Source organism: Cotesia glomerata, unplaced genomic scaffold, assembly GCF_020080835.1.
Source record: "Cotesia glomerata isolate CgM1 unplaced genomic scaffold, MPM_Cglom_v2.3 scaffold_26, whole genome shotgun sequence".
Classification (NCBI taxonomy): Eukaryota; Metazoa; Arthropoda; class Insecta; order Hymenoptera; family Braconidae; genus Cotesia; species Cotesia glomerata.
This window is the reverse complement of record NW_025403107.1, coordinates 1-129,306: the sequence shown is the minus strand read 5'-3', so window position 1 is coordinate 129,306 and position 129,306 is coordinate 1. Positions and strand designations below refer to the sequence as shown.

The 129,306-nt window shown below is 32.1% G+C and overlaps 25 protein-coding genes and 1 long non-coding RNA gene across 59 annotated transcripts; 12 read left to right on the top strand and 14 right to left on the bottom strand.

The window, feature by feature from the left end:
* The first annotated feature begins 4,999 nt into the window (after positions 1-4,999).
* Positions 5,000-7,625, top strand: LOC123274202 (stress-induced-phosphoprotein 1). The gene is made up of 3 exons (XM_044741737.1): positions 5,000-5,161; positions 5,431-6,968; positions 7,057-7,625. The coding sequence occupies exons 1-3, from the start codon at positions 5,153-5,155 to the stop codon at positions 7,127-7,129; spliced, it is 1,620 nt and encodes a 539-aa protein (XP_044597672.1). The 5' UTR covers positions 5,000-5,152; the 3' UTR covers positions 7,130-7,625.
* Positions 7,626-7,705: 80 nt separating this feature from the next.
* On the top strand, positions 7,706-14,527 carry LOC123274199 (ral GTPase-activating protein subunit beta). Of its 5 annotated transcripts, XM_044741717.1 has the most exons (18): positions 7,706-7,904; positions 8,128-8,548; positions 8,686-8,712; positions 8,855-9,069; positions 9,162-9,606; positions 9,771-9,962; positions 10,070-10,171; positions 10,246-10,386; positions 10,460-10,917; positions 10,995-11,145; positions 11,210-11,317; positions 11,618-11,719; positions 11,892-12,032; positions 12,106-12,120; positions 12,183-12,517; positions 12,581-13,970; positions 14,037-14,286; positions 14,365-14,527. In XM_044741717.1, the coding sequence occupies exons 1-18, from the start codon at positions 7,869-7,871 to the stop codon at positions 14,480-14,482; spliced, it is 4,647 nt and encodes a 1,548-aa protein (XP_044597652.1). In that variant the 5' UTR covers positions 7,706-7,868; the 3' UTR covers positions 14,483-14,527. The 5 variants fall into 5 exon arrangements, with proteins under 5 accessions (XP_044597652.1, XP_044597654.1, XP_044597655.1 ...); XM_044741719.1 differs by lacking the exon at positions 8,686-8,712; XM_044741720.1 differs by lacking the exon at positions 11,618-11,719.
* A 183-nt stretch (positions 14,528-14,710) lies between these two features.
* On the top strand, positions 14,711-29,338 carry LOC123274200 (multidrug resistance-associated protein 1). Of its 12 annotated transcripts, XM_044741726.1 has the most exons (16): positions 16,116-16,313; positions 16,757-16,911; positions 17,034-17,089; positions 17,167-17,307; positions 17,447-17,746; positions 17,831-17,968; positions 18,051-18,364; positions 18,448-18,468; positions 18,548-18,733; positions 18,809-20,675; positions 20,880-21,099; positions 23,343-23,563; positions 25,510-25,690; positions 26,573-26,681; positions 26,772-27,668; positions 27,746-29,338. In XM_044741726.1, exons 4-16 carry the CDS (start codon positions 17,263-17,265, stop codon positions 27,858-27,860), a joined length of 4,614 nt encoding a protein of 1,537 aa, XP_044597661.1. In that variant the 5' UTR covers positions 16,116-16,313; positions 16,757-16,911; positions 17,034-17,089; positions 17,167-17,262; the 3' UTR covers positions 27,861-29,338. The 12 variants fall into 12 exon arrangements, with proteins under 12 accessions (XP_044597662.1, XP_044597663.1, XP_044597659.1 ...); XM_044741727.1 differs by lacking the exons at positions 16,116-16,313; positions 17,034-17,089 and adding an exon at positions 14,711-15,080; XM_044741728.1 differs by lacking the exon at positions 17,034-17,089 and having other exon boundaries at positions 16,114-16,247.
* LOC123274201 (cleft lip and palate transmembrane protein 1 homolog) lies at positions 28,619-31,959 on the bottom strand. The gene is made up of 3 exons (XM_044741735.1): positions 31,717-31,959; positions 30,304-31,351; positions 28,619-30,227 (listed from the first exon to the last, which is right to left on the bottom strand). The coding sequence occupies exons 1-3, from the start codon at positions 31,831-31,833 to the stop codon at positions 29,479-29,481; spliced, it is 1,914 nt and encodes a 637-aa protein (XP_044597670.1). The 5' UTR covers positions 31,834-31,959; the 3' UTR covers positions 28,619-29,478.
* A 2,022-nt stretch (positions 31,960-33,981) lies between these two features.
* On the top strand, positions 33,982-38,674 carry LOC123274203 (protein mothers against dpp). The gene is made up of 3 exons (XM_044741738.1): positions 33,982-34,654; positions 35,171-36,475; positions 36,625-38,674. Exons 2-3 carry the CDS (start codon positions 35,226-35,228, stop codon positions 36,782-36,784), a joined length of 1,410 nt encoding a protein of 469 aa, XP_044597673.1. The 5' UTR covers positions 33,982-34,654; positions 35,171-35,225; the 3' UTR covers positions 36,785-38,674.
* Positions 38,675-44,116: 5,442 nt separating this feature from the next.
* Positions 44,117-47,685, bottom strand: LOC123274223 (ATP-dependent RNA helicase bel). Its single transcript, XM_044741775.1, has 4 exons — positions 47,313-47,685; positions 46,684-46,762; positions 44,717-46,558; positions 44,117-44,604 (listed from the first exon to the last, which is right to left on the bottom strand). The coding sequence occupies exons 1-4, from the start codon at positions 47,355-47,357 to the stop codon at positions 44,501-44,503; spliced, it is 2,070 nt and encodes a 689-aa protein (XP_044597710.1). The 5' UTR covers positions 47,358-47,685; the 3' UTR covers positions 44,117-44,500.
* Positions 47,686-52,859: 5,174 nt separating this feature from the next.
* Positions 52,860-54,709, bottom strand: LOC123274214. The gene is made up of 4 exons (XM_044741761.1): positions 54,357-54,709; positions 53,232-53,957; positions 52,986-53,159; positions 52,860-52,904 (listed from the first exon to the last, which is right to left on the bottom strand). Exons 1-4 carry the CDS (start codon positions 54,462-54,464, stop codon positions 52,860-52,862), a joined length of 1,053 nt encoding a protein of 350 aa, XP_044597696.1. The 5' UTR covers positions 54,465-54,709.
* An 846-nt stretch (positions 54,710-55,555) lies between these two features.
* LOC123274198 (60S ribosomal protein L8) lies at positions 55,556-57,313 on the bottom strand. The gene is made up of 4 exons (XM_044741715.1): positions 57,221-57,313; positions 56,626-56,772; positions 55,973-56,428; positions 55,556-55,789 (listed from the first exon to the last, which is right to left on the bottom strand). The coding sequence occupies exons 2-4, from the start codon at positions 56,761-56,763 to the stop codon at positions 55,610-55,612; spliced, it is 774 nt and encodes a 257-aa protein (XP_044597650.1). The 5' UTR covers positions 56,764-56,772; positions 57,221-57,313; the 3' UTR covers positions 55,556-55,609.
* Positions 57,314-61,816: 4,503 nt separating this feature from the next.
* On the top strand, positions 61,817-63,590 carry LOC123274204 (sugar transporter SWEET1). The gene is made up of 6 exons (XM_044741739.1): positions 61,817-62,103; positions 62,462-62,539; positions 62,631-62,754; positions 62,827-62,982; positions 63,074-63,193; positions 63,306-63,590. The coding sequence occupies exons 1-6, from the start codon at positions 62,027-62,029 to the stop codon at positions 63,411-63,413; spliced, it is 663 nt and encodes a 220-aa protein (XP_044597674.1). The 5' UTR covers positions 61,817-62,026; the 3' UTR covers positions 63,414-63,590.
* A 1,192-nt stretch (positions 63,591-64,782) lies between these two features.
* On the bottom strand, positions 64,783-66,858 carry LOC123274197. Its single transcript, XM_044741714.1, has 2 exons — positions 66,700-66,858; positions 64,783-66,500 (listed from the first exon to the last, which is right to left on the bottom strand). The coding sequence occupies exon 2, from the start codon at positions 66,338-66,340 to the stop codon at positions 64,940-64,942; it is 1,401 nt and encodes a 466-aa protein (XP_044597649.1). The 5' UTR covers positions 66,341-66,500; positions 66,700-66,858; the 3' UTR covers positions 64,783-64,939.
* A 1,005-nt stretch (positions 66,859-67,863) lies between these two features.
* LOC123274213 lies at positions 67,864-68,348 on the bottom strand. The gene is made up of 3 exons (XM_044741760.1): positions 68,311-68,348; positions 68,158-68,247; positions 67,864-68,084 (listed from the first exon to the last, which is right to left on the bottom strand). Exons 2-3 carry the CDS (start codon positions 68,240-68,242, stop codon positions 67,864-67,866), a joined length of 306 nt encoding a protein of 101 aa, XP_044597695.1. The 5' UTR covers positions 68,243-68,247; positions 68,311-68,348.
* Positions 68,349-68,624: 276 nt separating this feature from the next.
* LOC123274196 lies at positions 68,625-69,710 on the bottom strand. 2 transcript variants are annotated; one of them, XR_006511464.1, is made up of 3 exons: positions 69,502-69,710; positions 68,925-69,338; positions 68,625-68,868 (listed from the first exon to the last, which is right to left on the bottom strand). It is a non-coding gene; the product is annotated as an uncharacterized LOC123274196 (long non-coding RNA). The 2 variants fall into 2 exon arrangements; XR_006511465.1 differs by having other exon boundaries at positions 68,625-68,857.
* A 5,683-nt stretch (positions 69,711-75,393) lies between these two features.
* LOC123274222 lies at positions 75,394-76,288 on the top strand. The gene is made up of 3 exons (XM_044741774.1): positions 75,394-75,656; positions 75,737-75,926; positions 76,008-76,288. The coding sequence occupies exons 1-3, from the start codon at positions 75,573-75,575 to the stop codon at positions 76,130-76,132; spliced, it is 399 nt and encodes a 132-aa protein (XP_044597709.1). The 5' UTR covers positions 75,394-75,572; the 3' UTR covers positions 76,133-76,288.
* On the bottom strand, positions 76,223-79,598 carry LOC123274215 (GATOR complex protein MIOS-B). The gene is made up of 3 exons (XM_044741762.1): positions 79,349-79,598; positions 79,083-79,280; positions 76,223-78,640 (listed from the first exon to the last, which is right to left on the bottom strand). The coding sequence occupies exons 1-3, from the start codon at positions 79,467-79,469 to the stop codon at positions 76,353-76,355; spliced, it is 2,607 nt and encodes an 868-aa protein (XP_044597697.1). The 5' UTR covers positions 79,470-79,598; the 3' UTR covers positions 76,223-76,352.
* A 115-nt stretch (positions 79,599-79,713) lies between these two features.
* Positions 79,714-81,997, top strand: LOC123274220 (ras-related protein Ral-a). Of its 4 annotated transcripts, none has more exons than XM_044741766.1 (6): positions 79,714-79,840; positions 80,729-80,840; positions 80,935-81,143; positions 81,221-81,395; positions 81,573-81,689; positions 81,854-81,997. In XM_044741766.1, the coding sequence occupies exons 2-5, from the start codon at positions 80,736-80,738 to the stop codon at positions 81,687-81,689; spliced, it is 606 nt and encodes a 201-aa protein (XP_044597701.1). In that variant the 5' UTR covers positions 79,714-79,840; positions 80,729-80,735; the 3' UTR covers positions 81,854-81,997. The 4 variants fall into 4 exon arrangements, with proteins under 4 accessions (XP_044597701.1, XP_044597705.1, XP_044597704.1 ...); XM_044741769.1 differs by lacking the exon at positions 79,714-79,840 and adding an exon at positions 79,843-79,958; XM_044741767.1 differs by lacking the exon at positions 79,714-79,840 and adding an exon at positions 80,231-80,361.
* Positions 81,756-86,183, bottom strand: LOC123274216 (GATOR complex protein WDR24). The gene is made up of 5 exons (XM_044741763.1): positions 86,076-86,183; positions 85,807-85,923; positions 83,886-85,690; positions 83,652-83,813; positions 81,756-83,573 (listed from the first exon to the last, which is right to left on the bottom strand). Exons 1-5 carry the CDS (start codon positions 86,170-86,172, stop codon positions 83,445-83,447), a joined length of 2,310 nt encoding a protein of 769 aa, XP_044597698.1. The 5' UTR covers positions 86,173-86,183; the 3' UTR covers positions 81,756-83,444.
* A 365-nt stretch (positions 86,184-86,548) lies between these two features.
* Positions 86,549-88,040, top strand: LOC123274219 (RPA-interacting protein-like). Its single transcript, XM_044741765.1, has 3 exons — positions 86,549-86,682; positions 86,756-86,990; positions 87,506-88,040. The coding sequence occupies exons 1-3, from the start codon at positions 86,584-86,586 to the stop codon at positions 87,841-87,843; spliced, it is 672 nt and encodes a 223-aa protein (XP_044597700.1). The 5' UTR covers positions 86,549-86,583; the 3' UTR covers positions 87,844-88,040.
* A 2,632-nt stretch (positions 88,041-90,672) lies between these two features.
* On the bottom strand, positions 90,673-92,569 carry LOC123274221 (ras-related protein M-Ras-like). 3 transcript variants are annotated; one of them, XM_044741773.1, is made up of 4 exons: positions 91,900-92,569; positions 91,456-91,768; positions 91,025-91,341; positions 90,673-90,932 (listed from the first exon to the last, which is right to left on the bottom strand). In XM_044741773.1, exons 2-4 carry the CDS (start codon positions 91,643-91,645, stop codon positions 90,843-90,845), a joined length of 597 nt encoding a protein of 198 aa, XP_044597708.1. In that variant the 5' UTR covers positions 91,646-91,768; positions 91,900-92,569; the 3' UTR covers positions 90,673-90,842. The 3 variants fall into 3 exon arrangements, with proteins under 3 accessions (XP_044597708.1, XP_044597706.1, XP_044597707.1); XM_044741771.1 differs by having other exon boundaries at positions 91,908-92,569; XM_044741772.1 differs by having other exon boundaries at positions 90,674-90,932; positions 92,030-92,568.
* A 706-nt stretch (positions 92,570-93,275) lies between these two features.
* On the top strand, positions 93,276-95,654 carry LOC123274217 (puff-specific protein Bx42-like). The gene is made up of 2 exons (XM_044741764.1): positions 93,276-93,590; positions 93,914-95,654. The coding sequence occupies exons 1-2, from the start codon at positions 93,577-93,579 to the stop codon at positions 95,544-95,546; spliced, it is 1,647 nt and encodes a 548-aa protein (XP_044597699.1). The 5' UTR covers positions 93,276-93,576; the 3' UTR covers positions 95,547-95,654.
* A 614-nt stretch (positions 95,655-96,268) lies between these two features.
* LOC123274207 lies at positions 96,269-104,856 on the bottom strand. Of its 5 annotated transcripts, XM_044741748.1 has the most exons (6): positions 104,488-104,618; positions 102,419-102,633; positions 102,218-102,340; positions 100,652-100,809; positions 98,843-100,238; positions 96,269-98,734 (listed from the first exon to the last, which is right to left on the bottom strand). In XM_044741748.1, exons 2-6 carry the CDS (start codon positions 102,570-102,572, stop codon positions 98,460-98,462), a joined length of 2,106 nt encoding a protein of 701 aa, XP_044597683.1. In that variant the 5' UTR covers positions 102,573-102,633; positions 104,488-104,618; the 3' UTR covers positions 96,269-98,459. The 5 variants fall into 5 exon arrangements, with proteins under 5 accessions (XP_044597683.1, XP_044597682.1, XP_044597680.1 ...); XM_044741747.1 differs by lacking the exon at positions 104,488-104,618 and adding an exon at positions 104,723-104,856 and having other exon boundaries at positions 96,269-100,238; XM_044741745.1 differs by having other exon boundaries at positions 96,269-100,238.
* Positions 101,132-102,211, bottom strand: LOC123274211. The gene is made up of 2 exons (XM_044741757.1): positions 101,702-102,211; positions 101,132-101,586 (listed from the first exon to the last, which is right to left on the bottom strand). Exons 1-2 carry the CDS (start codon positions 101,843-101,845, stop codon positions 101,251-101,253), a joined length of 480 nt encoding a protein of 159 aa, XP_044597692.1. The 5' UTR covers positions 101,846-102,211; the 3' UTR covers positions 101,132-101,250.
* Positions 104,857-105,237: 381 nt separating the features above from the next.
* On the top strand, positions 105,238-108,818 carry LOC123274208. Of its 5 annotated transcripts, none has more exons than XM_044741753.1 (7): positions 105,819-105,902; positions 105,987-106,058; positions 106,123-107,151; positions 107,222-107,425; positions 107,881-108,148; positions 108,210-108,544; positions 108,620-108,817. In XM_044741753.1, exons 3-7 carry the CDS (start codon positions 106,862-106,864, stop codon positions 108,744-108,746), a joined length of 1,224 nt encoding a protein of 407 aa, XP_044597688.1. In that variant the 5' UTR covers positions 105,819-105,902; positions 105,987-106,058; positions 106,123-106,861; the 3' UTR covers positions 108,747-108,817. The 5 variants fall into 5 exon arrangements, with proteins under 5 accessions (XP_044597686.1, XP_044597685.1, XP_044597689.1 ...); XM_044741752.1 differs by having other exon boundaries at positions 105,829-105,921; XM_044741751.1 differs by lacking the exons at positions 105,819-105,902; positions 105,987-106,058 and adding an exon at positions 105,238-105,492 and having other exon boundaries at positions 106,923-107,151; positions 107,884-108,148; positions 108,620-108,818.
* Positions 108,819-109,009: 191 nt separating this feature from the next.
* LOC123274210 (26S proteasome non-ATPase regulatory subunit 11) lies at positions 109,010-111,896 on the bottom strand. Of its 2 annotated transcripts, none has more exons than XM_044741755.1 (5): positions 111,770-111,896; positions 111,297-111,633; positions 110,783-111,177; positions 110,060-110,384; positions 109,010-109,301 (listed from the first exon to the last, which is right to left on the bottom strand). In XM_044741755.1, exons 2-5 carry the CDS (start codon positions 111,615-111,617, stop codon positions 109,071-109,073), a joined length of 1,272 nt encoding a protein of 423 aa, XP_044597690.1. In that variant the 5' UTR covers positions 111,618-111,633; positions 111,770-111,896; the 3' UTR covers positions 109,010-109,070. The 2 variants fall into 2 exon arrangements, with proteins under 2 accessions (XP_044597690.1, XP_044597691.1); XM_044741756.1 differs by having other exon boundaries at positions 111,690-111,867.
* Positions 111,897-112,023: 127 nt separating this feature from the next.
* On the top strand, positions 112,024-119,056 carry LOC123274206 (pre-mRNA-processing factor 6). Of its 3 annotated transcripts, XM_044741741.1 has the most exons (6): positions 112,024-112,183; positions 112,292-112,351; positions 112,441-112,567; positions 113,002-115,235; positions 115,436-116,341; positions 118,660-119,056. In XM_044741741.1, the coding sequence occupies exons 1-5, from the start codon at positions 112,089-112,091 to the stop codon at positions 115,713-115,715; spliced, it is 2,796 nt and encodes a 931-aa protein (XP_044597676.1). In that variant the 5' UTR covers positions 112,024-112,088; the 3' UTR covers positions 115,716-116,341; positions 118,660-119,056. The 3 variants fall into 3 exon arrangements, with proteins under 3 accessions (XP_044597676.1, XP_044597677.1, XP_044597678.1); XM_044741742.1 differs by lacking the exons at positions 112,024-112,183; positions 112,292-112,351 and adding an exon at positions 112,643-112,710 and having other exon boundaries at positions 112,463-112,567; XM_044741743.1 differs by lacking the exons at positions 112,024-112,183; positions 112,292-112,351 and adding an exon at positions 112,643-112,714 and having other exon boundaries at positions 112,463-112,567.
* LOC123274205 (serine/threonine-protein kinase mTOR) lies at positions 118,937-126,953 on the top strand. Of its 2 annotated transcripts, XR_006511466.1 has the most exons (4): positions 118,937-119,056; positions 119,127-126,457; positions 126,719-126,793; positions 126,853-126,953. XR_006511466.1 is itself a non-coding variant. In XM_044741740.1 (3 exons), the coding sequence occupies exons 2-3, from the start codon at positions 119,136-119,138 to the stop codon at positions 126,732-126,734; spliced, it is 7,338 nt and encodes a 2,445-aa protein (XP_044597675.1). In that variant the 5' UTR covers positions 118,937-119,056; positions 119,127-119,135; the 3' UTR covers positions 126,735-126,796. The 2 variants fall into 2 exon arrangements, 1 of the variants encoding a protein (XP_044597675.1); XM_044741740.1 differs by lacking the exon at positions 126,853-126,953 and having other exon boundaries at positions 126,719-126,796.
* Positions 126,954-127,140: 187 nt separating this feature from the next.
* Positions 127,141-128,399, bottom strand: LOC123274212 (cytidine deaminase-like). The gene is made up of 2 exons (XM_044741759.1): positions 128,101-128,399; positions 127,141-127,893 (listed from the first exon to the last, which is right to left on the bottom strand). The coding sequence occupies exons 1-2, from the start codon at positions 128,135-128,137 to the stop codon at positions 127,490-127,492; spliced, it is 441 nt and encodes a 146-aa protein (XP_044597694.1). The 5' UTR covers positions 128,138-128,399; the 3' UTR covers positions 127,141-127,489.
* Positions 128,400-129,306: the final 907 nt, after the last annotated feature.

Genomic DNA, 129,306 nt, shown 5'->3' with positions numbered 1-129,306 from the left:
GGACACATTTAATAACATTTATATTTTCTAAAAATGTGCTTCAGTGGTGAAGATTTTGTTTTTTAATGCTTTTATCCTGTAATTTATGTAATAAAAAAAAATTAAATGAACAAATGATCAAAATTATTTTAATCCATCGTGCTATGCCGATACGAACTGATAAATAACATGAAAAAATGTAAAAATATTTAATTAGCTATTTAATGTCATTTTTTATAAAATTTGTTGTTAAAGACAAATTTTTCCTCTGTATATAATTCCCCTTAGACAAAATAATGTTAATATTAATTAATGTACTTTAATATAACAATAATAATAATGATTATTCTATTTTAATAATAAAAAATTGAAAATAATTTTGTTTTTAAAAATTTATTCGCTAAATATAGTAATGCAATAGATAAAGTTCTATTCACATTTTATTACGCAAACTTTTAATTATACCTACGAAAAATAGCTATAAAATTTTATCGATAAGATATTTATTATCAATAGTTGGTTTTTTCCGTTTCGTTTATTTTTATTCCTTTTTCTCGAATTTAAAATTATTATCTATCTATCGATTCATTCACAAAATAACTAAAACATTTTCAGTATCGTAATTATAAAATGAATTAAAAATGTAGAGCAAAGACCTGAAGTAGTATTTAAAGCAAAATGCGTAATGGTCTTGGTATTTTGGGAAGTTAATACGACTTATTCCTTTTTGGGTGAGTTTGGTCTACGAGCTATCATCACACATGTGAGTTTTGAATTATATTTGGATGCTCAGACACTCGTCTCTACTCTTCTTTGGACGTCTAGCGTGGTCAATAGTCACTGCTCTCACACACTCATCTTCATTATATAAATACATCATCTTCACTATTACTCTTTTTCTTTATAATTCATAAGCGAATCATCTTAATTAATTATCGGCGATGAGCCGTTAATACCATCTCATGATGAATTATTGTAATGTTCATCAGAATTGCTCGCATCGATGATTCACAAATAAAATAATACAATTTTTTTAAAGTAATACGCAATCTCTAGTTTTTTTTTTTTTTTTTTTTTTTTTTTATTTTATTGGTTGGCTGATATTTCGTAAGAATATAATAACCCAAAAAGTATAAAGAAATACCCATAATAATAAATGAAAGACTGGAAGTTATAGGACAGTATAAAATTTCCTGCAGAAAAATATATACATATAATACAATAGCAAACAGAATAATATATATTATATACCCATTTGTAAAACTAACTGAAAACTTTGAAAAAAATTCCCTTTTTCAACAGACACAATAGTATATTTACTATTTCTGTCGTTAAACTATTATCTCTATGGAAAATCCAGGTAATAAACTTTAAGATTTTAAGTACTGACCACTTTATTTTTCCCAGGTACAAATTTCTGCCCCTCATTTGTCTAGAGCTAAGTACACTTCTCTGTAAATTTATCTGCTTATCGGGGTATGTATACCTTGTTTTCGTTACCTGGAAAATAAATTTAAGTACTTGTGTATGAATAATAATAATGTATGATATTTTTAAATTTTGAAATAATTATATATATACTTACCTCCACATCGTATAGTTTTCTTCATTTTACGTTGATGGTAAAGTAAATTCAATTCTTATCGATATTAAAAAAAATAATATAATATATATACAATCGCGTGCATTAATTCGGGTAGGTTTCTATGGTTACAGTTTTTTTGCCACTTCTAAATTTGGCCGTTTCTAAACTCTAAACTTTGTAATCTGTAAATTTAGCCGTTTGTAAATTTAGCGAAACGTAAAAAACGACATCACTAAAATGAGAAAAATATAAATAATTTCAAAAATAATTTATGCCTATGATAAAATTCGACAAAAGAAAAAACGTCCATGTAAAAAAAATAAAATTCCTAAATAAAGCCGTTTGTAAAATCAGCGAGTTAAAAACTTGGAATTATTAAAATAACGCTAGCTTTAAGGAAGTACGAGCACCAAGGCAACTTTTGATAAAAGGCTTGATTTTTTTTTTAATATGAAGTTTAAATATGTCTAAACAAATTCCGAAAATTTGAAGGAGATTGCCCGATCATTTAAATAAATAATTAACTTTAAAGTTGAGCAATTTAACCCTTCAGCACTCTCGCTATGAGATTTTCTCTCACGCTCATCAATAATTCAAGTTTTCTTTTAATTTTCAAATGGAATGACTATGTGATTTTTTTTCTATCTGTCAAAAAATTACTATTATTTCAGATTGCGATATTATTATTTTAATAGTTCCAAGCCATAAAAAAATAAGATACATTTTATTAACTCTGTGAGATATTTTCTCATCGCAAGAGTAAAGTAGGGGGTCAGAATTTAAGAAGTCGGGTCTGATCGGTACAGTTCGGAGATTTCCGTAAAGAGTGCGTTTGTGTTGGGGATGTGTGTGTGGAGTGTAACAAGCAAGTGGTACGGAGTTAACCTCAACCTAGTCGTCTTTAGTTTACGTTAAATATATTAATAAAATATATTAATAAATATAAATTGACCAATGAATCATATATAATTTTTAAAAAATGTATTGATGGTTGATGATTTGAAAATTTTATGGAAAAAATATTCTCTAATTATTTTAATGTTAAGATGATAGTATAAATCAAAGATTGATCTCAATAATACTTGTGTTGTTATCCAAAATTATAATTTTGTTAATTTAAAATGTTACTAACACTGCAATACTATTCAAATGTGTTAATAAGTTTAAGTTTTACTAACTTTAAGATTTTCAGTTCAGTTCATTTAATTATTTTTAAGTTTAAATATTAATTCGTATTGTTTATGAAAATGTAATTTAACGCAAATAAAATGAAATCAAATATTATTTTTAAATAAGTCAATTTTTTTTTTAATTAAAGAAATTTATCTTGTTTGAAATTTTTTTAATTGAAGAGGCTATAAGCATACGTGCGCATGCGCGCACATGCGCAAAAGGCGTGAGAGTTTTTCTCATCGCGCGAGTAATGATAGTGAATCGTTTTACGAGAGTGCTGAAGGGTTAACATTGGTCTTATGGGGTAACCCCCAAACATTGATACATTTCTGTATTTTTCTCGTAAAACTGTCGGTGAATATTTTTAAAAAACTTATGAATGAAAGTAAATATATTAGTGATAAATTTAATTTAAAAAAATGTATATTTCCCCGACTAATTAAAGTGTATTAATTAAAAGAAAAATAAATCCCGCCATTAGCCAATGTTAAATGTATATCTATATATTGAGAAAAATCATATTGTTACTGCTCTCCCGTTACCGCACTAGAGTCGATACCTATCCCCACCCTGCCTAGCGCTCGTACTTCCTTAAAATAGCCGAATTAAAAAAAAAGAATTATTAAAATTCTTTCAAATTAAAATGTAAACAATTGAAAAAAATGAAATTAAAAAATTAGAAAATAATAAATTTAGCCGATTGAAAACCTCGCCACGTGAATTTAGCCGATTCTAAACTTGGAAATTAATAAAATTAGCCGTTTGTAAACCTCAGGATTCTAAAAATTAGCCGTTTCTAAACCTTGCGATCATAAAAATTATCATTTATAATCTTCATAATTTATTAAATAATCCTATTGTTATTATTATTATTATTATTATTATATGAGAGGTTTCCACCTATATACTAACTCATCATGACATCTTTGAAACCATTAACCCTTGAGACTTGAAATTTGAGAGGAATTATAGTTAATATTATCGTCCATAGTTATCATAAATAAATTTTTTTATCTCAGGAATGTGGACAAGATAGGATCATAATAACAAATTACATTATTATTTCTGCGACGTTTCGGTCATTTATTTGACCTTCCTCAGGCATCTGAAATAAAAAAATTTATTTGAGAGGAATATTCCTTTTGCCGAGTACAGGTCAGCTAAGAAACTAATTTTAAAATATTTAAGGAATAATTTCGCCAAATTTGAATCCTATAGCAGCTATAGAATAAAAGTTATAATTTTTTTGAACTAAACAAAATATTCCTTTAAAAGGAATATTCCTCCCAAATTTCAAGTCTCAAGGGTTGATGGTTCCAAAGATGTCTTGATGAGCCAGTATATAGGTGGAAACCTCTCATATAATAATAATAATAATAATAAATGATATAATTTTTATGATCGCAAGGTTTAGAAACGGCTAGTTTTTAGAATCCTGAGGTTTACATACGGCTAATTTTATTAATTTCCAATTTAGAATCGGCTAAATTCATGTAGCGAGGTTTTCAATCGGCTAAATTTATTATTTTCCAATTTTTTAATTTCATTTTTTTAAATATTTCTTTTTTTCAACTGTTTACATTTTTAATTTGAAAGAATTTTAATAATTCTTTTTTTTTTTAATTCGGCTATTTTAAAGCTAGCGCTATTTTAATAATTCCAAGTTTTTAACTCGCTGATTTTACAAACAGCTTTATTTAGGAATTTTATTTTTTTTACATGGACGTTTTTTCTTTTGTCAAATTTTATTATATGCATAAATTATCTTTGAAATTATTTATAATTTTCTCATTTTAGTGATATTGTTTTTTACGTTTCGCTAAATTTACCAACGGCTAAATTTACAGATTTCAAAGTTTAGAATTTAGAAGTGGCAAAAAACTGTAATCATAGAAACCTACCCGAATTAATGCACGCGATTGTATAATATAATATAATATAATATATAATATCATTTAAAAGTAAATCAATAAATTATTATAAAATAAACTTTTTTTTTAATAAATTAATAATTAAGAAAAAAATTATTCAACATAAATATGTATTAATAGTAAATTTATAAATCTTGTAAAAACATGGCTATTTTTTAAAACTAATACATTGATTAAATAAAAAAATTCTATTTTTAGATAATAAAAAAAGAAATATATCTATCAATATAATCAATTGACAACAAAAAAAATAATCTGTAATGACGTTTAAAAATAATTTTTCTAGAAAGTACCAGAGAGAATTCATAAATAGTTGACAACTATAGGAGGCGCCAGTTTGAATGCTTCTAGAGCATTCTAAAATCTCCAATGTTAACCACCATACGAATGAATTGCGACAAAGCATCACGATAGCACACGGACAAGTTAGATTGAATTCCGATAAATACAGCATTTTTTATTATTTCATCTCACTCTAGTGAACATGGATCAGGTAAGAAAAATCACCAAAATTTATTACACTCAAATAATTATAAATTTACTATATTTAATATTTTTTATCGTCAACTTTAATGCCGACAATAACGTACACATTTGCCCCGTTGGTGTCTTACATTTTGTTTTTATCTCATCACCTTTATCATGTAAATTTATGTGACTAATAAAATTATCAAGTTTGCTGGTATAATCTTTCACGTTTTCTAAAATTTTATAACCTTAAAAAAAAAGTGAAGTAAAATTAATTATTGAAATAATTTTTAGGTATCAGCGTTAAAGGACAAAGGAAACGCGGCTTTACAAGAAGGCAAATACGAGGATGCAATAAAATTTTACACAGAAGCCATCGCCCTGGACGGTAAAAACCATGTGTTATACAGCAATAGATCAGCTGCTCATGCCAAATCGGGTAATTACGAGAAGGCTCTCGAGGATGCGGAGAAAACAGTATCATTGAAAAGTGACTGGGCGAAAGGATACTCTAGAAAAGGTAGTGCACTCGCGTATCTTGGTCGTCTGAATGAATCAATAGCAGCTTATGAAACTGGTCTTCAGTTGGATCCAACCAATGCTCAGATTAGAGAAAGTTTGGAGGAATTAAAAGCTCAAAAAGCATCAATGACCGCTAATCCATTCGCTTCTCCAGATGTATTCGTTAAGTTGCGCAACGATCCGCGAACGAAGGAATTTTTGAGTGACCCAGAATACTTGAAGCTGCTGAGTGAACTCCAAACAAATCCACGGGCTTTAGGCACTAAGCTGCAAGATCCTCGTGTCCTCACTACATTAAGTGTCTTATTAGGTATCAATGGAATGGGTGAAGATGAAGGGATGGAAGTCGATCCACCTAAACCTGAAGAACCTAAACCAGCTCCTAAACCACAGCCAAAAGAAGACCCTAGTATACCACCGGAAAAAAGAGAAGCCATAGCAGAGAAGCAAAAAGGCAACGACGCTTACAAGAAAAAAGACTTTGAAACAGCACTCAGTCATTATAATAAAGCTGTTGATCTAGATCCTACTGACATAACTTACTTGTTAAATATCGCGGCTGTTTACTTTGAACAAAAGGAGTATCAGAAATGCATCGAGCAGTGTGAAAAAGCCATTGACATTGGTCGAGAAAACCGTGCAGACTTCAAATTGATCGCAAAAGCATTCACAAGAATCGGACATTCCTATGAAAAGATGAGCAACTGGAAGCAGGCTAAAGTTTACTATGAAAAGTCCATGTCAGAGCACCGAACACCTGAAATTAAAACTATTTTATCTAAATTGGAACAAAAGATTAAAGAAGAAGAGAGAAAAGCTTATATAGATCCAGTAAAAGCTGAAGAAGAAAAAGAACTGGGTAATCAGAAATTCAAAGATGGTGATTATGCAGCAGCTGTAAAACACTATTCAGAAGCTATTTTACGTAATCCGGATGACGCTAAGTACTACAGCAATCGTGCAGCATGTTATACAAAACTTGGAGCCTTTGACTTAGGTCTTAAAGATTGCGAAAAATGTGTTGAATTAGATCCCAAGTTTGTCAAAGGATGGGTACGAAAAGGAAAAATCCTTCAAGGTATGCAGCAACACAGAAAAGCTGTTAAGGCTTACCAAACTGCACTTTCATTAGACCCTTACAACGCTGAAGCTTCCGAAGGATATCGCAGTTGTTCAGTTTACTTTGATTCAAACCCAGAAGAAGTTAGAAAGCGAGCTATGGCTGATCCAGAAGTTCAGAACATCTTGAGAGATCCAGCAATGCGATTAATTTTGGAACAAATGCAAAATGATCCTAAGGCTTTACAAGAGTAAGTTTATTACAAGTTTTTTCTACAATTTTTTCATTAAAATTCTTGACTAAATTTATTTATTTTTTTTTATTATTATTATTTTCAGTCATTTAAAGAACCCCGCAATCGCTGAGAAGCTGCAGAAACTGCTGGAGTCAGGACTGGTCGCTATTCACTAATAGAAGAGGACCTCATTAACTTGGTTGGAGATCGTCAAAGAATGTCTATATATAAGCTTAGATAAAATCAATCGCAAAAAAGTTAATTATAAGTTTGAAAGGGCAAAAAGTTCTCTCAGCTTTTATTCTATTAATTTGTATTTTAAAAGAGAAAACAATATACATAAAACATATGTCATACGGTTATTAATAATAGTTATTACAATGGCATTGCAAACCATCCTACAGTGCCTCAAATTATAAAATAACACCAAACCGCAGCCATTTAATAATCATATGTAAATTATTCATCGACCAAATTGTAATCTCGCTTTGCACTTACAAGTTGACTGATTTTTTATTTGGGGCATTCGTGACGATTATGTTGCTATTGTTGATATATATATTTTTTTTTTCTACACCTCTTTTATAATATCATTCGTAAAACGTAATAAACAATGACAAATGATGTAAAATTCAGTATCCGTAATTAAACTAAAATTGATTAAATAATTAATTGTACCTGCTGTTTTTATTTTTCATTGTCAAGACGAGTTGTAATTTAATTTAATATTATAAATGTACATGTAATAATAATTATAGTAAGTTGAAAAATTAAACATCAGTCGATAATAAAATTTTCAACGTGTAACAGCTGACCGCGTACCAGTCCTTATTTGACAGTTAGGCACGCTGGTCATTTAACCAGACGTCAAATTTTATCCTCTTTGATAAATGTTCCACTAGCTCATGATTATCTATGAATTTAGGCGTATTCAATAGAGTTAATCTCAAGGTAATTATTTATTAATAAAAAATTTTTGACATAACAATGGTAATTTTAGTCATTTAAGAATTATAACCTCATTAATTTTCATCACCAACAATAATCAATAAATAATTATATACCATTAACTTCAATTGTTTGTATTGTAGTAATAATTAATTAAAATAATACCCCAACAATAATCTGTAATTACTGGTGACAAAAAGTGTAATAAGTATAATTAAAATTGCAGGATTCCGGAGGAGGAATGTATTCAGAATGGGCATCATTGAGTGCTTTGATACAAAGAGGCTCAGACGAAAGCCGAAGTGTTTTGGAAAAATTTTCCTCTGGAGCTGGACGTGAAGTAGCTCTTCCAGTTGTACGACAATTAGCATCTAACCTCGGAATTACCCAGGCCGCTGAACCCAGTCCGTTGACAACAGACAAAGAAGTTCAGTGGTGCATGGAAGTGATATGTTTTGGACTGTCATTACCACTTGCTGAGCATGATACGGTTAGAGATTGTGTTAATGTTTATTGCGAGTGGCTGTCAGCGTTGTACGCTTCACCAAAGATCTCTGTACCAAAACCTATTGTTGAAGATCCTAATTTTTATGCGCGAAAAATGATCAGTCATTTTCACAATTTATTTGTCCCCAGAAAAGGTGAAGGTAAGAGCTTCGAATTATTGTTTTTTTAATACAATAAAACACTTGAATATTTTTAATAATATTGTAGCCAGTAGATGCACTGATTTTTCACAATAAATAATCCTTTAACACTCTATTATTCTTTTCCCTGCCAATAGTCTGGCCCTTTTTATATCAGGACTTAGGTAATTAAACCATCAAATTACCTGTAATTACTTAAACTTTATTATCGCTTGTATATTGCTTTTATAATTGTCTAAGCTTTTACTTTGCTAGTAAGCAATACATTTAAAAAAAAAAATAGAAGTTAATGTTTTTAATTTTTAGGGGCTGATACAATAAATCGACAAGCAGTACTTTGTCACCGAGTATTGCGAACCCTTCAGCAAGTAGCGAGAAGTCAAGCTACTTTGGAAAGCGAAACCTGGGAAAGTTTGTTATTATTTTTAATTGGTATAAATGATGCGTTACTTGCACCACCTGCTGTAAGAGAAGATGCTGGAGAACAGCTTTGCGAACGAGTTCTCGGTGTTTTACTTGAAGTATTTATTTTAAAAATAGTTTTATTCAAAAATATTACGATAAATATCTTATATTTACAATATTAATTTAATTTATTTATTATTTATTTCAGGTATGGCTGGTAGCGTGTGAAAAAAATTTTCCATCTCCTCCATTGTGGAGAACTCTTCGAGAGTCTTGTTTACGTTGGCGCCATCGTCTTGCTTTAATAGAGCAATGGAATCGCGTTTGTTTGGCTTTAACAGCAAAATTATTGACTATAATGTACGGTCCGATGTTTCCAGAGTTAAAAATAAGTGAAGAAGATGCACAAGTGGTGCCGCCGACAATGTCAGATGAGGCAGTAACGCAAGCATGGTACCGACTATTGCGTACTGTTGGCGACCCGGTCGATTTATGTAGACCAGCTGTAATATCACAGACACAAGCTTTCTTACAATATGCGATAGCAAGTCCCAATGTTGTGGATCCTTGTCATCACCCATGTCTTCAAAGTTTACCGCAAATATTTTTAAAAGCAATAAAAGGAATTGCCGGACAAGTTGATGCGTTTCTCGGTAAGATTTTATTGTAGTAAACAATATGATAAAGCACCGTTGGTACCAATTTTTTTTTTAATTTCTTGGGGACAAATTCACTCGATTTATTATATCAAACTGAGTGCACAACTGTCTAAATTCAGTATTGAGGTGGTGGTTGCATGTGGAAAATTTTTTTACAGGAATTTCGCAAGCCTGTTGCTGGGAAGAGTGCTGTGTGACTAGCAGTACACCAGGATCTAGTATACACGGAGTAGGAGGTGTTGGCATGGATAGGATTAACAACAGAGATCAATCGCAACCGTCGCCTACGCCTCCAACGCAACGGCGACTTGCCAAGAGTTTCAGCGTCACACCTTCTGCTGTCACTAAGGGTACTCAAGCTCTTGAACTTCCTTCATCACACATGCACAATCTTTCAATAGACTTTTAATTAAATAGCAATCAAGCGTGAAATAATAAATTGTTTTGTTTTAAACAGGCATACCTAAAGCATCTCTCATTGGTTTAACGAGCAGCCGACTTTCTAATTTGCCACCCACTATTGCTAATTCTGGACCATCTTCTACGTCAAGCACAGCGTGTATGTTGAATTATTTATTTTTAATAAAATACATAGAGCAACGATAATAACAAAAAAAAATAATAATATTTAAGCTGTCACATCTCTTGGTCATGATGTGAGACCTCCTTTGGCACCGGGACGACCTAAATGTAATAGCATTCTTCATTTATTTGGTGAATGGCTATTTGAAGCCGCTTTTATCGGTACTGATGGATGGTCGCAAAATTTGCCACGTAAGATTTTATAATAAATAATATAATATAGTAATTAAATGAATCAAGAATAATTTTTTAAAATTGAATACAGGCTCGAAACGTCCATCATCTGTATTAGTCGAAGGTCCAAGCTCACTACAAGAAACAATTACTGAAATCCCCTCGTCTTTAAGCATTGATCGGTATGAATCTGGTAGAGCGGAAGCTATGGGGGCTCTTTGTCGTATTTTCTGTGCAAAAAAAACTGGAGAAGAAATACTGCCGGTCTACTTGGCGCGATTTTATCAAGCCATGTACCAGGGTCTCAAAGTAAATGAGCCGCGGGAATGTGGTGAAACCCTTGCTAGTATTTTAATAAACTCTTCTGACCTTTTTCGACTGGACTTGGACGGAATTGAAATACTTGCTCCTACAGTTATAACTGCTCTTGAATTGGTATTACCTGACAAGGATTTAAAATTAAAGTCGACATCAGTATCGAAAATTGAATTGAGAAGATCATCTATTCAGTTACTGATATCAATGCTTGTTCTGCCGATTCATTATCAGGTTAAATTTAATTATTTGCTTGTTGACTGGTTAGTTAATTTGAAAATTAATTAATTAGTGTGTTTTTTTTTATTAAGAATCTTCCAATTCGTGAGCTACCTACCCCTGGAAGTTTTAATCAGGATAAACCATTAATAACTTTTGGTCAACTAAAGCCTCGACTAATGAATTTATTGATTAATGCTCTTCAAGTAGAGACTGATCCTCTAAACACGCACATGTTACTTGGTAAATATTTTTCTATATATATTTATTTAAATTATATTTTTTTTAACTAATAATTAAATTACAGGTGGATTATTGCTCAGCGTTCAAGACTCTGCAATAGTCGAAGAAGTAGAACAATCAGTAGCTCAACATACATTAACAAATGAAACTCCAACAAATTTACTATCATCTGGTATGTTATTTGTCTTTGTGTGGTAAAGGAAAAAAGCGCTTTAATTTTGAATATTAATATTTTTAATATCGCACTGACAATTACTAACTGCATTCGATTGAATTGTATAAATTAATACTTAATACCGGCACTCTTATAAATAATAGCATTGCTTAAATCATCAAAACTAATTGTAAAATAGCCATTACAGCTTTTTTTTTAACCAAATTTTTATTTTTAATTATTTTTATAAATACATTTTTTTAAATTTACTTTGGTTGTGCCTTTGCCATTATGATTCATCATCACGCTGCTTGATAGTCAGCAGCGATTCAACAAGTCAGATAAGCATTTCAAGTGATCAACGATCGCTCAGTGGGACTTCTGACGGTGGTACTGTCCAAGAAGAAAGTCCGTCTTTCGGTAAATACAGAATGACAGCACTTTATTTTTTAATATTTTTTTCATCCCAATTTAGTCCAGCGAAAATTGCTTATTTTTATATTTTATACTATTTTGTATTTTTGTTTTTTAATTATCAACATTTTTAATTTAAAAAAAAAAAAAGAAAACACTTATGCAAAATTTGTTACAGATTCAGCTCACGCTCTTTTTTTGAGAGCAACTTATTTAGTTTGTCATCGATTAATATCATCATGGAAAACAGATCTGAACATTTCTCTGGCCGCTCTGGAGTTATTAGCAGGTTTAGCACGAACAAAAATACGTGAAACGGGTAATTAAAAATTTTATCAAAATTAATTAAGTAAATTATTATTTATTAATAAACTTTTTGTATATTCATGCAGCTAGACCACTTACAGGTGTGATATTCTATTTCAAGACAATCTATTTAATAAAATAATAAGAAATATATTTATTTCAGATGCTTTGGAATGTAAAAGAGCCGTTAAATGGCTGTGTGACTACATAACTTATCAGTGCTGGCGACCACCTCCAGCTCATTCAAAAGACTTACATTCCTCGATAGTCGCTGCTTTTGGTTGTTTGACAACCTGGCTAACTGCTCATCCACAATTACTTCAGGATAAAGACTGTCTTACAACTGTTTTTGAAGTCGTGGAGCTCGGAATATCAGGATCAAAAAGTGTCGGGAAACCGGGAGAGCCAATTAAAATGAAAGATGAAAAAGAATTGAAGCCAGCGTCTATGCGAGTACGAGATGCAGCAGATGCTCTTTTGACAGTGATTCTCGAACAGGTAATACATGTAATTAATTAATTAAATATTAAAAATAAATGTACAACTTTAAATATATTTTAGGTTGGTTACTTTCCTAGTCCGTGTGGTGCTCAATCACTTTCATCACTTATAGACGAAGTAATTTTAATTCAAAAATGTAAAAATAAACCTAGTGAGCGAAATGGTCGCCAAGCTGCGCTCGAACGTTTCCGATATTTTGTCGCCGAAAATTCTACAATGCTAGCACTTCTAGAAGAGCCACTGGCACATCAAACAGAGCCTCATCCAACAGTAACTGTTTTAATTCGCGGTCCATTTGGTAGACATGCATGGGTAATGCAGCTTCGCCATTTACCGAGACATAAATCAGGCATTCGTAGTATTAATTCTAAACCAGGAAGACCATTACCTCTATCAGATCCGGCACCTCGGTCAGAGTATAAACCGAAATTCTTCCCAGACAATATTGATCGAATCCCTCACTGTAAAATAGATGAATCAATACCAACTCTTGAAGCTGTTATGAACGAAACTGAAGAACTCAAGCATCAACATCAATTATTTGCTCAATTGTTGGAGCGACAAATAGAATTGGAAAAACGCCTAAATGAAGAACTCAAATCAAAAAAGAATGACAATTTCAAAGAGTGCGTACCTCCGGAAAACTGTCAAGAGTTTCAGACAGCAAGATTATTTTTGAGCCACTTTGGGTTTTTAAATTTTGAATCACATGCTAACGATGAAAATGGTACTGGTGGGCTAATCGCCTTAGACCAAAAAATTCCTGGTTTTTGCACGGATCTTGAAAATCTCGACCATATAAGTCCGAGAACGTGCGATACAGTTCATGTATTTTACGTCAAAGCTGGCCAAAAAAATCCATCAGAAATTTTAACAAACGTCCAACATCACAATGATGTATCTCCGCACTTTCTTGAATTACTGAGCTCACTCGGTTGGCCTGTAAACGTAACCACCCATGCAGGGTGGACTGGTCACGTCTCCACGTCTTGGCGAGTTGCTGCGCAGCCTAGTAATCCAAGTGCGTTAAGTTCTGATCACGGTGGGGCAATTTTTAATGGTGAGACCCATGTTTTGTATTGGGCAGACGTGAGTTCAGAGATCGCATTCATCGTGCCTACTGGGTCAGGCTTAACTCAAGTGCCGGATAATCTAGATGAAGTTAGCTATAATAGTGATACAAGTGCCGGGCAGCCATGGTATGAACGAAGTGTAAGTGAAGTTAGTACTCGAGTTGGGCCTTCTCAGCCCAGTGGACCCAGAACAATGTCCTTGGACTTGGAGAAACAGCCTTCGAGTTTAACTGGCTCTGGCCCATCAAGTGTTTCGAGTAATCAGGAGCCTACAAGAACGAGACGAACAGCCAAACACTCTCTTCCTCGTCAAACGGACACTAGAATTATGATCGTGTGGCTTGAAAGTTTAGAAGACTATGTTAACTTTCCTATTGGTAGGTATTTAATTTATAAAATAAAGTTATTATGTTGGATTAATTAATTATTTATTAATATTTCAGCTGAACTTTTACCTTACACTCACACGGGGTTGGAGTCATTCAGAGTTTTACAGCCTTCAGATGTCCATGTTATATTTCTTCACGCATTAGGGAACGGATTACTGAGAGTTAAGTTACAAGGGCCAGTATCGAGAATAAATTTAGCAACTCCGTTGGTTGACGGTATGGTAATTTCACGAAGAGTACTAGGGACGCTAGTTCGACAAACAGCTTTAAATATGGGACGAAGAAAAAGACTCGAAAATGATAGGTAAAATTATTTTATTTATTTTTATACTGAGAATAATGATTATTGAACAAATAAACAATTGAAAATCTATTGTTGCAGTTATCACCCGCCACACGTGCGTCGACGATTAAAGATTCAAGACATAGTACAAAAGTATAAAAGAGATTTATCACGACCAGAGTTACTCACTCTTTTGTTCAATAAGACATCAACATAGATCAAAAAAAAAAAAAATAACTATAAATATATAAATATATAAATACTATAATATAATCAATTAAAATATTTTTCAATTATTTTTACGTATAATACTGTACTAAAAGCTTTAAAATAATTTAAATCAAATTAAAAGAAAAAAAAATTGTTTGTCACTGATGCAACCTCACATATTTTTTTTACTTATCAATTTATAATTTACTGATAAAAGATAATTTGATAGTAGCGCTAAGCTGTCAATTTCTACACGTTCAAGATATAAAAATCTTATTATCAAACCTATAAATCATCAATCAAATCATCATCAGTCACAATTTAAAACTAGAACAAGTTAGTACTCAATGACAAGCATTATACAAACTTGAGTTATTTACTTAGTTAATATATATATATTTAACTAAAATATGAGTTGATTAAAATGAGTAAATACTAAATAGTGTTTATGGCCTTGTTATTAATTCTAAGAATAGCCCCCAGATTAAACTCTATAAGACAATATAATACGACAAATTAAGCATCTTTTAAACTGACGCAGTGAAAATTTATAATTCATGTGTTGGTGCACTGCGAACCGAGTAAGAAGATATAAAATATAAATGGTAAGTAATAATAATACTAGATTGATCATTAATTTATGTAACAAAACTCAATGCTTAACGTAACGATTGCCAATTAAATTGATGATGATACATGATGCCAATCAATTGTTATACCGAGTGTCAAGAGTAAACAGCCAGATAATGTTTCGCAGTGGAAGTATATTTGTAATGATGACGATTCTGATTCGCTTTTATGTTATCTTCATCACTATCATTAGAAAACGAGTTTCTAGTATATGAAATATATAATAATGATGTTAATACTGCAATGTCATTATTCCAAGTCAGTTTAATAGCTGCACATTGAAAATTACGTCAAAAACAAGAATTACTGTAGTTTTGTAATATCATTAAATTATTTTTAAAAAATATATAGGATATCGCTTAACATATTAATTAACTGTTTAATATTTTGTTATAACTTATCGTAATCCAAATAACTATTTATCAGCTGTAAAATTCAACCCAATGATAAATTATTAAGTAATAAATTAATCTATCAATTAAACTATAGTATAAATAAAATTTTTACTCCCATTCTATAATTTAATTTCCGTATAGCTGTCATTACGCGGAAATAGGACATACAAACGCGTAGAGCACAAGAATTGATAGTAATTGAGTGGAATGAAATTGTATCAGTGGAGTGCATTAGTGTGAATTGAATAACAGCTCGATCAAGATATTAAGTGTAACATCTGCTAACTGGAAAATAAAATACTATAAATTTAGGATTACATATATGTATATAATAATAAAAAATATTAATACTTGTTCAGAAAATTACATACAATAGGATACCGTAAATTTATGTAATTAAATTTACCTGAAAATAATTATTTGTAAATAATTGTAGTCTTTCGTCCTTGGCGCTTTTTTGTCCTCGTGAATCCTCGATTATCATCGTGATACCTAGCGTAATGTAAGATCGAGAATTACTCATTGCATCGATAACTTGTTATGTACATGTAACTAAACATTGGCGTTGTATGTGTGCTGGTAAAACGCTTGTCATACAACACTATCTCACTATCTGGTTCTGGTTACTGGACACGGCGATTTGCGACCAGTAACACCGGCAATGTCTTCCAATACCAGAAGACATCATTATTATTTACCATCATCATGTTGTAGTGAATGTTACAATTATTAATTTGAGTGGATAAGGTTACTTGAGGCTAATATAAATTAATCAACATCACGAAAACGCGGGTGTCCATTCGTGTTGTTTAAGTACTTACATATATACTGTTGTCTCTAAAAAAAAAAAATATATACGAATTTTAGTTTAATTTTTATTTATTGTTCTGAAAATAGCAGACATCTGACAGTTTTTATATTTATAGAAATGATGCAAATATTGTAGAAAAAATTTCCATCAATTTTAAAAAAATTCTCAACTTAAAATATTTTATTTTATTAATTAAAATTAAAATTAAAAATCTGACAATTTTTGTGTTTATAAAAATTAACATGAGAATTTTTCAGGTGGAATTTATTCATTTTTATTTTTAATTTTTAGTGTAATTTTTTTATTTAAAAAAAAAAAAAAAATCTAATGTTTGTTACTTTCTGTCATTTTTATGAAAATACCGAGTTAACGTGCGGCGATTGCTTTGCACCTTGTTATTCCCACTACTAATTTAAATTTCATTCTTTCTCATTTTCTCTCTCAGCCCAGGACCAGTATACTTTTGACGACACGGCTCTCATTAGGCCACGCAGATTTTTCATCATACGACGCTGCTGCTGCTGCTGCTGTTGCTGCTACGACGCTGCTGGTTTACCTATACTCCACCACCTTGGTATAGGTTGCGAAATTAAATTACTTGTGAGTTCACTCGTACCCATTCTTGTACTTAACTCACCTCATGTTATTTAATGTAACAAATAGAAGTGTGTACTAATGTAATATTAGTATTTAATTTGATTATTATTTTATATAATCAACAGTACACGAGTTTTGTGTGGGAATTTCACGTGCCGGACATAACTGTTAAAATAATAATGTACTTGTTCATTTTTAAATTCTTTTCAGTACCATTATTGAATTAAATTTTTTTGTCTGTTTTTTTTTTTTTTTTAGTTGGATGGTAAAAGTAATCAGTTTTGCAACTTATTGAAAAAAAGTTTGGTGTTGGAATAAGAAATTTAAGAAAATTATAAAGGTTAAACTCTGAAAATGGAGAATAATACCATGGACCTGTTTTGCGGCTCAACATTTTGGGTAAGGCTTACTTATTTTAAAAATTTTAATTTTTATAAATACATTAAATAGAAGTAACTGTGATGAACGTGTATTGAATTTTCTTGAATGTTAATAAAACAAGCTTGTATGTTACATCAATTTTTTTTTTTTAATATAGGATTTAAATGTGACTTGGAATACCACGGATCCAGATTTGACTCCGTGTTTTCAAAATACTGTGCTGGTATGGTCGCCATGTATTTTTCTCTGGACATTTTCATTGCTAGAGGCGTACTATCTGATAAACAGTAAACGAAAAAATATTCCTTATACATGGAAATTTATTTCAAAAGGTGTACTTACTGCTGTTCTAATTGTACTTAGTATTGTTGATTTATCAGTTGCAATACATAACAGTAATTACACGACAGTTTTTAATGTTGACTATTATACACCGTTTATCAAGATCATAACTTTTGTAAGTCTATTTTCATTATCAATTTTAAGCTTTAGATTAAATATTTTTTTGACATAAATATTAATGTATTAATTTAATTTTCAGGGATTAGCATTATTATTACTGCACTATAATCGAAAATGCGGAATGCGAACTTCTGGATTATTGTTTCTGTTTTGGTTTTTGTTAGCTTTATGTGGTGCCGTACAATTCAGAAGTATTATCAGAGATTATAAGGATCAAGTAAGACAATAAGAAATAAATGATTAATTTTTACTAAATAAATAAACAGACAATTATTTATGTAAACTTTTTTTTTTTACAGCCTGAGCTGCCTTACTCTTTTGGATCATACTTTGTATATTATCCAATAGTCTTGATACTGTTTTTGCTCAATTTTCTTGTGGATGCAGAGCCAAAATTTTCGCGATACGGACAGGTAGACAGGCCATGCCCGGAACAATCTGCATCATATCCGTCAAAAATTTTGTTCGGATGGTTTGATTCCCTAGCGTGGAAGGGTTTCAAAAAGCCTTTGACTACCTCTGATTTGTGGTCCATGAATCCGGAGGATACAGCTTCGGAAATTGTGCCAAAATTCAATAAATACTGGACGAGAAATTTAAAAAAATGTGACAAGTAAGTAACTTTAAATACTTTTTTTTATTATTGGTAAAATTTGTCTTCCATTATTAATAAGTATATGTGTAATTGCTAACAAGGCTATGTTGTAATTACTGTTGGTAAGAAAATCCTTTAAATATTATTTGCATTGAAAAATAAAATAAAATTATAATAAAAAAGTTTTAAATCAATTTTCAGCAGTCAAGGTACGAAGGCGTCATTTCGAAAAGCCTCCGGCCAAGTTGATTTCAATAGTACCCGCAAGAAAAAAGTAGCTTCTGTAATTATACCTCTGTACAGAATATTTGGTCCAACATTTTTTTTTGGTGCGTTACTTAAACTGTCACAAGATATCATGACATTTATCAGTCCTCAAGTTTTAGGGTAAGTTGCTGATTAAATTAACTGAGCTATTTATCTAAATAAATAAATTAAAATAATTATGCAATATTATTACAGATTACTTATAAATTTTATTAATTCAAAGGATGAAGCTCAATGGAAAGGTTATTTCTATTCAGTTCTCCTTTTACTGACTGCGACATTTCAAACATTAGTCCTGTCACAGTACTTCAATCGAATGTTTATCGTCGGCATGCGAATGCGCACTGCTCTTGTTGCGGCAATTTATCGTAAAGCTCTTAGAATGTCTAATGCCGCACGTAAAGAGTCAACAGTTGGTGAAATAGTCAATTTAATGTCTGTGGATGCGCAACGATTCATGGACTTGATGCCTTACATAAACATGATATGGTCGGCACCATTACAAATTGGATTGGCTTTATATTTTCTGTGGTATGAACTTGAAGTGGCTGTTTTTGCCGGTCTAGCTGTTATGATATTCCTTATTCCAATCAATGCTGTTATTGCCAATAAAGTAAAGACACTGCAGATCCGACAGATGAAAAGCAAAGACGAACGAGTTAAACTGATGAATGAAGTATTAAATGGCATTAAAGTACTTAAATTGTACGCTTGGGAGCCGTCGTTTGAGCAGCAAATTTTAAAAATACGAAACAAGGAAATAAAAGTACTTAAAGAGGCGGCTTATCTTAACGCTGGAACGAGTTTTGTATGGTCTTGTGCACCATTTTTAGTTTCCTTTGTTTCATTCGCAACGTTCGTCTACATAAGTGACGACAACATTTTAGATAGCAAAAAAGCTTTTGTTTCTTTAAGTTTATTCAATATTCTTCGGTTTCCACTGTCCATGTTGCCTATGGTTATAAGTAATGTCGTACAAGCGATGGTTTCTATTAAGCGAATAAATTCATACATGAATGGTGAAGAGTTGGACCCAAATAATGTTCAACATGACCAGTCGGAGTTACATCCACTGATAATTGAAAATGGAACTTTCGCGTGGGGCCCAGAGTCATTGGAAAAACCTACGCTTAAAAATATTAATATGCAAGTCCATCATGGACAGTTGGTAGCTGTTGTAGGAACAGTTGGTTCAGGCAAGAGTTCACTGATCTCAGCTTTCTTCGGAGAAATGGATCGAATCAGCGGAAGAGTTAATACCAAAGGATCAATAGCTTACGTCGCTCAGCAAGCATGGATTCAAAATGCCACATTGCAAGACAATATTCTATTTGGTAAGTCCCTGGATAAAGCTCTCTACGCCAAGGTGATTGATGCATGTGCCCTTGGCCTTGATATTAAAATGCTACCTGCAGGAGATCAAACGGAAATTGGTGAGAAAGGAATAAATTTGTCTGGTGGTCAAAAACAAAGAGTTGCACTTGCTCGGGCAGTTTACACTGACTGCGATGTTTACTTCCTGGATGATCCTCTGAGTGCTGTTGATTCACACGTCGGAAAGCATATTTTTGAAAACGTTGTGGGTCCCAATGGTTTGCTAAAAAAGAAAACACGTGTACTTGTAACTCATGGTATCACTTATTTGCCGGACGTTGATAACATTTTTGTGCTAAAAGATGGAGAGATTACGGAAAATGGGACGTACAAACAACTGATGGAAAAACGAGGTGCGTTTGCTGATTTTCTTATTCACCATCTGCAAGAAGTTAAACCTGAAGATGAAGCTGTACCTGAGTTGACAGAGATAAAACAACAGCTTGAGTCAACTATCGGATCAGAAGAACTTCAACAAAAATTGACGAAAGCAAGATCTAGGCTATCTATGACTCATAGTGAGTCTGGATCTATTGATCAAAAATCTTTGAATGGTTCTTTACATAGGCAACAATCGATAGATAGCCAAAAATCTGTCAATTTGATGAGAAGTACCAGCATTAAGGAAAATTCACTTCCAATTAAAGGAGAAAAAATTATCGAAGCTGAAAAAACAGAAACAGGAAGTGTGAGTATTTCATTTAATATTATTTAAATTTAAATCCATGTTTGTTGATGATAATTTTTTTTTAAATTCAGGTATAATATCTTGAAAATTTGAAATAAGCAATAATTAAAAATTGAATTATAATTTATTCTCTATACCTGATTTTTAAATAATATTTAATTAAATTAAAAGAGATAATGTTTATTTATCTCCTTTGTTATTTAGGTAAAATTACGTGTTTATGCTCATTACTTGAAATCAATTGGTTGGTTTTTGTCAGTGTCAACAATAGTAATGAACGCTGTATTTCAATCATTCAGTATTGGATCGAATATCTGGGTCAGTAAATGGTCTGACGATACCGAAATGTTGGTCAATGGAACACTTGATAAAGTTAAAAGAGATACGTATGTCGGTGTATACGGTGCGCTAGGTATAGGTCAAGGTATGTTTCTTTCAATATTTACAATATCATTTAATTATAAACAGAAAAAATCACTCTACAAATATGGTCTCACACAATGACGTTCAATTTTGCTGACGTTGCCTTTAGTCCAAATATTAAACCTGGATCGGGATTGTTACATATTGTAGTTGAATCAATCAGTCTAGTTATGACGATTGCAGACCCAATTCTAATGAAAAAATATTACAGGAAGCACGAAAATAATAAGCAAAAAAAAGAGTTGATCATTTTAGTGACATAATATAGTCTTCGCTGATTGTTTGACTTTTCTTCCACTCGAATTTTAAACGACAATTAGAGCAGCGAGTGTGGTTTGCTGTGTATTTGAAGGCGCGACCAGTATTGTTAACAACAATTATTTTAATTTATTTCTTCATTATTTTTACTTGGTATTTTTTAATTCCCAACAATCGTTCTTTTTTCAATTTTCAATAAACTATTAAATAATTATAAATTTTTACATCCCTAAGTAGTATAGTGGTATTTAATGCAATATAAGCATGTCTATAAATTATACATTCTTATTTTATCGTACTGAATTTAATCCTTTAGGGAACTAGCATTAGAAGACAACTAATTTACTGCTTTATCGTATTGGATAATTGATACTATGCATGGTATTCTTTTGAATCAATCACAATATTAAAAAAAAAAGAAAAAAAAATAAAAATGAATTAATCTTTATAATTGACAAAATTAATTAATCAGGAAATGAATGGTTTATTATATTTTGCTTACACATTTTATTATCATTGTTTTAAAAATAAATTTCAGCAATTTTTGTGCTTATCGCACAGTTAATAATGGCTATTGGTTGTCTACAAAGCAGTAAACAGCTGCATTCCGAATTATTATTTGGCATTCTACGTTTACCTATTGGATTCTTTGATACAACACCTTCAGGCCGACTATTAAATCGTTTTGGCAAGGACGTTGATGTTATCGACAATGCATTACCGGCAAATCTTAGAGCATGGTTATTTTGCCTCGCAGGGGTACGTGAGACTTATAAAAATTGTTCTCACAACAGCTAAAAACACCATACCACGTATTTTATTTTTATTTTTATTAAATGCACTATTTTTATATTTCTTCTATTTAACATACTGATACGATGTATCACATTCTACCCACCAAAACAGTGTCTTGCCGTAGAAATAGTCTTTATACTATTTTATTTATTTGTCAACTAACTTTATTAGTTTTTTTATTCAGCTAACTCTTATTTTTCTCTTGAATATTTTTATTTGTTTGCACCCTGATTTTTTACCTTATTTTAGTAAATAATACTAGTTGCACCTTCAGCACGGTTAATCCATACTTATGTACCTCTTATCATGCGTTCAATCCATCTAAAAATCCAAGTTCAATTGATTAAAAGTCGCTGTTCCACTATTGAATTAAGTACAAAATTAAATTACAAATATTATCTTAGCACATTAGAAGTAATATCAAACTCCACTTTTTTTTTTTTTTTTTTTTTTTAATAATTTCTAGGTATCTTATCAATCGTAATATCACTACTATTTGCAATAGGACCTATTAGTGCATCTGTATTTATATTTCAAGGATTATTGACACAAGTGCTTCGCAATCCTATGTCATTTTTTGATAGCACACCGTCCGGTCGTCTATTAAGTCGGTTTGGTAAAGATACAGACGTTATTGACAATATTATACCAATGATTCTACGTACTTGGCTTAATTGCGTACTCTCGGTATGATTAAATAATTACAAAACTATATAAATAATTTACAATGTATAAAAGCTTAAAATAAATCTAAGTAAAAATCACGGGTAAAACTTATGTGGAAAAAACATTCGAGTTTTTAAATAAGTTATAAAATTTTTACCTCCTTTTGAACCATTTTTCACAAAAGTTTTTTGCCTGTTGAAAAAAAAAAAAAAAAAAAAAAAAAAAATGAAGCAAATATTAATCTTATAAAAATGTGATAGATATCAAATGCTTGCGTTGCTTCCTGAAGATAAAAAAAAATTATATTAAAGCCCCATTAAACCATTACTCTCATCACAATCATTATGGCGAACGTTTTGTTGGTGACTTTTTTTCCATGAGGTGATTTTAAAAAATCCAGACCATATGTGTTTGTTTATATTTGAGAATGTATTTTGTCTGGGGTTATTAATTATACAAATAGCAAGGAAAAGAAGAAGGTTCATGCTATGGTTGTTTGAAGATTTAGTTATTGTCATGTTACAGTCTTATCGGTGGTATTCTCATCAATGTTTATATACGTTGGTACTCTAAGATCATCCTCATCACTGATGCGTGAAGCTTTATACAACATAATGCGTGGTCCCATGTCTTTCTTCGATACGGTACCCACCGGACGAATACTAAGCCGTTTCGGTGCCGATGTAGACATCATGGATTCAAAACTACCCTTATCCATTGTACAGTGCCTACCCTGTTGTTTGAGGGTAAGCTTTCATACGCGATCATATTCATGGTCATTATTGCATTACTAATTGTCATATGTTTATTACTTATTATTTTATTTTTCTATGTTGCATGATTAGTGTTTTATACATTATACATAATGCTAGTAATATTTTATTTCAATTGTTGACGGATACAGTTATACTTTTATGCTTGGTTTATTCTTCATCCTATTTTTTATCATTCGCAGTGGTATAGAAATAAGTCATTATTTTACTTAACAAGAAAATTTCATGAACCTTAAATAGCAGACTTTTTTTTTCAAGTAAAAAATTTTATGAAGAATAATTTTTTATTAATTAAACTTTATAAATTTTACAATTTACAGCTTTACCGTAATACATTATCTTCAAAATTCCTAAAAATATCAAAGTTTAAACAATTTGAAATAGCTTTAAAAAAAAACTAAACTGTTTCCCTAAAATTTTTATTAAATTTTAAGTTTAGAAAATAAATAACTCATGAATTTACATGGGACTAAGTTATTAATATGTAAATTGATATTTTCTTAAAAATAATAGGTGGAATTAGAAACATCTAAAATTTTTATAGCGTAAAAATTATTATTTAAAGTTTTCCAATTTCACAAAATTTATTAACTTTAAATATCATTGGTGCTGCTAGACTCTCCTTAAATACTTGAATTTTTGGAATTTAAAAAAAAATTTAAGAAATTTGTACTTATGAAACAATGCCTAGTGTATAAAAACAAAAATTGTCTGCTATTTTCAGAATTAATAAGATTAAATTTTGGATTTTTTATATTGAAAGACAAAAAAAATTCCATTAATAAATGACACTACTTCTAAACCATTGTTTTTTTATCAAGTATTTGCTTGAACTCTTTTTTTTTTGTGCTCTAGAAATTATAAATTAAGTATAATTACTATTTTTTCTGTTATTTAATTATTCCTTTCATACGCAATAAAAATACTATACTTTAAAATAATTTTAAAAACTAATAAAAGTGTCGGGTATTTCAATAAATAATTCGCGTAACATTTCAAATCATATCGGCGATATGCATGGCACAGCAAACTTCACTCCCTCGCCTAGTGGTGGCAATTGATTAAATCTCAAATAAAAATATGATAACAATATTATTTAAAAAATCATGATAAAAATTTTCGACACATTGGGCTCTAAAATAACAAAATTAATAATTGAAAAAGAAAAAAAAGGATGCTACGGTTACAATGATCGCCGCCCGTCTTGTTGTAGCGTTGAGTTTTTTCTGCGATTTGGCTCCACAGCTGGGTTGCTGGCTGGCTGCTCGCCAGATGCACTTGGTAATGCTTCGCGGGATGATGCGTGCATCATTAACCTTCTTTGATACTACCCCTACTGGTCGCATTATCTCCAGGTTTGCTAAAGATGTCGACGTGCTGGACACTTCGCTTCCGCAGCAAATTTCTGACTGCGTTTATTGTTCATTTGAGGTAATTTAACATTAATGACGAATTCAAATTTCAGTCTTACTAATTTTTCAAATCAAACGTGCAAGAAATCTTGCATGGTATTTAAATAATTATTTATTAAGTTATAGATTTAAATATCAGTTCTGCTATTTGTAAATAATTTTATTTAGTATAATTGTGTCCGTCACATTGGTAGCGGTTTCAAATTATCATTTCAAGGACTAGCTTCTTGTTTCTCATTACAAAGAAACTTAATGCTTGTGCTTATAATTTTCTAATTTCTACATGCGGTGGTGCATTGTCTATTAATATTTATTATTTATTACTTTTTTTATGTAGCACAGCTTTGCATGTTTTTATTTTTTTGTGTTTTTATTGTTTTTTTAACTCAATTATTTTACGTAATTTTAATTATAATTATCTTTTAACGGAGTAGTTGGTAATTTATTAATATTGAGTATGATTTCTTTTTTTTTTTAATAAATTTTGATTAAAAATAAATATTTCAGGTCATTGCTACACTTGTAGTAATAAGTTACAGTACACCAATATTTATAGCGATCATAGTACCCATTGGTGTTCTATATTACTTTATCCAACGTTTTTACGTTGCGACTTCACGTCAATTGAAACGATTAGAATCTGTTTCTAGATCGCCAATATATTCTCATTTTGGAGAATCTATCACAGGTACTTATAATTTATATTTAATTGTTCTTTAATAATTTAATATTTTTATTCTTTGAATTACTAAAATTTACTTTTTAGGTACCAGAAGATATTTATGATATTTTTAAGGGGTTATACTTAGTTGCGAGCCCAAAAAAAAATTTTTTTATGTATTTTTTCTAAAGAGATATTTTATTTATCAAACATATAAAAAACTTGTGCATAGAAAATTTCTTATAATTGGATTATAGTCGAGTCTCGTTATGAGTCCTATTAGTGTCTCTCTCACATTAACGCGAGTCTGGTGAGAAAAAAAAAAACAAATAGGATTCATAACGAGACTCGACTGTATATGAAATGGAAAAATCCAAAAAATTTATTTCATAGATAGATAAAAATGCAGGTAATAGTCAAAATTTTGATTTTTGAAAAAATTACCGATTAAAAAAAATGTTTCGATTATCGAAAGCATTTCCAACTTCAAGTAGTTTGAAAATCGAAATAATTATCATAAAATTTTTTTCTTCGATTAATACTGGGGGAATATGTCTAACAAAAAGTTGTATAAAAATTTGAAACCAATCGGTTAAGCTGTTTTGAAGAAGTCGTGCTCACTGACTTTAAAAATACAGTTTTGATAGCGTTTTTATACGCTTCAACTACTTTCGAACTTCAAGAATATTTGTCGAATCAATTTGAAATTATCAGAGAATAATAATAATAATTTTCTTCTATAATTTTAAAAAAATATATGTACGTTCCAAAAATGCCAAAAAAAAATGATTTTTTGAAAATTTTAACTAAATATAACCCTTTTATATAAAAAGAGTAATAAGTATCGTATAAAAATTTCTCTGGATTGTAAAATAAAAATAATTTAAAAATAACTTTATATTCTTTTAGGTGCCCAAACAATACGAGCATTTAATGTACAAGAAAGGTTCATCTACGAATCTGAACGTCGAGTTGATTTTAATCAAATGTGTTACTTCCCAGGTATTATAAGTAACCGGTAAGTTTAAGAATATTTTTCTAAAAAGTACTTGAGAAATACGTCTCTGATTAATGGGTGTATTAACAATGTCTTTTTGTTTGTCTTAAGATGGTTGGCAGTGAGATTAGAAATGGTCGGCAATATGATAATATTTTTTGCGGCAATGTTCTCAGTAGCTGGCCGAGATTCTCTGAGTGCCGGTCTTGTGGGTTTGTCAGTAAGTTACGCACTTCAGATAACGCAGACATTAAACTGGCTTGTAAGGATGACATCAGACGTCGAGACAAATATAGTGGCTGTGGAAAGGATAAAAGAGTATGGTGAAACGCCACAAGAAGCTCCATGGGAAATTCCCAGTACAGCCCCACCGAAAGATTGGCCTTCAGAAGGCCGCGTCGAATTCCGTGACTACAAAGTTCGCTATCGAGAGGGCCTCGATCTTGTACTCAACGGTCTCAGTTTCAGTGTCAACGGTGGAGAAAAAGTAGGAATCGTTGGGCGAACTGGAGCTGGAAAATCCTCGTTGACATTGTCGTTGTTCAGAATAATCGAAGCCGCCGAAGGAAAAATATTCATAGACGGCATCGACATATCAGAACTTGGTCTCCATGCTTTGAGAGCGAGGCTGACAATTATTCCTCAAGATCCAGTCCTCTTCTCAGGCACTCTGCGTCTCAATTTAGATCCATTTGATGTACACACTGATGAGCAGATTTGGCAAGCACTTGAGCACGCTCACCTTAAAGCGTTTGCTAAAACTCTGCCTAATGGTCTTATGTACTTAGTATCTGAGGGTGGTGATAACTTGAGTGTGGGCCAGCGACAATTGATCTGTTTGGCAAGAGCGTTACTGAGAAAAACTAAAATTCTTATCCTCGATGAGGCTACTGCTGCTGTAGATTTAGAGACAGATGATCTTATTCAGCGGACGATACGAGAAGAATTTAAAGATTGTACAGTTCTTACGATTGCTCATAGGCTTAACACAATCCTTGATTCTGATAGGTACTTATTTTTTACAAAAGAAAAATTAACAATCAACATCAATGAATTTTGAAACTAATTTTTTTTTTTTGTTTTAGGGTCATTGTTCTAGATAAGGGAGTAATAACGGAGTTTGATAAGCCTGAGAATTTACTTCAAAAACCAACGAGCGCTTTTTACAGTATGGCTAAGGACTCTGGAATCGTTGCGTAGTTTAACAATTTATAATAATTAAAATTATTTAAATCTCATCATTTATTTAATTAATTTTATTTTTTATAAATTGATGTTAATTTTGAACTTAAAAGCGCACAGTGTATTTCTTCACGGCGTTCGTGAAAAATTCCATATCTTACACAGCAAATGAAGAAAACAATTTAAAACAACTTGGCTCGCAACTTTTAAAATACTAAATCGAAAATTTTGATTATATTCAGTAATTTATAATTAAAATATTTAACCTGAGCCATTTAAATTCAGTAAATTCAATCGCTACCAACTCAGTTATTATATGAAATACTGCCAGTTAACCAATTGTTGTTTTATGATTTAATTATTAAGATTTACAGATTATTTTCTTTGTTTAATTTTTCTATTAATATTATTTTAAGTGTCTTTTATTGCCGAATGTGATTGATTTTATATTTATTTGTCATTTGTATACTTAATTTTGTTTAAATAGGAGATAAATATTAACAAAATATCACAAACTAAGAATAGATTTATGTCATAAATTTTGTTACATTTTGGTATAGTGTAAATTATTACAATGCACCTTTTGCCTTTTATCAAGTGATGATATAAGAATTTTTAAGTACAATCTAGTAATAATTACAATTTTATCTACTTAATCAATTTAAACAAAAATAAAATTTCAAACGAATTACTACAATAATAATAATTATTATTATCATTAATAAAATTATAATAATAGGTATTAGGTAAATTATATGATTAATTAACTTGATAAGTTGCGAAAAATTAAAGTAGAATTTATTAATTAATTATTATTTATCACGTTATCAGAAGCTTGAAAAAATCTAATACACGTTATATTTTATTTGACACAGAAGTTTTATGCAAACTAGCAATAAAAACAAAAGATAAACAATATTTGTACCTAATATTACGTACTTACCGTGTGGCTAAGTACTTTTAATTACCAATTTACGAAATAATACATCACTATATATGAGCTCATATTTTATTTTTCGGTAATAAAAGAATAAAAATAATCCAATAAAAAAAAATAATAAAACAAAGTAGTTAAATTTTAAAGAAATAACCCAATAAACCATATTTGGAAGCTCATCAGTTGATTTTAGATATTTTTTTTTCACTTTATTGCAATTCAACGTTTGACAAAGCATTTTTTAATTTATTACACTTATTACAATTCTTTTTTATGTACTTTCTCACCAAAATTCACACAAATTGAAATCATTTACCTACTTTCAAATATAGACTAATTGTTCGTATTATTTTAGTATAGAATATTTTTATTTATTAATCGTTATTATTTTTTATTATTTATATACTTTATTTGTGTAAAAATCAACGTCTTATACTTAATCATAAACATATTCGTTTGGGAATTAATGGGTACTCGTTAAAAGAATACTCTGGCAGACGCATAATGACATACCCGATGCTATTATTTAATTAAATTTATTTAAAAAAACGAACAAAAAAAAAACTAATGATAAAAGTTTAAGACACGTAATTGATCTACATTTTGTACTTTGGTACGACAAAATTTTAATGGAAATTAACTATAAAATAAATTTCAATTAATTAATTAATTTAATATGAGTTTAAAGAAATCATAAAATTAATCTGTTTTTTTACTAGCTTCATCTTTCGTACTCGCCACAGCGACTTGTTTCTTTGAAGCATCCTCCATTTCACCCGAATAACCGAATTCGTTAATTCTCGTAGGATCTATTCTGTATATCCACCGCTGATACAAAAATATAAAGAACACTATATCATCACGAAAACATCCTAATCGATATAACGTCGGCATTTTAATAATAAAAGCAAATATATCATCGATGAATGTATTCAAAAATTTATACGACAGCATACGCCAGGGAAGATGAGCTACGCTTTTTAATTTATAATTAATAAATAATTGTGGCGTCATCATGATGAAGCCAAATGTTAACAAGAAACCGTAGAGCATATTTAAAACCCACGAGTACCATCCCTTGTGCTCGAGGTACATCAACGAGTAAATTGCATATCCGGCCACAAGAGGATACAGAGCCCATGATAGATATTTGAAGGCAAGTCTGTCGTATTCTTTGGTTGAACTTTCGACGTAGGAACTTTTGTCGCGGAATGATACTGTAGGGAATATTCCCAGTATTTTATGGCTTCTATCGAGAGAGATGTCCACAACTTTGTTGATCTTCCAGATTTCAATGCACAAACCAATACCGCAGCTCAAACGAATAAGAGTGTTGGTTTCGTTGTCCAAGACGTAGAGCAGCACAACAAGAGATTGAAAGACGTTGAAGAAGACTGACCTAACTGACAGACCTTCCAAGGTTTTTCTGTTATTCCAGAATTGGATATCTGTAAAAATATATTTAACCATTAATATATCTTTCTTAAAATTAATAAATAATAATTATTTAAAAAAACAATTTACCATTTTTGAAAGCCAAGAATTCAAACACGCTGTGTAAAATAGATACAAAAATAGTCATTCCCAGTAAGTAAGGATTAGTTTCAAGAATTGTTTCTTTCAGAGTATCCTGGTCGTTGTCATCTTCATCAGCAACGTCTCCCATGAATGAAGAAGTCCATTTATTCCTCATATTTTGCGCCGAGTACAATTGCAATTTGAATAGAGATAGTGGTTGGTAAGTGAGATGCAATTCCAATTCCTTGATAGTGTCATTAAGTGGAAAGTAATCGCGCTGCATGTTCCAAAAATCGTTTACATAAATTGGAGGTTTGTAGAAAGAACCTCCTTGAACAAATTCGATGTACTCATTCAACGGTGGCGGGACTTGCCCTGACACCCAGCCAGTTTGATCAATCACAAGGTTAATTGTCAAATTAGGATGCCAGTGTGAAACTATTTCTTGATCCATTATTTCAGCTTTTTTTATTTCTTCTTCAGTAGCTGTTGTTTCTCCCGTTAGTAAATTGTGTCGCTTCTGATATTTTATCTTTTTAAATTTATTAACCATTTTTTTAACATATGACACTTGATTCGCTGAATACGCGCCCTTACCATCCTTAGGATTTATCGACTTTCCGGTTTTTGTTGCGTAAATGTGCAAATAAATCGATCCATTGCGTTTAAGTTGGCTTGAAGGTTCGAATTTGTAAGCAAAAAATCTTGTGCCGTCGTTGTTGGCACCACTCGTCCAATCACCGTACATCAAACTTTTTTCTTTCCATATCAACGCCTGCTGATCCTCAAAGTTATTAAAATGATCTGATTCTGATAAAAATACGTACAAATCAAATAATGTTCCATTCTCAAAAATATTAGCTGCCTGATATTTTGGAACAGCACCATCGGCGCTTGCTGCTGTCGATGCTGGATCTGCAGCTGGTCTTCGGAAGAATGACGTGATAAAATAAATAACTAATGACCTTATAATCAGTGACTTTAATACTGCTAAAAATGATTCCCATTTTGTTGGTTGGTATTTTTGTCTTTGGGCGTCGATTTCAGCATTTATCTGAAAATATATAAATATAAATTGAATTATTTAAATCATAATAATAATAATAACAATTGTTGTAAAATTTTTCGAGATAATTGTGGATTTGGGTCATTGTTAAATAGGGAGTATACCAAAAATATTACTCTGATAAATATAGAACTGAGATAGAATATTGAGGTATGAATTAATTACGACTAGCAAACATACACGTGTACTTGACGATAAAATGTAATGACACGCAATTGAGTACGTGTCCTTACTAAATCAACAAGGATCAACTAGATCTTACTCACGAGATCATGCTATCAGAAATTATTCAAGTTAAATTATTTTATGGTAATTATTAATAAACTAAATGAAATTATTAATGATAAACTTACGTTTCTTTCTTGATTTTCTTCAACAACAGCAACTTCACCGTTTTCTTGTGGATTTTCCATTTCACTTGAATCATTTGCTACTACTCGATTATCACCGTCATTCGCGGTGTCCGCCATCTTTCAATCTTTTAAAGTTTATTTTACGATAAACACACTTTCTAGCTGTCGTCGTGTTAGAACTGATTTTACCGACTGTTGATATTTTTGAAAATAATTTTTTTTTCTCTCACCCATTTACACATTTCTGAAATTAGTCACACCTAAATGTCGACGAATAATTGCAAACATTATTTTTCAGAAAAATTAATTAACCCTTCAGGACATGGGTGTTTTGACTCACCTTATTTACTCTGGCCATGAGAAAAAATCTCATGGCTTCTGCGCATGCGCATAGAACATTATAATTCAGTTTTCTTACGAAAACGTTATTTATTTTTAATTTTTAATGTTCTTAGACTATAAAATAATGAATTAATAATTCTTTAATTGATAATTAATTAATAATTAATTAAGTTTAAATTTATTGCTAGAGTATTATCGATTAAAAAAAAAATAGTACACATAAAATGTATTTGTTAGGATTACATATAAAAAAAAAATATTGACTTACGTTTATTAAACCTCTTAATATTATTTATTTGAAAAATATTAAATATTAAATTATAAATTTTACATATTTATGTAGGTAAACACAGCACAATATTACACTATTATTTTGGCGGTTAAGTATGATGTAAATAAATATGGCGGACGCGGACTGCGAAATGAGCCGAACTCGGCCGAATAAGAAACGAAAGCTAAAATCTCCCACCTTTTAATACTCTGGCCATGAGAAAAAATCTCATGTCCTCTAAAAAAAATTATTTTTTTATTATTTTTAATCAAAAAAAAATTTTTTTATTGTATGTGTGTCTAGAAAACTAAATTATAGGAAGATACAAAAAATTTCAAGTAGCTTTTCCATTTGAAATTTAAAAAATATTTGAGATTGAAGTTGCGCATGAGAAAAAATCTCATAACCCATGTCCTGAAGGGTTAATTTTACGAATAAAAAATTTATGTAATGATTCAAAAGGTTTGTATGTATGTATTTTAATTATTTTTAATTTATTGATATTTGTAACGAAATTAAACCATAAATTAATTAAGATCGTACTACCGGTTTTAGAATTGACGTTCAGAATTTAATGAAATTTTGCATATTGGTACTTTATAATATCATAATAAAGCAGTAAAATTTTTGGAAGCCTGGCAAGTCCTAAAAAAAAGATATTAATATCTACATATTTTTGCTTTTACCATTGATCCTTATGGAGAATCACAGACTTTATTTTATTTCACAAAACTGGACGTTCAGATTCTTATAAAAATCAAGACAACGAGAGAAAATAACATCTAGAACATATTTAATAATAATCAGTATAGTTTCCAAGAATATGAGAATATTTATTAATAAAAAACATTCAAAATTTAATGGTTATCTCTGTCTCTCTTTCTCCAACGTGATTTAGTATAGGGAAATCTACTACGTTAATCAAATAAGGTTAGGCTTTGGGATTTGACTCTTGTGGTAACGGTAGTACTACCTTAATTCACAATTTTCAAAAATATTTGCATCAATTTACATATTTATTATTCCTTCAAAATTCTCTTGGACAATATTCAAAATTTACAGCAACAATAAAGTACTTGAGACCATAAATTAAATATTTATCTGCTATTTAAAATAGTTGTGAAGGTTAATTTTATTTATTACTGTTACAGAATCAACAGAATACCTAGATGAAAAATAAAGTACATTAACAAATAAACGACAAGCAAGATTAGAAAAGAAAAATACTCAAAAATCAACTGGAAATATCCAGTTTATACAAAAGAACCTTTTGTCATTGTCTCGAGTGTCAGGCTATTACTTTAATGAATAATACAAGTAATAAAACTTCACCTCTAAGGTACGACCAGGAATTTTTTTCCAGATATCGATATTTTTTTTTTCTTACTCAGGTATGCTGAATTTTATAACTTGGGTATTGAAATGACGTCAGTTAGCTTTTCTTTCATTTTCTAGATGAAGTTTCGATTTTAACAACAATTTGCAAGAGTACCAACTTAAAATTTGTAATTAATTATTGGTAAATTTTTTTTTTTATTCATATTTAAGTGATAAAAAAAAAAAATATAGTATCCAAAATAACATAAAAAAATTTTTATCTTTTCAAGTATACATAAATTATAATAATAAAGAAAATTAATTTCTGTAAACTAATCGATGAATCGAATAGAAAATAGAATCGATAGTGGAGGTAAAAAAACGAATGTCCTCTGAATGGGAGGCGGAGCGTTGTAATAAACAGAGTATGAGGTGTGTTAACCAACAGCAACGAGTATAGATAAAAGAGCAATTGAATAGAGCGAGACAGCGATGGGGTTCTTGAAATCATAAATACGGATATGATACATGTTATGTATGTATATGAATTTGTAATAAAAGCAAGTGAGGGCGAAAAACGAGAAGAGAGGGAGAAACAAGGACAACCAGAGAAATACAGATTGTCAAGTGCAGGCACAGTCAGGAGTTGAGCCAGGAGTCAGGTTTTACCGCGTCGTGTACGCAGAATCACACCACACATCACACATCACATACAATACAATCAAATGTAAACGTATAATATATAAATATATATAATATTCTTCCACTTGAAGCTGGTGATGCCAATATCCGCCATAACGTTGAGAAGTACGTAACGCCATAACGAAGCGCTCGAGTGAGAGCAGACAGCAACGCGGGATAAACATTTGTTCAGTGATTAAATATACGGTGATGCTGTTGCTCTAATCAATCTAGTTTAAATATATTTTGTTATACTTGGTATTTATTACCAGTGGATTTTTTGTTTAATAATAGTACTTATTATTTTACATCGTTATCTTTGTTAATGTAAGTATTACTGCCAAACAAATTTATAATATACACGGTAATTTAACTAGGCGCGAATAATTCAGTGCCCTTCGATTGGGTTATGTAGTAAAAAGCGTCAAATAATATTTTTTTTTATTGCAGTGATAGTGATCATTTTTTAATTTTTATTTATTTTTATTATTGTTATTATAGATTGTGGATAGTTATTATGATGGGAATGATTATAAATGATACGTTAACACATATATACATAGGAAGCCATTGGTAACCAGTATAGTACACTGGTACTGTTTATCAGCAAGTACTTATGATTTGCGACGCCCCCGTTCTTCTTGCTCTACCATTCACTCTTATTACTTTATGTCCTGCCATTTAATTACCTTCGTGCTGCTTATCAATTACAAACTCACGCACTAAAATTATACTTAATTGCTCCAAAAATATACCCTTTACAATTTACCCCGCGTTTTTACATTTAAAATCCATAAATATCAGTAATGACTAATAATGAATTTTTTTTTTTTTTTTTTACAGTGAACTGAAAAAAAATCTCAACGAAAATTAAAACAAATATATTGAATATTGAAAAATGGATGATGACGAAGGAACATCAAGCTCCGGACCAATGTCATCCTTAAACAGTCTATTTTCTTTCACCAGTCCTGCGGTTAAAAAACTTCTAGGTTGGAAGCAGGGCGACGAGGAAGAAAAATGGGCTGAGAAAGCCGTTGATTCGCTGGTTAAAAAATTGAAAAAAAGAAAAGGCGCTATCGAAGATTTGGAGCACGCTCTTAGTTGTCCAGGTACACCGAGCAAGTGTGTTACGATCCCGCGGAGTCTTGATGGGCGACTTCAGGTGTCGCACCGTAAAGGCTTGCCACACGTTATCTATTGTCGAGTGTGGAGGTGGCCTGATTTGCAGTCACATCACGAGCTAAAACCCCTGGAGTTGTGCCAATATCCGTTTTCAGCCAAGCAGAAAGAAGTTTGCATCAACCCTTACCATTACAAACGCGTTGAGAGTCCTGTGTTACCACCGGTACTCGTGCCAAGACACTCAGAATATGCACCAGGGCACTCGTTGCTGCCTTTTGCCCAGATCCAAGACACGACGATGCCACACAATGTCTCTTACTCAACTAGTGGATTCAATGCAGGGCCTACTGGAGGCTCGAATATAAATCCCACGTCGCCCATGTCCTCAATAAGCTCGGTACCAAGTCCCGGGAGCACTTCAAATAATCCCCAGAGTCCGTACGGCACAAACGGCTTACCAGAAACACCGCCACCAGCTTACTCGCCGCCAGACGATGGATCACAAACTGTACAATCTCCGCCACCTGATCCCGCGGCCATGGACACCACCGGTGCGGCAGAAGTCGATCCGGTATGCTATCAGGAACCACCTTACTGGGCATCGATCGCTTACTACGAGTTGAACTGTCGCGTTGGTGAAGTCTTTCACTGCCAGTCTCATTCTGTGATCGTTGACGGATTCACAAACCCCAGTAACAACTCGGACCGCTTTTGCCTCGGACAGCTGTCAAACGTAAATCGAAATTCTACGATAGAGAACACAAGAAGACATATTGGTAAAGGCGTTCATTTATACTATGTTGGTGGCGAGGTATACGCTGAATGTTTGTCGGACTCGGCGATTTTCGTACAATCTAGAAATTGTAATCATCATCATGGCTTTCATCCTAGTACGGTATGCAAGATACCACCCGGATGTTCACTCAAAATTTTTAACAATGCTGAATTTGCACAATTACTCTCTCAGAGTGTTAATCATGGATTCGAAGCTGTCTACGAGCTTACCAAGATGTGTACTATAAGGTAAATTTTATATAATATTAAAAAAATCTTGAGCCGATCAATAATTAGACGTTAAATTTTTTAACTTTGCAACGTTTTAGTGACTTAAAAAATTAAAAATTTTTTTTATATTTGTAATTAATATTTATATATTTTTTTTTTGTTTATAGAATGTCATTTGTCAAAGGCTGGGGTGCTGAATATCATCGACAAGATGTAACATCTACACCCTGTTGGATTGAGGCTCATTTACATGGGCCGTTGCAGTGGCTGGACAAAGTTCTAACTCAAATGGGATCGCCTCATAACGCCATAAGTTCAGTGTCCTAAATAATTATAATAATCAGTTATTATACTTTCTTGGTTTTGTTTTTTTTTTTTTTTTTTTATTTTATGATAAAGAAGAACCCTCTTCGTAATACAAACTATAATTTCAGTAGAAAATGAGACTCACTGTCAAAAACAATAATTACTGAGTGTGGTTGGTCTTATTTTTTTAAATATTCTCATATTTAAAAGATATTACTTTATCGATTATTTTAAATATAATGAAAGATAATTATCTTTTTTTTTATAATGACACTATCATTATGACATTTTAAAGTTTTAATAAGTGCAAACATAGAATTACCGGTGATTAAATAATATTTACCGATATTATAATTAATAATTACAATATTATATATAAATACAGATATACAATCAACTTAAAATGTAAAGATAATGGATATAATAGACGTATGCTCCATTGCTAAATACATTGAACTGAGAAGCCTTATAAATCATTGAGTTATTAATTAACGTAAAAAATGATAATATTCTTTACTACAATATATATTAATCATAGAAAAAAAATGTTAAATATTTTATAAACAACTTGATCAGCATAACGTTTTGTATTTTATATAAACGTTATGAGAGATTTATGTGCAATTTTAAAAAGGTTACTGTCAATTTTATAATTAATAAATGCTATTGCTATTTTATACATTATTATAACCAGCATTCAAGTAAGACTGGTGCTAAAAGAAAGTGTTTCAAATGAAAGTATTAAGATGTATTGACGACCAGCGGAAAGCAAATTAATTATGGTTATCAAAGATACTTTCTAAATCATGTTTTTCCAATATTTATTATTATTTTATCATGATTTATGACTGTATTAATAATTGTTTATTATTTTTGTTCGCGCTATTTTATATATTAATTTGTGAATATGTTTTTTTATTTTATTTATAAAAAAAAAGTTTTATAAAGTGTTAATCATTACATAAAATTGCTTTCCGCATCGGCTGTCTGGGAAACTTTTTGAGCCTTATTAAATATGCCTACAGATTAACTTGACAATATTAATATGAGTCTCTGAGAAGCATTATTCATTATACTTTATTGATAGATTTAAAAAAAAAAAATAAATTAAATTCGCTGTAATTAAAAATGAAATAAAAACTTCTGAATATTGTCTATTGTCTATAAAATAATAAAATATAAATTTTTTGTATAATAAAAGATAAAACAATGCAAGATATAAACAGACGCCGATCTCATAAGAGTTTAACTTTAAACTGCGTCTGATAAATAGAGATAATGATTGAATAAATATAAACTAATTTGTTTTATAGTTAGCTTTGAAACTGTTTACCGTAAACTATTTTAATATACGGAACATTCTTTATTGTAAACATTGTCTATTGATTATGACTGTTTATCTTTATACGTCACAATTAAAATTAATATAACGTCAAGCCAGAAAATAAATAAGCAAAAAATAATAATTACAAATAATAAAAGACAAAATTTTTTATAGTTTTAAGTGGCAGTTGATTCTCGTGGGTGTCTACAAGTGATGTAAAATGACGAAGCCCAAGCCTAATATTTTAAAATTTTAATATTAAGTATAGTTATAGAAAAATTGAAATTAAAATAGATTTATATATGTACAAATAAATCAAGTGCCACTGTCGATTAAAATGTAAATCACTACATTGAATTTTAAAATCGCTAAAATTATAGCTTCGATTGTTGAAACGAATTATTAATATAAAGAGTGCTGATATAAATAAATAAATTATACAATAAGATTATATAAATTTATATTTATAGATATATTATTAGCTGAAAAAATTGGTGCCTGAAATCGATGGAGATTATAAAATTGCGTTTTCTTGCTTGTTGTAATTGCTTGTACTGCATTTTTCTGACAGCAACTCCAGATTCTTGGAAAAAATTAAAAAGTGTTTTTTTTTAAGGAATCTGTTCTGAGATCCATAATAATCAATCATCATAGAACAAATAGTCATTGTGGACACTCACAGACACGATTCATTCCACATTACGAGCTGTCTTTTGTCAACTTTTGTGTGATCGATATTTAAAACAAATGTAAAAAAAATATGCTCGTAATTGAGAAATTTATAAAAATATATTTATAATATCAAGCCATCATTTATCCATCAACTTATTGAATTTTAAATAAATATTCAAGAATTTTCTCCAATTTAATAGATTTATTTATTAAGGGCCAATTTGGATATTACTGTGGTTAGAAGAAACTTCAAAAGCTATTTCCAAAAATCCTATTGTTGAAATTTAAGGGTAGGCTGTAGTAAATGTATTTTCAGAAATTTTATTTTTTTAATTACGTCTTAAATAAATTTTGAAATCAAATAAAATGTTTCTGAAAAATAAAATAGAAAATTTCAAAAGATATATTTACTATGGCTTGGATGGAAAATAGAAAAAGGAAAAAATAACATTGAATAATGTAATGTGGCGCTTCATATAAAAAACTGGAAAAATTACGGTAAAATGTAAATATTACATTTAAAGCTGTGAAAATTAACATTTAAAGTTCGAACTTTAAAAATGTTATTTCGAGCTGCGATTTTTCTAATTTTAAATTTAAAGCGACACTTGTTTACTATTTATAATTTTATTTTTCCCTATTTTTTTCCGTAGAACATTAACTGATTAAGGATTAGGATTTAATAGTGGGTAAATAATTGAAAACATTCATATCATCATCATTATTATTTCCTTTATTTTTCGATATCGCGCACGACGTACAGTAATTCTTAAAATTTAATATTATTTCATTTCCTAAATTTTCATTGTTTTTAAACATTTTTCTTCAACCATTTTATCTAATGTAGCATAGTAATGTGTGTAATTACCATTTAAATACCGACTGAATGGTACATTGATGCTCTTTAGCGCCACATAATATTCCATTATCAATTATATATATATATAAAAAAAAAAAAAATGAATATTTCAAATGAAACAATAATAATAAAATTTTATACACAAATTCAATAATAATCGACGTTACACACAGTTAATTAAATATATATTTGTTTCAAATTGATTCAACACGTGCGTGATTAAAATTATACAGAAATACTATCCCAGGTATACTTTGTTGGAATTATTTTCCAATTGTTTCGTCTGTTAAATTTCAATAAATCTCTCCATTAATAATCTTTAATTTAAAACCCCGACAAAGTAACCAAACAAGTAGTATTATAATTTTTTTTAAGTCTTGCATTTTGTGTAACGACGCGTTGCGCTACTCGCTGTCGTACACTCATACGAAGGCTTCATACGTTAATTGTTTTTAGTCTTCTTAAAATGAAGAAATTATTGCCATCCTCGTTTGAGATTACATTTTAAATACTAGCTCACAGACTTTTTTAATATGAAGAAATAGTATAGTTTTATTTATTTAGCTTTGATTTTGTGAATTTAACCGACCAACATTCTTCACTGATCGTTGCATAGAGTAATTTTGATAAATTAAAAATAGTTACCAGATATGTGTAAATCTGTCATGAATAAACCTGAGTATATTAACACTAGGTTTGTTGTTTTGTTTAATTATTCTCCTAAGAGATGATTGCAGTCACAGTTTACACTGTAAAAAATTTTTGGTATGATAATATGCTTTTCAAAAATTTCATATCATCAATTTGGTGTTATTTTTTTTTTTTTTTTCAGTATATAATTTTTCATTAATTTTATTATTTATTTAAATTTCGTCTAAAAAATGAGAAGTACGTTAAAGTAGAGTAGGAACATGTTTACAGCGAATTAAATTAAATTTTTCAATTCAATACTCTTAAATTTCAATTTAAAGCTTCAATAATAAATTCGATTATTTTTAACTTTCAAAAAAATTTCCATGATTTTTTACTAAAATTCTTTTTTAAAAAAATAATTTCTATTGCACAACTATTTCGATTAAGATCAATAATAATTTTTTGTACAGAGTAGTAAAATTTTTGTTAATCATACTTTAAAAAATAAAACACCGCAAATAATTAAACATCTTAAAATTTTCCACCTCAGAGAGGACCAGAAATTTTTGACAGTGTACATAATTGTTCCTCGGATCTTATTTTGTTCTTTAAATATTAACACGGATTTCTGACGAACGCAATTGTGCTATCGAGCCCGCTCGATTGTAAACAAACGTCCTGAGTGCTTTTGTTTAAATAAATACTAAAAGAACCCAAAACGTTATCAGTAGGCTCATTCATTTATTTAAAAACCTATCAATACAACCGCCGACTAATTACGGCGCATTCGTTATCATTTAAAATGTACTCGGTAATTATTTCGTCATTAAGACAAGGCTGCTAGTCCGATGAACATTATAGAGGACTAAACATACAACGCAACAATAATAATATAATGCTCTGATATCATTTCAAAACATACGCAGACTTTTTTAAACTCTTTACATTTAATTTATACCGTTCAATACAAATAATAATAATAACGTAGTAATAATTATAATTATTGTTACAATAAATACTAGAGTGAAAATAAATAGTATTTTTAAATTGGATGTTATGACCCCCCTTAAAAAAGTTTTATTAATTAAAGAATTAAATTAGTTTTTTTTTTTTTTTTTTTTTTAATTCATTTATTTATTTTTCCTAATTTTCAGTTCAACAAACACTGAGAAGTTTAGCAATTAAAAGTGTCCACTGACAATGAATTCTTTGCGATAGATTAAATATATTATTATCAATAAAGACTAATTAAATTTATATTCATTTACTCTCACAATTGAATTTTATTAACAATTAATTATTAAATAATTTGTCATGTATCAGATATTTGTAAGTTTAAAAATGATAATCGATGATAAATCGATCAGACACGTGAGGCGTTCGACATAGTTTCACAATTGTAATAAAATTAATAAGATAATTAAAAAATTTAATTATTCTTGCAGCGTTAAAAAATATGTACATCGTATAAGAAATTTAATAGAGTTATGTATGTGTGCCTCACTAATTAATAAACTTTAAACTTTTAAATAATAATGGTTATCATAATAATAATTAGTCTTCAAGAAAAAATAAAACCCATTCACACCTTGGTCCACGACTACTGCGGGTGCTGCACATTCCCACGCCTCACGCACGCGATTGCACTTTAAGTTATAAACTCAGTACACAGTAACAGGTAAAAGTCATAAGACATTGGTATGATTTATAATAATTTATAATTTTCTTTTTTTTTTTTAAATGTTTTTAGTTTTAATTAGTCACCTAAAAAGCCATATCGAGTGCTTACTTTGAAATTTAATAAATTGAATTTGTACTTTTCTCAGCCAGATTGATAATAATCTAGCGCACATACTATTTTTAATATTTATTATTATATATTATTATGTATATCAACCACCCTACAAAGAATTCTAATGAACATTATTAACTACACATTAATAGTTTTATTTTCTTTATTATTCTCTTTTATTTCATTTTATTTTATTTCGTCAATTTAAGTATAAACAATGCCCCGAAAACGCCTCATGAGATTTTGGCTGATGAGCTAGAACGTTCAGTCCTCACAAAAAAATCGGACAACAGCCACATTTATTGATTCATTTCATTTTTTTAATTATTATTTTACTTTGTAGTATCATTAACGACTCAATATTCTTTTGTTATTTTTATTTGTTTTCATTAGCTAGCTCCACAATGAAATATCGAGCTAAATTACCGCTCCTCGACATTCAATTTACGCATTTTTAAAAATAATAATCAATCAACTTATCATTATCATTTTTTATTTCATAATTATCATCAATTCGTAGGTGGTAAATCGAATGTCACAAGATCGTTCAATATCACAGTCGTTTTTCAATTACTTTAGTGTTTATTATTTTATTTATGTATTTACGAATATCACTTATACCTTTTACGTTTTATTTATTCATTATAATTAATAGGGCATTAATTGCTGTGATAAATACAGTATCGTTAGAAAATATTATGTGAACGCGCCTCGATCAAGTATTTTCTTAACTGACTCAAAGTTACGTTTTCGGCAGCTTTTCTTCATCTTCTTTTTTTTTATTATTTATTTATTTAACATTCTTTTTACTAGTCCCCCTTTACTCCTTTTTTTTCTTGTACTTGAATAATCGCACTCTTGTAATTATTAACTTCTCTATTACATTCCTGTAACTGCAACCGTAGTTTTAGTTTTAGTAGCACAATTTATTCGCTATCTCTTCTCAGAAGCTGAACCGTTACCTATCGTGTAGGCTAATCTTGTGTACGTCTGCGATTTATTGTAATTCAAAGTTTTATTTTTAATCTATTAATCTAAACTATTCAATTAAACATCAATAATTAAATGAGATACCGCCAACACGTAGCAGTGAAAATACTACATGAAAATTTTTTATTTGTTCTACGGACTGTTAATTATATAATTTTCATTAAAGGATACAAGATTCGGAATACTATTTTTTCTATTAATGAGAAAAAAATAAAACAAAAAAAAATTACAGGAATTTGATTTAAAAGACGTCTATCCTGCAGAGTTTTGTTGTTATCTTTACTCTTGCCGACTAATGAACGAGCGATGATTGCATGACCAGATCAATTATCATCTTCCACCCTCCCTTGTTATGTATATTTTTTTGTTTTTATTTTTTTTTTTTGGGGACGGCAAAACAACACAGTACCATTCGTCGACAACTTCAGTTATTTTTTTCGATATTAAATAGATATAAATAATATTTATTATAGATCTTTTTTTTTTTATATTTGCAATAATAGAAATGATAATAATAATAATAATAATTAGTTGATGAATGATCGGGCATGCGTGCAATAAGCCTTCACATTAATAGGCTTTAATTACTTTGCATACAGCTGATAAATGCAATTCAATTAAAAACAATAAAACATTAATTGATCTAATGGTAATAATGGACATTGTCTTTTAAGTTTTTTTTTTTTTTTTTTTTTTTTTTTTTTAATTATTATTAATTAGAAGGCACGCTCGCCGTATCATTTTAAAGATGAAAATTTTAAATAGAGCCAACGAATCCCGCAGAAATTCTTTTTTTTTTCCGAAGGAAAATTCCTAAAATTCAACTAAATTTTTTTTACCTACAGTATTGTTTTTCAGAATGGCAATAACGGTAAATGAAATTTTGTTAGTAAGCGATATTTTTTCTATACTTGTAATTATAATAATAATAATAATAGTAATAATAATTATGATAATAATAGTAATTATAATATTAATAATAGTGTAATCTTCGAGTTAACTCTTAAAAAAAAAAAAACGAGCAAGCTCGGGTGAATATTTGAAATTTACCTAATAATCAAAAATAAAAAATCCCAATGGTCTGTAATGGTGAAAATATCAATAATAATTAAATAGTATACAAATAATTGGGATTTTTATCAGCTCGGCTTATTGCATAGAAACAAAAGGTAGCCGTCGAGTACACAGAGGCACAATAGCCTGTTGTTAAAATTTTTAGTTTCGTTTGCGCATTAAAACTCGACGAAATACGCAATCAGCGAATGTAAATGTTATATATACGTCAATACACTGTCTTGAATTACGTGATTTAATAATGTTTATCAAGTACCGCGATGTACCCTCGGTATTTACGTGCCGCTCACTTACATATAATTCAATTTTCATGTAGAATAATTAATTAATTGATAATCATAGTAATAATGATAAAGATATTAAGAGTAAATAGCGACGAAATTTCTAAATGATCTATTTTCCCCACCAGTCAGTACCACCACAATTGCCACCATTATTAGCTGTGTTGTATGATGAATTAAAGTTGCCTCCATATCCGCCACCACCACCGTAGCTTCCTAAAATTATTAATTATTTGTATAATTAATCTGTGTAAATAATCAGCTTACTGAATTTTAAATTAATATCAATAAAATATATTAAAAATAAATAATAAATAAAATAACATACCACCATAACCACCAGGTCTGCTTGAAGGGCCATTACGGTTGCCCATTCCAGAGCTTGGTTGCTGACGGTAATCTCTAGCACCAAATCCGCCGCTGCCAAAACGATTGTTCTTAGTGGTTCCACCAGGACGTCTAGCGCCTCCTGAGTGCTTGACATCAGAGAACAAGTTCTCGAGCCACGGTGGAAGCTCTTGATTAGCCTCAACTAACAGCGACACCAGATCACGTACCAGATTATGGTTCTTGCCATTGAAGAAAGACGTGGCGAGTCCAAGATTACCCATACGTCCGGTACGACCAATACGATGAACGTACTCCTCGACATCACCAGGTAAATCAAAGTTAATAACGTGCTTAACGTGTGGAATGTCCAAACCACGAGCGGCGACAGCAGTGGCTACGAGAATCGGGGTTTTTCCTCCGCGGAATCTACGCAGAGCGTCCTCACGCTCGCGCTGAGTTCTGTCGCCGTGGATACTTGTCACCGGATAACCCATGGAGTGGAGGAAGTCCTCGAGCATGTCTGCTCCCTTTTTGGTCTCCACGAACACCAGGGTAAGGGACTCTTCGGCGTTCTCATAAGAAGACGCTTGTAATAAATCTAGTAAATATGATCGCTTGTCGTGCTCTTCCACCCAGACGATTTTCTGTGTAATGTTCTCAGAGGTCGAACCGACGCGACCAACAGCCAAGAAAATATAATTACTGAGGAAATCACGAGCAAGCATCTGGATTTCTTTGGGGAACGTTGCTGAGAACATGAGCGTCTGACGTTCTCCAGTACCTGGCATAGTGTCTTCTTCGACAATGCGCCGAATTTGGGGCTCAAAACCCATGTCCAACATACGATCAGCCTCGTCGAGAACGAGGAAACGGCAGTTGTGCAGTCCAATTTTACCGCGACCAAGCATGTCGACGAGCCGACCAGGTGTAGCTACTAACAAATGACAGCCACGATCCAACTCGCGCATCTGGTCCGCAATGTTAGATCCACCGTAGACAACAGCAGGTCGCATTCGAGATCGATAGGCAAATTTACGAGCCTCATCATAAATCTGAGTCGCTAACTCACGAGTCGGAGCTAATACTAGACCTAAAGGATATTGTTTACGTCGGCCACCTGGGGCCTGGGGTGGCGGTGGAAGAGGACCGCCCTCATAAATCTGGTTCAAAATTGGCACTAAGAATGCCGCAGTCTTGCCGGAGCCGGTCTGAGCGCAGGCCATCACATCACGACGACTAATTATTATCGGAATAGCATACTTCTGAACCGGTGTCGGAGTATCATAACCAGCTAAAGTGATGCTGTTTCTTATTATCTCTGTCAGCTTGACCTCGCTGAAAGATGTGATGTGGCTCGGTATATTGTCGCCAGTCGCCTCAACCGGGATATCCTCATATTTGCTAAAGTTAATACCCGTGTTGCCGATTCCAAAGAGCTCTTGCTCGAGTCGTTCGTCTCGGGTGGTGGGAATTGTCCAGTCCACCTCGCTTCTGCCTCCTTTTCCGCCTGATCCGGACTCATCCTTCCATCGGCCTCCCATAGACCCACCGCGGGACTCATTTCTATTGTCCTGCCAGCGGTCGTTTTTCTGCTCGTTCCAACGGTCATTTCCCACCGGGCGATCTCGCTCGCCGTATCCTCCAGAACGAAAGTCTCGTCCGTTCTCCTGAGGGCGTCTGTTGCGCCCGAAATTTCCGAAATCAGCGTCACGGTTGACCCTGACGTCTCTGTAACTGCTACCATGATCCCTGTCACGATCTTGTTCTCGTGAGTTACCGCGATCTCTCTCCTGATAACGCGAATTGGAAGAGGGTTCCTCTCTGCCAGATGTCCCGTTAGCTGTTAATTTTAAATACAAATCATTAATATTGCTTTAGTATAGATCAAATAAAATTAGCATTATTACTACTTATATGGCTCTAATAAATTAATTTATCATTAATGCAATACTATTGTTGACTCACTAGGTTTATTGCGTAAATGCGGTGGTACGTAGCGACCCCCACTTGGCTGGTGAGAGTCCTGCAAGTCCAGATCAGCTAACTGTAAAAATATACATATTAATTGAAACTAAATTTTTATATATTTTTCTATATGATTATATTTAATTAAAATAAAATGAGATGTATGTTAATAATAATAATAATTAAATTTAGTCAGTAAGATTGTGACCCCTGATGACGAAAGGTTCGACGAAAATAAATAATTGCACAATGTTGCAATGCAAAATGCTTAGGAAAATTTGGTCAAATTAATCAAATTAATTCGGATAGCACGTGTTGGAAAAAAAAAAGTAATGAGTCAAAAATCACAGCGTGGAGCGTGCTCTTCCCGGAATTGATCGCCGCCATTACGCGATTCAGACGTCACGGAAATTTTAAGCTGATTTCCTTTAAATTTCACAACTGAGATCAATTAATTGACATTAATTGTGGCATATCTCGCAATAGTTTGTTGAATAAAAAGATAAAATACCTGAAAGTAAAGGTCATTACAATATAAATAAAAAAGTAGTAGGCAAAAGAAAATCTCGAATGGCGGTTGTGTCAAGTATACACTATCATACAATGATTTAGCCTTTTTTATTACTTACACGCTGCTCTAGACCTGATCCATTTTGGTTGGCTGCATTACTCATATTACTCCGCCTCGTGCGTAGTTATTTTTCGTAGCTCTTATTGCGTTAATTCGCTTCGCGTTCGTTGTAATAAACGTTTGTTAACAATACAATAAATTCAACTTATTTAACTCCTAGACGCACTGAAGAAAATTTTTTCGTTTGAGTCTGAGTTTGTTCTGAGTACAGAGCACACGCTTGAGCTATTCACCCGTCGGCAGGCTTGCCGCTATTCCAACGACACACAAAGGAAGCTTTTTAGGGTACAATATAACTCTCTTGCTCTTACGCTTTTACGTTTAATCAAATACCAACACTGCGCGCTGTTCAAACGTTTAAGAGCAACTAAGATAGACGATCCTTGAATCGTCCGTATGTCTCTACTATCGTCCTGCTGCTGCTTGTGCTGCTCTGGTGAGCTGGTCACAAACTACAAAACTAAAATTATAAAATGGCTGATAGTACAAACTCTACGCAATATGCATGGAGACTAGATAAGGAGCACGAACTCCATATATGCAAATAGGGCTACCAAAATAAGAGGGCGCTGGTGCTCTATATGTACCAAAGCGGTGGGGGAATTAGGCGGCAGTTTCAAATATAAATAATAATTCGAAACTATAAAGTAAAACATTCAGGTTGTTTAAATGTAAATAATTAAAATCAAACAAATTATAAATTAATAATAGTAAGAAATCAATATTTAAATGATAATAATAAATGAAATTAATTACAGATTTGCGTCAAGAAATAGTATCAAATTTAAAATTAATTTATAATAAAATTGAGTCAGATAAAGAGAATACTTTTTGTATTCTTTCAATAATTTATTATAATACAAAAATATAAAAGTATAATTAGAATACTAATAGAAATAGTTATTATGTAATAGAATAATTTTTTATAAAATCTAATGTTATTATTATTTTTTTTTTTTATCAGATGATCAGAAGATGTTAACTTTATCAATTAAAATTCAAGATAGGTTTCTCAGGTTTATTTCAATAAGATTTTTTAAGTTACTAACTTCGAAGTTTTTTTTAAAGTTTTCATCTTTTCTCTTTTTAATTGATTCCTTTTGTTGAAAGTTTTACCCAGAAAATATAGTCGCATAGTTACATAAAAATCGATGATGTCTTTCGTTATTTCAAGCTGATGGATCGCACATCCAACAAACGATAATTGTGGTAGCATACTTTCAATTCTATCCAATATTTTATATATAATGCCACGGCTTAACCCTACTCTGCCAACAACATCTAAAAAAGCAGCTTCTAATTGCATGGTGAGTTTAAATAAATTGTCAGAAGCTCTCGATAGTCCTCCATATTTTTCCATCAAGTCAATAAACCGATCACGACAATTCGGTTCATCGTTAGATGATTGAAAAGTAATGAAGCATGATGAGCACTTACATTTCAATTTCATTTTTCTTACGATATACCCAGCCATATACGCTTGAACTTCTCGACTTGTAGACACAACATCATAATCATGATGTTCGAGGGACTCTACAGTTGTTTGAATCCTAGATGTTGGTTCAGTAGTCGATGGTTCAGAAGCGTTTAAATCAATTGTCGATATGTCAGATGTATAATTAACGTCATTCTCACTTACAGAACTTCCAATGGTATCATTAAACGAACTTTCAGAACTTCCATTTGTATCGTTGGATGAATTATCGTTCCAAATATTACCAATTGGTTCAGCCCTTTCCAGCATCTTGTCAATTTTTTCTAACCACTCCATTCGTGGTTGGCGAGACATTTTTAATGAATCTTCTGTTTTCATAAGAGTTTGAAGCAGTTCAACTCCAGTGACATTAGAGCCTTTTGGAGGCTTAATCATGGCATTACAGCAATACAATCGGAAAACTTGACCAAACTGCTGGGGTGTTGGGTGATCATTGGCACCACAAGAATATCTCATGATTGAAAATAATCTCTGTAAAATACACAATTATAATAATATTATTATTATAAAAAATTATAATACAAATTTGCGAATTGAATACTTCCTTAGGCCATTACCTCGAGATTGTCTTGACTCAAACGTGATGTTATGAGATATTCATATCCATAATTATCGTGTAACTCTGATAAAATTTGTAGTGTTGCTCGTAAGGTAACTTTAAAACCAGATATAGTGCTAGCAGATATTGGAAAAGAATTTTTTTTTGATGTGGATTTAGGAGTCGCTTTTTTTGAGATAGTAGTTTGTGGAATTACTTGATTTAAGATTGAATTTTCTGGTATGGATTGTCTTGGAGTGATTTTCTTTAAAACTGTATTTTTTGGAGTGGAATTCTTTGGAGTAGAGGCATTAGGAGTTTTTTTGTGGGTATACATTTTTTCCCAATCTTCTAAAAACTTTAATAAAGTCCGAATTGCCTGTGTTACAGGTAAAAAGTTAAACAGTTGAAGGAAATGAAAATGTGGAAAATATTTATGTACAGAGAAAAACATGTAAATAAATTGTTAAAAATATTTCGAGGATAAAAGTAATAATTGAAAGCGTCATAAAAATAATAAGCAACTATTCTACTTGGATATAAATTTCAAAAAGCGTTTAGGAATTAGTAATGCGAATAGTAGTGTAATATAAGGTGTTAGTATTGTTTATAATTTATTATCTCCAGCCAGCATCGATTATGGGTGATTTTTGTGTTATTACTCCCATCCAATTTGTATTTTTCAGTCCTTCATTCAACGATGAAAAGTTTTAAAATCCACTGAAAACAGGAAAAGTGATTGAATAGATTGAATTTTGCTTTAACTCCTTGGTTTTAATGATTTTGTTGATTGATTCCTAATTAAGTATTCATAAAAACAGAATACAATTGAAGCAGTCAAATCCGCCATCAGCTGGAATAAATCTGTAAATTATTGAAATTTTTCTCAATTAATTTTTTATTGTGATTTATTATTTGAAGTTAGTAATTGGTTACAAAGAAAAATAAAAATTAGTAATAGTTATTAAAATTTTTTTGAAGCAGCATAAAAGCGGAAAATAATAATTAAAAAAAAATTAATTTGAGCCTGAAAGCAAAATAATACTTAAAGGCTAATGAAAGCATTTCTAAATATTGGTAAAATTAATTATTGTTAGAAGTAAGTAATATTCATATATTAGTAGTAAGTCACTTGTATTTTTAATATTATTAGTATATTAAAATATGCAGATAAAAGTTACAAGTATAAAAGTTAGCCAGAAAAAATTTTAAAAGCTAAAATTTTCTAATGTAGTATATATTAAATTATTTACTCCATTTTTTCAATTACCCATCGTATTTTAACTTCATCATTAAAAAAAAAATACAGAACACAAGTAGTGTCCTCAATTTTTCTCAACGATGCCATTAGTGATAGTTGTTGATTTTTAAGAATTAATAACTCTTTTGTTAATGGGTTAGCGAAAATTAATAATTTTCGCTAACCCATGAATTAATTTATTTTGCCAATAGAATTATTTTTTTACCATCGCAACAATCGATATAAAATTCTTAAGGTTTAATAATATCCATAGCAAAAAGTCATCGTTAAGCAAACAATTTTGATTAATTTTGTTAATAAAACAATATTATTCATTACCTGTTGTTGTTCACAAGTATCCTTAAAGTACAGAGCATTTTTAGCATCATGGGAAGTCATTGCTTGAATACCATCATCAATAATTTTAATAAATTTTTCAGTGGGTTCTGATCCTTCAAATTTTTCATTGCCATTTTCTCTTAAAACCGTCATTGCGCAACGAACTTCCCGTGAGTATAACTATTGATATTGAAATTTATTGAATGTTATTCGAGAAATGGAATGAAAAATTGTAAATTTATACCTGATAAGCCAAAGGAACAGACATCTTTTGATATAGTTTGGGATCTAGGTGGGCTGGTGTGAGATTGTAAGCCATAGCCAAATTTGGCTTTTCAAATTGTTCTACTAGCAAAAGATTTTGCCAATATTTTCTATAAAACACTCCTACAGGTGTCTATAATAAAAGAAAGCTAGTTAGATTAATGGCATTATGATAAATGTAGAAATTATTGAATCTGTTATGAAAAAAATATTTACAAAATTATTAAAAAATTTCTTAAACAATTACCTCAAATTCCTCCAATTCAACCAACCCATTTCTAAAACACTTTACTAAATGTGGAAAATCGGATATCACCCATAATCTACGACTAGAGTCACATGGATGCTCACAACTGTTATTATTGGGCCCAACTCCCAATTTCGTCCAAACACCTCTATTCCATTGAGCAGCATCAGTTACTATCGAATTCACGTGAAAGCCAGAATTTTCAACAAGGATAATACACTCTAAAAATAATTTATGAAGAACTTCACTCGTTATTGAATTTTTAGTTGTGAAACATCCCAGAGGTTGAGCAGAACTACCCCGATACGGCACAAACATAAAAACAAGAGCATGATCTCCAGCAACATCTCTATCAGACTCAGTTGTATATTTTCCAAGATCAACAAAACCAGTGTACTCAGCAATTTTTTTGTTGTACTCTATATTTTCCATAAGCTTTACCTCATCAGCAGATATTTGACCTATTCTATTTTCAGGAGTCATTGATGATGCTTTTTTTCGAAGAACTTCAAAAGTTTCAGGCAGAAATCCAAAAATCGACGAACTTATCTTTTCAATATACTTAGATAATGTATCAATCGTTGGCAAAGGTATTATATTTCTTGCTCGTATCATGTTGTAAGTACACGTACTTTTCATACGAATTAGAAGACATTCGTAAATCCATTCTACTTCATATCGTCTACCAGTTGGGCCTTTTTTACTAGCATTCTCAAAACACATCCTTACCGTTATTTGCTGCTGTTTTGGTAATAAAGAAAGTTTTTTATTAAATTCACCTTTATAAATGGTTTTGGTTTTCCTTTGGATTTCACGTAATTTCGATGAACACGATTCTAGCTAAAACAATAAAAAATAATTAAAATATTTCTTAAATAATGAAAGATCTATTATTTATAACTTTTTTAAACAGTTAAAAATTTTGAAATTCTCAGTAACAATGCAAGCTAGTAATAAAAGCAAATATTATAGCAATAACAAGGAACTCCATTTGAAAATCAAAAGTAATCCAAAAAATTAGTTATACCTGTCGCTTAATGCGCTTTCTTTTTATAACAAGTCCTAAATTGACAGCTTTAGAAGTTACTTCTGTCTTGTCCGCGATATTAAGCCTTTGACCTTTTTTTAATTTGAGCAACCTCACACGAAGTTTCCGACACTCAGGACATCGTGGTGTAGCTTGGCTTCGTTTATAAATATCGCTCACATCACCCTGACATTTTAATGAAAAACTGCAATAAAAGAATTGAAGAATAATTAGTTAAAAATTTTCACTTTCAACTCTTTTAGTATTCAGTTCGAAAAAAAAAATATAGAAACTATTCAAATGAAAAGAATACTTTTTTAAATCAAATCCTGTCCCAGTGCATAACTTTTTTAACTCCATACTCTTTATAAAGTTAATTAAATCATTGACAGATTTTATTTGTGAGTCAATTTTTTTTTATAGTGCTCTGAATATGTGACCTATAACAATTAAAAATTAATTATAGAAGAGAGTGACAAATTGTTTCTTGAAATAAATAATAAAATTATATTTATTTTTACCAAGACAGACTGATCATCATTTATTATTAGTCTTACTCGCTCTTTTAATTTGACACGATCAAATTGAATGGCGATCAGTTGATTAATGCCAGGAACAAAGGTCCAAGCAATTGGAAATTGTTTGTTCAATGCAACGATAATACTCAGAACTTCCGCATCATTACTAAGGTTTATCTAGAATAATAAAATCACATGTGATTTTTAGTGCTAATACTAAAATTCTATAATAAAAAAAAAAAAACTTACTTGATGGTTACAATCTATCTCATGCTCAAACTTTTTCTGACGCTTGATTGTTACATTATCGTCAGGATAACTCAATCTTCTCTTTACAGCTAATCTACACTGTGTAAGATTTTTATCAACCTGATCATTGTCATTACTTAATAATTTTGGTTGCCTTATGGTTTCTATACTCATTTCATCGTTAGAAAATTGTAATTCAAATTCTTGTTGCTGCTGTTCTTGTTTATGTTCTCCCAGTATCTTAGTATTTCCTAACAAGCCATTTAAAGATTTTTCCGGGTGTTTTCCGATTTCTTGTTGTTGCTGTGGCTGTTGCTCCTGCTGATGCTGCACTTGTTCATGTTCATGTTCTAAAAGTAATTCATAATCTTTTGACAAGTCATTCGAAGATTTTCCCGAAATAAGATGCACAATTGTTTGCTGCTGTCGCTGTTGCTGCTGATCTTCTTGATAATGTAATTCAAAATCAGCAGACATGTCAATTGAATCAACTTGTTTTCCACAGTCTTCAACCATGGGAGATCGTGTCTCATTCACTATCAAAGGTACTGATCCTGGGGTGAGTGTTATTCGACCTTTACTGAGCAGATTTATTTCTCCACTTGGTAAATGTGTGATATAACAGTCTTTAATTTCATTATTTTGAAAATGCAAATCGCAAACATATTGGTGAGTACTTAATTCTGTGGATAAAGAGTCTATCCATTTTTGACGCTTTGTTGGACTCTGCTCAATAATACAATAAAAAAAATACATTTTTTTTTAATCACTTCAACATGAACCACTATATTGTAAAAATAAATTATACTGAGTTAACAGACATCTTTTAATTTTTTTGGAGTTTTATAATAATTCAACTATCATGAAAAAAATTTAATAAAAAAAATTCCACGGCTAGAAATTGAAGAAACAAAAATTTTAAGTGAGATTTTAAAAAATATTTTTTTTTTATCACAGTTAATTTGTTATGAAAACTCTAAAAATTGTCAGATGTCTACTAAATTTAGTATCGTACAAATAAGTCCATTTACTCATGAAATATCATTGTATGCACTAATTTTCATCATAATATTAATGATACTGTCAAAATTCTCTGCTAATTCATCATAAAATACTCAAACTTACCTTGGGCACTTTGAAAAACGTTGATTTTTTTAAATTCAATTCACGTCGTCTTTTTATATCAGCTGCACTCCCACTATTGCAATTTTTAACAGCACAAACTCTACCCATTTTTGATTTTTTAAAATTTCTATTTTGTCAATTTTTAGCTTTACCAATATTTATTATTTACGTACAAATTAAAGGTTAATATTTACTTGCTTACTTCACGTATATTTATGATGCTATTTTCAGAGCGGTACACATACAACATGAGCTACGCCAGTGGTAGAAAAAAAAAGCTTAATACCCACAATTTTAGTAGGCAGACTTTGGCAATTTGCCCATTAGAGCTCGTGCTCCTTATGTAGTCTCCATGGCAATATGGCTAACTACACTACTTCCGGGCGGACAGCTTGGTAGATAAGTTTAACTTTAACTAAATTTTCCTTATTCAATTTTTTTTTTTTTTTTAACAATTCAAATTATTTTTATATTTTAAAATTTTATTTAATGATTAAAATTTCAAATTTTAATTATATAAATCAAATAAATAAATACTAAGGATAATGAAAGTAGTAAAGGAATTTTGAGTAAATTAAATCATAGAAAAGTCTTCCAACTTTGACATTAAAATTTTTTAATAAATTACAGAAGTCCAGCATCAATTTAGTTTTCTAAAATAAATACTATACTATAATACTTTATTCTTTTGCTCTCTAACTTTATCCATCCGCAGATAAAACATTTATTTATAAAAACACAAGCGATTATTAAATTTGAAACTCGTGGTCTAGAGTACTGGAAAAATTTTCAATATTTTTTTATTAAATTATTTATTTTTAAAACATATGTACAATTAGCTAGACGCGTATCAGAACGATTAATACAAAATAATATGTTAAAATATAAATTATCATTAATATTAAATGTTCTTTTTTACTAGAAAACTAGAAATTTAAAATGCGCGCGCTTTTAACCTAATAAGGAATCAGGGTCCATTCATTTTTAATACTAAACTAAGTTTAATTCAACCATGAATTTTATATTTAAAAATGTAAGAAAAAATTGCTCGACCACTGATAATTTCTACATTATAAGTAATTTACTGAAATATTCCTTCAGTTGAAAGTAAAATTTAAGATCACAGTTGGAAGTTTTTTCGACAAGATTAAATTATTTACTCGTGCATTTTCTATTCATTTAAAATAAAAATACATGTGTGATCTTTATGTTTTTTATTTATAATGATAAAGACAATTGACTTGTTTAACAGTCTAATCATCTTTCTTGGTGTCGGTTTTTCCTCCACGAATTCTTCCAGTACGGCGGGCAGCAATAAGACCGACTTTACGACCAGCGCTAGTTCCACGTTTGACTGTGGATGCTTTACCAATGTGTTGGTGGTTACCTCCTCCGTGAGGATGCTCAACTGGGTTCATAGCAACACCACGAACCTAAAATAAGCAATACATTAATTTTTAATCTTTTTTCCAGATAAAGATGGCTAATAAATATAATTTATATATTTTAAAAATCAGTGAAAAGTGTCCACATATGAATTCAGGTTTCAAATGTCAAAACATCATATTAAATATTATTATATTGTAATTACTAAGTATAAAAGGTATGACAATTACCTTAGGCCAGCAGTTCCTCTTGACCTTGTACTTGTGATACGCACGCCCGGCTTTCAAGATAGGCTTGTCAATACGTCCACCACCAGCAACGATACCAACCATAGCTCGGTTGTTGGAGGGAATTACTTTTTTTGCTCCAGATGGAAGCTTTACACGAGTCTTTTTACTGTCGGGGTTGTGGGCGATGACAGTGGCGTAGTTTCCGGATGCACGGGCAAGTCGGCCACGGTCTCCGGTCTTTTCTTCAAGATTACATACTATTGTTCCTTCGGGCATGGTTCCGACAGGCATAACGTTGCCAATTTGGAGTGTGGCTTTTTTGCCGCAGTATACAAACTGCCCGGTGTACATGCCTTCGGGGGCAATAAACAGTTCTTTTCTTGTCTTGAATTTGTAGGGATCTCTGAAGTGTACCCAAGCCAATGGGGCTCCTCTACCAGGGTCGTGGAGGATTTCCTGATGAAATATAAATTTAAGATCAATAATCTAATAATAAAACTGTAAAATCAATAGTCAATTTTTTTTTTTAACAATTGTCACATCAGAAAGAGCCTCTAAATGATCTTCATAACCTTTCAGAGATAGGATAATAGAAATCATCATAAACAATTGACTTTTGATTTAGGAAAGCCATAATTTAAAATTAAATATACCTTCACAACACCCTTTATGTATCCATGTCTTTCAGCAAAGTCCAGAGAACGGAGTTTTGGTGCTCCCTTCCTTTTTTTGGTGTGGGATTTAAATACGGATCCCGCACCTTTTCTCTGAGCACGAATTACACGACCCATTGTTTATTTCTGAAATTAAAAAATAAATTTTTAGTTAACTTGTACGTAGACTTAATTAACAAATTGCACAATATTGAATTGATACTGAAATCAACAAATATTATACAAATTTTTAGATTTTTAGAACAATTAAATTATTGTGAAAAAAAATTGAGTGCAAATTTTTTAAAATTTTCTCTATCATAAATGATTTGTATTAAAATTCTTAAAATTGTCACAGATCTGCTGAATTCAGTATCACATCTTGACAACGTGAATTGAAGGTAAATAACCTCAAAATTTAACTTGGAATTTCAACGCTACACAATTATAAATAAATGTTCTATTTTGTAAAAATATTTATCACAATAAATAAATGGATAATTAATATAGCACATGTACATAATTTCCATAATTAAAATGAATAGATCACGTTTTAAAATATAGATTTTTGTCAATGATCCAAAAAATTACATACCAATGGGGTCTCAAAAGATTAAAAGAACTCAGCCAGCTTGATTACAGACGAAGCCGACTCTTTTTCTAAGAGGAGAATAGCCTTGCTAGTGCCATCTGGTCGGAGTGACTAAAGACACCGTCCAAAGGGTAGTTAAAGTCACGGGAAAAAACTTAAAAAAATGACGACTTTTCATCAACCTCACCTGTGATTATAAGACAAAAAGATTTGATATCACTAAAATAATAGATTAATTAAAAGTTATAAATTGATTAACATGACGAAGATTGTTCTTAATCTAAACGCTAGGAAATGAAAAGGATGCCGTATGCTTTTTAGGTTACTTATAAAAATAAAGGCCACAAACTTTAATTTAACCGACTGATGTATAATACCGTTAGAAATAAATTATTCGCGGGAATTCAAAAACTGAAGGAATCGTACAAAGATTCGATTTAGATAAAATTATTGTAAAAATAAACACTACCATAATAAAAAAATATCAAAACTTGAATAAATTTATGAATAATTATGTAAATTAATATGCAGGCATTACTATAAATATTGCAGTCCTATAATGAAATAAATTCAATGGTTAAAGTCACGGGTAATCCATGAATTTCACCGAAATATTTAATTATAACATTAAATTAATTAAATTAAATGAATGAAAATAACAACAGCGACGAAATAAATACATACTGTCGTTGGAAATAATTATAACACTGTAAATAATTAAATAATTACCACAATGATAAATAAAACCTTATAGTTACGGGTTGCTCGTACAAGTATATATCTTATAACAATTATTATAAAATTATATTTATTTAATTTGCATAAATATATATATATAATGGTAGAGTAGCCGACATGTCTTCGGAAGGTTCTGGGTTCGAATCCCAGTCCGAGCTATATAATAATTTTTTCTCGCATATTCTATAAACTCACATTAAGATGATCCTCTCCACATTCCTTTCTCAATCCTTTCCTACCAATATCCTGTTACGTGAATGTGGAACCCTTCACGTAATAATTACCGTAACTCCTATTCTTTCCCTCTTCACAGCATTATTTATATTTAAATCGTTTATTTGTAAGAAAGATAAAAAGAAAATCCAAAGATTAAGCGTGCCACTTAGAATCCTAAGTAAATGTAATAAAACATACACTGATAGAAAATTTATGTTGACTCAAGAGATATTTTCTTGATCTAAGAATTTATTTTGGAAGACAAATGATTATTTTGCTTTAAGAATTTCAATGTCCACCAAAATTTTCTCACCACGCTCTCTCAAAATGTCCCCATACAAACTACTAATTAAAAGTAGAAAAATTTAAGACCTTATAAATAATCAATACATATTTTAAATAATTAACACATATATAATATGAATTAGTATAAATATAAAAGATTTCTTGGATAATTAAGTGCAAATGAAATTTTATTTCTATGCTTATACACATAAAGAATAAGTACAGTCTGTTAGTAAAAATACAAAATTCCATTTTATAAACTAAAACTGAGAAAAAAATAAGTTAATGATTTAAAAAAGACATAAAAAGTACGAAATTATAATTCTGCAGGATATAGAATATTGATTGATTCAGAGAAAAGTGATGAACAGTTATTATCTTGTGATGAAAGAGGGATAGGGTGCTCACGCAGATCATTAAAAAAATTTTCATCATGAATATTTTCTATTTGATGTAAAATATCAGGGTTGGAAATATCTTCAGTACCTGGAACTAAATTTTAAATGATTAAAACAATCAAAATTAAGAATGTAGTTAGTGTGATGAAAAGTAGCAATTTATAGCGATCAATTTATCTAATAAATAAATTAATTTCTATACATATTGAAGAATAAAAATAATGAGCCTAACTTCATTTTAGTTTACAAAAGAAGTAATGTAGAATCATATGTAAACGCATTATTTCAACTCAATATTAATTTAATCAATGAAGATAAATATTGTATATTTTTTAAGAAAATAAGTATCAAATTTACGACATACGTGTATTTATTATTCTTATCACTTAGATCATAATCTTACGTTTGTTTTTTTATCATTCTGTTAGAATTTTTTAATTAATGAACCAGCATTTTTTCCAGCCCTTACCGTCATCATCTGTTGTAATCCAGTTCTGGGTTGCTTCCAGAGAAATATTTTCAGAACCATCAATTTTTTGTAAATTTAAATACATCTCTTGACTTGTTCGATGTAACCCGTAAAAAGCAGATTCTACCGTCTCAGCTCCCACGTTGTTAAAATCCAAACTAGTTAAACTGACAAATTCTTCCTTAGTTTGAGTTGCAGCAGTTGTATAAGGTTTTATTTATTATTGAGGTAATTATTTATTTAAATGATTCATATTCATTATTCATAACGGTTGTATGCATCTATGTTGTCACTGATGACATATTTATTTATGCAAATTAAATAAATATAATTTTATAATAATTGTTACAAGATATACTTATACAAGCAACCTCCCTGATAAAAAAAAAGTATTGAAACAAAGAAAAAAGTATTGAAAAGTATTTGTTTTCTAGTCAATTCAATACTTTTTTCTTTGTTTCAATACTTTTTTTTTATTCAGGGCTGTGACTTTAAGGTTTAACTTATCATTGCGGTAATTATTTAATTATTTACAGTGTTATAATTTTTTTTTAACAACGGTATGCATCTATTCTATCGCTGTTGATATTTTTATTTATGCAATTATAAAAAATATAATTTTATACGAGCAACCCGTAACTATAAGGTTTTATTTATTATTGATGTAATTATTTATTTAAATGATTCATATCCCGGGGAAAAAAAATTATATATAATTATATAAAATTATAACTAATTACATATAATTTGATCTAATTTTATATAAATATATAAATTTATACATAATTATATATAATGTTATCTTCCTGGGGAAAAAAAATTTTATATAATAAGATATAATTATACATAATTTAAATTAAAAATTTTATATAAATATATATAATTATATAAACTTCTATATAATTATACAAAATTCTATATAATGTCTGAGCAGAATTTTCCGAAAACTCACAAGTTCTCTCAATTTTTTCAAAATAGCTCAAACTATATTGGAATCACAGAAAATACAACTAATTGAGAGTTTGTAAAGAGTAAAATTCTCCACAGATATAAATTAAAACATTTTTCTATTTGTTCATTAATTTAAAAAATAGAGTGCTTCAAAGCTGCACCAAAGATACAGTAGACAACACGTTTGAGAAATCTAATGTAATTTTTCAATTATAAAATACTTTAATATAATCAGCGTTAAAATTTTTTTTGGATAAATTTTTACTTATTTTGTAAAATGTTAAAAAAATCAGTTGAAAAGGACTTTAATAGTTAACAAAATTTGACCAAAGTATCCCAGTAGCACTACGACCTGACTTACGTTATATGATCATGAGGGCAAAGTAGTTCCTAATAATTCGACCTGCTGTTATATATATATATATATATAGTAAAATAAAAATCAACCCTTCTTTGTTAAATTTTCCGAATACTGGTTAACGTAAAAAATCAGTCGAATAGCCCAAAAAAGATAGTCAATTTTACGTAGGTTTACTCGATCAAATAGCATTACCTTTAATTGGACTCGGGAGGTTGTTTCTAGATAGTTCAACAGAATATTATAAAATTCTACAACAAACTGAATGACGATCACTATTTGTTAATTAATTATAGGTAATTGAAAAAATGCTAATTGAGTAAATTCTTCTTCCGAGCTAATTGATTTTAAATTTTCGAGGTGCAGGAATGAATTGTAGAGCTTAAAAAAAACAGTAATGTTTTTTTTTTTTTTAATTAGAAATTTTCAACAGTGCCCATCCACATGCCTCCTAATTTAAGCTTTATACATTAATGTAATACATTGTTTATTGATTTTCTTATTTGATAGGGGACGGACGGGCAAGACGGAGAGGGCGGGTAAAATGAATAATCGTTTTAAATCGCTGGTCGGTCGATAGAAACATTTTAGACAGCAATCTATCAATCTATTATGTAACTACACTTACCGTCATCGATAAAGCATTGGTTTTGCATACTTGTGGGAATTTTTTTTATAAATATTGAAATTTAGGAAAAAATAAAAATTTTTAATTGTAAGGATTCTGTTCTTAGTTTAATGTTGTTAAGGACGATGCAGATTTGATTTTTTTCTTCATATTCAGGACGCGGTTGATATTTTTGCGACGATTGTTTTGATTGAAATGTATTTTCCAATCAGTATTCGTTTTACGCGACCTGAGTATTCATTTTGCCCGCCCTGGTAGGGCAAAACGGATAATGTTGACTTTTTTTTTTTTTTTAATTTCGAAGAAGAATTTCTTTGTTATTATTTTTATTTTACTTTAATTATAAACTTCAATTACCCAAAAATTATTAGCCAAAGTTAAGAATGGATATGATTGTAATATATATTTGTTATTTCATTTTCAAATTAACATATCCGTTTTGCCCGTCCTTCCCCTACATATCGATACCCGTGACTTTAACCACCCGTGGACGGTGTCTTTAGTCATTCCGCCATCTGGTCTGATGTTTATTGTAAGCGCAAGTTGATAGAGTAGGAAGTTTATTGACAAATGTCAGCTAAGTGGCGAAATGACGAAATCCCTGATACGATTGGTATATAAGAGAGAGAGCATGCTGGACATGGGAAATACAAACTGGTTAGTTACTCCCGCATTCACGACGTGAGCGAACGTGTGTATTCAGCTACTTGTCAAGAATAATTGAAATAAATTGCAAATTTGTAAACTAAGGAGTACTAAAATCAAAATGGGTTTGGAAGATTACAAAGAAATCGTCGCAAATGTCGCTTCTGTTTGCACCATGGGACATATGCTGTCCGGAACGTAAGAATTTTTAATTTAATTTATTTACATACATTTTTATAGTTTTCTTATTGTTATATTTTCAAACTCATATCTAATTATCTAATCATAAGTATTCTTAGGCACTGATATACAATCTGACGTTCATGTCCTTGAGAAACACCTCATCACTCACTACCGGAAATAATTACTTAGCAATTGAGATCGATCATTAATTCATTAATAAATATTTATACCATACTAATTATTATTATAATTCAAGATTAATTTATCAATTGAACTTACGACCTTTGAAATTTATTTATTTAAATAATTTTGATTATGGTTCATTTTTTATTATTAATTATTGTATTTACCATAAATTTATGTTTTTCTTCAGGCTTGTATGTAAAGATATCTACAAGAAAGGATCATCAGAAGGATTTGATGCTAAACCCTTTGTTTTCGGTATCGGAGTGTAAGTATAAATATATTTTATTGGATTACTTCAATATACGTCACCGGAGATAGTTATATCAATAATTATTTATTTATTTATTTATTTATAGAGGAATGCTCATGTTCCAGTATGCATTCATCTTAAATGACCCGGCAATGATTAAAGTTAATATGTTTGGGTTGACTACCAGTATTCTCTACGTAACAGTCTTTTATCTTTATGCTCCTAACAAGGTAAACTAATTATTTGTACCTCACTTTTATTATTTTATTTGGTAATAAAATATATTAACTGATATTTTATAGGGTGAGATGATGAAATTAATAGGCAAGACTCTAGGATTAGCATCTATTTTTTTGGCGTACGCTAAATTTGAAAGCCCTGACTTGATTGAATTCAGATACGGTCTGTTGACAACGGCATTATTATTGATGTTAGTTGGAACTCCGCTTATGAATCTCGTTAGTATAAATCTAATAACACACCTTAATCTATCATATTATTTCATAATTTATATAATGATATTTATTTATGGCTTGCTTTGACTTTTAGGGTCAAGTAATAAAAACCAAGAGCACTGAAATTCTTCCATTTCCGTTGATTGCCATGGGGACTGTTGTATCTTTTCTATGGTTACTTTATGGAATTATCATTGATAACGGATTCATTGTCGTAAGTAGATAAGATAAACAAGTTTTGGCTGATGAAATTTACTACTTAATTACTGTTTAAACTTGTTTGGAATGTAGATAAACATTTGTTGATAATTTGTCTATCATTACAGTTCCAAAACGTCATCGGCTTACTTTTGTACTTCATCCAATTATCTCTGTTTGCTATCTATCCATCAAAGCCAGCAGAAGCCACTTCTAGACATTCCAAAAAGGAGTAAGGTGTTAAATTTGAAACATTATATTCAGAAAAACGTTAATTTTTTAAACTTTTAACTAGGTCAATTTGTTTACTAATAATTATGCGAGCTGGCCTCGATTTGAGTTAAATAATAACGTATTTTCTTAAATTTTTAATGCAATAATACATAATGCTATTTTTTATATAAATTTAGAGATTTTAAAGTGATTGTATTTTTAAAAAATGTTAGATATTTTTTATATTAAAAATTATTTTTACTTTAATAAGCCATAAATAATTGATGTAATATTTTTATTTAATGTATGCAATGTAATATATACAAACTAATTCCTTATTTAAATTAATTTAAAAAGACCAACGATGACATTTTTAGAAAAATTGAGCTTAGTAAAATAAAAATTCACGCGTAAAAATATTTAAGAATGTTTTTAAATATTACAATTTAAAAATCAATGAAGAATGTACCAAATATTTTTTTTTTATATTATAAATAAACTTCATTTATACCACATATATTAAATTTATCTTGTTTTATTTTTTTCACTTGCAATGTTTCACCTATTCTCGTATGATCAACAAATTACGTATTTTAAAAATACAAATATATAGATAAACTTTCAATTTTGTACATGCTTATTTCGAAGTTGAATTTAATTATTTCAAAGTAAAAATTATTATTCTTAATTAAAAATTATCAATCCATCAATTAAATGTAGTTATTACCTATACCCGCTATTAGGGATCTACCATGTCATCCAAAATGAAGTGCGTCGCGTCGCTCTAATTCTTCACTCTTATTTTACATAATGTTTAAATACTCGAGTCCTTGGTTTTATCACTCTTTATAATGTTTATAATATATAATACTTATCTTTAATTATCTCGAATAATTTTTGTTAAGAAAATATTACAGTTAAGATAAAACAAAATTAAAAAATATCTTTAAAATATTTTATTATTCCAAGTTACAACGGTGGTGAATAATGTGGAATAAATAAGAAATAAAACATCTCTTTTTAAAAAATTCATATATAAAAACAATTAAAAATAGTTTTAAATTATAATATTCATAAAAATTATATGACCAATAGTTGGTAGTAAAAATTTATTATGCGTAATGGGTACATTTCAAGTTTTTCTTGATCCTTATAATCTTTAAGTAAATCATCAATCAATTATTTTTTGTGATTTAAGTCTATATTTACTTATTTTTATAAAATATAACAACATACATTATAGAACTTCTATTAATTATAATATTTGACTCACAAAATTTGTTGCGTAACAGAGTAAATGAATAGAGCTAAAAATAAAATACGTAATAAAAAATCAAATACAACGAATATTTTTCAAAAAAATTTGTACTGAAAAATATTTATATTCCTAATTATAAAAAGCGTTTTAAAATGATGAGAATCGATTCAAAAAGATGAAAAAGGATTTCATTTTAATATTATAAAGATTTTGCATTAAATAAATTGAAGCTTTTTTAACTATTTCATTTGAAATAGTTTTTTTTTGCGTGCATGCATTGTAACAAGTTATTCAATTTATTTCGTTTTCTTCATTTCGGTATTTTTCAACGATCGTTATTGTGATCTTTTGTTTCTTATATGAAAGAACCTTTCCTTTTGATTCCCATTTAAAATTTTTTTTAAAATAGCTCCATATGTTTGTTTTTACAATATTAACGCTTAATTTACTTTTTACGTCTTGTAAAAATGTTTTTTTCGTCAAATTCAAGTTTGACGTTTCTATGTAATTGTCTAAAATATTAACAATAGTTTCCTTCAAGTTATAATTCTCAATTGATTCTATTGTTGAAGCATCTAATTTTACGGGAATGCTAGGTCTAAGACTATACATTTTTAATAATTTCTTTTGGACCAATTCATTAAAATATTCATAACTTTTTCCAATGTTGTTAAGCAAATCTTTAATTATTTGTATTAACCAGGTATGATGGATAATAAACATTTCTTTTTCATGTTGTTCCTTGACAGATTTTAGTAAATCAAGAATCATATTTTCAACATTTTTCACACCGTAAGTTGGTTCACAAAAGCAATAATAAAAGAGATCATCTTTAGATCTTCCACTGTTATAGGTAGCTAAACGTTTTTTTGGTTGATCGGTCCTTCCTACTTTAAATTTATTTTCCAAAGCATATCTATCTGATGTTGCAATATAAATATAACCGTCTTTACAATTCACTTTAATGTTCCCTATAACATTTTTCATACTTTTCACTTGTCTCTCTTTGACTTTGTTATCCTCTGCTAATTTTTTATTATCTGCCTCTAATTTTGCGAGTTTTTGATAATTGAATAATGATTCTATTTCTGATAAATATGTTATAATTTCCGATTTTTTGTTATTATTGAGCTTTTGGACAGATTTTCTAAAGTCAAGAATTGCTAAATAAATCTTTGGTTCATTAGTACTAGTCGTTGCCTCATTTTTAAAATCTATTTTATTATCTTGTAAGAATTTAACATATTCGGACTTAATATCTTTTTTAGAACGTTTTCGAGGAATACCATCCAGATGAGTATGATTATCAGTATTACCATCTATAGAAAATCCAATAAATTCTAATAAATCATTACTAATAGTTATGTATTTTCGGATTTTTAATGAGTCCCAAATCTGAATAAATATTTTGTTTATTTTTATATCACTGTCACGTTCTTTTATCAAAGAATCAACGTCATTTATCCATTTATATCGTTTTAATAAGGATATTTTTTTTTTAAATCTACGAACATTCTCATCATCTTTTCGATTTTCAAATAAATTTTCTAATTCTTTTTCATTAATAAATTCTTTTTTAAAGTTTTGAAATAAAGAATCATATTCATCCATTATTTCACTAGCAATAAATTTCAAACAGTATTCCTTTTCATCGTTCATAATAATTTTAAAATCATTCATTATGACGTCCATATTTTATCTGATGAAAAACTAATCGTCAATGCACCTTAACTTTTTGTATTTAAAAATTTAAAAGAATCAAAATTTACAATGTCACTCGAGCCTCTTCAATAGCATCTATGAATGTGGTATGCCTCGTAAAGCGTATATGATATGCCTGTTTCAAAACGATCTGTAAGATGATATTCAAGATTAAATCACATAATATTAATAATCACTTAGGATTTTTTTTAAGAATAAATGATAAAAAAAAATTATACACGTGGAAACGGTAAAAAACTATAAATACAATTTTCTTAAATAACTTTCTAGAACTAAATTTAATAAAATGAATTTTCATTCATTTTTTGAATATATAAATTGCAACATACCTTTTTTAATAGTTCACTTTTATCCAGCGTATAAGTATTTTGTTATAACGTCGACTTTTTTCTTTTTCTTGATATCGTATTTCTCAATCACAGCATCGGCCGGTATAACGTCAACTTAAGAAATGGTCGAATGTATTAAGATATATATTTATTTGCTTTATTATGTTAACTCTGACTCATCAGAGCTTAAGATGTGGGCCCATAAAAAATAAAACCCACCAATCAATGCCCTAAACGCTTTAAACCCGCGGAATCATTAAGCGATAAGAAATTTACCGTAACGACAGATTGAGGAATTTTAAATAATCAATATTTATATCAATAATACTCATTGTGTCAAATAAAATAATGATTAATATCATAATAATCACACAGAAAAGAGAAAACTCGAAAAATTACATTATAAATAGTAAATTAAGCGTCCCGTGTCGAATTAAAAACTAAAAAAATTACAGTTCGAAATGACATTTTTTTAAATTCAAACTTTGAAAGTTAATTTTCAGAGCTTTCAATGTAATACATATTTATATTTTATAATGTAATTCTTACAAAATCTGTAATAATTACAATCTGAAACTAATTTTTGCAGTTTTAATCACGGAGCGTCATGTTACATTATATAATGTAATTTTTCTTTTTTCTGTGCAATTTAACAGCCATCTATAACAATTTTTTAGAATTTTATAACAGATAAATTTTAAGTCCCTATTATGAGACACTTTTCAAGGTAGGTTGAACATTTTTGCGAATAATAAATCCATTTAAGAAGAAAATACACTTTTAATCGCATTGTACAGTAATTTGATGATTATTAAATCAATATTTCTAATGTGTTTATAATTTTTTTGGTTAAAAATGAATTAAATTATGGTTTTTTAAGAGAACCTATGAGACCCTATTTATGAGACACTTTAAAGTCACATGTCCCCAGTGTCTCAAACCACAGGACCCTATTTTTGAGACAGTTAAAAAGTCAGTGAAATTGATCAAATTTTATATTTTTATTAATTTTAGACAGTCCTATTTACAAAATAAGAAATTATTTTAATTTTTAATCAACTCATAATTAAATTTTTATCAGTTAAATAATTAATTAACGAAAATTATTGAATTAAATCTATTTTTCTTTCTTGATTTTTTTTTTTAATTCTTCGACTTGAGCAATTAACTTTTTCTTTTCTTCTTGTAATATTTTTTATTTTCAAGTTTTTCTTCTTTCATGTTTTTTAACTTTTCTTTTTTTAATTGTTTGTACCATTCATCAGAGATCCCCACAGATGGTAACTTTGACTTGCCTGTTTTTTCAATTTTTATTATTTTTTTCTTCAGTAAATAATCCAACGGCAAAGTGAATATTTCTTTCAGAGGTTTTTCGGGAGATTTATCTAAAAATATGAATTTTTCGTAATTCTAATCATAATTTTTAAAACTAGTTCATAACTAATTATTTTACGTTACCGTTATCAACAGTTATTGATGAAAACTTATGAATAAAACGATGTTCGTCAATCATTGCAGGCGTAGGATCCAAATTTTCTTTCATAAATTCTAAAAAACAGTCACATCAAATTAAATTTATCGAACATAAATGTGAGGTTGACATTTACATACCTAATTGATAAATTTTGTTGTTTATAGGATTTGTAGGATGAATATTTTTGAGCTCTGTTGTATTATTTTGTATTATTTTATATATGATATTATATGATGTTATATGATATTATATATTATAATGTGTATATATGTGTATAATATAAATACTATATAACATAAATATAATTTTTTTGGATGACGCGCAAGGATTTCGATTTTGCGCAAGGATGATACGCAAAATCGTGAAGCGTTCCACATTTTTTTTTTTTTTACAAATATAAATAATGCTGTGAAGCGGGAAAGAATAGGAGTTACGGTAATTATTACGTAAAGCGTTCCACATTCACGTAACAGGATATTGGTAGGAAAGGATTGAGAAAGGAATGTAGAGAGGATCATCTTAATTAAAGACACTAAAGTCTTTAGAAGGGCACCGTATTACATTATTGCTATCAGTTAATGATTCTTGAAGACTAACTTGACTAGATTCATATATAACCGTAAAAAGTTGTCCATCATTAGTTAAATTATTTTATTCACAGTTTATCACATTAGAATGATTGTCCTTAGACAAGACTTATTAAAGATGTATTACAATTTCTTATTATCTTAATAATAACAAATTGTAATACATCTTTAATAAGTCAGTTTTCGTCACAGGTGACCCTATTGCTGCTCTGTAGAATAACAACTGAACAATAACATCCTCTTCTTTTAAAGATAATACTGTCGCTGGCTCAGTTCTAATTTTTGCCTTCTCAGGACTAATACTTTTTCATCTAACAAAGGTAGCAATCGGTACTCCATAAACAGCAGCTGCTTTTCTCAAGGACATCTCTGTGTCTTCTACTGCTTTTAAAGCTTTTTCTATATTTGACGAATCATAATTACTTAAGCCTTTTAACTTTTTTTTCTTCAGTTTATTATTCACATTGGAACACAACACTTTTTTTTGGTTGAATTTGATGATTGAGTTTTTGTCTCTTTAGGATTTTGTTTATGCCTCATTATCTCAGCTTTTTATTATAAATTACTTTTTACTTAGCCTGAAATAAATAATATACTTTTAGAGTCAATATACAACAAAATATTATAAATTTATCCAAAACATTTAATTAAAAAAACAGAAAAACTTGTTGACAAAGTTATTCGATGTTATGATTTGAGGTTAGGTTCATAATCTAAAGGTATTTGACTAAAAATACTTACTTTTAGAAAAATATTTGAGGTTTTAATAACAGCCAATATTTTATGACATATAATTGCACTATTTTTATAATTAATATAACATATTAACAATATAAAATCTTATAAATGTACACCGTCTCACTTAATCGGGACAAGCCGAAATACACATGTCCGTGTTACATGGTACACCTAGTAAAATGTCTCATAAACCGGGGCATTCACGTTTATAGGTGTAGGTATTGTGAGACACTCAGATTTAAAATATTGTAATAAAAAAAACGCATAAATATGTATAGAAATAAAGTCTATGACTCATCAACTTTCAATTGATATACAATTTAACATAAAAGTAGAAGAGACAATGAAATTAAACTAATATAAGAAACTAGGTAGCCGTTGCCGTTTTACTATTCTCGGTCGTGGCTTTGAGAACAGATAACAAACCTCGCACTTTAATAAATATTTTTTAAAAACAGTATGAAATTAATTAAGAGCAAAAGTCGAAAATTGCTTTTGAAATATGTGAATTGAAATATTTTTTATATTTTTGGTATGCTAGCGGTGTGTTTGTTTTTATAAAATAGTATTATAATCCCTTTTGGCCGATACACGGCATCCCTATGAGAGAAGCTGTTGAGAATATACCTCAATTCGCCTACCTACGCGCCATCTCGTGGTCCTTTTATGTTAACTTACCTACCCTCTTCCCCGGGGGGGTCTACCTTATCACGTGATCACCTGTAAGCGCGGCAATTGCTGCGTCTCTCGTCATAGCGTTGAGTTTTCGCCTACAGAAAGTACACATATTCTTGTCACCGTCGTTCATTAAGCGAAAACAGTGATTTAAAGTCAAATTAAGTATCTAGATTCTTTGCGCAAATTAAAAGAATCAAGATGTATGATAATGAAGAAGACAAGGAGCCCGAAGCTCCTCCAGAAAAGAGAACACGTCAGGACGTCGAGTTTGAGGTTATGAAAACCAAGGTAAACTTAATCGCTAATCTTTTGCCTCAGTTACTGCCGCAGGTACAACAGCAAACAGAGGAGGTCGATCAGACGGAGTCGACACTCGAACTAGGAGAATGTCTGACCACCATCGACGAGAAAAAGGCCTCCCGTGCAGCGTCTGATGAACGTTTGAGCCAGTTAGAGACACTGCAGCATTTTGAGACCAGTGAATGGAAGGAGGTAAGATACTCAAGTGCACTCAAGGAGATGGTTGCCAGTCCAGGTTTCATAGAGCTCAAGGTCAACAACGAGCTGTGCTACCTCGACAAGGGTAAGGATCCTTTACTGTCCACAGACCGGGTGATGGCAGGATTGACTCATGTTCTGCTAAACCAGAAAGATGCCCTGAAGGACATTCTCACCCTGCTGATCGACTGGGTAATCGACAATCAAGCGACCCTCACCAAGGAGGAACTCACCAAAGTCGTCACGGAGAACTTTGGCACAGGTTCAGTTATTTTTAATAATTTTGAGCAGGCTTTACAGGTTATCTGCGGAAAGAGAGCAGAGTCTATCGAGGCTAGGAGAGAACGTATCCTGGCAGAGATACCGATAAAGAACGTCCAAGTAGCGCTAAGAAAGATCCCACCAAGCGCAGAGTTCCTGTTTGCTAAGGAGGAGCTTACTTCACTCATAACTTCCCTAGGAGGAGCCCAGGCGTGGCTGAATCCTCCTCCCGGCTTGACACAGAAGAAGGCAGTCCAGAGGAAGGATTCCTCCCGCAGCAGTAGTACGAGCCTGACACGTCAGTCTACCTCTGGGTCAGGTTTTCAGTCCCTGGCAAGGCAGGGATTTCAGCCGAGAAACAACACAACCCCTCGTCAGTCAGGTAAGAAGTCCAACTATAGGGCCAAACGAGACTCCTCAGGAGTCAAAAAGACGGATTCCTTTCGTAAGAAATTCGATAGATGACTGTATGGACCCTCAAAGATGGTCCGGGGGCCAGCTCGTCAAATTTTTGGGCAAGTGGCAGGAGCTGGGAGCCCCCGAAGTAATATTAAAGATGATTGCAGGTTATCATATCCCCTTCGCAGACAGACCAAGTTTGAATCCTCAATGGCAGGCCTCCAGGTTCAAGACAGCTTATTCAGACGAAATGAAGGAACAAATCGAGCTACTCAAAGCCCAGGGCGTCCTGGAATCTCCCAGGGATCCAGGCCCAAGCTTCATTTCGCAAATGTTCCTCGTAAAAAAGACAGACGGGTCGTGGAGACCAATCTTCGACTTACGTCACCTCAACAGGTTCGTAAAGAAACTAGATTTCAGTCTAATCTCTCACTTACAAGTTCCAGACTTCCTGCAACCAGGAGACTGGATGGTCCGAATCGATATGTCCCAGGCATACTTTCATATCCTGGTGGCAGTATCGCACCGATGCTTCCTTCGCCTCATATTCGGCAAGGAATTGCTACAGATGACGTGCTTGCCCTTCGGCCTCTCATCTGCCCCCCATGCTTTCGTGAAGATAACGAATTGGATTGCGGAAATCCTTCGTTCACGAGGCATGAGGGTGATCGTCTACATAGACGACTTCCTGATAGCAAATCAGGACAGGGACCTCCTGGAGAAGCAGATCAGGATAGCTGTAGAGCTACTGATATCTTTGGGCTGGCAACTGAACTTCGACAAGAGCATACTAGAGCCCGTTCAGAATCTCGAGTTTCTCGGCATAGTGTGGAACACACGAGAGAACAAAATAAATCTCCCGGAGAAGAAGATACAAAAAATAAGATCTCTATGCCAGGAGATCAGACAGCAGGGGACCTGCTCATTAAAGCAGTCCCAACAACTGCTGGGTTGCCTGAACTTTGCTACCTTCGTCACGTTTCGGGGTCGTCTTCATTGTCGCCAACTCCAGAGACTGAGCAATCAGTTCAACCAAGGTCGTCCTCGCGAGCGCCTGACAATCAATCAGACGATAACGACAGAGCTGGAATGGTGGCAGGAAGCAGCAGCTCTGAGCTCACCACTGCACAAGGGGGCGGTCACGAACTTCCTGACCACCGATGCAGCAGACTCGGGCTGGGGAGCCCAACTAGACGGAATTCTGATGTCGGGATCGTGGTCGAGAGCCCAACAAGGCTGGCACTCGAACAAAAAAGAATTGTTTGCAGTGATACAAGCAGTAGAGAAGTACGCGCAGAAACTCCGGAATGCTCACATTCTGGTACAGTCGGACAACAGAACAGTAGTGGCATATATTCGAAAGGAGGGAGGAACCAGGTCCATCGAACTGCTCGACCTGACCTACCAACTCCTGGCTCTGGTGGACAGTCAAAACATTACGCTGTCGGCCTTCTATCTACCAGGTCGGTACAACGGCATCGCGGACCGCCTGTCACGAAAAGCAAGTCTTCCAGAATGGCACTTGCGCTCAGCAGCAACAAGAAAAATTTTCAGGAGGTGGGGAGAACCCGAAATAGATCTCTTCGCTTCAGGAAGGTCAAGAGTAGTCGATACCTATGTCTCGATCGACTGCAGAGATCGGTACGCCTGTTATATAGACGCCTTCAGCCGCCCATGGGCGTACAAGCGAGCCTGGATATTCCCACCGCCCAACCTCATGCCCAGGGTCCTAGCTCACCTGAACTCATGTCAGGGAGAATTTCTCATTGTAGCTCCCAGCTGGGAGAAGACTTTCTGGAGGTCGGACCTGGCCAGTCGGAGTCTGGAGCCTCCCAGAACAATACCAGACCTGGAGTCGGTTCTGATAGACCTGGCGACCAACCAACCACCCCCAGAGGCGGACAGACTTACTCTACAAGTGTGGAGGATTGGGTGTGGGGAAACCAAGTGAGAAATTGGTCCCAGGAGGAGAGGAAACTGATTAAGGACAGCTGGAGAGAGTCAACTCTCGAGACGTACAAAGCTCCTATTCGCAGGTGGCTTGAGTGGTGCCGTGAAGCAGAGGTTAACCCAGGCGCTCCTGGGGGACATGATCTAGCAAGATTCCTCGCAAACCTGTGTGTAAAAGACAAGCTGGCACCTAGTACTATACTGGTACACAGGTCAGCTATAGCAACATTCTGCTCAGGCGGAGGCGTCACTAGCTTATCATCTGATTTTCTGGTCAGGCAGGTGTTGAAGGGAATCGCTGTTTCGAGGCCAAAGGTAGAGCATGCCCCAATATGGGATGCTCAGATCCTGTACGACTGGCTGTCTACGAGTCCTTCAGAACTCACTTTCTTCGAGGTTTCGAGACGAACGGCAGCATTACTTCTATTAGCTTCAGGTCGACGCATTCACGACCTGACTTTGCTGAAGATTTCTCCAGATCATTTAGAGAATCTCGGAGACGAGATCATCTTATGGCCAGCTTTTGGGTCAAAGACCGATCGGGCAGCCTTTCGTCAATCAGGCTGGAGGATCTCAAAGCACCAAAATATAAGGTTATGTCCGGTTACGTGGGTAAGAGCATTATTGAAGTTGTCTGAGAAGAGAAGACGAGGGACGCAGTTAGATGAACTATTCATCACCCTCGCTGGTCCTGTTAAAGCAGCCTCACGCACGGTAGTAGCGGGCTGGATTAAATCAGCACTTAGGGCAGCAGGAGTGGATGCTACGCCAGGGAGTGTCCGTTCAGCAGTAGCCTCCCGAGGTTGGCTAGACAATCTCCCTCTTCAGGAGATTCTCGAGCGGGGCAACTGGAGATGCTCCGAGACCTTCTGGAACCATTATTGCCGCCAAGTAGTGCCCAAGAAGAACAGCAATCCGGGCTTACTGTTCAAGAACTTTAGGGCTGTGAGTCTACAACCCAGCAAGCCGACTTAAAGTTACCAGGTGTTGTGGATTTTAGTATAAGCATGCAACAGAGTATTAAGATATTAAGATATTAACAGTACAATAATAAGGAGTACTCTCCCAAAGATACTCGAGTCAATTTCAGTCCTGTATTTTTTAGTTTTAGCAATAAAGAAAGAATGTACAAACGAAGGGCTCTTTACAATTGTATCCTAGAAAATAAACAATAATCATCTAAGCTTTTTTCAGCCTCACATAACATTGAGTGGATCACCAGTAGAAACCAAACACGTCTCTCATAGGGATGCCGTGTATCGGCCAAAAGGGATTATAATGCAAGTATTTTGAATTACAACAAAATACGTATTATGATCCCGAGCCGATACACGGCATCCCGGTGAAGTTCTTACTGATGAGAGCCGCTATGACGAGAGACGCAGCAATTGCCGCGCTTACAGGTGATCACGTGATAAGGTAGACCCCCCCGGGGAAGAGGGTAGGTAAGTTAACATAAAAGGACCACGAGATGGCGCGTAGGTAGGCGAATTGAGGTATATTCTCAACAGCTTCTCTCATAGGGATGCCGTGTATCGGCTCGGGATCATAATACGTATTTTGTTGTAATTCAAAATACTTGCATTTTTATGTAGTGTATCATAAATGGGGACATCGTCTCATAATAGGGACTTTTACCTTAATGAAAAAAATTTAACAAAAAAATTTCATTTGTAGAAATTTAAAAAAATTATAAGTGCAATTTTTTAAAATCTTTCTTTTTGTTTTTTATTTAATTAATTAATAAAAAAAACAAAAATTGCTTAACTGTCTGCTAATTTTAGTATCGTCAAGTAACAATATAAATTTATGTAAATTTTAAAATTAAAAAATTTAATTTTGTTAATTTACTACAGTCGATAATAATGTTATCTTGTTTACTAAAGTAATTAAAAAAAAAAAAAAATTAAAGATGAAAATAAAAAAATTAAAGTTCATTAAAATCCTTCCTGTTTTCCAGCTGTTTAAGCTAAAATAAAAATTACATAAAATTTTTATTTTGATAATTGATTAAAAAATTAAATTAAAGGGTCAAAAAAATTATTATCGCTTCATGTAAATGAACTAAAAGCTTAAAAACATTATACGGTTTGTGTATCAAACTCTACAATCAGATACTTTTTTTGTCCTGCACACCACGCATGATATTTGGCGGGTTTTTGTCCACTGTGAGCAGTGAAATTGATACTTGACTAACAATTGTTCGTATTGTGCGTAATTATTTGTTAAAATAATAACTTTGCTTAATATTTTATTGTAAGTTATATTTATTAATAAAAATATTAACAATGACTGGAAGATTGCACATTGGTGGCAAGCATGTAGCTGAAAATGTAAACGAGAATGTGGTAATTGAAGGCTATTTAACCAAGGTATTCCAAATATCAAATAACTAACTTTATTTCTAGATGTTTCGAATTACTCATAGCTCTTATCAAAACTCTTGTTTTAGCTAAGCAGCGATGGGAAAAATGTCGAATTGAAGACATTCGACGAGACTAAAATTAATGTCGCTTTGAATAGCCCGTACTCTGACGAAGTATCTGGTATTATGCAGGTCTTCGGAACAGTTACTTCCAAATCAACAATTGCTGCAGATACTTATTGCCGCTTTGCACCTGAGGAAGATGAAGAAGCATTTGGTATGATTATCTATTGAATTTATTTTATAAAGTTTACTTAGAATTTTCTTCATTTAAATCAATGATTTTATTTTCATCTAGATCCTGAAGACCACAATGATTTTATGAACGTATTGAAAATTATTAATTGCCAAGATGTTGGAGGAAAATGTAGTCTCATAGCAGATAGAGCAAATGATAGCATCATGCACACAGATGATAACTGAGTGACTAACATTTTTTATCGTTTTTTACATCCTCACGTTCATAACAAAGTTTTCATTAAAAATATTTATATTAATTAATAATAGCTATACTGATTGGAAAAATGTACAATATATATTTTTCACAACAATTACATAAAAATATCAATACAAACTAAATTGCATGATTATTTACTAACTTGAAACAACATTTGTACATTAGATCATTATAAAATTAAATTATTTATGTAGAATTTACAAAAACATTGAAAGAAGCGTCGAGAGAAAAACAACGACAACTGCAGGAGGTAACAGGACATTCTGTGTGCTGTCTGAACCAATGAGTAATGTGATCAGTGTGTCCACCGTGTCTACAAGTTTGACACCACGTGAACCAGTTCCCGAATTCTGTGAGCTTGCTGTCGTCGTCATTTCTCGATGAAATTCCAGCTAGAGCGCGTATACCGCTGGGAGTTCCCATGTGCATCAGACAGATATCACACCTTGGCAACGGCTTGCGGCAATTTGGACAGGAAGATATTTTTAGTTGATTAGAATTATTTACAAGTCTACTGAAGGGTCCACGAGATCTGCTGAGGTTCTGCATGAACGCAGATATGCTTTTGCCGCAGAAATTACATGATATAAAAACCTGCTGCGGCGGTTTATCGGTGGTCGGTTGTCTCATCTCTATGTCAAAGTGAGCGCGTTGGTTCCACATCTTCCAGGCATCCAACAATCCTCGATAACTGTCTATCCACACCTGAACTTGATTTTCTTGTCGAAATTTACCAGGTAACGCGCGAATTGCGATGAGACTGCAGCTCTGTACATCACCGGTGATTTCTAGATAACGGTTCAACAGCTGAATACCATCAGAAGTCGCTCCAGTGAGTAGAATGCCGGCCAAGTCACCCTCCTCCTTTAATTTAACAGTCAATTTTTTCAAGTACTCGCACAATTTACTGTCAGACAAAAACATCAAAGCAAATGCAACTCTGTCTTCAACCGCAACGCCGTTTTCATTAAGTACGTTATCGTATGAGTCATTATCAGCCGTTAGAAATGCAAATGTTGCTCTGAGGTAAGGATCTGACAATTGAGATCGCGATTTTAAACACAATTCTCGCCACATACTGTTTCTGTCTTCGGAAAATCCTGAAAGAGCCATTGCGACAATGTGCAAATTGCTGGCCATTGACACTTTACTCGCTCCACGATTCAAAATATCAATAGCTTGCCTCAAACATAAATTAAATACAGAGATAGCAGTAGCACGAGCATACTGGCCTTCTCTTTCTAGCCTTTCAAGAAACAAATTGTTGTACGTCGCATTAGAATCCTTGTCAAATCGCCAGCCACACAGCTGAAGGGCTTTGTCGCGGTCTGTCGAACGGTAAATTTTAGCAGTGTGATTAGATCCAATATCAACCCACGGTCGATTTATCAGTTCTGATTTCATGAACAATCCATTGCCACCATTCTGACCGTCCAACCGTAAGACTGTTCTTACTCCAGGATGGTAATTGTAAATTGATGGAATAATTCCGTCTTCGACTAAAGACTTACTTAAGTATAGCCATTGCCATAAATTTTTCAATGTTTCATTTTCTGCTACCTCACCGTTTTGCGATAGTTCGGGAATCAGACCGTAATCTACAAGAGCACGTCTCTTGGTGAGAATTGCAATGTCATCTAGAGCTTTATATACATTATCACTGCTTGAGATATATTTTAGAGCCTTCGTAGCATGATTCCACACCAAATGAGATCTTGTGGACCAATTAACGGTGACTCGTTCGTAGACTGTGTAATCAGTAATTCCTTGTGGCGATATTGTTAGCAATCTATTGGTATGAGTAGGGTGCCAAGTAAAACTGTTGATACCTGTCCAGTTGTTTCCAGGAGTCGACCAAGGTGTGACCATTCTTTCTAGAGCTCCTGGCTCAGCATCTTCTCCGCTTCCAACTCCACTGTGCTGTATATCGTGCAAATATAATACTGCTGAGTCCTTCTGCAGAGATCCCAAGAGATTATGTCGCGTAGGAGACCACAGTACTTTATTTATTTGTCTGCTCTGTGGCAGCGTCAACATCGGCTTTTCAAAATATCGCGTGTCCCAGATAGTTATTTGATTGTCTACGTGAGAAACCAACTGAAATACATTGTATGGATTTACAGCGACACTGTACACGGCCTTTGTCGCTGTTGTATTTGCTGTTTTTGCAGAGTCTCGAAAGTCTATTATTTTTAATTGCTTGTTATTAACCCCGGCAATGAGGCATCGCGTTTCATTGTTAAACCACGAAAGCGAGTGTGTTGTTTCAGACACTCCAGCCTCTGACAGTGGTCTTATTGAATCCGTTTGACTGGCGGCGTGGTGATGAGTCCTATCGGTTACTGAGGGAGATTTTAAGACGTCCCACAGCAAAATTGAGTGATCAGTACGATACTTATCAAGACCGCAGACAATTAAGTTTGGATCCGCTGGATTCCAGGCAACTGCGTTACATTGTCTTGCATGCTTTGGTGCTAAAATAAATAAGTAAATTAATATTCACTTGATAAGACATTTCAATTGTTTATTTGAAAAATCTTCAGACCAAAGGTTTCAATATAATATAATAATAAATTATATTCTTTTTTTTCCAACAATTTTTTCATGATAACTTTTTTTTTTTTTATTAATTTCAAGCGACTCGAAATTTTTAAATTTAAACTAATGTAAATATTAACCTTATGATTAATATTATTTAAATTACAGCATGTATATTTATTTACTAAAGCAAATTATATTTATATGAAGAATAAAATTTTTATAATATTCCATAAATTAATTATCTTAAAACGAAATGAGGGGTAGTTTTGAAAAACATAATTTGATACAGTGAAAATAATACAAAAATTGTAAAAACCAGATTTCTTTGGTTTTTCAAATAAACAAATATTTATTTTTTTAATAAATAAAAATTACCCAGTTCCTTTCCCGTTAAACTTAAAGAATCAAAAGCTGTTGGTCCAAAAGTTGTCAGCACTATTTTCCCATTAGCCTGACCCACTGCTAGCAAAATATCCGGTTCGGATTGAGGATAAATATCAACACATTTAACATAATGATGACTTGAATTTGTAGCCAATAGCTGAGCTACCGTTGTATCAGAAATTTTTATGCCTAAAAATAAAAAATATTTTGATAATAAATAAAACTAAAAAAATGGTTGTTTATAAAAAATAAATTACATGATTGTTTATCATTATCCTTTAACTCAGAAACTTCATAGAGACATATTTCAGTTCCCCAAGTAATGAATTTATTTGAATGAACTGGAGACCACTGGACTTCCAGCTTGGAGCTGTTCATTATTTCAAATAAAAACTAATAAATACTCAGCGTTTGAATTTACTCAGAACCACAACTAATAGTTTAAAATTACACATGGAATGTAATGTTATTGGGCATTTTTGTTATTGAGACTCAACTCTCCACTTGTTACATAGAAAGTGTAGGTAAGTATATCATATATATATACAATTACACATACACGCATATAGAAGTACATCATCTGTAGGTATATATATATTTATTGACGAAAGCGCTTTGTGAGTCATATAGAGTAACCGACGGTGAAAGAAGGAACCAACCGATGTGACGGCTGGGACTTGATCCTGACTCTGACTCATATAAAAAGTTGCTGTAACTTTTTTACTGTTATTATATTTAATTTTGCCAAGGTAATTGTTGTAAAGATAATAAGTGATTGTTTATCAATAAAAGTGCGACAATTTTTCATGAATAATACCAAAAAAGTGTCCGCTGTCATCGTTTATTTATTATTTATAATCTGTAAAGGTTGAATTCGCAACAAACTTGGTACATTTCTCCGACAACGCGGCACCGCCTTTTCGTTATTCCGCGTTATTCATTCTATTCTATTCTTTCTTTTATTAGTATATAAGTATTATATATTACAGACAGACTCGATACGCCCTGAATCTTTTTTTATTCATACTAGATTATCTTGTTCCTATTTTATTTTTATCATTCATCAATACTCGGTATCAATTATAATCATCAACAATTAACCCAGTTTAATTAATCGAACTAATAAAAATTTATGTAGAACAGTGACAGTGTTATCTCCAAAATTCAAGTTTATATTCCATTAATTACATTTACTTAAAATATTATTCACCTCTGTTTTAAAGAAATTTCTTTCAGTTTTCATTAAAAGCGCAAGTTAATTTTATTTAAGGTGGCTTAAAAAATATTTTAATTGATAAAAGTAGTTTACGTTTTATTTGTTTTAATTGTAACGAATAAATTAAATTGAATAAAGAAATCACTGAAAGTAGTTGAAGAAAAAATAATTTTAATTGAGAAAGAAAATAATGAAATACAATAAACAAGTAATCCTACATCATATGGCTTCTTGTTTATGTTGATTCATTCTTAGAGATAGTTCACACTGATTACAAGATCCGTTAACATCCTCTGTCTATTTAAATATTTCCTAATGACTTCATTCTAATTCGTGGGAATATATGTTTATATATTACACTTTATTATTTATTTAAATGAGTTTTTAAAATAAATATACTAACAAATTTTTTATTTTTCAGCTTAAAAATGGCGAAAAAACCGGGTGCAGCTCAAGCTTTACATAAGGTGATAATGGTTGGGAGTGGAGGTGTTGGTAAATCGGCTTTGACATTACAATTTATGTATGATGAGGTTCGTATTTGTTTGATTATATTCACTTCAGAAATAGTTGTCATACAATTTACAGTCATTGTAATTCTATTTTTTTTTTCTTTTTGTTTTTTAGTTTGTAGAAGACTATGAGCCAACGAAAGCTGATTCATACAGAAAAAAAGTTGTGCTGGACGGCGAGGAAGTACAAATAGATATTTTAGATACTGCAGGACAAGAAGACTACGCGGCAATCAGAGATAATTATTTTAGAAGTGGCGAAGGATTCTTGTGTGTTTTTTCAATCACTGAAGACGACAGTTTTCAAGCTACTCAAGAGTTTAGGTATTTTAAATTTTTATTATCGTGGTTCTATTTCTAAATATTAAATATTAATTATATTTTTTTTATTTTTTTTGCAGAGAACAGATTCTTCGAGTTAAAAATGATGAAAACATTCCTTTTTTATTAGTGGGAAACAAAAGTGATCTTCAAGAAAAGAGAAAAGTTAGTCTAGCCGAAGCTCAAGGAAGATCTCAACAGTGGGGTGTACCTTACGTAGAAACGAGTGCTAAAACTAGAGAAAACGTCGATAAGGCAAGAAAATTAATTTTTTAACTATATATATTTAATTTATTAAAATGATTGTTATTACTTCTTATTTTGTTGCTGCTGCTTAAGCATGGGGCTCCAAAATGTTTTTTAAATTTTATTTTATTGCTCAGTGTCACTATGTAGTTGTCTATGAATTAGCATCACTTGCACATTTTACAGGTATTTTTTGACTTGATGCGTGAAATAAGATCGCGTAAAATAGAAGACAAATCAGCGAGTAACGGTCGGGGCAAGGATCGTGCCAAAAGGAAGAAAAAGAAATGCATTATCCTATAGGTTCGCAAATTTATTATCTGTTTTTTTTTTTTTTTTTTTTTGCGCTTACCATCTTGCTTGGCTTGATGTTTTGTGTTTTTTATACTTACTGTGTGTGTGATTCATTTCTTAAAATAACTCTGATAATTTAAATCGATGTCAGTCTATAAAATTATTTATTTCAGGTGTTTTTCGACTTGATGCGCGCCATAGCAGCGCGTAAAGCCCAAGAAAATAAAATCGAGGGTGCTGAGCGCAAAAACAACAAACGGTGTTGTGTTATTCTCTAACGAACCGAAGGCAACTTTATAGTTTTCTATGATTTAAAACAAAACAAACAAAAGTAGGTTTAATTATTAATACATTAATATTACTATAGTGTATATTTACGTCCAACTAAATGCGTTTGTATAACATACTGGTGTTCTCAAACCCTTTACAGCGATAAAGTGTTGACACTATTTTTCATCTTTATGACTGTATCTACAATATAACTCGAGGGACCTACTACACGACTTGATTCAAGATCAAATTTTTTTTTTATATTATATAAATAAATTATTATTAATGTTACACAACAACATACAGTCGCTTATTGTTCTTTACACGCGTTTAAATATTATTCATAATTGTACAATTAATAGTTCCTAATTTTACTTCTCAATGTTAAAAATGGTTCTTTATATTAATCGCTTAGTTCAGATTTAAAAACAGAGCACCGGTGCTTTGAATACACGCATACACTAATTTTTCCTTGTTATTTTATAATATTAACTTTTAACTTAATGTTACATTTCAACTCAGACATTTATTAATGCACAAATCATAAGTAACGTCATTATTCATTACCTCTGAGTGCTGAAATTGTTTAAAAATGAAATTATTTTTTATTATATTTATAAATAATGTATTTAATTAATAGTAATATAATTTGGAGTATTTTATTATAAATTAATTTTATACGGTATTATATAATTAAAAAGACAGTTAATTTTTAATTTTCGTTAATAATTCTTGTTAGTTAACAAGTTATGTAAATTACTCTAATTGAAATAAAAAATAATTTTTAATAATTTATAAATTAAGACAATGCAGATTTTTATTTGTTGACCTTTAATTTTTTAATTAATTTCAGCACTTAACATGTCGTGAAAAATTTCAAGTATATATTGTAAAGCAATAAACATATTTATTGCTCCGTTATGTTAGACTTACTGTCTGTTTAATTTGTTGCTTAGCTCTATAAATAAATTATTGTTTGATAATATTATTAAAATACTTTACTACTGCAGCCATGACTGATAATTTTAACTGCAGTTATTTTTTAAAAATTAGCGTAATTTCTGTGATGCACTTGTGTGTAAAAATCAACATCCTTAAATTTAATTACAACTATAAACTACTATTAAAATAGTAACTTAAAAAAAAAGTTGGGAGCTGCTCAAAAGAATTGACTGTATAAAATATTTGGTTTTATATTTTTGTACTTTAGTGGATGGTCGTGCCTTTTGAGTACCCTTGAAACAAAAAAAAAATCAAACGAATTTTATAATTTAAATAAAAAAATTTTTTATTGCCCTCTAACAGTTGGTGCAAAATGAATAACTTTTGTATAGTTGGCTAGAAATCTTCGGTATTTATATTAATATACATATATGTCTGTATATGTATATCCTTATGCCATTAAAATTATAAATAAAAATCGTTTTATGTATAAATGTAAACGCCACACTGAAAATAAAATTATAACAACATTTTTCTAATAATTTACAGTCATCAAATATATTCACACATATGACCGCAACCAGTCGGACATTGTCTACTATTTTGAAACCAATCTTCCATGTGTTTTATATGTCCGCCATGAGTACATCCTTGACACCAGGTGTACAATCCTCTAACCACCTGCAAATGTTTGTTTCAAATTTATTAAATTACTGTATTCAATCAATTAATATATTTTATAATCAATGTAATAATCACCTGATGACAAATTGAACACAAAGATAATTTAGACTTATTGCATTGATCACAGAACCACGTAGTCGGTGGAAAAGCTTTCCCACAAGTCGTACAACTGGCATGAATTGTTGTTGATTGTTGATTTAATTGTGATATTGATGGTATCCAAGCATTTTGAATAATCTAAAAAAATAATTAATCATTAAATTTTTTTCTATATTAAATTGTAACTAATAATTAAAAATTTTTAGTTACCTGAGTAGCAACATCGTAGAGTTTAAATCTGCCCAACAGATCTATGTACTCAAGTAACCAGCTCTCTTGAATAGCTGTTGAAATATTGAGACTTTTTCTAAAGCTTCCCAGGGCCATTAAAATAGAAACAGATGTCTGTACATCACGTATCGATACATGGTGCATCAGGGCTGCTTCAACGAGCGGCGTGTGATCAAAAAGTTTTGGTTTAGGAACAGAGTTAACAATAAGATGGCAAGGTTGATCTTCAACAGTTACCGAACCCGAGTCATCATTTATGTCCGCAGGATTGGAGAACTGTTCAGGCGGTGGTGATCTATCCTGTATCTCGTGTCTCAAAGGAAACGCTTCCTTTGGCAACGACCAGTCACTGTCATTGATTGTATTATCAATGTAGTCCTCCGCATTGTACTCCATTGACAGCGAGTCAAACTCAAATTCTCCGAAAATAAAATCACTTTTCGGCTTGCGTTTGAATCCATTTAAAGATTTTTTATATTCCGTAGAAATATTTCCAAGTGGATTTAAATTTTCTGGCATCTCATCAGTCTCAGTCTCATCATCTCCTCCACTTACTCCACCTAAGCCGTCTCCCTGCAATGACTTAACTTCATTTTCATGGGCGTTACTCGGTTCCACACCAGTGACCTTAAGAGTCATTTGAGATAAATTTAAAATTTCATCTTTATCCGGAATATTTTTAGGAATACTTTCCAATGGGTCTGCGTAAAAAGACTTAATAATTTTCCAGACGTAGCAAATATCAATACGCCCACCATCGGCAGCAACTTTGGAATTGTGATCGCAAATATCATTCAGTCTTCCGTTTAACATATATTTTTTGGCGCAGTATACAAACCAAATAGACTCTTTAGTAGTGTCTAGAGTAAATCTTTGGACAGTGCTCATTGCTGAACAAAAAGAATCACTATTTTTTTGAGACTTTCTCATTGGAGTAGTCACATGTTTAAGTGTTGCAGCTGCATTGGTATTATTATTAGTATTAACTTTATTCGCAAAACCGACCTCGCAGTAAGGATTGATATCAAGGCCCTGAGGATTTGCTTGATTTGCCGGACGACTAGCTTCTTGGAAGGCGTGATGATACAACGTGCAGTCACGACTGGTTGATATAAATGAATGAGGATCGCCTCGCCAGGCAATACCAGTAGTGACGTCTTTGTGCTCATTAAAGCTCGCAAACGGTATATAAGGTCTGCGAATGTCCCATACATTTATACTACTGTCAACAACTAGCGCACAGCTCGCTATATGAAATTTCCTCTGTGGTCTCCATTTTACTCTACCTACGGAAGCAATTGTGTGAATAGTGAACTCGCAGGTCGGCTTTTGAGTAAGGTCCCAGATTTTAATTGTTTTGTCTCGCGACGCAGTGGCAAGCCACTGGTTCTCCGGGTGCCAATCACATGCAAAAATAGGCCCGCTGTGAGCTGTGAAGTGCTGAAAATACCTATCTGGACGCCTCATGTCCCACTGCTGGACATGTCCGTTCTCTGACACCGCCGCGAATGTATACTGCTGGTGTGGAGAAAATTCAACGTCTCTCACAGACTCCGTGTTGCTGTAAAAAGTTTTGGCGGCTTCTTTGATACGTATGTCAAAACACTTCATCGTACCATCCTGGGAACCAGATATCAGCCACATTGGCTCTGTTGTATGGAAGCTTACTTTATTTACTGTTCTTTTGTGGTCAGTAAATACGTGTTCCTGTTTGGACCGCGTTACTTTGTTTAAATTCCACAATACTACCGCACCATTTGTTGCTGCTGTTGCTATCAAGTGATCTAAATATTTAAAATTAAAGTTTGTTAAAATAGAATAGTATATTTTTTAATTATTTTAGATTACTAAAAAATAAAATGGAGTAATTGTAGAAAAATTAAATATTTTTATTATTTACCATCATTTAGATTCCACGTAACATCATTGCAGGAAAAATTTAAGTTTAAATTTTTACCAACTCTTAAATTATATACTTCTTCAAATTTGTCTTCCAATACTGAGAATATTTTGAAAACTGTAAAAAAAGTTCAGAAATTTATTAATTTATATTACAAAAAATTCTTTGAGATTTTTTAATAATTTAATAAAATAAAAATTTAATTATTCTAATGAAAAATAAAAAAACTATGAATGTTTTGTGTCTTAGATACTATTTAAAAAAAATACCATTTCGTCCAGCAATAACAACTTGAGTATTATCTTTGTTAAGAGCCAAAGCATTGGCTGGACTCTCCTGAACAATATATACAGGTTTCGATGGCATTTTGTTACTTATTAAATCTATAAATTAAAAAAGAATCGTGACTGATTTATAAACAACTTTAATTCTTCATATTCTTGATTTTCAAGTCTTGTTAGACTTTTTTTTTTTAACCTTTATCAACAATGTTTTGATGTAATGTTTACATCCTATCAAATCATCACTACATTTGCAGTTGTGCAAATTTTGTGTCTGACAGGTGCTGCCTCTTTTGCCTACTACAGCCCATTCATAAATTAATATTTTAGGTTATACACTTTTTCGATACAGTCGACGCTGGTAGCGTAAACATAAACTGACATAAACTCCATTTAAATTTCTGAAAACAGTCTTTGAGACCAAAAGTGTTCAAAAAAGTTTTATTGAAATTAAAAAAAATTGTTGACAGTCGTCGTGTTATTTATTAAATTAAAAATGAATATGCAGAGTCCTAAATCCAACAAATTGAACAATATTGAAGCTGCCAATAGACTTAGACATGGTTCGCCTCAATTTAAAGCAGTATTGCGACAGGTTGTTGATATTTTTATTTAAATAATCTTATGCTTTATGTATTGAGTATTGATATTTATTTTTTAATTAACAGCGATGCCGAAAACAAATGCAAGAAAGACGTGACAAATTGTTTAATGCGCGAAGAATCGGCCTCGATGACAAAGATGAATGTATTGAGAATACTCTTACTGAAATAGTCAGGCGGGAGTTTAGTAATATGTCATCAATGCTAAATGAAAGCTCTGATTCACTTGCCGAAATGATGGAATGGCCAGACAACCAGGAAGAGTTGATGAGTATCGAAGAACAAATGATTAAAGATGAAGGTTCGTTATTATATGATACTGAATTATGAAAATTAAATTAGCCGGTATCTAAAAATTTTTATAATTTTTTTTACTGAAAAAATTATTACAAATAAATTTCACATGTAGAAGATTTGAAAAATTATGCGTAAAATTTCTTTTAAGTATCTTTTTACTTGCAATTAAATTATTAAAAAAAAATCCAAAAATTGTTTAACATCGGCTAATTTTAATGTCATTACTGAAATTGGCAGAAATGAGACAATTTTTATAATTTTTATAACCAATCAATTATTATAAAAAAGAATATTTTCAAAGATTTGAACTTATGATTTTTTTTTATTTTAAGGTGGAATTTTTTTGCAAAATTTTTTTCATTATAGTTTAATTTTTATAAAAATTTTCAAAATTATTAGATGACTAACGAATTCAGTATCATTGTTATTATAATTTTGTTAACGATTTTTTTTGTATCTATTAATTTTTCTGAGTATTATTTTGATTACTGACGGAATTTATTTATTTGGAATTTATAGAAGAGTGGATCATTGAAGAATTTAATCGTATGCATCAATATGAAATGGAAATGATGGATAAATATCTAGAAGAAATAATGAAAAATGAACTTGTCTGTCCTATGTGTGAAAAAGGTACTATCGCTCAACTTAATGATTTTTTCGTTTGCCCGAAATGTCAACTCTGTTTGCCAGCTAAAGTCACCATGGATGATTTTTATCAACGCATCAAGAACCAGTCGGTTGATCACGGTGAAAATTGTAATTTGAAGCCAAGTTTCATGGTGATTCCTGAAAACAATAACTACTTTTTGTACATGGGATGCGAGTCATGTTCATACTTTGGTCTAATTTTATAATTGTTCTGTGTTTACTTTTTTTATTTATTTATTTATCTTTGTTATAAAAATTTTAATGATACCCAGTGTTGATAAAATGTGTTATTCAAAATATTGTATAAGTACTGGTTAATAATTTAATAATTAAATGTGAATTGTAAATATGTATTAGAATTAATCTCATCACTTTTAAGAGACTACAAACATTTGAAATAATTAATTCAAATCTGTTATTATTTAATTTTCACTGATGTTCATTTAGTTTTAGATAATTTTTAATAGTTGTGTGAATTTTATTAAATTTGTTTTGTTATAAAAGAAAAACTTAAATAAAATTAATGTTAATTGAAATACTGTATTTTTTTTTTTTAAATAAATGTATGAAAAAATAGTATGATTTTAACTATGATTAATCATCGGTAATAAATATTTTTAAAATGATAAATAAAAGTAAAGACGTATATAGGATGAATAAATAATCTTTTTTGCGAAAATTTATTAATTTATTTCATTACAGTGCTCTGCACAAATAGACATTTCAACAAAAAATATATCTAGTATTTTTTATTATCATTAAATTTCTCTAATGTTAGTTAATAATTTTGTTTTCAATTGGTGGGGATTTCATATTTCATTTTATAAAATAACAAATTCGTTCATTGACTTTATGATACTTTTAATATTTTTTATCATACAATAAATAAATTCTTACTGCACCTTATTTATTATAGCAATAAACATTATTTTATTCACATTATTATTGACCTTATTTCATCAAAATTGTAAGTTTACAATTTTATTTGAAAGAATAATCAACTAAACGAAAAAATTAATCTATATTAATTAAATTTTTTTTTTTATTTCTTCAATTTTTAACTGGACGGCAATATAAAAATCTGTTTAATTATTATATCCATTTAAAATTCCAATTGTTAACAAGAATACTTGACAAATTTTCATTCAATTAATAATATTTATAGTTAATCCGTCTTATGATATTATTTTTTGTCAATAACTGATACAATTAATTAATTAGCCAAGTAAACTGATATAAATGGTCTGAGCGATACTTGTTACATATACACTTACATATTAGACATAATATATCATTACAATAAAATTGTATTACATAGCATTGTTTATTTATTATTATAATTATTTTAGTCACTTGTAATTTTTGTTACAAAAAATATAGGTATATATGTGCAACGATTATTTATATTTTTTTTTTTTTTACGGTTAAAGCGATTATAAATATAATTAAATCGCTTTAAATATGAAGTAGAGTTTTTTAATATGATGTTTGTCGGCAGCTGGCTAATAATATCACAGCTGTGTGGCTTTATCTATTGATTTATTTGTTATTAATAATAATAATAAATAAACTCAAAGTAAACAATGAAAATTTTTACTAATTATAAAGTGAGATCACATTCGTTAATTCTTTCTTTTTATCATTAAATACTTTATTTCTTATTCTCTTTTTTAATTTAAAGGCAAATTGTTACCAATAGTTTCGATGCATAATTTACAGCAAATTCATTTTAATAATTAAATAAGCAATTATCTCAATAAGCATTACCAGTTATTTTTATAATATAAATATTATATTATATAACGAGCCCTGAGTTTCGATGTGCTTACGAATAGGTACTCGAATTAAATAATTTATTTTTTTTTTTGTCAATAATTATTAATAAAGAAAAAAAGTATTAACTGGCTGGTTTTTAAAATGCTATTCGTCTTTTGTATTTTTGGAAAAGGCTCTAGTGGAACCGTTTATTGTCGCATTCAAACAGTACACCTGATCATTTTATTAAATCATCAATTTCTAAATGACCTTTATAAATTTGAGAGCCACCGATTTATCAACCACTTACAAATCATAACATTACAATTTTAACCTCAGGTTTTAATCTTATGAGCGTTTGCATTTGTTCGCATTTTTATATACAAATATATAGATTTATATTCAGAAAAATATATTATGAGATTGATAAAAACGTAAATTTATTATAATCAATAATTATTTAATTTATGAAAAAAAAAAATAATTCATTTTTTTACAACTCTTTTGTGCGTTGAGAATAAATTTAAATAAAAGTCTTAATAATTGAATATTCATCCGTAGATTACAAAAATATCAATATTAAAGTAAAAATAGAACACATGCATATATATGTTGTTATTAAATATAAGGTATCATCACACAATCCTGGAGCAAAATATTATCAACAAAAAATGTTTAACTATTATCATTAAAAAAACATTTTATCCACGGACTATCCAATAGTTGATGACACCATATAACAATTTATACTAATAAAATTTTATAAATAAACTTAGACATTATAAATATTATTTATTTTTCATTATAAAAATTATTATAGTCATTTTATGACAAAATTTATTATTGAAAAAAGCTTTATATTCATACGAAAATATTTCATTTCGCAGAATAAAAAAACGATCAATTCCACAATGTGTCAATGGTATAAATAGTATCATCGAGATCCGAGATAAAATACTGCAGCAATATATATCTTTAGATGTGCGCTGTTCAATTTATTCTCACTAATTCATTTTAATATTTTCGTATAATTTTTCTTTTTACCAATTAATTTAAGAAATAGATTATTGTTATTTTTTTATTCTTTTACAATAGATCAATTATAGAAAATTTATTATCGTCTACAGATCGCCCATTAAAATTCGCTTAAAAATTATTGCAAAGACTTTAAACAATAATAATTGATTAAAAAAAAAACAATCACAAGTTTTTTTATTCACTGACGATAGTACTAAATAATAATCATAACTAATCGTAAATATCTCCATCAGGCAGTATAATAAAAATGGTAATAATAATTATAATTAAAAATACCTTAGCAGGACTTTTAAAAATTTATTACCAAAGTCCTTGTGGAAAAAATATTATGTTAGTTGAATAGCAAATTATCATACTCGTTGATTCAACATATTTTTCAGTACTTGGTACGAAGTATATCGCTATTCAAGGCTCACAGTACATTGCACTTGCTGGAACGTCGTCGTTTCCGTCGTTTCTTATCAAAGTCCGTGGGCGGTTGATTCCGTATTATACGTACGACCTAAACACAGATTAATTCCACAAGTTATTTAATTAATCCTTATTGAAGTTGCCATTTTATTTGTTTCATAATAATAATTCTGTGTGTCCTACCTCATGAAAAGCTGCATCGACATTTAGCGGTGGATCTTTTGCTGATGTTTCAATATACGGAATTCCTAGACGATGAGCTAGCTCTCGGCCTTGTTCCTCAGTAACTTTTCTCAGATGAACAAGATCAACTTTATTGGCGACCAGCAGCATAGGATACACATCTCTGTCCTTGACTCGCAGAATCTGAGTGTAAAAGTTAACGATGTTTTCGTAAGATTGTTTGTCTGTTACAGAGTAAACTAATAAAAATCCATCGCCTTTTCGCATGTACTGCTCTCGCATGGCACTGAATTCTTCTTGGCCGGCAGTATCTAGCACTGAAATTATAATTTTATCTTTTACACTAATTCCAAAGGAAAAATTACAATCAAGTTTGAAGTAAAAATTGTTTAAGAAAAATAGTTTTAAAAAATGACTAAACATAAACTTACCATCCAAAATGCACCATTGTTTGTCGACTTCGGTGTGTTGGATGTAACTATCTTCGATAGTAGGGTCGTAGTCAGTGACAAAAAGTTTTTGGAAAAACTGTATTGTCAGAGCACTCTTTCCGACGCCTCCATCTCCAACCACCACCAGCTTAAACGTCATAAGATTATCATTGTTAGGAGGCCGCGTCATTCCGCCTCGTTGTTTTCCGCCCCCTCGTCCACTATTTTGCCTACTTCTGCCTATTCTGATGGCCCTTTGTTACCAAATTAGTTTAATCTCGCCACTCGTATTGTCAAATTTCTAGCTTCAGACCTGGAAATAATCAATATTATTATTGTAGCAAATAATTTTAGCACATTGGCTATTTTTAGTGCTCCAAATAACGAAAAAAAAAATTAAATAACAGTAAATACAACAGACAACACAAGGCAAGCCATACGTACACACGTACCACAAAATAAAGCTGATAAACTTTTCGTAGTACATTTTTCAGTATCCACAAGATCCAGTACAAAAATTATCAACACATGACAGAGACTAAGATGGTTATAGGTGTACTTAATACTGACATACCAAAACTTTTGAACAGTGTATCACTCCATTAGTATCCTTTCTCTGGTTGATGTTCCGTTGCTCTGCCAAGCTTATCTACTCTGTGAAACCTAACTGCTGGCCAACAACAGCTGTGACAGGAATTAAAAACAATATTAATATAATATCAAATGTGACGTCTGTACATGGTGTGCTTAACGCCCTTTTCAACGTCAATTTCCTTTCACGCTTAAATATGTATATGACAGTTAAACACTGTGTCCTAAACGGACTAAAGACTAAAGTCTTCTGTCCCTGTTGCAAACCGTGCTTCACCGCAACCACCTCCGATTCCAACAGCCACCACTCACGGACACGAGCAAATCTCCAATGTAGACTCTCATCAGTCCCTCCCGAGCCCTAATTTTTCCTATCCCTTATTATACACAGCTTTCAACTCGAGGTCGCCGCTTAACCCGATGTATATTATTCTATACTTGCATTTGCCCTTGACCAAGCTTAAGGAGAAGGAGAAACTAAAGCACACAATCGGGCGATGTTTTTACTCTCGCTGCTGTTTCTATGTTAGTGGCTCCATCCTTTTTATTGTTATTTTTTTTTTTTGAAATCTGAAATTGTTAGAAATTTTTTCAATTTTATATTTGTTAGCTTTGGTATTAATTATTGCATATTAGTTACACATGACATTTTGTTCTTACACTTGTAATTAATACTTGATTTTTTTTGTATTTTCCAATGAATAGATGAAATACTTACAAAAAAATATATGCAATGGATTTTGAAAATTTAACATCTGAATTGTTTAGACATAATTTTGTTATGAACGTACCAATTTATAAAAAAAATTCAAGTTTCATATAAAATAATTTTTTAGGAAAAAATTAAAATTTTTCATACTATTCAAAAACTTCAAAAACTATTCATCGGTAAGGAAGAAGTTTTTCTTTAAGACTTAAAAACCAGCCTTAAAACGTAAACATTTTTAATTAAAAAAAAAAAAAAAAAAAAATGAAATAAAGAATAATGCAATAATGATATTTTATAAATTTTTTATAAAAACATTAGCTAAAAAATTATTCTTTAGGTAAAAAACAGTTATTTACTTAAAATCTGTTATTGTAACTTCTAATTCTCACTACGCATGCGTGAAAATAACTTTCCGAAATTACTCGGAAAAAGCCGAACGAAAAATTATTATCTCTAAGATCTCTAAGTATCTTTCACGAAGTATAGATACATGTATCTATACTTTGTGGTATCTTTGGTTGTGTATCGTGTAATTGTGTTACGTTGGGTACAAGATGGCGGAAAAATTCCACTGAGTTGATGAGTTACAACTAAGTTTAATTTTATTATAATTTTTTCGAAATTTATTTAAAGAACAGTGTTTTTAATTTTGTATATTTGGTTTATACAGTAGTGCACACATAAAACGCCAAGTTAATTTTTTATAAAGACTCAAAAGTTTGAGTATCCATTAAACGTATACTTACGTTTATTCACTAAACGTATACAAATTTACGTTGTATACATAAATTTATGTAAAGAAACCTGTATAGCAAACAAAAATGCCGTTAAGAAGGTATGTACTTAATCATTTTTGATAATTTTATGGGATTAATTTGATGATACTAAAATCAGCAGACATCTTACAATTTTCACAAATTTTTATAACCAATAAATTATAAAAAAATATTTTTGAAAATTTGCACTTATAATTCTTTTCAGTTTCTACAGTGGCATTTTTTTACTAATTTTTTTTTTTAAATAATTTAATTATTATAAAAACATTAAAAATTGTAAGATTTCTTTTTATTTCAGGATCATACAAATTTTATGATTATTTGATTTTTAATCGTTTCAAAAAATATTTTTACTAGTAATGCTTTCTATTTTTGTTTCCAGTTTCTTACCAGACCCTAACCAAGTGACTTGGGACAGGTCCGATGAAATCCGAGAGCAAAAATTAAGACAGAGACCTGTGTCAGCTTTGGTTAAAGCTTTTGTGACCGCTCCGCCATATGGTCAAAGAAAAGGATGGATTCCCCGGAGCGTAGACGACTACGGAGATGGAGGCGCCTTTCCAGAAATACACGTAGCTCAGTATCCTCTGGAAATGGGTCAAAAGGGCAAAGAAACATCCAACGCCTTAGCAGTTCAGCTGGACGCCGAGGGAAAAATAAAATACGACCTTATTGCCCGACAAGGTCATTCAAAAGATAAAATCGTATACAGCAAACTAAGTGACTTATTGCCCTCTGAAATAGCCAATGAGAATGATCCGACTCTTGTACGACCTAGCGAGGAAGAACTTGAGGAAAACACCGAGAGAACTCGCAAAGCACTGGAAAAAATAACGCAGTCAAAAATAGCCGCTGCTATGCCGGTCCGTTGCGCTGACAAGCAAGGTCCAGCACAGTATATTCGATACACACCATCGCAGCAAGGACAGTCGTTCAACTCAGGCGCTAAACAACGTGTTATTCGGATGGTTGAAGCTCAAGTAGACCCTATGGAGCCACCCAAGTTTAGGATCAACAAAAAAATACCTCGAGGACCGCCATCACCACCAGCACCAGTTATGCATTCTCCAACTCGTAAAGTTACCGTCAAGGAGCAAAAGGAGTGGAAGATTCCACCGTGTATCAGTAACTGGAAGAACGCAAAAGGTTACACGATTCCTTTGGACAAACGTCTAGCTGCTGATGGACGGGGTCTGCAATCAGTCCACGTAAATGAAAATTTTGCCAAGCTTGCTGAGGCTCTTTATATTGCCGACCGAAAAGCGAGAGAAGCGGTGGAAATGCGCGCCCAGCTAGAAAAGAAATTGGCTCAAAAAGAAAAAGAAAAGAAAGAAGATCATCTTCGTCAGCTGGCTCAGAAGGCTCGTGAAGAACGGGCTGGATTGAAGGCTTCTGCGGCTTTGGAAAAATCCGAAGAATCTAAAGAAAGAGATCAACTGAGACATGAGCGGCATAAAGACCGTGCACGTGATAGGAATCTTGCTCGAGCTGCTCCAGATAAAAGATCCAGACTTCAACGGGAGCGTGAACGTGATATTAGCGAGCAAATTGCTCTTGGTATGCCGGCTAAAAACATCAATACTAATAGCGATAGTCAGTTTGATCAACGTCTATTTAATACTACAAAGGGAATCGACACGGGGTATGGCCCTGATGACGAGTACAACGTTTACGACAAACCGTGGAGGGACTCAAACACATTAGCATCTAATATATACAGAGCCCCTACAAATGTTGATAAAGATAACTACGGAGAAGACTTGGAAAAAATAGTTAAGACTAATAGATTTGTACCAGACAAGGAATTCACCGGCACTGATCGCTCGGCACAGCGCACTGGGCCAGTGCAGTTCGAAAAAGACGAGGAAGAAGAGGATCCTTTTGGGCTTGACATTTTCTTGCGTCAAGCCAAACGAGCGAGCGCCACTACAGCAAATTCATCTTCTGCGACTTCGTCGAAGCGCAAAGACGAAAAAGATCGGCGCGATGATCGTGAGAAACGCCGGAAACATTAGATTAATTTTATTATATTGTATCATGTAATTTTTTTCTTTCTGTAAAGTTAATCATTTTAGTGATAGCGATTTAATAATTTTAATCGATAAAAATAAATTTTGAATAATGACAAATAATATTTGAAAGGTATTGAATTATTTTAATTTTATTTATTATTATTATTATTTAATTTAATAATTAATTTGCACTTAAACGTGAAAAGTATGGTTTTAGTTATATTGAGAATTTTTAACGAGATGTGATTTTTTAATATAAAATTTGTCAAAACTAAACTCCAGCTTACAGCTATTATATTCTTACGCTAAAGACCTAATATTATTTAATTTAACCCAATTATGTATAGTGTATATAAAAATAATTTATTAATAAATTTGTAAAATAATATTACTTAATTATCAAAAAAAAAATAATTATTTTATTTTTTATAAATATTATAATTATATGCAAAAAAGGAGGATAAATTCAGCAAAAAATATTTATTTAATTAGCACAAATAAAGAAGCAAAATCATCAATCAAAAGCAATCGCAAGTGTTAGGAGTCGATGAGAAAATTAATCAAAAACAGGTAACCGAGCAGCAATAACATCTGCGACCAAATCGAAGACGACAACAGTCGAGAAGAAATTATCTCGCAATGTAAAGAAGAAACCAACAAAAAAAAAAACAATTCAGTTGGTTATCATCACATCCACCAGTATGGTATTAATTATTACGAAACAATTCAATGACAATTGGTGACAAAATAACACCAACTGATTTATTTTATCATATTATTCAAATTAGTCACAGTGGTCACAAACCGTGATACCAATTATTTTCGGTACACATTAAATCAATGATAATATTAGGTAGTTCATTATTTTCTGATATATTTTTCCAACTTATATAAATGATTGCAATGCTGATTAATGACTTTAATTATACATACAATAGTACAGTTATCATAATCATTCTATGAACATGTATTTCACATAATCATTTGTACAAAAAATTGGTAAGTACTGTAGAGACTACGGAAATGGAAAACATTGATTTATTTTTTTTTTCTTAACTTATTATTTTTAAAATTTGGTGCAGCTTTAAAGTTGGACGCTGATAAGAGTTTATCTATTAACTATTAACTAATACAGGCGGTAACAAAACAAATAACATTATTCCATACATTCATGATATGTTTAGTATTTAACTAGACAATTGCACTAAATCCCATATAAAATTTACTATAAATAATATAATTATTAACTAATAATAATAATAATAATAATAATAATAATAATAATAATCAACGAATCGTTCAAATATAAATACTAACAAAAATTTTTTCAGTGTCCAACGAAAAGGGCATCACCGTTAAAACTATCTACTTATGGATGGATCATTTGCATCGGGCCACGTCGGGCATAAAAATTCTACACAAACATATCCATAATTATAATTAACTTAGTAATATTAAACAAATAAATGGCTGGACAATCTATGACTATTCATCAATTACAATAAATTGCTATCCGGTTGATTGGACGTGTGCAATTTTGACATGCGTGTGTCACTATCTCATATTGAGCAAACGCATAACACTTTTCACGAGTCGCATGGTCTGGACGTATTGTAGGAATAAATATAATAATTTTTCTCTACCCTGTATCGTTTAAAAAACTGAAGCGTAAAAAATAATCTTTAATCATTAGAATAACTTATTTTTCCATTATCTCATTATTTGGCATTTCAATCACACGTGAAAAATAATTATTCTATTTACTAGATAATTTCTTACTTAAATGATCAATTAATTAATTAATATGAGATAAATGTCGAGTTCAATATGAACTTATAACTCTAATTATACTGTATTTTTTTTACCTCATTTAAAGATATTAATTATCGTAAAAATTACTAACTACAATTATATTATAATACCGATGTGTAGATAAACAAATGCAATATTAATTATAATAATACTACGCGCTAATAGCCAACTAGCTTTTGCGCGTTAAATACATTTTGTTTCATTATTAAAAGAGTACAATTATTATTATTATTATTATTATTTTTTTGTAAAGAATAATAATCATCATTGTTAAGTATACAAATACGAGTAATTCGTAGTAAGAAATTGCATATCGTATCCGAAAATATTGATTTGAAATTTTCCTTCTTTTTATCTTCATTGTATAATATTTGAACAATACTATTTCTATGGCAATAATATCGTTATATATCATCAAATATACTTTATTTCATGTATGTACCCGAAAAAGTCATTTTTGTTAGTATTGTGTTTCGTGTTTAGTAGAATCAAACATAATCATATAAGTATATATAATATATAAATTGTATGTCTACAATAGGCAGCAAAAATAAATCCAAGAGTTGCTTTATAAATTTTCTATACATTCATACATCGATTTTCTTCATATACTTTAAATATTATCCAGCTGTTAATATATTTTACTTTCCTAGCTCTGTTTCAAATTGACAATAGACATTGCATCATTACTGCTTTAAAATCACTTTAAATACATCAAATATTACAAATACACAGTATCTAATTTCTTCATAGATATATATTTATATATACTTTTTTATTATATTATAAAGTCGATTAAATATTTATCATAAAAGTTTTCTCATGTTTTATAATTATATAAGTATACATTTATTGCCTTTGTTTAATTTGATTATTATTTTAAATATTTAATTATATATTTCGATTCATCAAGTGTATGACGGTCTCAAATAGGTACTTTAGTTACATTTTTCGCCGAAAAAATACTATCAATACTCTGTTTCTATTTGGCAAGTAATTTTCAATTATTTATACAAATTTACTTTCTAAAATAATACAGCACACATTAGTTGGCAAAATAATGAGAAAACTGTTAGCAAAAAAAACTATTACCAGTATCAGTAATTAAAAAATATGCGGAGCTAATTGGAGCTTCCAGAGAGAGACAGGTCTTGCGAATACACCAGCGAGACCTTTTTCCTTACCACCTACGAGAAAAACATACAGCGGTGCAGGTGTGACAGCTTCACTGGCAGCAAGTTTTTCTCTCTGTCTCTCAGCACGCGATGCACTGACAGCTCTCCTGGACGGGGAACCAAGCGCCAAACTCTTGGGAGGGGCCCGAGGTTTTACTTCTTGGAGCTCGAGTAGTTCCGCGAAAGTCTGAGATGCTGATCTACCTGAAGCATCCTCAAGAACGCTGTCAGGCGGACTATTAAGTAGCTTAGCAAACTTGTCGTCATTAGTCTCTAACCCTAAATAATTAGGATTGCAAAATCCAAACTGACCTTCTCGTATCGTCGGAGCGCGTTGCTTGGACTTTTTCCTATCAGGCCAGTCGTCATCGGCCAACGGATCTCCAGGACTCCTGGCCTCTATACTCGCATAATCCGAGGTTGATTCTTCACCCTCTTCTAAATCCGCGAACCGTACAGACGCCGATGTAGGAATTTTAGTCGCACAAGGTGTCTTGGGACTCTGGACAGCTTCGTACAAGTGAGAACTATAACTTTCGCCACGCGTAGGCTGGCAAGCTTGATGAAGAGTTTCAAAGTCTGCTTTTTCTTCCGCGACATCAATAAGCCGCGTCGTCGCTAATCCTTTGCGGTCGTCATCACTGTCCTCGTCGGGATCTACAAAAACAAGTCTCGCAGCCTCCACGGGGGTGAGAACAGGCGTGGGTAGAGTCAGAGCCCGAAAGTTTGGCACGGAAATAGGTTCACGAGTCATGCGGGCACTTTTAGCTTCATAAGAAGAACTTTCAAAGCTGCATCTATTATTTGCCTCGGCTAAAGTACGGTGTCTTCGTCGAGCCAACGCATTCGCGCTTCGTGATTTCACCATCCCACTCGACGGCTCAACCAGCTCCGAGTCAACTTGCTGGAACGGATAGTACGAGTTAACATCTTGTGGGCATTCTTCAGTATCTTCTTGTCCGCTCAATACCGAGTAGCTGCATTTGTTTGGATGGCTCAGTCTCGAGAGATTTATCTGCGAAAGTTTTGATATTTCTTTGAGAAAACTAGGTCTCGTGGGAGCTTCACACGGCGATACCCGATTACCTCCACTGCTGGAAAGAGAAAATCTTGTTTTATTACTCCGTAGTCTTGTCCGGTTGTCTTGCACGCCACTCCCTTTTATAACTAGCTCGGAAACAGCCAGAGCGACACTTTCTGCCCTGGGTTGAGGCTTCGGACCTGGCACGGTCAATCTCTCCCAAGTTTCAGTCGCAAAATGAAACCGCCAAAGATCATTAGTGGCCGATCCGTTGCTTTCACCCCCAAAAATTAACATACAACTGGGCAGTCGACAAGCTGCGTGACCGTGGAGTGCTCCGGGTCCTGGTTTACTTTTAAGCAAACTCCACGTTGCTGACTTAACGTCCCACTTCCAGCAGTCATTCCTTTCCTGTAGATCTGTCATACCCCCGTAGATAAACATCGCGTCGCAGTGTAAAACTGCTGAGTGTTTATGACGCGGGGCTGGACCGCATTCACTTGAAGATAACAAGTGCCAAGATTCTGTTTCAAAATGAAACGCCCACAATTCCGGGGAACTACCACGCAGATCTTGATATCCGCCGTAGATTAACATCTGTCCTCGATGTACCAGTGCCGTGTGGCCTCTTCGTCCTCTGGGTACCGCACACCCTCTCTGAGCTCGTATTTTTCTCCACGAGTTTGTCTGTAAATAAGACAAACATAACTTCTTTATAAATTTTTTTTTTTATTGAATTACAATCACGAAAAAAAAGCGTAAAAATATTAATCCGATAAAAATCAATTGAATAAAAAAAATATATTGATACCTGAAACTTATTTCTACGCAATTGAATTAAAAAAAAAAAAATGTGATAATTTTCTATTAATATTTTTCTATCATCTTAAAATTAAAAAATTTTTTTGCACATTGTGCATGAAAATTCACATTAATAATTAATTAAAGCTAATAAAGTAAAAGTAAAAGTTTATAATTGAATGAGGAAGAACTTTGCAAGATCTGGAAAGCGTTACAATGACTTCAATTTTCTCCAGCTACCAAATAAATTAACAACAAGTATTTCATCGCAGTTGGTGTAATCTCATCTTTTACACTACCTTGACTGTGTAAACCCATAGCGGAGTTTCAGTACCCGCGGAGAACCCGAGCTCGCCTCCGAAAACGTATAAACAATCCTTGTAGGCAACTGCGCTGTGTTCCTGAAGCGCTGGAGGACGCTCTCCACTCGGGTGTAGCTCTTCCCATCGACTTTCAGCTGAAACAAGCAAAAGAAAAAATGAAAAAAAGTAAATAAATATAAAGATAAAACAAAAATTTTTCTGTTACTCGGGTAATTGGACACGTTGCTACGGGGAATCAACTTAATATGTATGAATTCTTGTGTGTATCTGAGTTGCACTCTCATTTTGGATAAGAAGATTCCCTCTTCATAAAACATTTATCTCTTCTCAACGGGTTCCAAAACGTGCTACCAGACAATAGGGTTCTCAGCGACTACTTTAGTCAGCGGTTGACCTAGTATTTTACATTAAACATGCTCTATCTACTTCATCGAACAAACTTTTCATAACGTTCAACTAAAATTTTTTATTTACGTAATATACATAGCAAATATTTATATTATCTTGATAAATAATCTGTAAGCTCAACAGGATTATTAAATTTATCCAGTAATTAATTTAATAAAAATGTTGTTTTATTTCCGACTACGTCTTTCAATACGTTTATTTTTATTTGTCCTTTTCCTTAATCGTTTTTTCTGTCTCTTTCGTCTCTGTTCAGCCAACCAACGACCCCTGCCACAGTGAGAGCATTTTTTTTGACCGGGTTTTCTCTTGGCTATCTTGCCACTGCGCGTCGGACAGAACCCGCATTTTCCAACGCAATCCGGGCATTTACAGCCTTGGGGACGACGAGGTAGACGTAAACTGGCTACTGATGGACGCTGAGCGGTGTCATTCAACTTTAACTCCCCTTTATGATCTCGTTTCAGAATCCCAAACTCCTCATAAGCTTCCAGAATATCCGATAACTTTATTTCAAAGGAAGATGAAAGAAAAAAAATTATTGAATTGAATGAAACATAATATATACCAAGCGAAAAAACTTTTTTTAACTTAAAAAGTGAATTAATAAATATTAAATACCGGTCGTTTGATTAATTCTTCGTCAGTATTAAGCTGGGAAGAAATATATTTCAATATTCTTTTGCCAAAACAACTTGACTGTCGATTTAAAGTATTAATTGCCTGGATTATACTATTAAACGTCTTTGCTTTGTCTTTTCCCATTGTTTGTCATTCATTTAAAAAAACATACCTTTGATATTTATTGGAAACATTAATTTGTCAATCGGAAAAATTGTGTCAACAGTTATAAAAGATTGATCAAATAGATAAAACTGCAGCATTATTACGACATTTAATTTTTAATTTAAATTGTCACTCAACGCATCAATAAAAAATAACATGAGTGATTTTTTTACAGCGATACATGACGTGCTGTAATGTTATGACAAAAAAGCATCGATCACCTGACAACCAAAAAAATATACGTGAGTAATAAATTGGAATACAAGCTAGCAGATACAAGTGTCAATCCAGCGAGGTGTGTAATTGGGGATTGGGATGAGCATCAAGCCAACCAGATGTCAATCAACCAACCGTGATAACGAGAATCCGAATGAGATGTGTTTGCTCGAGGGTATTCAACAGCAGTTCTCATCTGATCATTGAGTACATATAAGTTAAGTCCTGATCCGAGTATTGGTGCTTGTATGTGGGAATCTGTATGTATACATGTAGAATATATATATAAAGTTCTGAATGTATGTATATGTGAAATCAAGAGTACACTTTACTTACCTAGGCTATACCTCCAGAGATCTTTGAGTGGGAGATTTCCATTGCGGCCTCCTAGAAGATAAACATGACCTCCAAGTAACGTCGCACTGTGTTTACTTCTCGAAGGCGGCGCTGGACCGTTTTCCGTTCCAGCAGAAGTCACCGAGCTCCACATTTTTTCCGGCTGTAAATTTTATATTCTTCTGGCTCCAGCACTTGTTCTCAGCTTTTTTTATCTGCAAAAAAAAAAAAAGAAACGAAAATGAAAGAGGATTTCGTAGTTAATCCGTTCATGCTGAAATTGAGTGGGATTGAAATTCATTTTAGGGCCACAAGAAAGAGTCGCTGCAGGAGCCGTCGCCAAGCAACCATTTCACTCTCCTCTGGATACATTCGTACTCTCTTTCTTCGTTATCCCTTACCCTCGGTTTCAGTCATCACTTACATTGCTACATACTACCTACTATTTACTATATACTATATACTTCACATATGTACTTGTGTATACATATATAAGCTAAGCTATCAAGTCCGAACCCCCGTGATTGCATTTACTTGTCACTTGTGGCGGTAAATCTCTCTTATGTTACGATTGATTTTGGGTAGTTTGAATCAAACTAGAATAATTTTTCATGTTTATCCATGCGACCGACAGCTATCTAAATCATTAGAGAAATATTCGTGTAGTCCTTTAACTGAACCGTTCGAGTACTATTTGTAATTCCATGTCAGAGGGGTGTCGACAGGACGTGCATACCGCAAAGGGGAGCCGACTCGTGCATCCAGTAAATAAAATATCGTTCGCTTCTCTTCATACAAATCGTTACTTTTACAATAGATTCAACCTAAAAAAGAAGCAATTGAAATAAAAATTCCAACATACGATGTGTAATATTTAAAATCTGATACGGAAGTAACTCGAGGTCACATTCAATAAGATTTTATAGTTCCCTTGTGCGCTCTTGATAGGCTTTATTTTATTTTTTACTTTTTTATTCATTTACCCTCTAGTAAGTCTGTAGATACTCGGGAGTTAAATAATTTAATTGTTCAACGGACTGACGCTCGACAATTCAATCCCTGGGATAAAATGGAAAATTTTAAATTCTATCGGACATTTGTTTATTTAAAATTTATTTTCGTTTGCTTAAAAAAAATCAATGCTTTTATTTTAGTCGAGTTTTAATATTAATAACATTCAATTTATTTATATTCTTCACACCTAGTCGATTGTATTAACAATAACTCTAAAGTGGCGATAATAAAACGAAGATGAAAGTAAAGAATAAAAAAAAAGTGTCGAAGAAAATGTGATTATCATCGATAAAAGCCATCCGTGTTTCATAGATCCCCTCTTTACTTTACTTTGAATCTCTTTTTATTGTTTTCTTCGTTCACGGTATAACAAATCGAGCGGTGTGTATGTATTTGATACTTTATACATACATATTTATATATAAGGTACTAGCGAAATAAAAAGTGTCACTGTACGGTGTAAAGCTTTAAGCTTCGCCCATAAATCCCATTATACGATGCAACTCGTGACCCACATGTGAGCCGCGATTATTCAACCAATTAATTGTCTCGACGTGACACTCTAGAGTTATTCTTCCGCCAGCTTCACAATTAAGACGTTCTGCAGTCTCCAGCTTATATATTATGTACACATAAAATACATAATATAAAGTGAGCAAGAGTACATAGACATTAATAATTGTACATTGTACACCTTAGTGAAGATGAGAAAAACGAGGACGAACAGCGTTATGTATGCAGTGTTATGACCATCTACTGTGACGGTGCATACTAAATTTTAACGACGTTCTTCAGGATTTATTTTACGTCGTTGATAGATTGGTGCAATCCACTACGCAGATGTCGTGGTATTACTTGGTCAACTATGACGATGTTTAATTAATTATTAATCATACAGTTTGAAAGTTTAACTAGAGCTAGACTACTCGCTACCTCAGCTACTGGTGGATGTATAAAAATAAAAACTGAAATAAATAAATAAATAAATGAATAAAAAAAATGATAATATTTACATACAACGGACATTAACATCAGCAGTACAACATAAAGCTCACCTGGTTAAATCATTCGTCGGGGCAGTAAAGTGGTTAAAAAAAAATCACCGACGGGTTTGATATTTACTTGGTACTAATAAATAAAATCACACAACAAATAAATTTAACTGCCCAGGTTGGCAAATATTCATCCGGGAGGTCGGACCCGCTGAACTCAATCAATCGTAGTGGACATTTCATGTTGTCATCACCAACACAGACACATACACATTTTATTTATAACCTAGGTACATACTCGATTGGTAACGTCCCCACGTTCTTGGGACGCACACTGCACGCTCTGGATTTGTAAACAATAAGAGCTCTCTCGGTGATTATTGCCCACGTAACGTTTACGTATGTTAACGTTTATAATTCGGTGATGATGTGCTGCTGCGATTGAAGATCCAACTACGTCTGGGTCGAGCACCTAGAGGCTAGCTCTACTCGTCATCATCGGGGACTTTACGCAGGCGCTGTCCTACTAACCCTCCACCCTCAGCTTTTTACCACCACCTGCAGCTTTTAAATTGTTCAACCCTCTTTTGGTAATAGCAATGACTTTGATTTTCTCTTTACTCATTCATCTAGCTATTTTATATATTATTCTTTCAGCTCCGGGTGTTATTCACTAGGTGTTACCTGTAACAATAATATTTGTCAGCTTCACATCAACAGAACTGTTGTTGTACTAAAAAATAATAATTATCTGTCCATACATAATAATAATCTACGGAGGATGAAAGCTTGTTGACGTATTTGTTTGGGGATCAATGAGGGAGCCGGAAGGACTCGTGGTCCACGAGGAATAGAGTCAAGTGTGTAAGGACGAGAGGACGTTGCCACAAAAAGGGGAGATAAAATTTCTTCTGAAGAAATAACCTCGCATGCGCGGGCGTCGGTTGTCATGGCGACAGGATGCAAGAGAACCAGCCGCGCGTGAATACGTATTGATTACTACTTTGATACTCACTTGCTCTTCTGCTGTAATATCATCTGTTGTCTCTACTATTATGTTTTGCCAAGGTATTTGATCTCGTCCTGTATGTATTGGTATGTATTATATAACTGTATGTATATCGTATAATCTAATGTATTTATATATGTATTATAGGTTATGTATAGAGCGGAGTATGTTCCATGGATGCTGGGGTCGCATCATCTATATTTGATATGTTAGGATATATAAGAATATTCCCATGGGTACTAGTCAACACTTGACAGGTTCCACGCGGTGACAGATGCACACGCGTGTTCAATGAAAAATTAACGGTTACTTGGTTAACTTGGAAAACGCAATATCAGCTTCCTGTTGGGAATGCATAATTAATGATTGCTATCAATTTCAATAAAAATATTATTGTCACAGCTTTTTTGCTTTGCTTTATTTCACAGTTATTATCAAGAGGAAGCTATGCTATTGCTGAATGCTGAATGTATGTCGTATGTGGATATGTATGTATACTAATCTCCAGGCGAGACTAATCGGTTATATTTCATAACTTTCGATTGCTTTTCAGCGGAAGTTTCAAATTAATTTTTGGTGTACAAACTTATTGTTGGAACTCTTGTTAATTAAACGTTACAAGGACGTAAGTTTCTCCGTTTTAATCTTTATCTTTTGGGCTGGTCTATTGTAATATTTTGTTAATTTAGGAATGTCCTTGGAGAGTCACTTAAAGTGATGACAAACGAATCAGAAGCTGGTTCTAGGGGGCCAAAATTTCATTCCACGGATACACTCTATTCCCTGTTACACACTACGGGAAAAGTTTTTAAGGGGCTTGGTATAGTTGGTTGGAGAGGCCCGTTGACAAAAGCACCAAGGTGCAATTACAATTACAAAGAGAGAATACGCCGTAACGAAGAGATTTGCTATATGCGTGACACTCTCCTTTTCACTTGAGCAAATTTCTGTCACACTTTGTGAGCGACGTATACTTTTTCGCGGGACTCTTAACTTTTTATATTTATAAAATAAAAAATTACTATCATTGTTTTCATAACGTTTAATTACTCGTTTTTATAAAATTAAATTCAAATTTAGTTAAATGACGATATAAATTCGATTAATTAAATAATGATTCAAATGAGATAATTGTTAAGAGATATACGAAACAAAAAGCTCTAACGAATTAAATAACTAACGAGCATGCAACCCTGAAGGGCAAAGTGGGTCTCTATGTGATTGCTCGCGTGTGACTACCATATAAATAGTGAAACTCGGGAAATTAGAGAGTCATTCACTCTCAATTTTTTCAACCAACAACATTATAAGAAATTGTTTATCATTTTTTTTTTAGTTTCTTATCAACAGTTGTGTTTTAATTTTGAGTTTTTATTTTTCCAAATGACTTGAGTCTTGATTTATAAAAAATAAAAGTTTTTAATAAAAATGATTCGCTTAATGAGCTTTTTCATTTTTTTAACACTCGTAATTTACGAGTCTGGTTCAGTTGCAGTGTTATCGGAAAAAAATACACTGGAGCCGATTAAACCATCGCCAGTTGATGAGACTTCAAACGATGAATCTCCGGAAAAGTTTGTTTTACCTCTAGCGGAAGGATCCAGTGATAGCAAAGTAAACAAACGTGATAAAGCTTCAAAAGATGATAAATTTATAGATGATGATAGAAAGGATAAGAGGAATCATGGAAGATTTAGTGAGAGAGAAAAGTCCCCTCTGTAAATACAAATATTAATCATTTTTTCATTATTTATTTTTATGGAAACTTTATTATAATTTTTTTTTAAGCCTCAATTGTTGTGGGAGCAGAATCGAGACTCTTGGGCGACCTGAGTCGACGTTACAACCTACAACTAGAGCGTCAGATATTAATCGCTATCCAGATCGATATGGAAATCGACCGGATGATAGATACAATAACTGGCAGTCTGTCAGACCGAGTAGTTCTACCAACAGTGGAGTTTATGGAAACTCTGGTAATCAACCCGACAGGTCAGTTACTTTATTATTTATTACAAAATTATGACACTGAAGTTGACAGACATTAGAAATTTTTTATAATTTTATAGCAATTAAATTATTATGAAAAAAATTTTACATGTAAGGTAAAAGATCCAGTTATTGACACTTGCCATTTTATTTTAATTAAAAAAATAAAATGTTTTCAAAAAACCAATTATCTTAAAATTTGTAATTAAAAAATTATATTTATTTATTTATTAGAGTCGATTTGTTTTTTTAATTAAAATAAAATTGCAAGTGTCAATAACTGGGTCTTTTATCTTAAAAATAAAAAAAAATAATTAGTATAAATTTCTAAAAGCATTTTTTTTTATTGTTATTGATTTGTTATAAGAATTAAAAAAATTGACAGTGGTCAGATAATTTCAGTATCATTACAAAATTATTTTTAATTTTTCAAAAAAAAAAAAATTATTTTTTATTAGAAGGTTTGGATACCGTCCATCATATCATGATTCCGAGTACGGAAGACCCGGAAATAAACCCAGTTATAATTACGGTTACGGTTACGGAGGATACGGCGACAGTGGTTCTTTCGCAAGTCAAGGATTCGACTTAAGTCATCGCCCAGGTGGAATTTTCTTTACAGGTAGCAACAGACATCCAGGTTATGGAATCCATGGAGTTTTAGAAGGACAAGATGAATTTCCTGCTGAAGGGAGTGCAATGAAACCCAATATTCAAACTCAAAAGGTAATTAATTACTCGAATAATAGTTCATCGGAACAATTTGATAATACTGATAAAATTTTAGGCTGTAGCTTTGAAAGCGTTGGCAGGAGTTGCGTTAATTGGCGCGGCAGCAGCACTGGCTGCCAATCCAGCTCTCATTCCTGTTGGAGTTCTCGCTGCGGGACGAAAACGGCGCTCCATTGAACCTGACCAATCGTTCAATCTTTTACAATTCCCAGAGCAATTTATTCGTGACCATATACCCGGAGTGTATGAAGACGACGAAGCAGCTAACAGATTCTGGGAGTCACCGCAGTGTGTTGCTCGACTTACCTGCGAAGTTCAGAATGAATATCTAAAGGCGATTTCGAAGAATCCGAATCTACGCAAGGATGTTCAACATCGGCTAAAAGAATTGTCAGTATACTTTAAAGTGAAGTATTTAAACTTTAATGTAATTTTTGGTATTAATTATTTTAATTATTATTCCAGAATTGACAGTCAGATTCTCAGTGTCGATTACGTTAACCAAAGTATGAAGATGCTGACCAAAATAGCACGCAACGCAACTCCCACAAACGGAAAATGTGAGATATTTGCTTGTAATTTCTTTACATAAAATACCTTATTAAATAACATTGAATTTATTATAAAGTAGTAGTTAGAAATTTTTATAAATACATATTTAATAAAATAAAATAATGAAATAAATACGAGTTTAAAACTCATTATTTATTTTTGTTTTATTTATCATTTCAATTTCATTGTTAATTTATTAATCTGCCAATTAAATACTTTGTTCTCGGCCAAAAATTGGAAGTTAGTGACGGACAATAAAAATTTTTCATGGATTATCATTATTCAATAAGTTTAACTATTAAATTGTTAATCGTAGTAATTATATAATGAATTTTAATGAATACAAATTTTCATATTAAAAAGGCTATGTAAGTTTCTTTGCTTTCTGATAAAGTGTATCCACAACTTTTCCCATGCTATGTATCGTATCAAGAGCTATTTCGTAAGTTTTATCACGTGGTGCGTCTTCAAATACAATTAACACTCCTTCACCTTGATCCAATACTCCAAGCAATTTCTTATCCAGAATCATTTGAGACAGTTTCTTTTCTACTTGAGCAATTGGCAATGTTATACATGACGCTATGTGAGCAACCTACGTATAAATGATTTGCATTAGTCATTTATTTATTTTATAAATATAAAGTATGGCAATGCTTATGTTTATAATAATAATAATAATAATAATTTCCATTTTATTTCAAAGATCGGTGATTTCATTAATTGAAGAGTTCAGTAATTCAAAGCCAACTTTCCCGATCCAAATTGACGGTAGACTAAATTTTAATTTTTACTTATTATCTATTTTCACGACATTATTGTCGGTATGAGCACTCATACCATCCTCGGGTGAATATATTTAACAATTAAAAATCTTTATTTAATTAAGATTAAGCAAAGATGTAATATTTTTTACTCAGTGAAACTTTTTTTTCCGGCCACCGAAAAAATAATTCGAAAATGCTCAGACCAGGAATCGAACCTGGATCTTTTGTGTGTCGCGCCAACTGCTCTACCTTTAAGCTATCCGAGACAATATCCGAATTATTTTTTCGGTGGCCGAAAAAAAAAAAAAAGTTTCACTGAGTAAAAAATATTACATCTTTGCTTAATCTTAATTAAATAAAGATTTTTAATTGTTAGATATATTCACCCGAGGATGGTATGAGTGCTCATACCGACAATAATGTCGTGAAAATAGATAATAAGTAAAAATTAAAATTTAGTCTATCGTCAATTTGGATCGGGAAAGTTGGCTTTGAATTACTGAACTCTTCAATTATTATTAATAATAATAATAATAATAATAATAATAATAATAATAATAATAATAATATAACAAATATTATTTACCTGAACACGCGAATAGGGCTCAACTAATCGGCAAAGATTTTGTTCAAGCATAGTATCATAAAGAGAACCAAGATGAGCACGAACAATGGGATCATCCTCCAACTCTTGGCGATATTCTTTTACAGCTTTTTGAAAATCGGCAAGTGAACGCTTGTGACTGGCTTCAGCTACAGCTTTCATAGCATCTAAATCGCGGCCAGCATATTTAACAGCTAACTTTCCTGACATTATAGCTTGGACATCGTCAGGTGTACGTAGCATTATTTTTGACAGCAACATGTACTTTAAAGTTGTAAGGGCTTTGGGACTGTCAACGCTGTCATACCTACAAAAATCAAAGGTATTATTAATTCTATTTTGATGTTTTTTCATTTATTAAATTAGAACTAAAAAATATTATTGAAAAATTGCATTCATAGATTTTAAAGTTTTTTACAAATAAAATTTTTTTTTCATTTTTTAGTAACAATTTTTTCAATGAAAAAAAAGTTATAAAAATTTTTTTGTTGGCTAACTTAATTTTCATTAAGTCTCATTCAATAATCTTTAATAATAATAATTTTATCTATAAAAATAAACATATATCTTTAATATAATGTGGTGACAATTAAAAATCAATATAAATACAATTATAAGTAACTATTGACTATCGGATAATAAATTTTAAGATTGCAAGTATATTTTAATCTTATGTTTATCATTATTAAAATTAAATAAAATTACCCTTCAAATGCCTCATAGAAATAAGAATAGGCAGTCTTGAAATCTCGTTCATCGGCAGCATGTAAAATTCCAGATTGTAAATCTAGAGCAGCTTGCATTTTAGGTGGACAATAAATAGCATTCGCAGTAGTTCTTGCACTGGTCAGAGCTGCTCTAGCTTTAGCTAAATTACTCAGAGCATGGTAGGTTTTACTCTCAAGCAACTGTACTTCAACCAGCAATTGCTTGTCATCGAGTTTCTTCAGCTCCTTTAACAAAGCTGAACTCAGTTGTAATGCCTCGGTGTACATCCCCGTGTCGAAATAAAGAGCTATCAACCTCGCCTCCAGAGACTGTCGGAGGAACGTTCTCTTCTCTGTTTTTGCCCACTCTATACATTCTTTGCAAAGTTGTACCTAAAAAAATAAAACAAAGGCATCAGCGATGACAACATAACACACCGTCAGGTTAGGTTTTACACTAAACTGCTTCGTCATTCAATACAAAAATAAAGCTACCAATAAACATGACTCACCTCGATTCCTATACCAGCCTCCAAGTCTAAGAAAAAGTCAACCAAGGATCTCACCAGTTTAGCAGCTTTGGCCTTGCTGATAAAACTGAGAAAAGGTCTTGTTGCTCTTATGAGCTCAGCGAGATCCCTAGCATTACCCTCTTTTTTGTAAAGCTCACCAAGCTGCAGGATGCCCTGCTCTTTGATGCGGATGCTCTCTTCGTCATCTTCGGCCACTCCAACATTAGGATTGGATACAATCTCGTTGAGCAAGGATATTCCTTCGCTGCGATTTGTCAAACAGGCGGCTTGAGCACGCTCAAACAACATTGCACCGGCCATTTCAACTTTTTCAGACCTAACGGATGTTATTTATAAATCTCAAATTTATATTTTATTTTTTTTTTATCTTACTGCTATCGTCAGTTGTGTTTTTATAATAAATTAGTAGTCAAATGATAAACACATAAATGCGTGTAAATAAATTCACTCACTCAGTTATTGTTTTTGTTAATAAACTATCAGACTTTAAGTGCTCACTGTTAACTGCTTACTTTTTATAGCCGTTGGTGCGAGTGCGAGAAAGATCTGGTAAATCTCGTGTCATGCTGCTACTGAAGTCAATTGACTGTCTCTCTGTCTCTTTTGAAGCTAGTGACCCTCTGATGGTAAACTAAAAGGTCAAATAACGTTCACTTGAGCCTTAAGCGCCCTCTTATTTCGAAAATCGAAACTCGTCATATTTTAATTTTGGAGCAAAATATTTTTTTTTATTTTTATTCTGGGCGAGTGTTTAGCTTTCAGTGTTTAAAAATGGCTGTACCGTCTGCTTCGTTGTCAACGCGAAATAAAAAACATTTTCTCGGTGTACCAGCACCATTAGGATATGTCGCTGGTGTTGGGAGAGGGTAATGATTTTTATTGTTTATTAAAAACTATTTTGTTTACTCAGAATTTATAATTTATTTAAAAAATGACAAACGTTTAATTTTAACCTTTTACGTTTTTGTTTTCAGAGCTACTGGATTTACTACACGATCGGATATTGGACCTGCTCGTGATGCCAATGATGTTTCGTGAGTTTTAATTATTATTATAATTATTAATTATTGAATCTAGATATTTTTAATTGATTCTTATACTTATAATATTATTGAATTTTTAGAGATGATCGACACGCTCCTCCAACAAAACGAGCTAAAAAGAAAGAAGAAGAGGAAGAGGATGAAGAGGATCTCAATGATTCAAATTATGACGAGTTTTCTGGATATGGTGGATCACTTTTCAGTAAAGTAAGTAATCACTCTTTATTTATGTCTGGCAAACTACTGATCAAAGTATCTTTTAATATCATTTTATAATCATAGTTTCAAAGCAGATAAGAATCTACCTATGAAGATCTTTAAAAGGGAATGTATTATTTATTGATTCAACTGTAGGTACATTTAAATTAATATCTTGAATTATTTATCAAAAATAATTGCATATTAGACAAATAAAAATAAATGAGATGACTCAATACGCTATGATAGAATTATTGAATAATTGTCTTGAATTTCTGGTTAAAATTTTTTTAAAGAAATAAAATAATAGATATTTTTATATCATGTATTGGGAGAAAACATATATTTCTTTTAAAGAAAATAATTATTTCCCAATTTTTTTAGCTTAAAAAAATTTTTAATAATTTCTCATTGATAATAATTACATTATTATTATATTACAGGATCCATATGACAAAGATGACGAAGAAGCTGATGCTATATATGAAGCTATCGACAAGCGAATGGACGAGAAACGTAAAGAATATCGTGAAAAACGACTGAGAGAAGAGTTGGAACGTTACCGTCAAGAACGTCCTAAAATCCAGCAGCAGTTTTCAGATTTAAAACGAGAATTGATAAATGTCTCTGAGGATGAATGGAAAAATGTACCAGAAGTTGGAGATGCAAGAAATAGGAAACAGAGGAATCCAAGAGCTGAAAAGTTCACACCTTTGCCAGATTCGGTATTGGCGCGAAATTTAGGTGGAGAGTCTGCGACTAGTATTGATCCATCAAGTGGTCTGGCTTCGATGATGCCGGGTGTGGCGACGCCAGGGATGTTGACACCTACCGGAGATCTAGATCTTCGAAAAATTGGTCAAGCGAGAAATACATTGATGAATGTTAAATTGAATCAAGTGTCAGATTCCGTGGAAGGACAAACAGTGGTAGATCCAAAGGGATATTTAACAGATTTACAGAGCATGATTCCTAGTTATGGTGGAGATATAAATGATATCAAGAAAGCTAGACTTCTTCTTAAATCTATTCGTGAAACAAATCCTAATCATCCACCCGCTTGGATCGCGTCAGCTCGTCTCGAAGAAGTTACAGGTAAAGTTCAAGCAGCTCGTAATTTAATAATGAAAGGCTGTGAAATAAATCCAACATCCGAAGACTTGTGGCTGGAAGCAGCTCGTCTTCAACCACCAGACACAGCCAAAGCTGTAATAGCGCAGTCGGTTAGACATATTCCCACGTCTGTAAGAATTTGGATTAAAGCTGCGGATCTTGAAACAGAAACCAAGGCCAAGAGAAAAGTTTACAGAAAAGCTTTAGAAAATATACCTAATTCTGTGAGACTTTGGAAGGCTGCGGTGGAACTTGAAGAACCTGAAGATGCACGTATTTTACTGAGTCGAGCTGTCGAATGTTGTCCGACTAGCGTAGATCTTTGGCTGGCTCTGGCACGTCTTGAGACTTACGAAAATGCCCGTAAAGTACTAAACAAAGCTAGAGAAAATATTCCAACTGATAGACAGATTTGGACGACAGCCGCTAAACTAGAAGAAGCCAATGGCCACATTCAAATGGTTGACAAAATTATTCAACGTGCTATCGAGTCACTGAGAGCTAATGGCGTGGAAATAAATCGCGATCACTGGTTCAAAGAAGCTATAGAAGCCGAAAAATCTGGAGCAATACACTGCTGTCAGGTTATTATTCAGTATGTAATTGATTGCAACGTCGAAGAGGAAGATAGAAAGCATACTTGGATGGAGGATGCTGAGATGTGTGCTCAACAGGGTGCATTGGCGTGTGCAAGAGCTGTTTATTCTCACGCAATTAGTCACTTCAAGTCTAAGAAATCTATTTGGCTGAGAGCTGCTCACTTTGAAAGAAATTACGGTACAAGAGAGACACTGGAAGATTTATTGCAACGAGCGGTTAAACATTGTCCGCAAAATGAAATGCTGTGGCTGATGGGTGCTAAGTCAAAATGGATGGCCAACGATGTGGCATCCGCCAGAGAGATTCTGTCTTTAGCTTTCCAGGCCAATCCTAATTCCGAGCAAATTTGGTTGGCTGCTGTTAAGCTTGAATCAGAAAACGCTGAATACGAGAGAGCGCGACATATTCTTGGAAAAGCTCGTGCTCAATGTTCTACTCGTAAGGTTGTTATGAAGAGCGCCAAGTTAGAATGGTGTCTTAATAATTTGGATAAAGCGCTTCAGCTTTTAAACGAAGGTCTAAAAGAATTTGATGATTTCCCCAAATTATGGTTGATGAAAGGACAAATTGAAGAGCAGCTTGGTCAGTTGGACAAAGCTCTGGAAACTTACAATCTTGCTATCAAAAAATGTCCTCAGTCAGTTCCACTTTGGAGACTATTGGCTGACTTGGAGCGTCGCAAGAATCATATCACCAAGGCGAGATCTGTTTTGGAGAAGGCACGTTTGAAGAATCCAAAGAATCCTGAGTTATGGTTAGAGGCTGTTAGAAATGAAATGAAGTCAGGTGGTATCAGAGATATGGCTTACACTTTAATGGCTAAAGCTTTACAAGAATGTCCTAATTCTGGATTATTATGGGCAGAAGCAATCTTTATGGAACCAAGACCTCAAAGGAAGACCAAGAGTGTGGATGCTTTGAAGAAATGTGAACATGATCCTCATGTTCTTCTTGCAGTTTCAAAGTAAGTTTTATATTTTATTTCATTCTATTACCAGACATATTGATAATTTTTAAATAAATATTTTAACAGTTTTATATCAACTTTTTTAAGCATCTATAAGATAGAGTTTATAATCAAGATAGTTTAAAATTTAATTCTTAATTTAAAATGTAGTTTTTCTTGAATTTAAATTTCATTAATTTATTTATTTATTGTTACAGACTCTTCTGGTGTGAACATAAACTGACTAAATGTCGCGAGTGGTTCAATAGGACAGTAAAAATTGAACCGAAGTTAGGAGATGCATGGGCATATTTTTACAAATTTGAAATGGCAAATGGAACACCCGAGCAGCTAGAAGATGTGAAGAAACGAGCTATTGCTGCAGAACCAAGTCACGGAGAAAATTGGTGTAAAGTCTCGAAAGATATAAAAAATTGGTGTCTGAGTATTGAGCAAATTTTAGTAATTGTCGCTAAAGATTTACCAACGCCTATCTAATTAACTTAAAATTTATTTTATAATGATGATAAATAATAAATATTAATAATAATAAACTGTACATTCTGTTAAAATCAATGTGAAATTTTAAGTTTAGCTGTAAGTTTAAAAGTAATTCATAATTCAAGAAGGGTGTGTTTGGGTAGTTTTAATGTAAATAGTTATTTTCATGAAACGCAAAAGTTGTGAAAGCGATGGCTGGGTCTCGTTTCGTACACGGAAAAAATGAAACACGACTGGTTAAAGTGCTACACAAGAATGAGCGAAAATATATAAAAAAAAGTTCTTAGCACATTACTAGATCATGTGATAATAAGAATGAGTCGTCTTTACATATGACTGAGTATCTTTCAACACAGTAACCATTCCTATGTTGCACATTACACTGAAAACACGAGTGATTCTCATGTTCACAGTCGCTGTTAGCTTTTAGGACAATAGAGATTCCCGTGAGCAGAAGAACTCTTACTATAAAATAAGTATGAGTACTGCGCAAGCGTACGAATGAGTCACCTGACAAACGTTTCTCATTCTCGTGCAGCACAGTAATCATTCCTGTGCTAAATGAGAACTGTCCCTGTGGATCACATTGTAATAGTAGTAAAAAAACGAAACTTATTTCATTTGTAAATATTTGTAATATTAACTCATATTTTTATCATTATATTTATTATGATTTACAAATAGAAATCATAATATAATATAATTAATTTATTTTTTTAAATAATAATAATTCTTTAATTTCTTAAAAATATATTACGATATAATACGCGGTTGTATGTTACTGAATTGTCATCAGTGACTCAAAAAAAAAAAACAAAATTAATAAAATTTCTTTCGAATTCTGCATATGATCGATTAAATAGACCAGAAAAAAAAGTGTATGAACTTATGTCAATTTTTAAACTGACATTTCAAAAATAGAAATTTCACAGTTATATTATTTACATTTTTAGCAATCGAAAATAACTCCAATTTTTGTGGCAAAAAAGCTTAAATATTTATCAACGTTCTTAAATTTTATATATATATATATATATATATATATATATATATATATATATATATATATATATATATATATATATAAATAAATACATCAGTTATTGATTTTATAATGACGTTAAATTATAATGTAATTAACGGACTCGAACTATAGTAAAATAATAAAATAAAAATATCGGTGATATGCGAATTTCCTGTTGGGCATTAATCACTCCATAAACGGTTTTTATATTCTTCGCATATATTAAAAAATATAAGTTAAAAAATTACAATATTAAAAAAAAATTCTCATATATTTATGTATCCATTCGATGGAACAATCTTTACACTACTAACAATTGATCTGGTAATCTTTTCAAAATGATGGGCTAAGGTTAAAGTCCCAATTATTGACAGGGGTCTAAATATTGACACCCTAAATTATTTTTAAATAATATATTTAATCATCTGTAATAAGAATAACTGTCATATAAATTTTTATTAAATTCTAATTAATTAAAAAATTTAAAAAAATAACTGTCAGTTCAAAATATTAAACATTAATTATTAAAAAAAAAAAATAAAGTTACCACCAGTTCATCAAACCAGCTTACGGACGTTTATTTTCTTAACAACTTTGATTAGAAAAGCATTTTTAATAATGGGTCTCAATAACTAGTTGATAATTTTTGATTTGATTCTCATATTGACAGCCATTCAACAGCGCATCACGCCTTTTTTTGACTTTAATCTAAAAAATAAACTGTAAGAGTTTGAACTCTTCTGATTAAATAAATTACTTTTAAATAAATTTTTATATTTTTAAAAGTAATTAATAATTTATGGAAATTATTATTAATAAACTTTAATAAAATTGATTACTTAATAATAAGTTTGGATAAATAAGAATAAGCAGATGATTCTAGGAATTCTTAGTATAGAGGTGTCAATAATTGGGGTGAAAGTATGTCAATAATTAGATCAATCAGTTTTTTAACCTGCCAATAATTGGTGTATCCGGATAATCTATTTAATTATTTAAAATTAATTAGTAAATATCAGTGATTATAATTTTAAAAAAAGAAATTGATTAATAAAACATTACTTGAGACATTATCACAAACAAAATTCAACGATATTGATATTTGATTGCCTAAAAAAAATGATATCATAACTTTGTTTCTAATAGTCTCAATAATTGGGACTTTTATCTTATATATTTTCAAGTAAATTAATTCGAATATGTCTTCATTATAATTAAATTAACATACAATTAGTCGTGGATCATTTTGATTTAAGTTATACAATTTAAAAATTTTATTCAATATCGTTTGAAATTTACATTATCGCGTGCATAAACTTGTGGATCGATAATAAAGTTTTTTCCTTATCATTGGAGCAAATTTTCGGATAGTGTCCAATCGGGATCCCTGATAGCCACAGTTTCAGACCAACCAAGTTGGTGTCAGATAGTTACCACCAACTTAGCGACAACTTGCGGTCAACTTCCGAATTTGTAACTGTTGGCGCCAAGTTGGCTACAAGTTTCTGAGAAAAAAGAGACCAATCTACTGCCGCAATATGTCGCCAAATTTTTTGAGAAACTTATCGTCAACTTGGTGTGAAAAAGTTTCAGAGCAACTTTTGCCGACAACTTGGTGAACAAGTTGACACCAACCGAGTTACTTTCCAAGAGTTGCCGCCAAGTTGGTGACAAGTTGCGGCAGTAGATTGACAGAAAGTTGCGGCCAACTTGGCTATCAGGGGAGTTGTAATTTCGGATTATTACGAAGAGGATATAAAAATTTTCGGTTGCTGACGATGTGGATTCTGTCTTTTCGAATAAATACTATTCTAGCAAATTCTGTTTATGAAAATTGTCTATACGACTTTCGGATAATGTCCTGTCGAGATTTGTTTTGTCAGATCATGTCAAGAAGGATTAAAAAATTTTCTATAGATGGCGATGCGGATTCTGTTATTTCTGTGAAATGACCATTCGGAAAACATTCGTTTATACGAAACGAGACCCAGCCGAAGCGATGACCGAGCGAGATAGCGAATAGGGGGAACTGGGAGAGTGAGTTTGATTTTGATTTGATGCTGCGCCAGTAGTATATATGTGTGATATAGTAATTATGTGTGTTAAAAACGATACAATCAAATATGTTTGATTAATATTTGTTATTAATTTATTAACCCAGTGCGTTTTAAATTAAGTAATTAATATAATTCTTAATAAAAAATAAATATGACTGCTCGTTGAAGTATTAGCACTGTTATGCAGTAGACAATAGTGCTTAACCTCAAAATAGCCTTAATAATGCTATTTACTGCTTGAGTAACCAATAAATTAAGTAAGTATAAATATTAAATAATACTTTATTAACTTGACAATAAATTAATAAATTATCATTAATTATTTAGAATACAAAAATGACGTCGAGTTTAGTCCAACAATTTGTCCAGCGCTTAAAGTCGCGTCACGAAGATGTGCGTAATAAAGCGGCTCGGGATTTGTGTCATTATGTCAAAACAGAGTTACGAGAATCATCACAGGAAGAAATTACAGCATTTATGGATGAATTTAATCATCATATTATCGAGATGGTCAACGGATCAGATATGAATGAAAAAAAGGGAGGAATACTGGCAATTGTTTGCTTAATTGGCGCTGACGTAGGAAACATCAATACCCGGACCATAAGATTTGCTAATTACTTAAGAAGTTTACTCCCTTCAACTGATGTAGGTGTCATGGAACTTACAGCGAAGACTGTGGGAAAATTAGCACTAGTTTCCGGTACCTATACCGCCGAGTATGTCGAATTTGAAGTGAAACGAGCGTTCGAGTGGCTGGGTGGTGATCGGAACGAGGGTAAAAGACACGCCGCTGTTCTGGTACTTCGAGAACTAGCTGTATCGATGCCCACGTATTTTTTTCAACAGGTAACGCAATTCTTTGACTTGATATTCAATGCGGTGAGAGACCCAAAAGCCGTAATTCGTGAGGGAGCAGTCGAAGCGTTACGCGCTGCTTTGGTAGTGACTGCTCAACGCGAGACAACAAAACAAATGCTCAAATCCCAGTGGTACAAGCAGTGTTACGATGAAGTAGTCGCCGGCTTCGAGGAGGTTTATAGTAAAGAGCGAGGATATAATCGGGACGATCGTATTCATGGTTCGCTATTGGTTCTTAATGAACTGTTTCGTTGCAGTAATATTCAGTGGGAAAGAGATTACGAATCCCTGATGGAGCGATTAAATTGCTCGACTCAGCAAGCCGATAACGATATTCTAGCTCTGATGCCACGATTAAAAACAATCATTGTTTCCAAGTGGTCGGGCTGTCCATCCGGGGATAATTTTCATCATACACAGCAGTCACTTCATCTACTGCATGAATCAGCAGCTTGTCGACAGCTTATGCAAGAGCGACTCGATGATTTTTATAATGACGTGATGAACCAACGACATTCAAAAAATCCCCATATTCAACATTCACTGATGACTTGCTTACCACGACTTGTGGCTTTTAATACCGAAAAATTCAACAAAGAATACCGTCGGGAAACTATGAATTATTTATTAATGACACTGAGAGGCAGAGAGAAAGATCGATACGCAGCGTTCATGACAATCGGACTAATTGCAGTAGCTATTGGAGACTCAATTAAACCATATTTATCAAAAATAATGGAAGTTATTAAAATGAGTCTACCGTCTAAAGAAACACCTAGTAAAAAAAGAAGCGCCCCCTTGGAGCCAGCTGTATTTATCTGCATCACACTGTTAGGTTTTGCTGTGAAATCAGCAATCAGTGCTGATATAAGGGACCTTTTGGACTCGATGTTGGCTACTGGACTGAGTCCAATCCTGACTACATCACTACGCGAACTAGCTCAAAATGTTCCATCTTTAAAACCAGACATTTCACAAGGATTATTGCGAATGCTGTCACAGGTGCTGATGCACAAGCCGCTTCGGCATCCAGGAGCGCCTTGGACAGCAACCAGTCCTATAATCACGACTCCCAATGAACCAACCGACGTTCCATCAACTGTTCTAGCTCTCCGTACTCTTGGAACTTTTAACTTCGATGGTAATCCTCTGTTACAATTTGTTCGCAGATGTGCGGATCATTTTCTTACCTCAGACCAGTCGGAAGTAAGATTAGAAGCTGTGAGAACTTGCTCGAGACTTCTCAGGCTTGCTTTAAACCAACCTGGGCCCACGGTGACTAAGACAGTCCACACTATTATTGAAAAACTTGTAATCGTAGGTATCACCGATATGGAATCAGATGTCAGGATTTCTGTTTTTACATCCTTAGATTCTTCATTCGATATCTACTTGGCTCAATCTGAGAACTTATCTTCTCTATTTATAGCGATGAACGACGAAGTATTTGAAATCCGGGAGATTGTCATTAGAACCACCGGACGTTTGAGTATAATAAACCCTGCACACATCATGCCCTCGCTTCGAAAATGTCTGATTCAGTTTTTGACCGAGTTGGAGCACTCAGGAATGGGTCGGAACAAAGAGCAAGCTACCAGAATGCTTGACCATCTAGTCGTTGGTGCGCCAAGATTAATACGTCCCTACATGGAACCTATTCTGAAGGTCCTTGTGCCTAAATTAAAAGAACCAGAAGCAAATCCCGGTGTAGTGTTGGCTATTCTCCGAGCAGTCGGTGATTTAGCAGAAGTCAATGGTGCGGAAATGCAGCAGTGGATGCCAGAGTTGCTTTCAATCCTTCTTGAGATGCTAGTCGACGCGAGTTCACCAGAAAAACGTGGAGTTGCTCTCTGGGTCCTAGGACAGCTTGTCGGCAGTACTGGACACGTTGTCAAGCCTTATATGCAGTACCCGACACTTTTGGAAGTTTTAATTAATTTCTTAAAGACGGAGCAACAGCCGATCATTCGCAGAGAAACAATCCGTGTACTAGGATTACTCGGAGCTTTGGATCCTTACAAACATAAAATGAGTCTCGGACAAATTGACAGTCAATTGGACACATTGACATCGATAATGGACTCGAAAAGCGACCTGGAGAACAACCAAGATTTAACTACCAGTGAAATGTTAGTAAATATGTCTTCGTCAAGTTTAGAAGAATTTTATCCAGCGATAGCTATCGCAACACTCATGAGAATAATCCGTGATCCAACCTTAGCTCAACATCACACGATGGTCGTTCAAGCAGTGACTTTTATTTTTAAAAGTCTTGGTATAAAATGTGTTCCTTACATTTCTCAAGTAGTACCGAGCTTCTTGAACGTCGTTCGAACGGCAGATGTTAATTTCCGTGAGTATTTGTTCCAGCAGCTTTCAGTTCTTATCGCTATCGTTAAGCAGCACATAAGAAATTACCTCGACGATACATTCAATTTGATTGAAGAATTCTGGACGATCAACAGCCCGCTGCAAAGTACTTTAATTAATTTAGTACAAAATATTGCCATAGCTCTAGGTGCTGAGTTCAAAGTCTACCTGCCTCATCTGATGCCACAGATATTGAAAGTTCTCTATTCTGACAGCAGCAAAGACCGTACTGTTACTGTGAAATTACTCGAAGCGCTTCAAACATTCGGTAACAATTTGGACAACTATATTCATATGGTTCTACCGCCCATAGTAAATTTGTTTCACGCTTCGGATTGTCCGATAGTCGTAAACAGAGTCGCTCTGGAGACTGTTGATCAGCTGGCAGACACTCTAGACTTTTCAGAATACGTTTCAAGGATTGTTCGTGCGGCTGTGCGAACTATTGATCTGTGTCCGGAATTGAGAAACACCACAATGGATATGCTTTGTTCTTTAGTGATGCAACTCGGGAAGAAATATCAGTACTTTATTCCTCTAGTACAGTCATACATGACTAAACATAAGATAAGTAATTCCCAGTATGATGTTTTAGTAGATAAAATACTTACTGAAACTTCAGTACCCGACGGAGATGACTATTTATTAATGAGACATCGTCATCCGCGAAACAGAAACCGAGATCTCTCACTTGCGTCTTCTGACATCACGACAATTAAATATTTACATGTTTCTGCGTCTAATTTACAAAAAGCTTGGACTGCGTCTCGCCGAGTATCTAAAGACGATTGGTTGGAGTGGCTGAAGAGTTTATCAATAGGTCTTTTGAAAGAATCACCATCTCCTGCTTTGAGATCATGCTGGGCATTGGCTCAAACTTACTCGCAACTACCACGAGACTTATTCAACGCTGCTTTTGTCTCCTGTTGGACGGAATTAAACGAAACTTATCGTGCGGAACTGATCCAGACACTCCAGCAGGCGTTGATGGTACCAGACATTCCAGAGATAACTCAGACGATTTTAAACCTCGCTGAGTTTATGGATCACTGCGACAAAGGCCCTCTGCCTATTGACTACAAAATTTTAGGAGAACGTGCGATGAACTGTCGAGCATATGCTAAAGCTCTTCATTACAAAGAAGATGAGTTTCATAAAAGCAGAAACGGTGCTGTATTTGAGTCACTGATATCTATTAATAATAAATTGCAGCAAAAAGAAGCCGCTGAAGGTCTCTTGGAGTATGTAATGAATCAAAATAACCAGCAGGATTTGAAAGTCCAGGTACGCTGGTACGAGAAGCTTCACAACTGGGACAAAGCTCTGGATCTTTACAGCGAGCGATTGGAAACTGATCCATCCGACGTTGAGTTGACTTTAGGAAAAATGCGATGTTTGGAAGCTCTGGGTGAGTGGGGACAACTCCACGAAGTCGCGACACGCGAGTGGTCAAATCAAATCGATGATGCAAAACAACGAATGGCGCGAATGGCTGCAGCAGCTGCCTGGGGCCTAGGTCAGTGGGAGTCCATGGAAAAATATGTAGCCCTGGTGCCTAAAGACACCCAAGATGGCGCGTTTTATCGAGCTGTTTTGGCGATTCACAACGAACAGTATAACGTAGCTCACCAGCTGATCGACAACGCTCGTGATCTTCTAGACACTGAACTAACTGCGATGGCTGGTGAAAGTTATCAACGAGCTTACAACGCGATGGTTGAGGTGCAAAAGCTAGCAGAGCTTGAAGAAGTTATTCAATTCAAACTAGTGCCCGAAAGAAGAGCCACTATTAAGTCCATGTGGTGGGAGAGGCTTCAAGGTGGGCAAAGAATAGTTGAAGACTGGCAGAAGATCATTCAAGTCCACACCCTGGTAGTGTCACCTCAAGACGATATGTACACGTGGTTAAAATACGCTAGTCTCTGTAGGAAAAGTGGGAACCTAAAACTTGATCACAAGACTCTAGTGATGTTACTAGGCTCTGATCCTTCTAAGGCTCCAAAAGATCCGCTTCCTACAATGCATCCTCAAGTAACTTTCGCTTATTGCAAGCACCTGTGGGTCGCAAATGACCGCGAAGATGCTTACAACCAGCTGCTTCACTTTGTCATGAATTCCATAAAATCTTTGAGCAGTTCTCCCAGCAAACTTGACGAAGAACAGCTGCATCAGCACGAAGCTCACAGGCGACTTCTTGCCCGATGCTACCTGAAGTTAGGAGAATGGCTCGAAGCCCTGCAGGGCATCAACGAACACTCGATACCCGCTGTATTGTCTTACTACGCAGCTGCGACTGAATATGACTCTTCTTGGTACAAAGCTTGGCACGCGTTTGCCTACACCAACTTCGAGTCGGTACTTTTTTACAAGCATCAACAAGAAGAAACTGTTCCAGAAGTCAATGGAGTACGTAATCAGTCGATACCAAGCTCTCAATACATTTCACACTTCACTGTGCCAGCTGTTGAAGGTTTCTTTAAATCTATTAATTTATCTCACGGTAATTCTCTCCAAGATACGCTGAGATTGTTGACCCTTTGGTTTGACTACGGACAGTGGCCTGAAGTTTACGACGCCATTATCGAGGGAATAAGAATGATTGAGATAAATACTTGGCTGCAAGTTATTCCTCAGCTTATTGCAAGAATCGACACGCCCCGAGCACTAGTCAGCCGGTGTATTCATCACCTTCTTATTGATATCGGTAAGTCTCATCCTCAAGCACTAGTTTATCCTCTAACAGTAGCTTCCAAAAGTGCAAGTCTTGCGCGAAAAACTGCGGCGAATAAAATTCTGAAGAACATGTGCGAGCACAGTCCGACTTTGGTATCCCAGGCGATTATGATAAGTGACGAGCTCATCAGGGTTGCGATTATCTGGCATGAGCTCTGGCACGAAGGTCTCGAGGAAGCCAGTAGACTTTATTTTGGAGAGAAAAATGTTGTTGGTATGTTTGAGACTCTAGAGCCGCTCCACACGATGCTTGAAAGAGGAGCACAGACTCTGAAAGAAACATCCTTCATCCAGGCTTACGGGCGTGATTTAATGGAAGCTCAAGAATGGTGTCACCGTTACAAAGTATCCAACAATGTCAGAGACTTGAATCAAGCTTGGGATTTGTATTACCACGTGTTTAGAAGAATTTCACGGCAATTACCCCAGCTTACCAGTTTAGAGTTGCAGTATGTCAGTCCCAAGCTACTTCTCTGCAGAGATCTCGAGCTAGCCGTTCCAGGAAGCTACGTTCCAGGGCAATCGATTGTCAGGATAGCCAGCATCCATAGCTCGATGCAAGTTATCACTAGCAAACAGCGTCCTCGCAAGCTTTGCATCAAGGGATGCAACGGTAAAGATTACATGTTTCTTTTAAAAGGGCACGAAGATCTGAGACAAGATGAACGGGTTATGCAGCTCTTCGGACTCGTCAACACTCTCTTGCTTCACGATCCAGATACTTTCAGGCGAAATTTAACAATCCAGAGATACGCTGTCATACCGCTGTCGACTAACAGCGGTCTCATTGGCTGGGTTCCACACTGCGACACGTTGCATACCCTGATCCGCGATTACCGAGACAAGAAGAAAATTCTTCTTAATATCGAGCATAGGATTATGTTGAGAATGGCCCCTGATTATGATCATTTGATGCTGATGCAGAAGGTCGAAGTTTTTGAACACGCGCTGGAACACACCCATGGCGATGACCTAGCAAGGTTGCTGTGGTTGAAGTCGCCATCAAGTGAAACTTGGTTTGACCGGCGTACTAATTACACGCGTAGTCTTGCGGTGATGTCAATGGTCGGCTACATTTTAGGCCTGGGAGACCGGCATCCGTCGAACTTGATGCTGGATCGTTTGAGCGGAAAAATTCTCCACATTGATTTTGGGGATTGCTTTGAAGTTGCGATGACTAGGGAAAAATTCCCAGAGAAAATTCCATTCAGGCTAACGAGGATGCTGATTAACGCGATGGAAGTCACTGGAATTGAAGGGACTTATAGAAAAACATGTGAATCGGTAATGTCTGTCTTACATCGCAATAAAGACAGTTTGATGGCTGTTCTTGAAGCATTTGTGTACGACCCGCTGCTTAATTGGAGGCTGATTGATAATAATACAACTAAGAGCAAGCGATCAGACGCACAAAGTATGAATACCAGCAGCAGTCAAGAGCATGGAGATATTATCGACTCGTTGATCTCTACTTTGCCGAAAAAAGGAGCTTTAAGTGCTGAAAGTACTAATGCTGATGTTAATCAACCTGAGGCGCTGAATAAGAAAGCCCTGGCTATCACCAACAGGGTGAGAGACAAGTTGACTGGGCGCGATTTCTCCCACGAAGAAACTCTCAATGTCAAGCGGCAAGTCCAGCTGCTTATTCAGCAGGCGACTAATAATGAAAATTTATGCCAGTGTTATATTGGATGGTAAGTTTCGTTTTTATTAATATTTTATTTTGATAATTAAAGACAAATTAATCTAGTTTATTTTTTTTTTTTTTTATATAGTTTAATTAAGTTTATTTTTTTTTCTATACTGAATTTTGTAAGTAAGAATATGAATTAATTTATGTTAAAAAAATTTTTAACTATGCGATTAATATCTTGAACTACTTATGTCTTTAATTATTCAATAATTCGTTTAGTAATAAGATGATTATTGTTATTAAATATTCATTAACGTTTCAGGTGTCCATTCTGGTAAGCTGATAATAACGATGTTTAATTATTATCAAGGATATTTGATGCTTGGGTCAAAATGAAATTAAGATTATTTTTAGACGGTCTTCTTATAAGAGACGTAAGTGAAAAAAAAATCATGTATTCAAAAATAGTAACTACGTTGTCTTTTTTATAATTGGTTCTTAATTTGATTTAAAATTGAAGAACGCCGTCTAAAAAAGCACTTGAATAAAATAAAGAGCCCAATATTTGATTTTATGAATATTGATTTTGGAATTCTTTTGGCTATTATAATTATTAATTTATAGAGAAAAATTTTTACTATCTGACTGTTTAAAGTATTAACTTTTAAATAGTAAATTTTACGATAATTGTAATTATAACAGCTAAAAAAGTACCAAAGTTAGTGTAATAAAAATCAAACTGGGTGGATTATGGGATACATTTATTAATGCACCGCAGAGATCATTGCTTCAACAAGTTTATAAAATTACCTCAACGATGTAAATATAAATTTTTTTAAAAGCGTAAGCCTTCTGTATATAAATATATTTGTAATAACATAAGAACATTTAACATTGTAAATTAGTATATCGACAACAAATAAAATAGTTATTATATTACAATTATTTAAAATAAAAAGTAAAATTCGTTTTTCTAAAGCGAATAAGCTTTCAATAAAACAAAATGCTTAAATATTTATTTTTATAATTTTAGTTATCATTTTATATGATATTTTGTTTAACTGTTAATAAAATATAAGAAATAAGATTAATATTAATTGATAGATTCGTTTAAACGAAAAGCCAGAGGTAATAAATCATTTACTGACGTCTGTACAATTTTGGTCATTGTCGGGTCTGTCAAATAAATTGACATATCTCCAAATTCAGCAAGTGTTTGCCGGCAAACTCCACAGGGCGAAGTAATTAAATTATTAACCATGTCAGCGGCAACAGCGATTGCTTGAAATTTAAGCTTCCCATCGGAGATCGCTTTGGAGATGGCCGTTCGCTCAGCACAAATGGTAGCTGCAAATGATGAATTTTCTATATTACATCCGCGGATTATTGTTCCGTCGTTGCACCTTAAGGCTGCGCCAACTTTGAAATTACTGTAAGGTGTATAAGCCATTTTTCGGGCTTCAATACTCTCTCGAATTAATTCTTGGGCTTCTTTACCTGTAATGATAACATTAAATATCATTAAATTGTTATGGAGTAAGTGACAATTAGTGACTCAGTAATAAAAAACTAAATTACTGGTTAATATTAGTTAACAAATGGTGCGTCAAATTATATTAATCATACTTATTTAAGTGTATTTAAGTACACTTATGAAAATCATTTATCATAATTTATTTTTTATTATAATTAAAATTTACTTACCCAAACTTTCAATTTCAATGAATTTTCCAGCCGTCATATTATGAGAGTAAGTATTGATTTTGTTCTTTTAATGAAAGATATTATTATTTTACTTGAATATTTATTATTTTCTTGCAGTGACACATGGAATTACCTAGCAGTATGTTGGAGAGGAAAGCCAGGCTTAGCTGATGAAATTGATAGTGAAGATATCGTTTTACACGCGGTGAGAGTGAATGCAGCACTGCAATGAAGTGGAAACGTCGAGAGATGATGTGTTAGATATGTTATATGGCTACAAAAGTGTTTATGAACGTAGTGGGAAAACTGCGCAGGTGTGGAGAGGATAAATTCTTCAAGCAAAGACTTTTTAATGCCACATCGACTGTATCATTATTTTTTTAATGAGTTTTTAATGGTACCAAAATTTGGATTATGATTTTATAACTTGACAGAAATTTTGACTTGGATACAGTAATGTCAAAAAGTTTTTAAGAATTTGAAAAGAATTTTTTTAAGAATATTTTAACTCATTTATCAAGTATTTTGATTCTTATGAATATTTATTATTTTAAATTATACGAATTTTAATTTTTGTTTGTAAATAACAATTTAAAAGTAATTAATATATTATTAAATTATCTATACGTAATAAATTAAAAAAAGCGTTACTATAATTATTTAAATATTCTATATATGAAATTTTTTCGTTTATTTTTTTTATAATAATTTTTTCAACAAAGAAAATTATAAAAATTTTCAGATATCGGATAATTTAATCTTCATTTAATTAGTTACTATTGTATCACATTAAAATTAGCATACACTTGACAATTTTTTTATTTTTATTGAAAAAATAAACCAAGTCAAAAAAATTATTTTTGAAAACTTGTATTTATTCTAAAGATGGAATTTCTGTATTAAATTTTTCTTGCAATAAATAATCTGTCGAAAAAATTCTAGAAGTTATCAAATATCTCAATTTCAGCATTATAGATAGATAAATATATTTACAATAAAATAGTTATAGACCCAGTCTACAAATAATAATTTGTTTATAGAAATAAGAGAACTTCAGGTTGAAGAAATAGATTTTTATTTATAAAAATATTTTTGACATTATGGAAATTATGGAAATTATTAATGACTCAATGCAAATAAAATCAAGTAATTTTTTAACCAAAATTAAAAAAGTTTATTTTTTTTTTAATTTGTAAAAATGTTTTC

Excerpts from the sequence above, each read along its gene's own strand:
- LOC123274202 (XM_044741737.1), top strand. Across the intron at positions 6,969-7,056 it reads GATCCTAAGGCTTTACAAGA|TCATTTAAAGAACCCCGCAA; the intron begins GTAAGTTTATTA and ends TATTATTTTCAG.
- LOC123274199 (XM_044741717.1), top strand. The coding sequence starts at position 7,869 with ATGAATTTAGGCGTATTCAATAGAGTTAATCTCAAG. Across the intron at positions 9,070-9,161 it reads TTCTCGGTGTTTTACTTGAA|GTATGGCTGGTAGCGTGTGA; the intron begins GTATTTATTTTA and ends TATTTATTTCAG. Across the intron at positions 10,172-10,245 it reads TTCTACGTCAAGCACAGCGT|CTGTCACATCTCTTGGTCAT; the intron begins GTATGTTGAATT and ends ATAATATTTAAG.
- LOC123274200 (XM_044741734.1), top strand. The coding sequence starts at position 17,263 with ATGGAGAATAATACCATGGACCTGTTTTGCGGCTCAACATTTTGG. Across the intron at positions 22,120-22,617 it reads ATTTTGCCTCGCAGGGGTAC|GTATCTTATCAATCGTAATA; the intron begins GTGAGACTTATA and ends AATAATTTCTAG. Across the intron at positions 25,691-26,572 it reads TTTTGGAGAATCTATCACAG|GTGCCCAAACAATACGAGCA; the intron begins GTACTTATAATT and ends ATATTCTTTTAG.
- LOC123274201 (XM_044741735.1), bottom strand. The coding sequence starts at position 31,833 with ATGGCGGACACCGCGAATGACGGTGATAATCGAGTAGTAGCAAATGAT. Across the intron at positions 31,352-31,716 it reads AAGAAAATCAAGAAAGAAAC|ATAAATGCTGAAATCGACGC; the intron begins GTAAGTTTATCA and ends ATATATTTTCAG. Across the intron at positions 30,228-30,303 it reads ATTCTTGGCTTTCAAAAATG|ATATCCAATTCTGGAATAAC; the intron begins GTAAATTGTTTT and ends ATATTTTTACAG.
- LOC123274203 (XM_044741738.1), top strand. The coding sequence starts at position 35,226 with ATGGATGATGACGAAGGAACATCAAGCTCCGGACCAATGTCATCCTTA. Across the intron at positions 36,476-36,624 it reads ACCAAGATGTGTACTATAAG|AATGTCATTTGTCAAAGGCT; the intron begins GTAAATTTTATA and ends TTTTGTTTATAG.
- LOC123274223 (XM_044741775.1), bottom strand. The coding sequence starts at position 47,357 with ATGAGTAATGCAGCCAACCAAAATGGATCAGGTCTAGAGCAGCGT. Across the intron at positions 46,763-47,312 it reads GATCAGGTCTAGAGCAGCGT|TTAGCTGATCTGGACTTGCA; the intron begins GTAAGTAATAAA and ends ATATTTTTACAG. Across the intron at positions 46,559-46,683 it reads GCATTTACGCAATAAACCTA|CTAACGGGACATCTGGCAGA; the intron begins GTGAGTCAACAA and ends TAAAATTAACAG.
- LOC123274214 (XM_044741761.1), bottom strand. The coding sequence starts at position 54,464 with ATGGGTAGAGTTTGTGCTGTTAAAAATTGCAATAGTGGGAGTGCAGCT. Across the intron at positions 53,958-54,356 it reads CGTTTTTCAAAGTGCCCAAG|AGTCCAACAAAGCGTCAAAA; the intron begins GTAAGTTTGAGT and ends ATTATTGAGCAG. Across the intron at positions 52,905-52,985 it reads ATGATGATCAGTCTGTCTTG|GTCACATATTCAGAGCACTA; the intron begins GTAAAAATAAAT and ends TAATTGTTATAG.
- LOC123274198 (XM_044741715.1), bottom strand. The coding sequence starts at position 56,763 with ATGGGTCGTGTAATTCGTGCTCAGAGAAAAGGTGCGGGATCCGTATTT. Across the intron at positions 56,429-56,625 it reads ACATAAAGGGTGTTGTGAAG|GAAATCCTCCACGACCCTGG; the intron begins GTATATTTAATT and ends ATATTTCATCAG. Across the intron at positions 55,790-55,972 it reads AGAGGAACTGCTGGCCTAAG|GTTCGTGGTGTTGCTATGAA; the intron begins GTAATTGTCATA and ends TGCTTATTTTAG.
- LOC123274204 (XM_044741739.1), top strand. The coding sequence starts at position 62,027 with ATGGGTTTGGAAGATTACAAAGAAATCGTCGCAAATGTCGCTTCTGTT. Across the intron at positions 62,104-62,461 it reads GGACATATGCTGTCCGGAAC|GCTTGTATGTAAAGATATCT; the intron begins GTAAGAATTTTT and ends GTTTTTCTTCAG. Across the intron at positions 62,540-62,630 it reads TTTGTTTTCGGTATCGGAGT|AGGAATGCTCATGTTCCAGT; the intron begins GTAAGTATAAAT and ends ATTTATTTATAG.
- LOC123274197 (XM_044741714.1), bottom strand. The coding sequence starts at position 66,340 with ATGGACGTCATAATGAATGATTTTAAAATTATTATGAACGATGAAAAG.
- LOC123274213 (XM_044741760.1), bottom strand. The coding sequence starts at position 68,242 with ATGAAAGAAAATTTGGATCCTACGCCTGCAATGATTGACGAACATCGT. Across the intron at positions 68,085-68,157 it reads ATCAATAACTGTTGATAACG|ATAAATCTCCCGAAAAACCT; the intron begins GTAACGTAAAAT and ends TCATATTTTTAG.
- LOC123274222 (XM_044741774.1), top strand. The coding sequence starts at position 75,573 with ATGACTGGAAGATTGCACATTGGTGGCAAGCATGTAGCTGAAAATGTA. Across the intron at positions 75,657-75,736 it reads TTGAAGGCTATTTAACCAAG|CTAAGCAGCGATGGGAAAAA; the intron begins GTATTCCAAATA and ends CTCTTGTTTTAG. Across the intron at positions 75,927-76,007 it reads GGAAGATGAAGAAGCATTTG|ATCCTGAAGACCACAATGAT; the intron begins GTATGATTATCT and ends ATTTTCATCTAG.
- LOC123274215 (XM_044741762.1), bottom strand. The coding sequence starts at position 79,469 with ATGAACAGCTCCAAGCTGGAAGTCCAGTGGTCTCCAGTTCATTCAAAT. Across the intron at positions 79,281-79,348 it reads GGATAATGATAAACAATCAT|GCATAAAAATTTCTGATACA; the intron begins GTAATTTATTTT and ends TTTTATTTTTAG. Across the intron at positions 78,641-79,082 it reads TTTAACGGGAAAGGAACTGG|CACCAAAGCATGCAAGACAA; the intron begins GTAATTTTTATT and ends TATTTATTTTAG.
- LOC123274220 (XM_044741766.1), top strand. The coding sequence starts at position 80,736 with ATGGCGAAAAAACCGGGTGCAGCTCAAGCTTTACATAAGGTGATAATG. Across the intron at positions 81,144-81,220 it reads CAAGCTACTCAAGAGTTTAG|AGAACAGATTCTTCGAGTTA; the intron begins GTATTTTAAATT and ends TTTTTTTTGCAG. Across the intron at positions 81,396-81,572 it reads CTAGAGAAAACGTCGATAAG|GTATTTTTTGACTTGATGCG; the intron begins GCAAGAAAATTA and ends CACATTTTACAG.
- LOC123274216 (XM_044741763.1), bottom strand. The coding sequence starts at position 86,172 with ATGCCATCGAAACCTGTATATATTGTTCAGGAGAGTCCAGCCAATGCT. Across the intron at positions 85,924-86,075 it reads TGTTATTGCTGGACGAAATG|TTTTCAAAATATTCTCAGTA; the intron begins GTATTTTTTTTA and ends CTTTTTTTACAG. Across the intron at positions 85,691-85,806 it reads TACGTGGAATCTAAATGATG|ATCACTTGATAGCAACAGCA; the intron begins GTAAATAATAAA and ends TTAAATATTTAG.
- LOC123274219 (XM_044741765.1), top strand. The coding sequence starts at position 86,584 with ATGAATATGCAGAGTCCTAAATCCAACAAATTGAACAATATTGAAGCT. Across the intron at positions 86,683-86,755 it reads TTAAAGCAGTATTGCGACAG|CGATGCCGAAAACAAATGCA; the intron begins GTTGTTGATATT and ends TTTAATTAACAG. Across the intron at positions 86,991-87,505 it reads ACAAATGATTAAAGATGAAG|AAGAGTGGATCATTGAAGAA; the intron begins GTTCGTTATTAT and ends TGGAATTTATAG.
- LOC123274221 (XM_044741773.1), bottom strand. The coding sequence starts at position 91,645 with ATGACGCGGCCTCCTAACAATGATAATCTTATGACGTTTAAGCTGGTG. Across the intron at positions 91,342-91,455 it reads ACAATGGTGCATTTTGGATG|TGCTAGATACTGCCGGCCAA; the intron begins GTAAGTTTATGT and ends TTATAATTTCAG. Across the intron at positions 90,933-91,024 it reads TCGATGCAGCTTTTCATGAG|GTCGTACGTATAATACGGAA; the intron begins GTAGGACACACA and ends ATCTGTGTTTAG.
- LOC123274211 (XM_044741757.1), bottom strand. The coding sequence starts at position 101,845 with ATGGGAAAAGACAAAGCAAAGACGTTTAATAGTATAATCCAGGCAATT. Across the intron at positions 101,587-101,701 it reads AAGAATTAATCAAACGACCG|TTATCGGATATTCTGGAAGC; the intron begins GTATTTAATATT and ends TTTGAAATAAAG.
- LOC123274207 (XM_044741747.1), bottom strand. The coding sequence starts at position 102,572 with ATGTGGAGCTCGGTGACTTCTGCTGGAACGGAAAACGGTCCAGCGCCG. Across the intron at positions 100,810-102,217 it reads TTCGGATTCTCGTTATCACG|CTGAAAGTCGATGGGAAGAG; the intron begins GTTGGTTGATTG and ends TGCTTGTTTCAG. Across the intron at positions 100,239-100,651 it reads TATGGGTTTACACAGTCAAG|ACAAACTCGTGGAGAAAAAT; the intron begins GTAGTGTAAAAG and ends TCTTATTTACAG.
- LOC123274208 (XM_044741750.1), top strand. The coding sequence starts at position 105,354 with ATGCGCGGGCGTCGGTTGTCATGGCGACAGGATGCAAGAGAACCAGCC. Across the intron at positions 105,493-106,922 it reads TACTATTATGTTTTGCCAAG|TTGCAGTGTTATCGGAAAAA; the intron begins GTATTTGATCTC and ends AGTCTGGTTCAG. Across the intron at positions 107,426-107,880 it reads TCTGGTAATCAACCCGACAG|AAGGTTTGGATACCGTCCAT; the intron begins GTCAGTTACTTT and ends ATTTTTTATTAG.
- LOC123274210 (XM_044741755.1), bottom strand. The coding sequence starts at position 111,617 with ATGGCCGGTGCAATGTTGTTTGAGCGTGCTCAAGCCGCCTGTTTGACA. Across the intron at positions 111,178-111,296 it reads AGGCTGGTATAGGAATCGAG|GTACAACTTTGCAAAGAATG; the intron begins GTGAGTCATGTT and ends TTATTTTTTTAG. Across the intron at positions 109,302-110,059 it reads AGCCCTATTCGCGTGTTCAG|GTTGCTCACATAGCGTCATG; the intron begins GTAAATAATATT and ends ATTTATACGTAG.
- LOC123274206 (XM_044741741.1), top strand. The coding sequence starts at position 112,089 with ATGGCTGTACCGTCTGCTTCGTTGTCAACGCGAAATAAAAAACATTTT. Across the intron at positions 112,184-112,291 it reads GTCGCTGGTGTTGGGAGAGG|AGCTACTGGATTTACTACAC; the intron begins GTAATGATTTTT and ends TTTTGTTTTCAG. Across the intron at positions 112,352-112,440 it reads CGTGATGCCAATGATGTTTC|AGATGATCGACACGCTCCTC; the intron begins GTGAGTTTTAAT and ends TTGAATTTTTAG.
- LOC123274205 (XM_044741740.1), top strand. The coding sequence starts at position 119,136 with ATGACGTCGAGTTTAGTCCAACAATTTGTCCAGCGCTTAAAGTCGCGT.
- LOC123274212 (XM_044741759.1), bottom strand. The coding sequence starts at position 128,137 with ATGACGGCTGGAAAATTCATTGAAATTGAAAGTTTGG. Across the intron at positions 127,894-128,100 it reads CATTGAAATTGAAAGTTTGG|GTAAAGAAGCCCAAGAATTA; the intron begins GTAAGTAAATTT and ends TTATCATTACAG.